Here is a 144,179-nt window from a genome sequence, read left to right as displayed (position 1 = left end):
ATCGAAAAGTGTAAGAAAAGAGCACGAGAGGTGATGTACTGGCCACGAATCAACCAAGATGTGACAAATGAGGTGTCAAACTGCACAATATGCCTGAAATATCGAGCAAGCAATCCGGTAGAACCACTAAAGCCACACCCAGCACCAGACAGACCTTACCAGAAGGTAGGCGCTGACCTATTCGTATGTCAAGGGAAGGACTATCTTGTCGTCACAGACTATTACTCCCTGTATTCAGAGGTTTGTAGACTGTACACCACCACTGCAGAAGCTGTGATAAGAAGTATGAAAGCCATATTCTCCAGACATGGCGTGGCAAGCGAGGTCTTCACAGACAACGGACCCCAGTTTAACAATGCAAATTTCCGACACTTTGCCAAAGAGTGGGACTTTGTCCACACAACGTCAAGTCCTCACTATCCACAGTCCAATGGACTAGTGGAAAAATCGGTCCAGACAGTGAAAAGACTGATGTACAAGGCAAAAGACAGTGGAACTGACCTACCAAAGCATGCTTGTATACCGCACAATGCCGCTCGAGTGTGGTATGTCACCAGCCCAACTCCTGATGGGACGTCAGCTAAGGTCAAACCTACCCATCCCGGAGAACCTCCTGAAAACAAAAGAGGGGGAGAAAGTGAGGAAGTTCAAAGAGCAACAGAAAGAAAAGCAAAAGTACTATTATGACAGAGGAACATAAAACCTACCTGAACTCCACACTGGTGACCAAGTAAGGTTCAAAGACAAAACAAACACATGGACTCAGAAGGGAACTGTCCTGAGTGAAGTTCAACCAAGATCATACACCATTCAGACAGATGAGGGTGCTGTTCTGAGAAGAAATCGTCGAGATCTTCTCATGGGACCAGCCACAGCAGGTCAAGAGACTGATACTGTTGAACAACCTGATCACACAGCTGAGAAACCATCATCTGAGGCAACAACTCAGATTCAAGGACAATCAATCAGAAAATCCTCAAGACACGTGAAGCCTCCTGAGAGACTGATTGAGCAAATTTAAGGACTATTGTTATAGAAGGAAGTAATGTTATCTTATTCTTTCTTCAAGTTCTAGTGCATTGACATATTTCATGTGAACACACAAAGCAAAGGTAAAAAACCTTGATCATGATAATGATAATTTAAGTTCATTAAATGTTGTTAGTTAAAAGTAAAATACTTTTTGTTTTAAGAAAGGGAGATGTAATGATATCAGCAAATAGTGATGATATTTGTCTGTGTTTGATTACTTATGCCTTACAGCATATTTGTCTGTGTTTTTGATTACTTGTGCCTGACCAGCAGAGGTCATGTGAGAGACAAGCAGTCCAGAGGAGTTTTACTTTCAGTTTCATTCTAGATGCATCACAGCATAGTGTGTTCTGTAAAAAGCTGTAGAAAGTCTTGAACAAGACTTTAGATTAAACAACATTCTCTTTCAGAAATGAGTCTTTATTGAACCCAAAAAGAAATCAAAACATCAGGCGACCAGGGAGTACCTGTGATCTGTCAGGTTGACAGCATTCCTGCAGCCGAAGCTGTCACTCCTCCATTGCAGCTGCCACCAGCCGCTGGACAGACTGCTGCCGCCCAAGCAGAGTTGGAGCAGTCAGCAGCCGGCCCCTCCAGGCCCAGAGCTGGTCCAGGCCGACCCCCAAGGGCATCTGCCGTCTCGCCATCTGACCCTCAGTAGCCTTCCCCCAGCCTTGTTGCAGCCACTGGGGTCCCATTGAGGAGGAGCTGCAGGGCGGGCAGGGGCCAGTCACGGATGCGAAACGCATCACCCTCGCGGGGGAAAAAGTAGAAGGTGTGGCCAAATGTTTTGTTTCACTTGTAAAGGCCGAGACTGGTCTATTTGTTTTTTTGGAAAGGCCGAGACTGGTCTATTTGTTTTTTTGGAAAGGCCGAGACTGGTCTATTTTTTTTTGCGGGGGGCTTCTCTCCATTAGTTTGTTATGTGGGAAGGGCACAGAGGTATCAAAGTAATAAATTTTCTGAAATCGCACTGTCCATGCTTTCTTTTGGAAGTCCTGCTTGCCCTGCTTGGCTGAGGGCTTGTGGAGCGGCGACATTCATCTTGTGCCACACAAGCCATTCCCTGAGAGGGGGCCTAGAACCAACATGCAATAAGCCGCCGACGGGCGGCCCTTGCACTTTCTGCCTCCCTCCTGTGCTGGTCCTCCTCCTCCTCCTCCTCCTCTGGTGGTCCTCCAATGTCTGGTGGCAGTGGCTGAGTCCTGCGGATAGCCAGGTTGCGCAGCATGCAGCGCATGACAACGAAATGGGAGACTCGCTCAGGCGAGTACTGTAGGGCTCCTCCGGAACGATCCAGACAGCGGAACCGTTGCTTCAGGATGCCGATTGTTTGCTCAATGATGTTCCTGGTTGCTTGATGGCTGTCATTGTATCCCTCTTCAGCAGGGGTGCGGGGCGCACGGAGCGGGGTCATCAGCATAGTGGTTAGCACTGTTGCCTCACAGCGCCAGGGACCCGGGTTCGAATCCGGCCTCGGGCGACTGTCTGCGTGGAGTTTGCACATTCTCCCCGTGTTTGCGTAGGTTTCCTCCGGGTGCTCCGGTTTCCTCCCACAGTCCAAAGATGTGCGAGTTAGGTTGATTGGCTATGATAAATTGACCCTTACTGTTAGGGGGATTAAATACGTGGGGTTACGGGGATAGGGTGGGATATGTGTTGGTGTAGGGGTTACGGGCATCGGGTGGGATATGTGTCGGTGCAGGCTCGATGGGCCGAAATGGCCTCTATCTGCACTGTGGGGTTTCTGTGATTCTGTGATTCTGTGAAGCCATCCTCGTGGGTGAGGCTGGGCCTGGAACATGTCTGCCACAGAAGTCTGGCGCAGGATGAAGGCATCGTGGCTGCTGCCTGGAAAGCGGGCATTGACAGCTAGGATGAGCTGCCTGTGGTCACACACCAACTGCACGTTGAGCGAATGGTAGCCCTTCCGGTTGCGGTACTCCTCGGCATGCTCAAGAGGTGCCCGCAAAGCCACATGCATGCAGTCAATGGCGCCCTGCACCATGGGGAAGCCCGCTAATGCTGCAAAGCCCATTGCACGCTGTTGCTGCTTGTCAACGGTCATGGAGAAGGAGATGAACTGACGTCTCCTTCTGAAAAGGGCATTGGTCACCTGGCGGATGCAGCAATGTACCGCAAACTGGGAGATGTTGGAAATGTCCCCAGTAGCAGATTGGAAGGAGCCGGTGGCATAGAAGTTGAGACACACCGTCACCTTCACTGCCACCGACAGAGACGTCCAGCTCCTCAGCTGTGGCTGCAGATCTCCGCGAAGCAGGTGGCAGATCTCAGTGACCACCGCCCTTCTGAATCGCAGCCTCCGAACACACTGCTCGTCAGACATGTTCAGATATGAGAACTGCTGGCGGTATACCCTGGGTGGGTAAGGCCTCCTTTGCTGACGCCTGTTGCCCCTTCTCCATCTGGCCATGACTGGCAATCTCTCACGGCGTCTCTGAGCCCTTTGAATGCAATGGAGAAGCCCAATGTTTCCACCCATTGCAGCCCCCATTATATGTTTCCAATCAATGCTATGGCTCTGAAGTTAAAGACAAGTGCAAAGCTGTGGCCTAAAGCCACAAGTACCTGTGCGAGTGTTGAGCCAAACCAGAAAGCTCTCTACCTTTGTCTCTCTCCAAAGATCCGTCTCTCACAAAGAAGGAGTGTTGCAAAATGGCTGCCATTTCTACTGCAGGAGGAGTGCCCTTTAATTAGCGCCCCCCGCGCCCCACAGCGACTGGGAACCGTTCCCCTCTACCAGTCGCTAGGGGTGCCAGGCGCACAATAGGCCGGCGCCACTGAATTTCCGGTTTGGGGCGCACAAAGGGCGTTGCACCATGAAATGACGTCAGGATCTGTGCGCGCAGCTGAGCGCGCGCAAAGGCTTGGTGCCGCCGCTAAATCTTAACTGAAGTTGGCCCGGGCGCTAGCCGCTTAGCACCCCACATCTCCTCCTCCTAAGGTGCTAGCGGCTGGCGCAAACAACTGAATTCCTAGGCCAATATCTCCAAGTTTGCAGACGACACAAAGCTGGGTGGGTGTGTGTGCTGTGAGGAGGATGCCGAGAAACTCCAAGATGATTTGGACAGGTTGGGTGATTGGGCAGAAGCATGGCAGATGCAATATAATGTGTCAAAAACAGGAAGGCAGATTATTATCTGAATGGCAATAGATTTTGAGAAGGGGAGGTGCAACGAGACCTGGTTGTCCTTGTGCACCAGTCATTGAAGGCAAGCATGCAGGTGCAGCAGGCGGTTAAGAAGGCAAATGGTACGTTGGCCTTCATAGCGAGAGGGTTTGAGTACAGGAACAAGGATGTCTTGCTGCAGTTGTACAAGGCCTTGGTGAGACCACATCTTGAGTATTGTGTGCAGTTTTGGTCACCTTATCTGAGGAAGGATGTTCTTGCCATGGAGGGAGTGCTGCGAAGATTCACCAGGCTGATACCTGGGATGGCAGGAATGACGTATGAGGAGAGATTGGGTCGATTGGGCTTATACTCGCTGGAGTTTAGAAGAATGAGAGGAGATCTCATTGAAACTTATAAAATTCTAACAGGACTGGACAGACTAGATGCAGGAAGGATGTTCCCGATGGTTGGGGAATCCAGAACCTGGGGTCACAGTCGAAGGATAAGGGGTAAGCCATTTAGGACAGAAATGAGGAGGACTTTTTACACCCAGAGAGTGGTGAACCTGTGGCATTCTCTACCACAGAAGGCAGTAGAGGCCAATTCATTAAATATATTCAAGAAGGAGTTGGATATATTTCTTAAGGCTAAAGGGATCAAGGGATATGGGGAGAAAGCAGGGACAGGGTACTGAATTTGAATGATCGGCCATGATCTCATTGAATGGCAGAGCAGGCTCGAGGGGCCGAATGACCTACTCCTGCTCCTATCTTCTATGTTTCTATATTTCTAGTTGCTTTGCGCCCCATTACCTAACGGGAGGCGCAAAGCAACCGAATTTTCACCCCTGTGACCGCACTATTTATTCTTTCCGCTCGGACCTTGGTCCCAGACCAGCTCAGGTGGAGACCGTCCCAATGGTACAATTCCTTCCTGTTCCAATATTGGTGCCAGTGCCCCATCAAATGGAATCCCTCTTTCCCACACCACTCCTTCAGCCACTTGTTCACTTCCCTCATCTACTTATCCCTACGCCAATTTGCATGTGGCTCAGGTAATCCAGAGATTATAATGCTTGAGATCCTGTACTTTAATTAACTCCTAGTTCCTGGTACTCCCTATATTGTTGACCCCAACATGGACCACAACAACTGGATCCTCCCCTGCCCTCTCCAATATGCTTTCAAGCTGGTTTGAGATGTCCCTCACCCTGGCACCAGGTTGGCAACATACCATGTGGGACACTCTATCTTGCTTACAAAGGATGTTACCTGCCCCCCTAATTATAGAATCACTTACAACTACCACATTACACTTTCCCTCCTCCTCCCCCATTAGGGCAGCCTCCTGCTCCAAAGTGCCAAGGCCCACATTCATGCTGTCCTTCCAACATTCTTTATCCTTATCCCCACAGGTAGCAAATACATTGTACCTGTTGAATAGGATCAGTTTCTGCGAATCCTCATTCTCTATCTCACCAGGGATCCCATTACTCTGCACACTATCGGTCACACCAACCCCGTTCTGAACCAACACCTCTCTACGAAGTGTGACCGAGGTCTGGAGAAAACTGTGCAAATACTCCTCCACCTTCCTTATGCATCGGAGTGTTTCCAACTCGCACTCCAGCTCAATGACACTGAGCTGGAGAGATTCGAGACGGAGATGTGTTCATTTGGGACAGTCTCGCTGTCCACAAACTCCCACAAACTGCAGTCCAGACACACAACCTGCTCTGCCATTTTTTTAAAATTTGTTTATGGGATGTGGGCGTCGGTGGCAAGGCCAGCACTTATTGCCCATCCCTAATTGCCCTTGAGAAGGTGGCGGTGAGCTGCCTTCTTAAACCGCTGTAGTCCGTGTGGTGAAGGTACTCCCACAATGCTGTTAGGGAGGGAGTTCCAGGATTTTGATCCAGCGATGATGAAGGAATGGCGATATATCTCCAAGTCAGGATGGTGTGTAACTTGGAGGGAAACTTGGAGGTGGTAGTGTTCCCATGTGCCTGCTGCCCTTGTCCTTCTAGGTGGAAGAGGTCGTGGGTTTGGAAGGTGCTGCTGAAGAAGCCTTGGCGAGTTGCTGCAGTGCATCTTGTAGATGGTACACACTACAGCCACGGTACGCTGGTGGTGGAGGGAGTGAATGTTTAAGGTAGTTGATGGGGTGCCAATCAAGCGGGCTGCTTTGTCCTGGATGGTGTTAAGTTTCTTGAGTGTTGTTGGAGCTGCACTCATCCAGGCAAGTGGAGAGTATTCCATCACACTCCTGACTTGTGCTTTGTAGATGGTGGAACGGCTTTGGGGAGTCAGGAGGTGAGACACTCGCCGCAGAATACCTAGCCTCTGACCTGCTCTTGTTGCCACAGTATTTATGTCTTAATCTAGATTAGTTATTTTATTTATTTATATTATCTATTTTCTAGTTTGTTTCTTTTTTTACACACTAACGTGCACTAAGCACTAAAACACTGGAAGAAAAGTTAAATGCCACTTTTTAAAAAAAAACACTCACCAGCTACTCACCGATCAGCTCCATCCCTTGTGCTAACATCACTTTAGCTATTTTTACTCTGATGTCACTCTTTAAAATTCTGCCTGTGTTTTAGTTGCTCTTGCTGCCTCTGGTCTCGGGCCTGCTCTGCCACCATGCTTTTAATCCCGTTCCGCTCTTGCTCAGCTTTCTCTGCCTCTGGTCGAATCAGATGCTGGAGCAAACCAATTTCACAAAAGACCCCTACAACTAGTGTGGGATCCTTATTTACACATTACAATGAGCACTGTGCATGTTTCCGGTGGGCCCTCTGGACGATAACGGGGTCCTTTCCCAATATGGGTGTAGTGCACTTCTGATGTAAATTGATTCTGTGTGCCGCATGCCATATTGGATCTCTAGCCACCTGTTACATGCCTGAAAATCAGGTGTTGGCAAATCAAATTTCTAGGCCATGATGTGTAGACTCATAGGGGGAGAAATTCAGTATCGCCCCGTTTGGGGCGCAATTATTGGCCGTGCGCAAAGTTTAGCGCCTGGCGCAAATTATCGCCTCCGGCTGCAAACTTGGCTTTTCTCGCCCCTGGAGGTGATTGGAGCACTGAATCAGGCGCTACACACCTGTCTTAAGGTGCAAAGGCTGAGGAGCAAGGCGCTAACTCAGAGCGCGGGCGCAGCGCAGGTAATGTCAGTTAGCTGTGGAACACAGACACACTGGCGCTGGCCAGTTCTTAAAGGGGAGGGTCGATCTTGCTCTCCAGCCTCACCCTGTTCATTGCAGCCTTGAATCTGGGTCTGGAGAGACCTGTACATCAATTCTACTGCAAAGGACTATGGAAAGGGCCAGGGAACGAGCTCAGCACTTCAGCGACCGGGCCTTGGTGGCTTTGGTTGGTGCAGTGGTGTGCCTAAGAGCAATACTCTACCCAGAGAGTGGCAGGAGTCATTGCTCTGCGACTATAGGAGATTGTGGAGAGAGGTGGCTCAGCACGTCTTCTCCAGGAGTATGGTGCCCAGGACCCATACACAATGTCGGAAAAAGTTCAACGACCTCACTCGAGTCGTCAGGGTGAGTGGCTGCTTTTCAATACCTCTCCATCCCTCCATCTCAAACTCACTCTATGGCCAGAGGGTGTAAAAACCCCAGTGTCCAACGCTCATCCAAGACCTATGGCCATCTCATAAAACACAAACACACATTCCACACCTTGCACACATTAAGGCTATGGGAGGCACATCAGGCAAACACATTAGCTGCCTACATTAAGGGCTATTCAACTATGGGAGGCGCATCAGGCAAGACCATGGCTGTATATTTACTCAGACGCCGTCCTTTTTCTTGCAGGCCAAGCTATCTCACAACAGGTAGCAGCAGCAATGGATGGGTGGAGGGCCGCCTCAGCTGCAAACACTCAGCGATCTGGAGGCGCGCGTCCACAGGATCGTCGCAAGCCAAGTGATAGGTCCTGTAGCCGCTGGAGAGGTCGGCCTCCTTCGGGACAGCAATGGTAAGGTCATCAGCTTTCTCTCCTCTCTCATTCCACTTGTCCCTCACAACACCAGCCTTTTACACTTTCAATCCAACTTACTAAATCGCTTCAGTCCTTGCTCCCTTATTGCCCCCCTGTCCTGATGCTAAAGCCACTCTTATACCTCCCTGCTTTCAGATAGTAAAGCACCAGCTGAGGAGACGGGCCCTCAAGTAGCCAGTGGCAGCGAAGCCGCAGGCGAGGAGGAAGAGGAAGCCGGAGCATCAGCACCAGCGTCTCCCGAGGGAGCCCATGCCCACACTGGGATCATGCCTTCCCTGGAGGGAAGCGGGGGGAAGGGTCTGATGAGGGTGAAGCTCCAGGACCCAGCGGGCTGTAGCAATGCAACGGAGGGAGAGCAGGCCATTGAGTCCTGCTGCACTGGATGCAGAGGAGGAGCGGCTCATCGCGGAAATGAACTCCCAGGCGGTGAACACGCACACTCAGCTCATGGGTGCAATAGGAAGGGTGCCCGAAAGCATTGATGGACTGGCAAGGAGTGTGGAGCACTTCACTGTAGCACAGGTGGATGCAACTCTTGTGTTTGCAAAGATAATCCAGAGACCGTCAGTGAGTTCAGTTCATGCTGCTTTAATCATGGCTGCCACACACACCACTTCCAGGCACAAGCAATCGAATACCTATACACAATACAATGATCACAGCTCCATGTGCTCAGGCCAAGGCAATCGAGTACCTATCACCAAATGTCAGACATAACATTTCCTCCCCCCTCACAGAATTTCAAACATGAAATGTAGTGACAAAGTCCTGTAGGTGGCCAGGGCAAGAACGTGTACGAACAGGCCGAGGTGTGGACTAGTGAAGAGCAGGCCGAAGTGGGGACTGGTGAGGAGCAGGCTGAGGTGCAACATCTGCTTGAGGGTTGGCTGGCTGAGCCACATGTGCATCCCGCCACTCTGGGGGTAAGGCTTGGGGGTTAGGTCCGTATAATCTCGCATCAGGGGGTGCTGGCACCTTCCGAAGGCGGCTGCCATGCCACCGAGAGCCGTCAGTGAGGCAGAAAGTGGCTGGTCCAAGTTGGCGGCTGATTTGGAGAGGGGAGGACCAGAATGACGCCATCTTATTATTGCGGTGAGGCCTGTGGACTCTGACCCAATCGGAGACTGAGATGCGGGCGCCTTGGCCCTCTTCGACTGGTCGAAGCGGAGTTTCATCTTCTCCTGCTGTCTAGCGACTGTGGCTTGAGCCGGTGGAGCAGGGCTCTGAGCTAGCGAGGGGCGGAGCCTGCCAAGGGGCAGCATGAGCTCACGGCCTAGCATGAGGGATGCGGGTGAGACCCCTGTAGTGGAATGCTGGGAGGCTCTGTAGTGCAGCAGTGTGTGGAGGAGGGCCTTGTCAAATGCACACCCCTGGGATAGGTGTGCTCTGAGGCCATTTTTCAGTGTCTGGTTAAAACACTCCACCCCCCCATTTGACTCGGGGTGGTAGTACGCTGTGCGAATGTGACGGATGCCCTTGCTCTCAAGGTAAGAGGAGAGTTCCGAAGAGACCATTTGGGGGCCATTGTCTGTGGTGATGGCCTTTGGATGCCCCCAGCGGGAGAAGAGGGACTCAAGGATATCAATGATGACCCGAGAGGCGATGGAGCCCACGGCAGTGACCTCTGGCCATTTTGAGTGCAGGTCATAGGTCACCACTAGGAACCGTTGATGGTGGGGGACACCATGGATCTCCCCGCAGACGTCCAGCTGCAGGTGCTCCCAGGGCTGAGAGGGCCAGGCAAGGGGTTGCAGGGGTGGGGGAGCTTGGTGGCCAGTCTTGCCACTTACAAGGCAGGCTGCACAGTCCTTGACCAGGGCCTCGATTTCCCTGTCGATACCCGGCCACCACACTAGGTCTCGGCATCGTTGTTTGAGCTTCACTATGCCCAAGTGGCCCTCATACGCCATGGATAAAACACGCGCACGAAGGGCACTTGGGACCACAGTGCAGAGCCCACGTGCAACACAGGAGTCATTCCAGCAGGAGAGCTCCTCTTTAGCTCTGGAGTAGGCAGACAGTTCCTCAGGCACCTTGCAAGGCCAGCCATCTCTGATGAAGGTGCACAGCTAGGAGAGGGCCGGATCCTGTTCAGAGGCCTCTTTGAGCTCCTGGAGAGAGACTGTGGTTTGGAGAGGCGTGTGCAGCATCTGGACGATATCCTGTTCCACTTGTTCAGACCCGACGAGTGGGGCTGGGGCAGAGACAGTGCGGGAGAGCAGATCTGCAACAACATTGTCACGTCCTGGTGTGAACTGGAGACTGAAATTGTATTGGCGGAGGCGGTCAGACCAGCGGTGTAGATGCAGTGGTCTGTGGCCCGTGCCGGATGTTGACAGCAGGGCAGTGAGAGCCTGGTGATTGGTTCGCAGGGTGAAGGCACGGCCATACGTGTACAGGTGCCACCGCTCACATGCCCAGATGCACGCCAGTGCCTCACGCTCGCCTACTGAGTACTTCTGTTCGGTGGGGCTAAGGGCTCAGGAGGCAAAGGCGATTGGTTTCTCCACTCCATTCTGTATCTGCGATAACACCGCCCCCACAACTGCAGCGGACGCGTCGCAGGTGATGAGGGTGGGGCTGGCGATGTCAAAGTGAGCCAACACTGGAGGCAACGTGAGCTGCGATTTGAGGAGGCGAACAGCTTCTCTACAGGCTTGTGACCACACCCAGGGCTCATCCTTTCGCAGGAGCTGGCGCAGTGGGGCTGTGGTGGCTGAGTACTGGGGCAAAAACTTCAGGTAGTACCCAGTCATGCCAAGGAAGGAGGCAACCTGTGCTGCAGAGCTGGGTTCTGGGATGCTGTGGATGGCATCCACGTTTGACTGGAGTGGGGATATACCGTCAGCCGACAACCGAAACCCCACAAATTCGATCTCTGAAACAGCAAAGACACACTTTTTTCGCCATTCAGTGTGAGCTTGTGTTTTGTTACAGCTGTGAAAACTCTGTGAAGGCGTTCATCATGAGTGGAGGTCGAGGGCCCATGCACGACGATGTCATCCAGGTAGATGGCCACCCCAGGAATGCCCGTGAGCACAGAGGCCATCACCTTTTGGAAGCAGCTGGGTGCAGAGCTAAGTCCAAATGGCATCCTGGTGTACCGAAAGATGCCAGCATGTGTCACAAAAGCAGTGAGGTCCCTGCTGCTGGGGTGGAGGGGAACCTGTAGATAGCCCTGTCGAAGGTCCAGTTTCGAGAACAGGATGGAACCATAGAACTGCGCTGTGAGTTCCTCTGACGTGGGCAGTGGATACTTGTCAGGGATTACGGCCTTATTCACTGCTCGAAGATCGACACAGACGCGTAGACCACCTGACTTTTTCGTTGCGACCACCAGGTTGGAGACCCATGGGGAGACATCAACTGGTTCGATGATGCCGGCTTCCAGTAGCTGCTTTAGTTCAGCTGTGACCCCGTCACGGAGAGCAAGCGGGATGCGGTGCAGTGGCTGAATGACAGGGGTAACGGTGGAGTCAACCATGGGCTGGTGGGTGAAGGCAGTCAGGCAGCCCAGACCCTCGAAGAGTGCTGGCCATGTTTGTCGCCACGGTGAGGCGACGTGCAGAATTGCAGACCCACCGGTGTCCAAGAGAGAAAAACCCAGGTCAGTAAAAAGATCCAGTCCCATCAGGTTAGCTCCTTGGCGTGCCACATGAAAACAAAAATCTGGCAAAACTTTTGTTCCATAGCGTACAGTGAGGTTGACTGAGCCCACTAGTCCAATTTTTGAATTACCATACCCGCAAAGGGTAGTGGAGGGCACAGAGAGTGGCAGGGAGCTGAAAAAGCCTTTGAATGTGTCCACATTCAGCAGTGAGACGCTGGCACCGGTATCCAACAACAGCGGGATGCACACATCATTCAGGTTAATTGTGCATGATTTGAAAGCCACTACTGGCCCAGAGCTCACGTTGTGAATTATATTGCTTGAGGACTGAGAGTGTTCATTTGGAGCAACTGGGGCAGAGCGGCAGACATTGGCAAAGTGATTTTGTTTTCCACAATTGCGACAGGCTTGGTCACGCGTGGGGCAATTCTGCGCTTTGGTAGCATGTGAACGAGATCCGCAGTTTCCACACTGTTGCTGCGGTAGCGCGCGTTGCTGCCATCGCGCGAGCATTACCGTGTCAGAGCTGTCGAGGCCGAGGGCGCTGTCACTGGGTGTGTGTGCTAGTTTCGCTGCACATTCGGCTGCAGACTCCACTTGAAAGGCAATGTTGACTGCCTGTGACAACGACAGATCGTCGGACTCGAGTAACAGTCTTTCACATACTCTCACGTTGTTTGTGTGCTCTATTAGTTGATCACGCACCATCTCATCTTGTAATGCACCGAACTTGCACAAGCTAGCTAACCCCCTCAAATTAGCCACGTATTGATGCACTGACTCGCCAAGGAGTTGGTGACGCTGTCTAAAAATGAATCACCGCAGGAGGGCACTTTGTGGGGCAGAGAAGTGTGTGCTTAACAGAGCCACAGCCTCATCATATGTTTGGATTGAGTCTGCTGTGCATAATGTCCGAAGAACACGCTGGCCCTCCGCTCCCAAGCAATGGGATAACAGTGCCTTTTTCTGAGCCGTACTCACAGTTTCTAGTCCAAGAGCAATGAGATAGGTTTCAAAGGACTGTAACCAGTGAACCCATGGGATCGGGGGCTCACCTGGTAGTGCAAGGAAGGGAGGAGGTGGTGGAAGAGAGATTTCAGCCATCCTTGTCGCCAAATCTTGTGTTTGCAAAGATAATCCAGAGACCGTCAGTGAGTTCAGTTCATGCTGCTTTAATCATGGCTGCCACACACACACACTCAGGCACAAGCAATCGAATACCTATACACAATACAATGATCACAGCTCCATGTGCTCAGGCCAAGGCAATCGAGTACCTATCACCAAATGTCAGACATAACAGCAACGCAACTGCTTAGTGCTGCAATTCAGTCACTGGCTGCTGTGATCCAATCTCAGACTGGTCTCGTGCAGTCTCAGATTGAGGTAACACAAACACTGACTGCTGCTATCGTCGCTGGTTCAGTCACATTGCCCCGGGGCTCTCAAGGCGCCACAGCAGGCCAGCAATCTGTGCTCGAGCAGGTTGCTCTGGATGCTGAGGTGCTGCCCCATGGGAGTGCCAGTGTGTCGGTCGAGCAGGAAGGTGCTGTCCTCTCTCAGGATGACAGCATTCTTGCTCTCACCACTGTCACTTCCCCATTGTTACCACCTATAGCCCAGACTGCTGCCGCCCATGCAGAGTTGGTGCAGTCTGCAGCCGGGCCCTCCAGGCCCAGAGCTGGTTGAGGGCGTCCTTCATGGGCATCTGTAGTCTGAGAATCTGACATTCAGCAGCCTTCCACCAGCCTTGCTGCAGCCACTGGGGCCCCATTACAGAGGAGCAGCAGGGTGGGAAGGGGGGAAGTGCACAAGGGATGGAGATCACCCTCGAAGGGCAAAAAGCAGGAGGTCACAAGAAATGTTGGGAATGTTTTTATTAAAGGCCGAGTTTCATCTGATAACTTTTGTTTAGTGTTTTGGCCATTATCTCCATGTTGTGAGAACCAGTTATGTTAATTAATGATTTGTTGTGTTAGTTTGTCATGAATAAATGACACACACAGAGTTTGTAAAATAAGAAAGTTGTTGTATTCAAAATGTACATGTTTGGTCTTTGGAATCATTGCTGCTTTGGCCGGCTATAGGGGTTGCGGGTTGCTTTCCATCATGTTGTTCTCCATGTCAGAAGCCATCTTCTGAGTAGGGGCCTAGAATCGGCTTGTTATCAGCCGTTGACAGACGGCCCTTGCAGTTTCAACATTGTGGGCCTCCCTCCCGCCTTGGTGCTGCTGCTGCTGATCCTCCTCCTCCTCTTCCTCCTCCTCTTCCTCCTCCGGTGGTGCACCAATGCCTGGTGGCATTGGCTGGGTCCTGAGGATTGCAAGGTTATGAAGAATGCAGCAAAAAACTATGAAGAGGGAGACTCGCTCAGGAGAGTACTGCAGGACTCCTCCTGAGTGGTCCAGACAGCAGAACCGTTGCTTGAGCACGCCGATTGTCTGCTCAATTATGTTCCTGGTGGCAAGATGGCTCTCATTGTACCACAGCTCAGCAAGCGTGTTGGGGTTACGGAGCGGTGTCATCAGCCAGATGCAGAGTGGAAAACCCTTGTCCCCGAGGAGCCAACCACTTGGCTGATGCAGTGCCTGGAAAAGGTCTGGCACACCAGACTGGTGCAGGATGAAAGTATCATGGTTGCTGCCAGGATAGCGGGCATTGACGGCGAGTATGAGCTGTCTGTGGTCACAGACCAACTGAACATTTAAGGAGTGGAACCCCTTGCGGCTTCGGAAAACCTCTGCATTCTCATGCGGTGCAGTCAATGTCACATGCGTGCAGTCAATGGCGCCCTGCACCATGAGGAAGCCCGCTACCCTTGCAAAGCCCAATGCGCGCTCATACTGTTTGGCCCGGATCATTGGGAAAGACTTGTACTGGCGTCTCCTTTTATAGAGGGCATTTGTCACCTCCCAGATACAGCAATGGACCGCAAACTGGGAGATATTGGCGATGTCCCCAGTAGCTGCTTGAAAGGAGCCGGTGGCATAAAAATTCAGATCCACTGTGACCTTCACTGCCACCGACAGAGACGTCCTGGTCCTCAGTTGAGGCTGCAGATCTGGCTGCAGCAGGTGACAGAGTTCAGTGACCACTTTCTTGCTGAAGCACAGCCTGCGCAAACACTGCTCCTCAGACAAGTGAATGTAGGAGAATTGTTCCCGGAATACCCTGGGAGGGTAAGGTATCCTGTGCAGAGACCTGTTGGCCCTCCTCCCTCTGGCCATGATTGCCACTCTCTCTCTGTGTCTCTGATGCCTCTGATTCTGCAGGCACAGGACGACGCCCCGAATCAGTGCAGCCCCCATAGTCTCTTGACAATCGAAGCAATGAAGTTCAAATCCAAAAGAACCTGCAAAGTGCTGTTCAGTAGCCAAAACTACTTCACACAGCATTGAATCTCTCCTGAACTCCAGCGTTGACTCTATAACTCTCTCTATCTCTCTCTCTCTCAGAATCTCTCTCTCTCTCTCAGAATGAGTGGTGCAAAAATGTCTCCCACAAAAAAAGGCAGGAAGAGGGCACCTTTAAATAGTGCTCCCGCAGCCCCTTCCCGACTGTAAAACGTTCCACTCTCCCTGTCATTGCTTGCGGCAGGCAGAAAGGAAGGGGGCACCACTCAATATCCGATCCGGGGCATCACCGGGGTGTTGCACGCTCGACTGACGTCACGATCTGCGGGTGCAGGAGATTGTGGTGGTACAGTTTAGCGCTGCCGCAAAAACTCTGGTCAATTTTGCGAGCGGTGCAAACATCGCCACGTCTGGGCGCTAGTTGCTTTGCACCCCATTAGCGCCCTCTTATTTTTCCCCCATATACCCTCAACTGTGCTCCTGCTTATTTCATCTATGGAGTTTTTAAAAACTCTTGTTTGATTTGCTGTTGTTGCTTTGAATGTGTAAGTATCTGTAGATTAATGAGGCTATGGTCTAAGAACATAAGAATTATGTAAAAATAACATGAATCAAACACGGATCCTCCTTTAATCTCACACAAGTCCATTACTAGCTGTGATTTCAGTCAAAGAAGTTGTAAGATGTGCCTTTCCTTGGCTGAAAAATTTGACTGCTCTGATATATCTCCTCATTGCAACCATGGTGACCTGCTTGGCTTGGGTATTTCATGTGAAGCTCCCTATCTGAGAGATACTCCTGGAGACAACATTATGTTACCTTGAGGCATGAGCAGACTGGACTGGTAAACATTCACTGTGCCAGTCCTTGGAACTTGGTAGTCTATTTTCATTCCAACAAAATTTTAACTTGGAGAACAATTGATGAGAACTCTGATTAACTGCATGTTACAAATTCTACCCCTTGTCTTATACTTCAGTATTTAATCTAATTCTTGTATTTTACAATTCTACCTGATTTTGTAATTAAATTAAATCTGTTGTTTTAGGCACTTGAATTGCTGAACTGTAATATTTTTGCCTTAACTGAACTATAAGGGGGAGAAATTCAGTTGTTTGCGCCACCCGTTAGCGCCTTAAGAGGGCGATAAGTGGGGCGTTAACCAACTAGCGCCCGGGCGCAGCGATACCTGCGTCTCTCGCGAAATTGAGCGGACAATTGGCGCACACAGATCTTGACGTCATTCCAGAGTGCAACGCCCTTGGGACGCCCCGGACCAGAAATTCAATGGCGCCCCCCTCCTTTCCGCCTGTCGCTACCAACGACAGGTTGACTAGAACGCTTCCCAGTCGCTGTGGGGCTGGGGGACGCTATTTTAAGGGGGCTCTTCCTGTCTTCTGTGTGGTAGCCATTTTTGGACCACTCATTCTGAGAGAGAGAGAGAGAGGATTTGCAGAGAGACAAAGGGAGAAAGAGAGATTTCTGCATTGAGTCAACACTGTCTGAGGTAGTTTTGGCTTCTGACCATAACTTTGTAGTTGCTTTGCTTTTTCACCGGCATAACTTTGATTCCCCACATATTATGGGGGCTGCAATGGATGGGAACATCATGCTTCTCCATCACATTGAGAGGGCACAGAGACGCAGAGAGAGAGTGGCAATCATGGCCAGACGGAGGAGGGCCAACAGGCGTCGGCACACGAGACCTTACCCTCCCAGGGTTTTTCGACAACAGTTCTCATACATCAATATGTCTGAGGAGCAGTGTTTGCGAAGGCTGCGATTCAGCAAGGAGGTGGTCACTGAGCTCTGCCACCTCCTTCAGCCAGATCTGCAACCTCAACTGAGGAGCAGGTCATCTCTGTCGGTGGCAGTGAAGATAACAGTGGCTCTCAACTTTTATGCCACCGGCTCCTTTCAATCTGCTACTGGGGACATTGCCAATATCTCCCAGTTTGCGGTGCATTGCTGCATCCGTCAAGTCACAAATGCCCTCTTTAAAAGGAGACGAGAGTACATCTCTTTCCCCGTGACCCCGGACAAACATCAAGAGCGCGCAGCGGGCTTTGCAAGAATAGCGGGCTTCCCCATGGTGCAGGGCGCCATTGACTGCACGCATGTGGCTTTGCGGGTGCCACAAGAGAATGCTGAGGATTTCCGCAACCGAAAGGGCTTCCATTCCTTAAACGTCCAGCTGGTCTGTGACCACAGACAGCTGATACTCGCTGTCAATGCCCACTTTCCAGGCAGCAGCCACGATGCCTTCATACTGTACCAGACTTCTGTGGCAGACCTTTTCGAGGCCCCGCTTCACCCAGGAGGCTGGCTTCTCGGGGACAAGGGCTATCCTCTGTGCACCTGGCTGATGACCCCACTCCATTTGCCCAGTACCCCTGCAGAAGAACGATACAATGAGAGCCATCAAGCTACCAGGAACATCATTGAGCACACAATCGGTGTGCTCAAGCAACGGTTCTGCTGTCTGGACCACTCTGGAGGAGCCCTGCAGTACTCGCCTGAGCGAGTCTCCCACTTCGTTGTTGTGTGCTGCATGCTGCATAACCTGGCAATCCTCAGGACCCAGCCAATGCCACCGGGCCTTGGAGCACCAGCAGAGGAGGAGGAGGAGGAGCAGCAGCACCAAGACGGGAGGGAGGCACAAAGTGCAAGGGCCGTCCGTCAAAGGCTTATAGCAAGTCGCTTCTAGGCCCCCTCTGAGGGAATGGCTTCTACCATTCAAAGAACCTGAATGGAACCATGCCGCAACCCCTAAGCCGGTCAAGGCAACAATGAGTGCAAAGAGCATACATGCACATTTTGAATAAAGACACTTCTTTATTTAACAAACTGTGTATCCTTCCCGCATGACAAAGTAATAGAAAGAAACACACAAAGAAACAGTCAATCACATAACTGGCTCTCACAACCTGGAGACAATGTCCAAAACAGTAACAAAAATATGACCATGACCCTCGGCTTTCAATAAAACAATGAACAACATTTTGCCACACCTTCTACTTTTAGCCCTTCGAGGGTGATCTGCTTCCCTTGCGAAATTGCCCCCTTCCCACCCTGCAGCTCCACTGCACTGGGACCCCAGTGGCTGGAGCAAGGCTGGGGGAAGGCTGCTGAGTGTCAGAAACTGAGACTGCAGATGCCCTTGAGGGACAGCCTGGACCAGCTCTGGGCCTGGAGGGCCCGGCTGCTGACTGCTCCAACTCTGCATGGGTGGCAGCAGTCTGTCCTACAGGGGGTGGCAACTGCAGTGGAGAAGTGACAGTGCTGGCAGCAGGAATGCTGTCATCCTGAGAGAGGACAGCAACTCCCCGCTCGACTGACACACTGGCACTCCTTCAGGGCAGCACTTCAGCATGTGGAGCAATCTGCGGGAGCACAGATTGCTGGCCTGCTGCGGCGCGGGGAGGGCCCCGGGGAAACCTGCCCGATCCAGCGAGGGTGACGTCAGTTAATGCTCGCGTGGCCTCAATCTGCGTCTGCATGAGACCAGCCACTGACTGCATTGCAGCACTTAGTATTTGCGTGGCAGACGCCTGTGCTGCACTGAAGTCCTGGACACTCCTTGCCAGTGACTCAATGGATTCGGGCATCCTTGCCACTGCAGCCATGAGCTCAGTGTGCCTTTGCTCTGCCTGGGCACTCATTTCAGCAAGGAGCCGCACCTCTTCTGCGCTCACTGTAGCAGAACTCGAGTCCATACTCTCCCTCCGGGGAGAAGGCCCCCGAGCTTCCCTACCCCCCTTGCGTTGCTGCAGCCCGCTGGATCCTGGAGCTTCACCTTCATCAGACCATTGCCCCCCGCTCCCCTCCAGGGAAGGCGTGTCCCCAGTATGGCCATGGGCTGCCTCAGCAGAGGGTTGCGCTGATGGTCCGGCTTCCTCTTCCTCCTCGCCTTCAGATTCACTCCCAGTGGCAGCTTGAGTGCCCATCTCCTCACCTGGTGAATCAGCATCTGAAAGCAGGGAGGTACAAGAGTGGCTTTAGCGTGAGGACAGGGTGGCAGCAAGGGAGGCATGAGTGCAGCGATGTACTGATTTGGATCGAGAGTGTCAAAGGATGCTGTTGTGAGGAACAAGTGGAAGGAGAGAGATTGCTGTCCAGAATGGGGTCGGCGTCTCCAGTGGTGACGGGGCCAAGCATCCGGCTTGCCACAATCCGGTGGACTCACTGCTCCAGATTGGTCAGGGCTTGAAGGTGAGGCCAGCCTCCCCCGGTCCGTTGCTGCTGTCCCCTATTATGCGCCGGCTTGCCCTGCAAGAAAAAGGACGGGGTCTGAGTAAAGATGCAGCCATGATCTTGGCTGAAATGCCTCCCATGGTCGAATAGCCCTTACTGTGTGCAGCCATGATCTTGGCTGAAATGCCTCCCATGGTCGAATAGCCCTTACTGTGTGCAGCCATGCTCTTGGCTGAAATGCCTCCCGTGGTCGAATAACCCGTACTGTATGCAAAGTGCTGAATGTGCGTGTGAGCTTCCTGAAAGGGCCATAGGTGTTGGAGGAGTGCTGGGCATTGGGGCTTTCAAGACTCTTTGGCCATAAAGCGAGGTCAAGATGGAGGGATGAAGAAGTTTCTGAAAAAGGTACTCACCCTGACGACCCGAGTGAGGTCGTTGAACTTCTTCCTGTATTGCACAGGGGTCCTAGGCACCATGCAGCTGGAGGTCACTCTGTGAGCCACCTCCCTCCAAGCTTTTCGGTACTCGCTGGGCAGAGGCCTCCTGCCACACTCCGGGTACAGGAGAGATCGCCTGCGCTCCACCGCGCCAACCAGAGCCTCCAAGGCCCCCTCGCTGAAATGCTGCGCTCGCTCCCTGGCCCTCTCCATGGTCCTTGGCTGCAGGATTTGGCAGCAGGTCTGTCCAGGCCGAGATTCAGGGCTCCGATGCACAGGGTGTGGCTGCAAATCAAGATCGACCCTCCCCTTTAAGAGCTGACCGGCGCCAGCGTGTCTGTGTGCAATCGCTAACTGACAGCACTTGCGCTGCGCCCGCCCTCTGAGTTAGCGCCTCGCTCCTCCGGCTTAGCGCCTTAAGAGAGTCATGCAGCACCTGATTTAGCGCTGCAATCAGCTCCAGGGGCGAAACAGACCAATTTCACAGGTGGCGATAGTTTGCGCCGGGCGCTAAACTTTGCGCCTGGCCGATAATTGCGCCCCAAATGGGGCGATACCAAATTTCTCCCCCTAAGAGTCCAGCAATAAGCTACACTTAATTCGGTAATAATACTGCAGATGGGATCATTGTAAATTCCCAGGTTCATGCACTCTGTAGAGACAAAGAGCAAAAGGCACAGATTGTAAAGGATATGGTCAACTTATGAAAACTGTCATTAGGTAGTTGAGAATATGTGCAAAAGTACCTGAAGCTGTAAACATATAAAGCTTATTTTCTAACAAAGGTAATTACATTTTGTAACCATGGTTACTAGAAACTGAGTCAACTGTCTTAATGCTAATAACATAATAGTTTCATCTTAAAGATATTTAATGCAGCTTTCAACTGCTTAAAATGTTGACTTTTGTAATAACTTCTCCTTCAAAGCATTAAGATCTCTTTTAAGTGTGGCAACATTTGGAATAATAGATATCTTAAATACCTACCATGGTATTATGGTAATTTTTTCTGCAAGTTGTCAATTTGTGATTGTTTTATGTTTTTAATATACTGGATGCTCCTGAAATTACATGAGAATATCTCCTGAAAATGCAACAAAAATATGGTGCAATCATTTCGCTACATGCAAATGCAATTAGTTGTTAAAGGCTTAAGCTGCAGCTTTGAAGATCTTATTCACAGAAAGATATGATTATCAAATTATTATGTTAGGAGTTAAGCAAATTTGATACCAAATGAGGATAGTCTAAAATAGTCTGCTGCCCATATCACGGACCAAGTCCTTCTCACCCATCACCCCTGTCCTTGCTGACCGACATTGTTTCCCGTTCCCCAATACCTAAAATTTAAAAAATCTCCCCCTTGTGTTTAAATCCCTTAATGGCTTCACCCCTTACTATCTCTGTAACATCCTCTAGCCCTACAACTGTCCCAGAACTCTCCGTTCCTCCAACTCTGGCCTTCTTTCACCACACCATTGCCTTCAGTCGTCTCCGCCCTGCACTCTGGTGTTCCCTTCCTAAATCCATCTGCCTCTCCATCCCTTACCTCCTTTAAGACCATTCTTAAAACCACCCCTTTGACCAAGCGTTCGGTCACTCCTCATATTTCCTTCTTTTCTAAACGTTAAAGGCTCTATTTCTGCAAGTTGTTGTTATTGTAACAGAATCTCTTAATGAAAATATTTGAGAGCTAGAAGAGTTAAAATATGTACCATACAGTTAATATCCGCTTGAACATTTATTGGGGGATAGTTGGATTCTTATTCTTCTCGAGAATTTGGGTCTATTTGATTGACAAAACCACCTACCGTCATCTAAAGTACATCATCTGCATAAATTCATGCAGTACATTATGAATGTATCACAGCCATAACTCTTAGTAAGCATAATGTAGGATATTCAGAAGCTTAGATCATATGTAAATAGACTCTGCATTAGAGGCCTAGATTCAAGGGCACTCTTGTGCAACAGGATGTGGGTCAATTAAGGTTTAGTCATAGGTTTTATGTAAAATTTCTGTGCTTGCAGTTTCGTGGTCTCAATATTTCTTTTGACCATCATTGCTTATGAGAAGCAAAGATAGCATGCAACTGTGGTAATCTCTAAAATCAATATATTGGTTTAGCTGGAGTTAAAAGATAACATTTTACACATTAGCTCTGAGTATATATGATTAAAAAAAGGCTTTTCACTACTTATACCTGCACATAGTCAACAGGCCAGTATAGAATTGGATGCTCCTAGCAGTTCTGTCTTTAGGCATAAAAGTTCACATTGCACAGGCACTAAACGGAGACCTGGTTTTAAGCTACAATTATTCTGGTCTGCGTGGAAGACTCGCAGTCCACCTACAGCCTGATAATTATCAGCTGTAATACAAGTGGGACTGATTAGAACTTCACTCTCTGAGGCAGCAGACTCACAAATACAATAACTATCCACATAGACTGTGAATGTAACATAATCCATCTTTCAAAGAAGCTCTAGCCTAATTAAAGTGTACTTCAAAAGGCAATTTGAACTATTGTCAACAGATAGTACAGTTCTATTGATAATGTTGAGGAAACAGTAATTCTGAGTTAGCTTGCTTGACAACCAACATCAAAAAGCATTCAATGAGAAACAGTACTTTTCTTTGATAAAACAGTGTGTTTGTTCATTTTTCAGGCTGTATGAATGAAAGGAACATTGTAATGTTTCATGTCCAAAAGAGATAAGCAGGCAGCTTTGCCCTAATTCCCGTCTATCAGGATTACAAGGAATGAGCCCACAGCTGACTTCAACTTTTTGATTAAGTGCCGGAGTAGTATTTGCATCAAAAATGTTAAGCCAAGTGCGTTTTGGCCACATCTTACCTGTGCTGTTTTTACACTTGGGGATCATTTGTAGCTGACAATCAAGGCAGGCGTGTCAGATTTACTAAAAAAAATCCTCATAGTATTTCCTGAAATGAAGGAATAAAAAGACATGGAACTGTAATTGGAAATAGTTTGTAATTAGCAATTAACCACCTGGTACTTTTTTTGCCTTCCAAGCTCCTTGCATACCTTTGAATTTTCACATCTCCAAATTGCTAAAGCTGCCTCCAAAAAGTTCCAGCACTTCTTTCCCCTAAAGGACTCTTAGATTTATTTAAATTGTGTTTGATTACACTCCTATGAAGCGCCTTGGGACGTTTTACTACGTTAAAGGTGCTATATAAATGCAGGTTGTTGTTGTTAGCTCTTTATTAAGCCCAAGTCTATTCAAAACGTAAATATTACTTTTATATTTGGGGAATCTCTTCTAGCATCTCTCTATCCTGGACAGAATACAAGAAAAAAGAAACTATCTTCTGATCAGTGACCACTCGCTCACCTCTAGCCTCAAATCTCTCTCTGTTGCAATCTTGCCTTACACTATCTTATTGCTGTTACTATGACCATTCTTCCCCTGAACCTTCCTCTCTTGTTCTTAAGCTCCAACTATATCATCCTATAATCTCTTACCCCTTACTGCAGACTCACTGGGGTTGAATTTCCACCGCGGCTCTCCCAAATATCTGCTCTAACTTTGGTTGTATACGCTTTCTCTCCATGGTTTCCGCAGATCTTCTGCCAAAGTTACAGCGGATGATCAGGAGAATCTCAATGGAAATTCAACCCCACTATGTTTACATCAAGAAGCATCACGTGGTTTTCTGCTCTATCTCATTGTTCTTGAGACCTCAAAACCTGTTAGCACTTTTGGCAACCAAAGTCAGAGCTCCCTGGATGACGAAAGAGATAGAGAGTAAGATGAAGCAGAAAAAGGGGGCATATGACAGGTGTCAGGTTGAGAATACAACCAGGCTGAATATAGAAAGTTCAGAGGGGAAGTGAAAAAGGAAATAAGAGAGTCAAAGCGTATGAGAATAGATCGGCAGTTAACACAAAAGGGAATCCAAAAGTCTTCTATAGGCATATAAATAGTAAATGGGTGGTAAGAGAAGGGGTGGGGCCAATTAGGGACAAAAAGGAGACCTACGACTGGAGGCAGAGGGCATAGTTGAGGTACTAAATGAGTATGTTGCATCTGTCTTTACCAAGGAAGAAGATTTTGCCAAAGTCCTAATGATAAAGGATGCAATAACTGGGCACTTAGAAACTAATAGTAAGATTGGGCAGAGTCAACATGGATTTATGAAAGGGAAATCCAGTTTGACAAATCTATTGGACTTCTTTGAGGATGTAACTAGTGGAGTAGACAAAGGGGAACTGATAGATGTGCTGTATCTGAATTTTCAGAAGGCCTTCGATAAGGTCCCACAGAAGAGGTTGGTGAACAAAATTGGGCACATGGAATTGGGGGTAATATAACAGCATGGATTGAGAATTGGTTAACAGACAGTGCCGACCCCTGTGCTAAGCTAACCTCTAAGGAATGTGTAGTTCTTGAGAATTGGTTAACAGGCAGAAAACAAAGAGTATGGATAAACGGGTCTTTTTCAGGATGGCAGGCTGTGACTAGTGGGGTACCACAAGGATCGGTGCTTGGGCCCCAGCTATTCACAATCTATATCAATGATTTGGATGAGGGGACTAAATGTAACATTTCCAAATTTGCTGATGATACAAAGCTAGGTGGCAGTGTCAGATGTGAAGAGGATGTGAAGAGGCTTCAAGATGATCTCGACAGGCTCAGTGAGTGGGTGAGAACATGGCAGATGGAATATAATGTGGATAAATGTGAAGTTATCCACTTTGGTAGAAAAATCAGAAAGGCAGAGTATTTCCTAAATGGTGAAAGATTGGGGAATGCAGATGCTCAAAGGGACCTGGGTGCCTTTGTACATGAGTCACTGAAAGTGAATGTGCAGCTGCAGCAAGCCATTAGGAAGGCAAATGGCATGCTGGCCTTCATTACAAGAGGATTTGAGTACAGGAGTAAAGAAGTCTTACTCCAATTATATAGGGCCTTGGTGAGACCATACCTGGAGTACTGTGTACAATTTTGGTCTCTTTACCTAAGGAAGGATATACTTGCCATAGAGGGAGTGCAACAAAGGTTCACAAGATTGATTCCTGGGCTGGCAGGACTGTCGTATAGAAACATAGAAACATAGAAGATAGGAGCAGGATTAGGCCATTCTGCCCCTCGAGCTTGCTCTGCCATTCAATGAGATCATGGCCGATCATCCAAATTCAGTACCCTGTCCCTGCTTTCTCCCCATAGCCCTTGATCCCTTTAGCCTTAAGAAATATATCTAACACTTCTTAAATATATTTACTGAATTGGCCTCAACTGCCTTTTGTGGTAGAGAATTCCACAGGTTCACCACTCTCTGGGCGAAGAAATTCCTCCTCATCTCTGTCCTAAATGGTTTATCCCTTATCTTTAGACTATGACCCCTGGTTCTGGACAACCCGCCATCGGAAACATCCTTCCTGCATCTAATCTGTCTAGTCCTGTTAGAATTTTATAAGTGTCAATGAGATCCCCTCTCATTCTTCTAAACTCCAGTGAATATAAGCCCAATCGACCCAATCTCTCCTCATACGTCATTCCTGCCATCCCAGGTATCAGCCTGGTGAATCTTCGCTGCACTCCCTCCATGGCAAGAACATCCTTCCTCAGATAAGGCGACCAAAACTGCACACAATACTCAAGGTGTGGTCTTACCAAGGCCCTGTACAACTGCAGCAAGACATCCTTGCTCCTGTATTAGAATCCTCTCACTATGAAGGCCAACATATCATTTGCCTTCTTATCCGCCTGCTGCACTTGCATGCTTACCTTCAGCGACTGGTGCACAAGGACACCCAGGTCTCATTGCACTTCCCCTTCTCCCAATCTATTGCCGTTCAGATAATAATCTGCCTTCCTGTTTTTGCCACCAAAGTGGATAACCTCGCATTTATCCACATTATACTGCACCTGCCATGCATCCGCCCAATCACCCAACCTGTCCAAATCATACTGGAGTTTCTCGGTATCCTCCTCACAGCACACATGCCCACCCAGCTTTGTGTCATCTGCAAACTTGGAGATATTACATCTAGTTCCCTCGTCTAGATCACTAATATATATTGTAAAAAATAGCTGGGGTCCTAGCACCGATCCCTGCGGTACCCCACTAGTCACTGCCTGCCACTCGGAAAAAGACTCGTTTATTCCAACTCTTTGCTTCCTGTCTGCCAACCAGTTCTCTATCCAAGTCAGTACCTTAGCCCCAATCCCATGTGCTTTAACTTTACACGCTAATCTCTTATGCGGGACCTTATCGAAAGCCTTCTGAAAGTCCAAATACACCACATCCACTGGTTCTCCCTTATCTATTCTACCAGTTACATCCTCAAAAAATTCCAGTAGATTAGTCAAGCACGATTTACCTTTTGTAAATCCATGTTGATTTTGTCTGATCCTGTCACTGTTTTCCAAGTGCTCTGCTATTACATCTTTTATAATGGACTCTGGCATTTTCCCCACTGCCGATGTCAGACTTACCGGTCTATAATTCCCCGTTTTCTCTCTACCACCTTTTTTGAATAGTGGGGTAGCATTAGCTACCCTCCAATCCATTGGAACTGTTCCAGAGTCTATAGAATTTTGGAAGATGACCAGCATTGCATCTACTATTTCTAGGGCCACTTCCTTAAGTACCCTAGGATGTAGATTATCAGGCACTGGGGAATTATTGGCCTTCAATCCCATCAATTTCCCTAACACCATTTCCCTACAAATGCTGATTTCATTCAGTTCCTCCCTTTCATCAGACCCTATGTTCTCCAACACCTCTGGGAGGTTATTTGTGTCCTCCTTTGTGAAGACAGAACCAAAGTATGTATTTAATTGTTTCACCCTTGTTCAAAAAAGGGTGTAAGGATAAACCCAGGAACTACAAGCCAGTCAGTTTAACCTCGGTAGTGGGAAGCTTTTAGAAACGATAATCCGGGACAAAATTAACAGTCACTTGGACAAGTGTGGGTTAATTAAGGAAAGCCAGCACGGATTTGTTCAAGGCAAATCATGTTTAACTAACTTGATTGAGTTTTTTGATGAGTGAACAGATTTAACGGTTGATGAGGGCAATGTGGTTGATGTGGTGTACATTGACTTTCAAAAGGCGTTCGATAAAGTGCCACATACAGTACCTATAATAGGCTTGCCAGCAAAGTTGAAGCCCATGGAATAAAAGGGGCAGTGGCAGCATGGATACGAGATTGGCTAAGTGACAGGAAACAGGGAGTTGTGGTAAACGGTTGTTTTTCGGACTGGAGGAAGGTATACAGTGGTGTTCCCCAGGGGTCGGTACTAGGATCACTGCTTTTCTTGATATAATGGGCAGACACGTGACAGATGAAATTTAACGCAGAAAAGTGCGAAGTGATACATTTTGGTAGGAAGAACGAGGCGAGGCAATATAAACTAAAGGGTACAATCCTAAAGTGGGTGCATGAACAGAGAGACCTGGGGGTAATGTACTCAAATCGTTGAAGGTGGCAGGGCAGGTTGAGAATGCGGTTTAAAAAAGCATACGGAATCCTGGGCTTCTGTGGTAGAGGTGTTCAAAATCATGAGGGGTCCGGACAGAGTAGATAGAAAGAAATTGGTCCCATTGGTGGAAGGGTTGAGAACCAGAGGACATAGGTTTAAGGTGATTGGTAGAAGAACCAAAGACGACATGAGGAAAAACTTTTTATGCAGTGGGTGATTATGAATGTACTGCCTGAAAGTGTGGTGGAAGCAGATTCAATTGTGGCTTTCAAAAGAGAATTGGCTAAGTACTTGAAGAAAAAAAAATTGCAGGGCTACGGGGAAAGGGCAGGGGGGTCAGACTATCTGAAGTGCTCTTGCAGGGAGCCGGCACGGGCTCGACATGTCAAATAGTCTCCTTCTGTGCTGTAACCATTCTATGATTCTATGAATCTATGATCATTTCCTTCTTCTAAAACACAAGCATCTTATCATATAACCTCTACTTCTTGATTTACCTTGTATTATTTCCTAGCCCGCAAAATTCGGTAGGTTAGCGCCTGGCAGGGGCGCCACACGTGAGCTTCAGTGGCGAATTAGCACTGGCGCTAAATGTTAGCGCCTAGGCCTCTAGCGCCTCTCACACGATGACATCAATGCGTGTGCAATGCCACGTTAACGGCCCCGATGCAAAATTGCCTTTCGCCCCCTGCTTTAGCGCCTCGCGCCGACAGCGCCAGTAAGAGGAGGCATTGTGCACTCGGAAGTGCGCTGCAGGAGCAGTAATTAAAGGGAATCCTTCCGTGTCGCTTGAACATCGCAAAAAAGACACTTTCATTGATCGCACCGTTTATTACTTGTACCAGTCTGCTGCCTGCGCAAAATCTTTTACACCTTTTCCTCAAACAGCTCCAAATGCTGCACTTTCTGAAAGTGATGGGGGCGGCAATGACAGTCGCCCAGGTCGTGTTGCAAAACACCACTGATGACTATAAGGTTATACAGCGTGATTGGCCCTTCCCTTTAAGAGATGGAAGCAGCCTGTGTGATTAAAGAGTGCTGTTTGGACTGCGCATGACCTTCTTTATCGCTCTGCCGTAGCACCCCTCTCTCAGAGGTTAGCGCCCTAAGTTAGGAGTGTAGCGCTAGATTTAGCGCTCCTTTTCCCTCTTGGAGTGCTAACAATGAATTTCGCGGGATTCGACAATGGTTAGCGCCTGCCGCTAATTCTTCAACTTTTAAAGTTTTAGCGCCCCAAACGGGGCTATACCGAATTTCTCGCCCCCCCCCCCCGAGTCTTTTCAACCTTATAGGTGTCTTCACAGAGGTCGGTCAGTTATTAAAAATCTGTAAATCTACTACTATCAACCTGTGAAGAGTATTCCTAGAAGTATTAGACTACGAAATAATCCTTTGAGAATGAAGGGTTAAAATACCACCTTCAGCAGGAACTGATTCTTTGCTGCCAATTAGGAAGGAAGAAAAGATGGCATCCAACTGCCATCATCTCTTGGACAATTACAACAATTTAATTGAGGTTGCACGATTTTATTACACATATTGAGGGTCATTTTACAAATCTGGACCTCGACCCTCTGGTAGAGCAAAATGGAAATTTGTTTGCACGTTCCTCTCGATTCTGACTATTGATGGTTAGATTGGCGATTGTCAATGGCGATTGTCAATGGGTGAGACTTCCCTCCGGCAATGCAGACTCACAAAATTACCCTCATTAAATATGAGAATTACAGTATTTACAGCATAGAAACAGGCATCCGGCCCAACCGCTCTATGCCGGTGTTTATGCTCCACACCAGCCTCCTTCTGCATCGAACCCCATCAACATATCCTTCTATTTCTTTCTCCCTCATGTGTTTATCTAACTTGCTATTCACCTCAACTACTCCCTGTGGTAGCGAGTTCCAAATTCTGGGTAAAGAAGTTTCTTTTGAATACCTTATTGGATTTATTAGTGACTATCTTATATTTATGGTCACTAGTTTGGACTCCCCCACAAGTGGAAACATCGGGGGAGAAATTCAGTATCGCCACGTTTGGGGCGTAATACTCGAGCGGGCGTGAAATTTAGCGCCCGGTGCAAATTATCGCCACCTACTGCTAAATTGACCTGCTTCGCCCCAGGATGTGCTTGGAGCACTAAAGCAGGCGCTGTATGACTGTCTTAAGGCGCTAAGCCAGAGAAGCGAGGCACTACCACCGAGGGCGGGCACAGCGCAGGTGCGGCCAGTTAGCGATTGCACGCAGACACGCTGGCGCCGGCCAGCTCTTAAAGGGGAGGTTCGATCTTGGATTGCAGCCACACCCTGCACATCAGAGCCCTGATTCTCGGCCTGGACAGACCTGCTGCCACATTCTAATGCCTAGGACCATGGAGAGGGCCAGGGAGTGAGCGCAGCGGTTCAGTGAGGGGGCCTTGCAGGTTCTGGTTGGCGCGGTGGAGCGCAGGCGATCTATCCTGTTTCCAGACAGTGGCAGGAGGCCGCTGCCCAATGACTATCGCAAAGCTTGGAGGGAGGTGGCTCACAGAGTGACCTCCAGCAGCATGGTGCCTAGGACCCCTGTGCAATGCAGGAAGAAGTTCAACGACCTCACTCGGGTCATCAGGGTGAGTACCCTTTTCAGTATCCTCTTCATCCCTGCATATCCACCTCACTTTATGGCCAAAGGGTCCTGAAAGCCCCAATGCCCAGCCCTCATCCAACACTTATGGGCCTTTCCTGAAACTCACACGCACATTCAGCACTTTACACACTGTAAGGGCTATTCGACCATGGGAGGCAGTGTAGCTAAGATCAGGGCTACACACTGTAAGGGCTATTCTACCATGGGAGGCAGTGCAGCCAAGATCAGGGCTTCACACTGTAAGGGCTATTCGACCATGGGAGGCAGTGCAGCCAAGATCAGGGCTTCACACTGTAAGGGCTATTCGACCATGGGAGGCAGTGCAGCCAAGATCAGGGCTTCACACTGTAAGGGCTATTTGACCATGGGAGGCAGTGCAGCCAAGATCAGGGCTTCACACTGTAAGGGCTATTCAACCATGGGAGGCAGTGCAGCCAAGATCAGGGCTTCACACTGTACTCAGAGCCCATCATTTCTCTTGCAGGGCAAGCTGGCCCATAACAGGAGGCAGCAGCAACGGACTGGGGGAGGCCAGCCTCACCTTCAAGCCCTCAACAATCTGGAGCAGCGAGTCCAGCGGATTATGGCAGGCCGGATGATTTGCCCCGTCGCCACTGGAGATGCCGACCCCGTTCTGGACAGCAATGGTAAGGTCATCACCTTTTTGACCTCTCTCCTTCCACTTGTGCCTCACACCAGCATCCTTTGCCACTATCGAACCAATGCAGTGCATTGCAGCACTCATGCCTCCCTTGCTGCTGCCCTGTCCTCACGCTAAAGCAACTCTTGTACCTCCCTGCTTTCAGATGCTGATTCGCCAGGTGGGGAGGCGGGCCCTCAACCACCACTGTGAGTGACTCTGAAGGCGAGGAGGAAGAGGAAGCCGGACCATCAATGCCACCCTCAGCTGAGGCAGCCCATGGCCATAATGGGGACACGTCTTTCCTGGAGGGGAGCAGGGGGGAATGGTCTGAGGAGGGTGAAGCTCCGGGCTGCAGCAATGCGGGGGGGGGGGGGTGGTAGGGAAGCTCGGCGGCCTTCTCCTCGGAGGGAGAGTCTGGCCTTGAGTCCTGCTGCAGTGAGCGCAGAAGAGGTGTGGCTCCTCGCTGAAATGAGCGCCCAGGCGGAGCACAGGCACACTGAGCTCATGGCTGCAGTGGCAAGGATGCCCGAATCCATTGAGTCACTGGCAAGGAGTGTCCAGGACTTCGGCGCAGCACAGGCAAGGAGTCTCCAGGACTTCGGCGCAGCACAGGCAGCACAGGCGGCTTCCACGCAAGTGCTTAGTGGTGCAATGCAGTCAGTGGCTGGTCTGATGCAGACGCAGATTGAGGCCACACGAGCACTGACTGCTGCCACCCTCGCTGGATCGGGCACGAATCGCCGGGGCCCCCGCCGCGCTGCAGCAGGCCAGTAGTCTGTGCTTCAGCAGATTGCTCCGCATGCTGCAGTGCTGCCCCGTGGGAGTGCCAGTGTGTCGTCCAACCAGGGAGTGGCTGTCCTCTGTCAGGATGGCAGCATTCCTGCTGCCAACACTGTCACTTCTCCACTGCAGCTGCCACCACCTGTAGGACAGACTGCTGCCGCCCATGCAGAGTTGGAGCAGTCAGCAGCCAGGCCCTCCAGGCCCAGAGCTGGTCCAGGCCGTACCTCAAGGGCATCTGCCAACTCAGTTTCTGACACTCAGCAGCCTTCCCCCAGCCTTGCTGCAGCCACTGGGTCCCATTGCGGAGGAGCTGCAGGGTGGGAAGGGGCCAATCTCAAAAGCAAAGCAGATCACCCTCGAAGGGCAAAAAGTAGGAGGTGTGGCAAAATGCTGTTAAATTTTTTATTGAAGGCCGAGGATCGTGGTCATTTTTTGTTTACTCTTTTGTTCATTGTCTCCAGGTTGTGAGAGCCAGTTATGTGTCTGACTGCTTTTTTTGGGGTTTCTCTCTATTACTTTGTCATGCAGGAAGGGCACACAGTTTGTTAAATAAAGAAGTGTCTTTATTCAGAATGTGCATGTTTGCTCTTTGAACTATTTGTTGCCTTGACCGGCTTAAGGGTTGCGAACGGTTCCATTCATGTTCTTTCAATCACAGAAGCCATTCCCTCAGAGGGGGCCTAGAAGCGACTTGCAATAAGCCACTGATGGACGGCCCTTGCACTTTGTGCCTCCCTCCCGTCTTGGTGCTCCTCCTCCTCCTCCTCCGCTGGTGCTCCAATGTCTGGTGGCAGTGGTTGAGTCCTGAGGATTGCCAGGTTATGCAGCATACAACGAAATGGGAGACTCGCTGAGGTGAGTACTGAAGGGGTCCCCCGGAATGGTCCAGACAGCGGAACCGTTGCTTGAGCACGCCGATTGTGTGCTCAATGATGTTCCTGGTCGCTTGATGGCTCTCATTGTGTCGTTCTTCAGCAGGGGTGCTGGGCGCATGGAGTGGGGTCATCAGCCAGGTGCACAGAGGATAGCCCTTGTCCCCAAGAAGCCAGCCTCCTGGGTGATCCGGGGCTTCAAAAAGGTCTGCCACAGAAGTCTGGCACAGGATGAAGGCGTCGTGGCTGCTGCCTGGAAAGCGGGCATTGACAGCGAGTATCAGCTGTCTGTGGTCACACACCAACTGGACGTTCAACGAATGGAACCCCTTCCGGTTGCGGTAATCCTTGGCATTCTCTTGCGGCGCCCGCAAAGCCACATGCGTGCAGTCAATGGTGCCCTGGGCCATGGGGAAGCCCGCTATTCTTGCAAATCCCATTGCGCGCTCTTGCTGCTTGTCCAGGGTCATGGGGAAGGAAATGTACTGACATCTCCTTTTAAAGAGGGCATTCGTGACTTGACGGATGCAGCAATGCACCGCGAACTGAGAGATATTGGCAATGTCCCCAGTAGCAGATTCAAAGGAGCCGGTGGCACTATTCATCATATCCTGCAACTTGGACTGTTATTGCTATGCTTTCTGCTTATTTGCTTATTGTTTTTATTTATACTTGTTTTTATTTTTTGCTTTTATATTTATATGCTTGTATTGTGGGAGTGAGTGGGGAGTAAGCATTCCATTGTACTAGTTACATATGGCAATAAAATGATCTTGAATCTTGAATCTTGAAAAGTTGAGAGCAACTGTGACCTTCACTGCCACCGACAGAGACGTCCTGCTCCTCAGTTGAGGCTGCAGATCTGGCTGAAGCAGGTGGCAGAGCTCAGTGATCACCTCCCTGCTGAATCGCAGCCTCCGAAAACACTGCTCCTCAGACATGTTGAGGTATGAGAACTGTTGGCGGAAAACCCTGGGAGGGTAAGGTCTCGTGTGCCGCCGCCTGTTGGCCCTCCTCCATCTGGCCATGATTGGCACTCTCTCTCGGCGTCTCTGTGCCCTCTCAATGCAATGGAGAAGCCCAACGTTTCCACCCATTGCAGCCCCCATAGTATGTGGCCACTCAAGGTTATGCCAGTGAAAAAGCAAACCAACTACAAAGTTCTGGGCCAAAGCCAGAAGTACCTCTGCGAGCGCTGACTCAATGCAGAAAGCTCTCTCCCTTTGTCTCTCTGCAAATCTCTCTCTCTCTCACAGAAGGAGTGGTCCAAAAATGGCTACCACAAAGAAGCCAGGAAGAGCCCCCTTTAAATAGTGCCCCCCCAGCCCCACAGTTACTGGGAACCATTCCAGTCAACCAGTCGCTGGGAGCGCCAGGTGGAAAGGAGGGGGGCGCCACTGAATTTCCGGTTTGGGGCGTTGCACCATGAAATTACGTCAGGAGCTGCGCGCAGCTGAGCGGGCATTGCGGTTTTGTGCCGCCGCTAAATGTCCATTCAATTTCGCGAGAGGTGCAGGTCTCGCCACGCCTGGACGCCAGCCGCCTCGCGCCCCACTTATCACCCTCTTAAGGTGCTAACGGGTGGCGCAAACAACTGAATTTCTCCCATCTTCTCTACGTCTACCCTATCAAACCCTTTCATAATCTTAAAGACCTCAATGAGGTCACCCCTCAGGCTTCTCTTTTCTACAGTAAATAGTCCCAGCCTGTTCATTCTTTCCTGATAGGTATAACCTCTCAGTTCTGGTACCATTCTAGTAAATCTTTTTTGCACCTTCTCCAATGCCTCTATATCCTTTTTATAATATGGAGACCAGAACTGTTCACAGTACTCCAAGTGTGGTCTAACCAAGGTTCGATACAAGTTTAATATAACTTCTCTGCTTTTCAATTCTATCCTTCTAGAAATGTACACCAGTTCTTTGTTTGCTTTTTTTCTAGCCTTAGTAACCTGCATTGCTACTTTTTGTGATATATGTACCTCTACCCCCAGATCCCTCTGCTCCTCTACCCCATTTAGATACTTAGGGGGGGAAGTTTAGCATGGGTGAGTGGGTGGGGGTGGATGTGGGTGGGGGGTTAAATGAGCAAAAATTCCGAGTGCGGCAGGAAGCCAACTCCAACCCGCCAACTTATGGGTCTTACTGAGGTGGGGTAAGGGACAGGCAGCCAATCCAGAAGGTGGCGAGGCATTTTAAATATGTTAACGTAGTTGGAAGCCTCGGATTTAACCTTCTTTGCAGGTTTTACTGTGGTCAGCTGGGATTCCCAGGTTTCAGAAAACCCGACAGCTGCAGCGAGGCGAGGACAGCCTCAGGGAGTCGCCTTGTGGGCCGGGAGGAGCACAAGTGCTTCCTCCTGAACCCCCCAGCTCACCACCTCCCCTCAATTGGACACCACCCCCAGGGTCGGGGATCTGACGCCACTTCAGGCTCGGACCCCCCTGGGGGCGGGGGTCAGACACCCCTTCGGGAACTGACCCTCCCAGGATCGGGGATCAGACCCCACTGGGATCGGACCCTGCCCCCCGGGGTCGGGGATCAGGCCCTCTTCAGGCTTGGACCCCTCCTGGGGTCAGGGATTGAAACCCTCCCAGGGTCGAGGATCGGAACCCCCCGATCAGACCACCTCCCCACCCCTGGGGTTGGGGATCAGACCTACCTTCTCCAGTGGCCCGCTCCTGCGGCCTGCTTCGGAGTTCTCCCCATCCGACTGGAAGCCAAGCCTTTCAATCAGGCTGACTTCCGGGCCAGGAACCTGTCAGGGCAAATGTCGCACATTGTGGAGTTAAATCTCCATAGCATGTGGGGAAACCCAGATTTCGAGGTTTCCTGTCCGAAACTCTGCCCCCGCCCACGCAACCCGCCCCAGTAAATACCCAGCCCTTATTTTCCAAGGAGTACGTGGCCCCCTTATTCTTCCTACAAAAATGTACCACCTCACGCTTATCTATTTTGAAGTTCATTTGCCAATTACACGCCCATTATTAACGTCTTCCTGTATTTTGTTGCAGTCCTCCTCTGCATTAACTACACCTCCCAATTTGGTGTCATCTGCAAATTTTGAAATTATTCTTCTGATTCCCAAGTCCAAATTGTTTATGTAAATGGTGAACAACAGTGGTCCCAGCACAGATCCTTGTGGAACATCACTTCCCACCTTTTGGCAGTCTGAGTAACTACCTTTAACCCCTACTCTCTGTTTACTGTTTTGCGGCCAGCTTGCTATCCATTCTGCTACTTGCCCCCTGACTCCACAAGGGGAATTTTAACCCCCCAAAACAGGTGAGTTTGGGTCAGGTGGGATGTAGAAATGTTAAAAATCTCAAACCCGAACGCAACCCACCTCAAACCCACTCAATTCCAGTTTTAACAGAGGCGGGATGTGGGGGGCGGGGGAACCATCCCACTCCCAGGAGCTTTGTTAGAATCACTCCTCTAATTTCCCAAGTTTTAAATGATGACCTTGGTTTGAGCCAGAAAGAGGAATGAATAATTTCATAGAAGGTCACTGCAGGTAAGTGAAGTAATAAATGACTTGCAGGGTTGGAAAAAGAACATTTTATGCTGATTGATGCTTACCACTTTAGAGCACCGAATTCAACAACTGCGTGCAGGAAAGTGACTCCTTCCCTCTTTGCTAAATCCTAAACAATTCATTCTTGTCCCTTTTCCCTCATCCACCAGCAAAAAAAAAGGGGAAATACAAGCTAATTGTCAGTGGAGCTCTAACTACTGTTTTTATTTGTGTGTGTGTCTCTAGGGCTGAAGTTGTGGGAGAACCAGCTCACACTGGAGTTTGTGAAAGGTTGCTGGGTCCTAGAGGAAGTGTTTTACAGGAAACTTTCTGGTATCCGGCACGGACGGGACCGACGTGGTGCCGGTTCAGCAACAATTCCGGATAACCGAACGCTATAGTGAAAGATACAGACCTTAGAGCTCCGTATGAAGCAACAAACCCTGTTGCCAGCTTCAGAAGAACATCCACAAGTTGCAAGCGTCTCTGTAGCTTAGCAACAGCTGCAGCCAAACCCTTGCCTTCCTCAATTTGTTGCTGTGCAAGTAATAAAAGTTATAAAAGTTAGCTGAAACCGACTCCTGAATTTTGCCGGTTAACCGACATTTCCGGTTATTTAGGGGCCGGTTAATCGAAAGTTTCCTGTAATTAAAGGATACCAGAACATGTCTAGTTGGATGAGATGGAATGTGTCTATAAATTGCTGGCAAGATAGAATCTTGAACTTGTGGAGAACCTGACCTGCCCAGTGGTGCACTTCTTTCTTTTCACAGTGAGTCTCCCTGAGCTGGGAGTTCCTGGTTCAGCTGGGGCCTGCCATAACCCTAGAGGCTGGTATGCCGAGCTCCAGATAGATAAAAGTGGGATCAGCAGTGTGTTCCAGGCCAGAGAAGTAACCAGGACTCCTTAAGAAAGGTAGCAGTTTTTAATGCGTTTTGTATAAGGGAACTTTGCATTTGTCAGGCGGGTACTGGAGGTGCGCCTGTAGTGCCTGTGCCTGCGTGCCTCATGCAAATCACTTAGTAAATGGCTCCACATTTCCAACACCAGTGTTGCTCATTAGGGACTGAATTCATAAAACTTTTGAGGGGCATATACTTTTTTCTGCACATCCTCAACAAGTGCAATCACCGAGCACCTTGAGTACCATTGTAGCATTGCTACATTGCTATTTATTTCCTGTCTTGTGATAACTGTAATTGAACACTGGGCTGTCTTTAAAGAGGAGATGGTTCAGGTACAGTCGAGGTACATTCCCACGAGGGGGAAAGGTAGGTCAACCAAAGTCAGAGCTTCCTGGATGACGAAAGAGATAGAGAGTAAGATGAAGCAGAAGAAAGGGGCGTATGACAGATGTCAGGTTGAGAATACAAGTGAGAACCAGGCTGAAAGCAGAAAGTTCAGAGGGGAAGTGAAAAAGGAAATAAGAGAGGCAAAGAGAGAGTATGAGAATAGATTAGCAGCTACATAAAAGGCATATAAATAGAAAACAGGTAGTAAGAGGAGGGGTGGGGCCAATTCGTGACCCAAAAGGAGACCTATGCATGGAGGCAGTGGGTATGGTTGAGATACTAAATGAGCACTTTGCATCTGTCTTTACCAAGGAAGATGCTGCTGTCAAAGTCATAGTGAAAGAGGAGGTAGTTGAGATACTGGATGGGATAAAAATTGATAAAGAGGAAATCCTGGAAAGGCTTGCTATACTTAAAGTAGATAAGTCACCAGGACCGGACGGGATGCATCCTAGGATGCTGAGGGAAGTAAAGGTGTCAATAGCGGAGGTACTGGCCATAATATTCCAATCTTCCTTAGAAACGGGGGGTGGTACCAGAGGACTAGAGAATTGCAAATGTTACACCCTTGTTCAAAAAAGGGTGTAAAGATGAACCCAGCAGTTTAACCTTGGTAGTGGGGAAGCTTTTAGAAACAATAATCCGGGACAAAATTAACAGTCACTTGTACAAATGTGGATTAATTAAGGAAAGGCAGCATGGATTTGTTCAAGGCAAATCATGTTTAACTAACTTGATTGAGTTATTTGGTGAGGTAACAGAGAGGGTTGATGAGGGCAATGCAGTTGATGCGGTGTACATGAACTTTCAAAAGGCATTTGATAAAGTGCCACATAATAGGCTTGCTGCAAAGTTGAAGCCCATGGAATAAAAGGGACAGTGGCAGCATGGATCCGAATTTGGCTAAGTGACAGGAAACAGAGAGTAGTGGTGAATGGTTGTTTTTTGGACTGGAGGAAGGTATACAGTGGTGTTCCCCAGGGGTCAGTACTAGGATCACTGCTTTTCTTGATGTAATCAGCGACTTGGACTTGGGCACAATTTCACAATTTGCAGATGACACAAAACTTGGAAGTATAGTGAACAGTGAGGAGGATAGTGATAGACTTCAAGAGGACATAGACAAGCTGGTGGAATGGGTGGACACATGGCAGATGAAATTTAATGCAGAAAAGTGCGATATGATACATTTTTGTAGGAAGAACAAGGAGAGGCAATATGAACTAAAGGGTACAATTCTAAATTGGGTGCATGAACAGAGAGACCTGAGGGTATATGTGCACAAATTGTTGAAGGTGGCAGTGCAGGTTGAGAAAGCGGTTAAAAAAGCATACAGGATCCTGGGCTTCATAAATAGAGGCATAGGCCTCGATTTTCATTGAGCCGTGGAGTCGGGATTGGAGGCATGCGGGGGGTTAAATTCCCGAAATCGGGGGTCCCGACCCCATCCCGCCCCCAACCCGCCTCCATGCCAATTTCAAAGGAGGCGGGTACCCGCCCCACACTGGGACCCACCTACCCGAGGCGGGAAGGGATTAGTGCCAATTAACTGCCTGTTAAGTTAAGGAGTGCAAAGGTAAGTGTGTTTGGTGTGTCTAAAGTGATTAAATAAGTTTTACATACATTTTCTTACCTTTTCAGCCTTCCTTCCTTTAGGTTCAGGGAGTCCCTCATCTCACCGGCACAGAAAGCAGAATGGCTGCGAACTGTCAAAAGTGACATCCTGCAGCTTTCTGTGCAGGAGAGATTTCTAACTGAGTCTGTGGAGAAGAACTCATGTTAGAAGTAAGACTGTCAGTGTTTGACAGCTTCAAACAGCTGTGAAACACTGATATTTCATCTGTCAAAATGTCTTGACATAGATACATAGATACATAGAAGATAGGAGCAGGAGTAGGCCATTCGGCCCTTCGTGCCTGCTCCGCCATTCGATGAGATCATGGCTGATCCTTTAATTCAGTATCCCGTCCCCGCCTTCTCTCCGTAACCCTTAACCCCTTTTGCCCGTAGAAATATATCTAATTCCCTCTTAAATATATTTAATGAGCTGGCGTACACTGCCCTCTGTGGCAATGAGTTCCACAGGTTCACCACTCTCTGAGTGAAGAAATTCCCCCTCATCTCTGTCCTAAATGGTTTAGCCCTTATCCTTAAATTATGTCCTCTAGTTCTGTTCTCACCCGCCAAGGGAAACATTCCTTCTGCATCCAGTCTGTCTAGACCTGTCAGAATTTTATACACTTCTATGAGGTCCCCTCTCAATCTTCTAAACTCCAGTGTGTACATCCCTAAACTACATAGTCTCTCCTCATAGGTCATTCCCGCCATTCCTGGTATCAGCCTGGTGAATCGCCGCTGCACCCCCTCCATGGCAAGAACATCCTTCCTCAGATGAGGCGACCAAAACTGTACACAGTACTCGAGGTGTGGTCTCACCAGTGCCCTGTACAGCTGCAGCAAGGTATCCCTGTTCCTGTATTCTAACCCTTTTGCTATGAAGGCCAGCATACCGTTTGCCTTCTTGACCGCCTGTTGCACCTGCATGCTCGCCTTCAGTGACTGGTGTACAAGAACACCCAGGTCTCTCTGTACTTCCCCCTCTCCCAATCTATTGCCATTTAAATAATAATTTGCCCTCCCGTTCCTGCACCCAAGGTGGATAACTTCGCACTTGTCCACATTATAGTGCATCTGCCATTTATCCGCCCAATCGCCCAGTCTGTCCAAATCGCTCTGGAGCTTCCTGGTCTCTTCCTCTGAGCCCACCCCCCCTCCTAGTTTAGTGTCGTCTGCAAATTTGGAAATGCTGCATCCGACTCCCTGATCCAGGTCATTAATGTAAATTGTGAACAGCTGGGGGCCCAGGACAGATCCCTGTGGTACCCCACTTGTTACTGCCTGCCATTCAGAAAATGAGCCGTTTATTCCAACTCTCTGTTTTCTATCTGACAGCCAGTTCCCTATCCACGCCAAAACTTTCCCCTTTATCCCATGAGCCTCAATTTTCCATGCTAATCTTTTATGTGGGACCTTATCGAAGGCCTTTTGGAAGTCCAGGTACACCACATCTACTGGCTCTCCCCCATCTATTCTACCAGTTACTCCCTCAAAAAATTCCAATAGATTAGTCAAGCACGATTTACCCTTTGTAAATCCATGTTGACTCTGTCCTATCCTGTCCCCATTTGCTAAGTGCTCCGCTATTTCATCCTTAATGATGGACTCCAGCATTTTGCCCACAACTGATGTAAGGCTTACAGGTCTGTAATTACCTGCTTTTTCCCTACCCCCCTTTTTGAATAGTGGGGTAACGTTAGCTACCCTCCAATCCATCGGCACTGTTCCCGAGTCTAATGAATTCTGAAAAATCATCCTTAGTGCATCCGCTATCTCTAGGGCCACCTCCTTCAGTACCCTAGGATGCATGTTATCAGGCCCTGGGGATTTGTCCACCTTCAATCCCTTTAGCTTCCTTAACACCATATCCTTAGAGATATTGATTTGCGTCAGTTCCTCCTTTGCCAATGTCCCTATTTTTCCCGATATCCCAGGGAGGTTTTTTGTGTCTTCCTTCGTAAAGACTGACCCAAAGTATGCATTTAGTTGATCTGCCATTTCCTTATTTCCCATTATATATTCCCCCGTATCTGACTGCAATGGACCAACTTTGGTTTTCACCAGTCTTTTCCTTTTGATATACTTATAAAAGCTTTTGGAGTTAGTTTTTATATTTTCCGCCAGCTTGTTTTCGTAAGCTATTTTGCCCCTCTTGATTATGCCCTTTGCCCTCCTTTGCTCTATCTTAAACTGTTCCCAATCTTCCGCTCTGGCGCTTTTTTTGGCTATTTTATACGCCCTATCTTTGGATTTTATGCTGTCTCTAATTTCCCCTGTTATCCACGGTTGAGTCACCTTTTTAGATTTCCTTTTATGCCAGATTGGTATAAACAATTTTTGCAATTTTGTCATTCTATCTTTAAATGTTTGCCATTGTTTATCTACCTCCAGTCCTCCCAGGAACGTTGTCCAATCAGACCTACTCAGTTCCCGTCTCATGGCATCATAATTCCCCTTGTTTAAATTCAGGACCTTAGTCTCTGAGTCAATTTCTTCGCTCTCCATTTCGAGTGAGAAATCGATCATGTTATGATCGCTCTGACCCAAGGGTCCCCGTACAACAAGATTACTGATTAGTCCCTTCTCATTGCACAGTACCCAGTCCAATATAGCCTGTTCCCGAGTTGGTTCCTCGACATATTGATCCAGATAACCATCCCTCAAACACTCAAGGAATTCCTCCTCCTCATTATTTTTACTGATTAGGCTAGTCCAATCTATATGTAAGTTAAAGTCACCTATGATGACAGCTGTGCTCTTATTGCACGCTTCTCTAATTTCCCTCGTGATGCCCTCCCTAACCTCTATTTTACTATTTGGAGGCCTATATACCACTCCTATTAATGTTTTTCGCCCCTCGCTATTTCTTAGCTCCACCCATATAGATTCTGTATTAACTGAGTTAATATCCTTCCTTTCAATTGCATTTATCCCCTCTTTTACTAGCAATGCTACCCCTCCTCCCTTTCTTTTCTGTCGATCCTTCCTAAATACTGAATACCCCTGTATGTTAAGCTCCCAGCCCTGCTCACCCTGCAACCATGTTTCCGTAATCCCAATTAGGTCATAATTATTAACCTCTATTTCCACAGCTAATTCATCTACCTTGTTCCTGATGCTTCTCGCATTAAGGTATAAAACCCTCAGGCTTTTTTTATGCTCACATTTTTTATGAATTAGTTTGGCCCTTTGTTTTTTGTTCCTCACCCTGATGACATTTCAGTCTGTGACGTCACCTGTTGCCGGGTGGTCCTTAATTGGCCTGCTGAACCCGCTGGGCAGGCTCAACAAGGTCAATCAAGTTAAAATCGCATGGATTGGCCGCATCTTGATGGAGGCGGGACTACAATCCCGAAAGTTGTAGTCCCGCCTCCTTCCCGACTTCTGAATGAAAATCACCCCCCATAGAGTACAAAAGCAAGGAAGTTATGATGAACCTTTACAAAGCACTGGTCCGACCTCAACTGGAGTATTGTGTCCAATTGTGGGCACTGCGTTTCAGGAAGGATGTGAAGTCCTTAAATAGGGTGCAGAAAAGATTTACAAGAATGGTTCCAGGGACGAGGGTCTTCAATTACGTGGATAGACTGGAGAAGCTGGGGTTGTTCTCCTTAGAGCAGAGAAGGTTGAGAGGAGATTTGATAGAGGTGTTCAAAATCATAATGTTGGTCTAGACAGAATAGATAGAGAGAAACTGGTCCCATTGGTGGAAGGGTTGAGAACCAGAGGACACCGATTTAAGGTAATTGGCAGATGAACCAAAGGCGACATGAGGAAAAACTTTTTTATGCAGCGAGTGGGTATCATCCGGAATGCACTGCCTGATAGGGTGGTGGAGGCAGATTCAATTGTGGCTTTCAAAAGGGAATTGGATAAGTATCTCAAGGAAAAAAAATTGTGGGAAAAGGGCGGGGTAGTGGCACTAGCTGAAGTACTCTTGCAGAGAGATGGCACGGGCTCGATGGGCCAAATGTCCTCCTTCTGTGCTGTAACCATTCTATGATTCTATGGTACTTATTTTCTTCATGTATACATGTCATCATGATGGGAAACATCATCTCTACCCATAGTGAGTATGTACTCTAAGCCAGGGTAGCTTTTCAGGACGTATATACTCAATAAGCATATAGTCTTTGACTTTTGTCATAAGTCAAAGATGGGCAGAAACCTTGATCCAGCACTGCTAAGTTATCGTCTCCCCTTCAATGTAAAGATCACTGCAGCATTTACTAAGTTCAGGTCCATTTCAGGTAACAATGAGGAAAGCTGACATTATCCATGTGTCCATGTGACTTTTTAGGTCTCAGGCGATGTACACTCTTGACACATGAGCATCCATGATCTGGTTTCCTGGATCATCTCAACAAGAGATTAAAAAGTACTCACATAAATAGGATGCTGTTCAATCTGAATTTTATGTGAATACTTTTAAAACCTGCTGTTATTGTTCACTAATCAATTGCATGTGTGAGGGTTCTTGTCTATGATGTGAAAATTAAAGCCACATTTGTAAGGCTATGTATAAAATCACTGGGGTCGATTTTAACTTCTATTGCCAGGTGTTAATGGGGCAGTAATGGCCTCAAAATGGGGACAGTAGCCTTACTGCCTTGTTGACCCTGACAGTGCGGCCAGTGCCATTTTGAAAGGGGCCTACTGCCGGGTGCCCGAAGCCCCTGTCTGTTTCAGGGTCCTAAGACCCGATTGCCATTTTAGGTTGGAAATGGTCAGAATGTGCGCCGTCCAATCATCTCCACGGGCAATAGAGGAGAAGAGACCCAGCCAAGGTAAGTTTGATATACTTGTGGGGCCAGTAGGACCAGGAATGCTCTATTGGACACCATAAAAATAACCTGTGCAGCTCCCGCCCCAGACCTCCACAATAAAATCTCCCCTCCCCACCCCCCACTGCACTTGCCTATCTCCCTGCCGGGGTAATCTGATATTGGTAGGCCTCAATACCAAGGCCTCCTCCAGCTCACTAGCCCAATGTTAATGAGGCCATGGCTCATGATCACTTCCGTTTCTTCCCTTCGAGTGCATGTAACCGGCTGATGCACTCAGCCGGTCTGTTATCAAAACTATTCCTACCTATCCAAATGCAGCCAGCATATGCCCAATAATGGTTCCTTTTCACTTCCTGTATTCTCAGCTCTGGGACCCCAAGGACCCATCCTTCCCTCCCTCCTGGTCTTTATCAACATGCTGCTTCTTGATGCATCATTACAAACACTTGGTCAGCTTTCACATATACACTGATAATACCTAGTTCTACCTCTCCGCCACTTCTCTCGCCCCTCAACTGTCTCTGTACTATCAGTCTGCTTGTCTGACATCAAGGCCTGGATTAGTCACAACTGCTTCCAGATCAACATCAGGAAGTCCAAAACCAATATCTTCAGCCCTCGCCTCAAACCCCACTCCCTTGCCACTGACATCATTGCCTTCCAAGGCTACTTTCTCGGGCTCAACCAGACTGTTTTGAAGAAGGGTCCAACCCGAAACGTCAACTCAAATTTCTCTCCACGGATGTTGCCTGACCTGCTGAGTTTTTCCAGCATTTTCTGTTGTTATTTCGGATTTCCAACATCTGCAGTATTTTGCTATCAGACTGTTTGAAATATTGATGGTTTGATTGACTGCATAGAAAAGCTGTGGAGCATGCAGCAGATGACAACTGCGTTGATACTTGTTTATAAAGTAGGTGAGGCCAAATTTTTGTTGAGTATCCATATTTTATTAACAATACCAGTTAAACAATAGGAGTAACAGGAGCCGGAGCTCAGAGCTCCACGAGTTAGTAACCAACAGCCTCATCATCAGTGAGACACATGACAGTGACATAGATGTTATGTACGTATAGAAAATGAACACCTGGGCCTAGAAATTCACTGGCCTTAGCGCCGCTTTTGAGGCGCTAGAGGGCCTAGCGCTGAAGTTATGGCCAGTTTAGAAATTGACAGGGGCCCTAAAGCGGCGTTAGGCCGGTAGCGCTGCGCCGGCACCGATGACGTCATCGGTGTGCGCAGCGTCCCGGTTGCCATGGTAACCCGCCTGAACTCGGAAATTGACTTGCGGCCGCCTCGCCCGTGGCAGCCGCAAGCAACGTTCTGGCAGAGGTGCCTTACTGGACTTTACGCCGGCACATTAAAGGCCCCGCGGCGGCCGGCCGCTTTCCCGCCGGCCGCCTGGCCGCAGCTCCCTCCCCGGACTTCCCCCCCCCTCCCCCGGAACAGAAGCAAGCCCGGCACTTGTCCGAGGTGCCGGGCTCATTTTTAAAAAGATTATCGCGGGCCGCGGCCGGGTGCAGGCAGCTCCTCCTTAACGGAAGGAGGAGGCCTGCACTTCCCGAGCCTGCCGCACCGCAGCGGGCGCCGCAGTGCCAGAATAGCGCCGCAATGCGGCGCGTGGCGCCAGTTTTGAGGCGCTGAGACCCCTCAGTAGCGCCGGCAGCCGTTTGGGCGCGGCGCTACTGAATTTTTGGCACGCGCAGGGGGACTTAGCGCCAGCACTAACTTCCGGCGCTAAAGCCCTCGCTGCGCCAAAACCGAATTTCTAGGCCCTGATGTCACATCTTTTCCCTCACAGAAGAAGATACTGGCCTAGAAATTGGGTTTTGGCGCAGCGACGGCTTTAGCGCCGGAATTTAGTGCCGGAGCTAAGTCGCGCTGGGCGGGCCAAAAATACACTAGTTCTGCGCCCAAACGGCTGCCGGCGCTGCTGAAAGCTGTTTGCGCCTGAAAACTGGCGCTACGCGCTGAATTGCGACGCTATTCCGACGCTGCGGCGCCCGCTGCGGTGCGGCAGGTTCGGGAAGTGCAGGCCTCCTCCTTCCCTTAAGGAGGAGCTGCCTGCACCCGGCCGCAGCCCGCGAAAATCATTGTAAAAATGAGCCCGGCACCTCGGACAAGTGCCGGGCTTGCATCTGTCCCGGGGGGGGGGGGGGAGAAGTCCGGGGAGGGAGCTGCGGCCAGGCGGCCGGCGGGAAAGCGGCCGGCCGCCGCGGGGCCTTTAATGCGCCGGCGTAAAGTCCAGTAAGGCACCTCTGCCAGAACGTTGCTTGCGGCTGCCACGGGCGAGGCGGCCGCAAGTCAATTTCGGAGTTCGGGCGGGTTACCATGGCAACCGGAACGCTGCGCACACCGATGACGTCATCGGTGCCGGCGCAGCGCTAACGGCCTAACGCCGATTTAGGGACCCACTCAATTTCCAAACTGGCAATAACTCCGGCGCTAGGCCCTCTAGCGCCTCAAAAGTGGCGCTAAGCCTACCGAATTTCTAGGCCACTGGCTTAGAAATTGGAGGTGTTAGCGCTGGCTGTTAAGGCTTGTTTTGGGGAAAAAAAGGCAGCCGCCTCACTTCTGCCTGCTGCCAGTGGGTCCCGTGGCGGCTGCCAATTTCGGCAAATCGACAGCGCTGCCATTGCCTGCACTCGCAGAAGGTATTTTAATTAGTAGGTGCGTGACATGCAACGCCGAATTGATGTCTGCTCATCTATTTTGGAGCTCGTTGCTCCTTTTACCGCCCTCTTCAAAGCACGCTCATGCATGCTGCCGTTGACAGCATGGAGAGGCGGGGGAAAGCGGTGGTGAGCTAGAACCCATACTGTAAACAGCTGCTGGGATAACTGTTAATTATGGAGAGCAATTGGAGTGAAAACTGCTTCCACTGAGATGTATCAAATCTTCCCCCATGTCAGTCAAACAGTATAGGAGGTACTTTTACTACAATTGTAATAATCTCAGGAAAAAAATCTAAGCTGCATTTCCTTAAATTTTATACATTGGGGTTTTCTTGTTTAGGAACTGATAAAATTATATGCAAAGTTTGGAAGTCTGCTTTTAAAAGGCTTGACAGCATATTCTCACCAAGAGTTCCTCAAAAGTCCGCTGGTTGTTAAAAATTTAATTGAACTCTCTTCTGCAGCATTTACACCAGTAAACTGACCAAGAGTTCATGTTCCCATTTTAAAAATGTCTTTCCATTTATGTCTCATGCAACAGTTTAAGGACATCTGTGCCACAGTCTTTATGTGGTGTTTCCAGGAGTCCCTCCAGATCTGAGCCAGTGATTTAATAGCCACTCACCAGGGAGTGAATCCCCTGTGATATGCAGGCTAGTGCAGTGTCACTGCTAGCTGCAAGACGGTGCATCCCCATCCCCCTCCAGCACCATGGAGCACAAACCTCTACACAGCAAACATCCGGGTCAAAGATCTGTGGAGCTATGGCAGCCAGTGAAGGTGGGGGTACCAGGCAGTCTGGCACCCATTTGTGGACCCCACACACGTCCCACAGAAATGTCCGCGTAAGTAAGAGGGGAGCTGTGGACAAACAAATGCCTCGTGATGTGCCACAACGCACAGTGCTCCAACCCCACCAGGGCCATCAGTGGACTTGAGAGCAAAACCTAGGAGTCGTCACCAAATGGCTCGAAACAGCACATTGCCCGAGACCGCCGCACCTAGCCTTCCGTCGCGACCTGCAGCCTCCTGCTGAGGTTAGCACTGGAACGAGCGAGTTGCACCACAGGTTCTTCGTTCCGCTGATATAAATTAGCAGGCAGCACCAACATACCGGTGCTGCTGGCGCTCTTTCTGTGGGCGGCCGTTAGCCTTGGCCAGCGCTGTTACCGGCAGGTTTCAAGCCTACTCGAATTTCTAGGCCATCCTATCTACCCATTTCAGATTTCAAATACTGCATTGTTTCTTTTATTAATATATAGTTGAACTTTGAAATTTAACTAAAACAAAACACACAATCACAAACAGGCACTACGGCAAAACATAGTTCTCCAATTGAGCTGGAGGCTTGCTGTCTTCCAGATCTGTGATCGGCGATTGGTGCCTGAATAACAGAAGTTTCTGGTGTTGTAGGTGTTGTTGCTTGATTTGGAGACTGTGGACAGTTCAGAAGACCACTGGGGACCTGTGTTTCAGAAAAGTCCTTGATGTGCCTCAATAATTCTGAGACTCGAAGGTAGCAGAACAAAACAAGGCTTTTATTAACTTAGAACGAAACACGTAAGCGAGAGAGATGTCGTCCTTCTGGAGATTGGGGCTAGACTGAAAGCTAGCTTACAAACGGGGCCAGGTATGGGCGGAGCCCTACACACAGCACATTCCAGTATACAATACAGCACATTCCAGTACACAATACAATGAGGTCTGGGGGAAGGGAAATGACACTGAAACCGATCTCAGTCACAGGCAGTGATGAATGGAAATATTTCATCACAGTCCTCAATCTCAGGAGTGTTGTTTACAGGTGGCTCATCAGCAAAGATCAACTGACAGCGATTGCTGCGGTATGGTGAGTCTCTGGCCCACCACACTTGTACATGTACCAGCACTCCAAGTACTCTGGCCAGGGAGTTCATCCGCAGTGTGTCACCAGAGTGTGTTGCTTGAAGTGATTTAGCAGCATGTTGTAGTAATGCTGCTGATGTTGCTTCATGCCGACAAGTGCATGAGTATCTTCCTCAGTCAAATATCATTGCTGCAGGAGTGTTCCAGCTATAGGAAGTAGTGTCTTGCACCTACGAGCCATAAGTCTCTGTGCAGGGCTAGCGCCAACACCTTCACTCGGCGTGTTGTGCCAATCTAATACAGCTAACTCTGATTGAATGGATTCTTTGCTTTTTGTGAAGAGTCATTTGACGGTCTTGAAGTTATTCTCAGCTTTGCCAATGGACTGCGGATAGTGTGGTGTTGGCATCACGGCCTAGGAATTCAGTTGCGTGCGCCAGCCGTTAGCTCCTTAGTAGATCTCGAGCGCTAGGCACTTAGCGGCCGGGCGCAGGGCGATCTGCGCCTACGCCCAACTTCAGTAGACATTTAGCGCCGGCGCAAAGTGTTTGCGTGCGCTCAGCTGCGCGCGCAGCTTATGACATCATTTCGTCGTGCAACGCCCTTTGTGCGCCCCAAACCGGAACGTCAGTCGCGCCCGCCCAATGTGGGCGTGGCGGTGCTAAGAACTGTGAAGTGGAACGCAGCAGAGGCCCTGCGGGCCTCGGGGAGCACTAATTAAAGGGCACTTACACTGAACTATAAAGGCCAGCCATTTTGCTGCAATGACTTTTGCGCAACTGATTTCTGGACAGAGACCAAGGAAGAGACCTTACTGATTTGGCCCAACATAGGAGAGGTATTTTTGGCTTCTGGCCAGAGCTTGGAAATATGCCTCATTGTGATTTCATTGTTTGCAAGTATATTATGGGGGCTGCATGGGGTGCCAACCCTCAGTTCCAGCATTATGTGCGAAGGGCTCGCAGACGCTGTGTGAGAGGGGCAGCCATGCCTAGACGCAGAGGGGGCATCAGGCGTCGGCAACATAGGCCTTACCCACTCCGGGAATACCGCCAGCAGGTGTCCTATCTCACCATGGCTGCCGCGCAGTGTGTTAAGAGGCTGCGCTTCAGAAGGGAGGTGGTTGCAGAGATCTGCCAGCTGCTTCACAGAGATCTGCGTCCACAGCTGATGTGCAGGACGTCTCTGTCGATGGAAGTGAAGGTCACGGTGGCTCTGAACTTTTATGCAAGCGGCTCCTTCCAAGCCGCTGCTGGGGACATAGCTAACATATCCCAGTTCGCCATGCTTCGCTGCATCCGGCAGGTCACCGATGCCCCTTTCACAAGGAGACACCAATTCATCTCCTTCCCCATGACCCTGGAGAGGCAGGAGCAGCGTGCAGTCAGATTTGCGAGGATCGCGGACTTCCCCATGGTGCAGGGCGCCATTGACTGCACGCATGTGGCTTTGCGGGCACCTATCGACAATGCCGAGGATTACCGCAACCGGAAGGGCTACCATTCCCTCAATGTACAGCTGGTGTGTGACAACAGGCAGCGCATCCTAGCTGTCAATGCCCGCTTTCCAGGCAGCAGCCACGATGCATTTATCCTGCGCCAGACTACTGTGGCTGACATGTTCCAGGCACAGCCTCCCCCAAGAGGATGGCTTATCGGGGACAAAGGCTATCCTTTGTGTACATGGCTCATGACCCCGCTGCGCGCGCCCAGGACCCCTGCTGAGGAGGCATACAACGAAAGCCATCAAGCCACAAGGAACATCATAGAGCAAACGATTGGCGTCCTCAAGCAACGGTTCCGCTGCCTGGATCGCTCTGGCGGATCTCTGCAGTATTCGCCGGATAGAGTCTCCCAGTTCGTCGTCGTTTGCTGCATGCTGCACAACCTGGCTATCCGCAGGACTCAGGCACTGCCACCTCACGTTGGACCACCACCTCAAGAGGAGGAGCAGGAGGACCAGGAGGAGGAGGAGGAGTACCAGCCAAGGAGGGAGCCACAAGGTCCAAGGGCCGTCCGTCGGCAGCTTATTGAACGACACTTCTAGGCCCCCTGTCAGGGAATGGCTTGTGCCAATGAAGGGACATGAATGCAGCCGCTCCGCAAGCCCTCAGCCGGTTAACGCAACAACCACTTCAAACATCAAACATGGACAAGCTGAATAAAGAAAAAGCTTTATTGAACAAACTCAGGGCCCTTCCCACATGAAACCCAAAAACAGACAACACCCCCAAAAAACAGTCAAACACATGACTCACTCCCACAACCTGGGGAGGAATAACAAAACTTTTCCATCCAAATGGCCTTCATCCTCGGCCTTACCAAAACAACCACCCCCATAGACAACACAACCACCCCCATACAAAAAAACATTTGGCAACACACTCTACTTTGTGTGCCGAGAGGGCGAGTCCTTGTCCAGCCTTTTCCGGCCCCTGGCCGACCTGCTGCTCCGCCTCAACCTGGGCCCTGTGGGAAGGCTCCTGAGGGGCACATTGCGTGACGGCAGATGCCCTTGGGGGTCGGCCTAGACGAGCTCTGGCCCTCGAGGGGCCGGCTGCTGACTGCTGCAGCTGTGGCTGGGCAGCATCAGTCTCTCCAGCAGCTCATGGCAGCTTCGCTGGGGGAGTGGCAGTGGCAGCTGCAGCAATGGGGGCAAGCTGGCTGATGCCAGGCGCTCGCTGCTCGCCTGAGACACTGGCACTCGGCCGGGCTGGCACTGCAGCAAGCGCAGCAATCTGCTGAAGGCCAGACCGCTGTGCTGCTGCAGCGCGGCGGGTGCCCTGGCGATGCCTGCCTGACACAGCGAGTGTGGCAGCAGTGAGTGCCCGTACTGCCCTGGTCTGTGCCCACATCAGACCAGCCAGTGACTGCACGGCACCACTGATCAACTGGCCACTCGCTGCCTGTGCTGCCCTGAAGTCGTCCCGACTCGCGTCCTGTGCTGCCCCGAATTGTTCGAGACCCCTGGCCTGTGCTGCCCCGAGTTGTTCGAAACCCCTGGCCTGTGAGGCCCCGAAATCGGACACACTATGAGCCAGGGACTCGATGGCCTCAGGCAACCGTGCCACAACCCCCATGAACTCGGTGTGCCGGCGATCTGAGTCCGCGGACATTTGATCGAGGAGGCGCACCTCCTGGGCGAGGACCGTCTCCGGACTGGAGGCCGGACTCTCCCTCTGGGGAGAAGGCCGCCGAGCTGGCCGATCCTTCCTGCGTGGCTGGATGCCACTGGGCCCAGCAACTACACTCCCCTGCAACACTTCCCCCCTCTGGGGAGAAGGCCGCCGAGCTGGCCGACCCTTCCCGCGTGGCTGGACGCCACTGGACCCAGCAACTACACTCCCCTGCAACACTTCCCCCCTCTGGGGAGAAGGCCGCCGAGCTGCCCGACCCTTCCCGCGTGGCTGGACGCCACTGGGCACAGGAGCTACACTCCCCTGCAACACTTCCCCCCTCTGGGGAGAAGGCCGCCGAGCTGCACGACCCTTCCCGCGTGGCTGGACGCCACTGGGCACAGGAGCTACACCCCCCTGCAACACTTCCCCCTGGCTCTCCTCCAGGGAAGACTTGTCCCCTCCATTGCCATCCCCTGGCGCGGATGTGGGTTCCCCCGATGGGCTGCCTTCCTCTTGCTCCTCCTCGTCCTCCTCTTCCGAGGGACTGTCACTGGCAGCTTCAGGGACCTCCTCCTCACCAGCTGAAAGCAGGAAGGCACAAGAGTAGCTTTAGAGTGAGGACAGGGCGTCAGCGAGGGAGGCATGAGTGGTGGCATTCAGCGCATTGGTCGGACAGTGGCAAAGGATGTAGATCTGAAGCGCAAGGGGAACGAGAGAGGTCCAAAAGGTGATGTCCTTACCATTGGGGCCCAGCACAGGGTCGGCATCTCCACATGCAACGGGGCCAATCAGCCGGCCACCCATGAGTCGACCCACGCGCTCCTCCAGGTCACTGAGCTGCTGGAACTGGGGACGGCCTCCCCCGGTGTCAGTCCGGCTCCTCAGATTCTGGGCCAGCTTGGCCTGCAAGAGAAAGGACGGCCTCTAAGTACAGTGTGGTGCCCTATTGTTGTGTGCACTGCCTCCCATGGTCGAATAGCTTGGCCAGTGTGGTGCCCTGTTGTTGTGTGCACTGCCTCCCATGGTCGAATAGCTTGGCCAGTGTGGTGCCCTGTTGCTGTATGCACTGCCTCCCATGGTCGAATAGCTTGGCCAGTGTGGTGCCCTGTTGCTGTTTGCACTGCCTCCCATGGTCGAATAGCTTGGCCAGTGTGGTGCCCTGTTGCTGTATGCTCTGCCTCCCATGGTCGAATAGCTTGGCCAGTGTGTAAAGTGCAGAAAGTGCAATTGATGTTCATGCCAGTGCCATAGCTGCTGGATGAGGGCTGGCCATTAGGGCTTTGAGGTCCCTTTGCCCATAATGTGAGGTGCACATGCAAGGATGAGGAGGACACTGGAAAGGGTACTCACCCTGACAATCCGAGTGAGGTCGTTAAACTTTTTCCAGCATTGGACACCAGTCCTGGGGACATCGCAGGTGGCTGTGACCCTCTGGGCGATATCCCTCCAGGCTCTCCTGTACACCCTGGTGGCAGGCTTCTTGCCACTGTTCGGGAACAAGATATGGCGTCTCCTCTCCAAAGCCCTAACCAGCACCTTTAAATCATGGGCAGAGAAGCGCTGCGCTCGCTCACGGGCCCTCTGCATCCTTCCTGGCGCTATTTCTCTCCAGCAGCAGTGTTTAGGCCTAGCTGGAGGGCTGCAGTATCCAGGGCGTGGCAGCAGACAAAGTCGACCCTTCCCCCTTTAAGAGCTGGCCGGCGCCAGGGTGTCTGCTATCAATCAAGAAATGACCGCACCTGCGCTGCGCCCGGCCTCGGCGGTATCAGTCTGCACCGCCGGCTTAGCGCCTAAAGATAGCCGTGCATCGCCAGTTTTAGCGCTCGAGCAAACTCCTTGGCCAAAGCTACTGAATATCGGCGAAGTGGCCTCCACTTTGCGCCGGGCGCAAACTTTAGCGGCCGCCCGACTTTACCGCCCCAAAAGTGGCTATACTGAATTTCTAGGCCCATGTGTTTATATCCCCATGTCTTGGCAAATACTGCAAATTCTGCTGATGTGAATTGTGGACCATTATCCAATACTAGGATGTCTGGTAGCCCAAATCTTGCAAACATTTCCTTGAGTTCTCTCAGAACGCTGCATGTAATAACTGAAGTGAGGCTGGCTACTTCGATGAAGTTACTGTAGTAATCACACACTATGAGCAGAGTGTGGCCATGTAGCTCACAAAAATCAGCCCGAACCTTCGATCAAGGCCTAGCCACAGTCTCGTGCTGTAATAGTGCTTCCTTACTTGGAGAACTGCAATGAGCCAAACAGATATCACACTTTGCGATGAACTGTTTGAGCTCTGTTGATATCCTGGGCCAATAGAGGCTGTTGCAGGCTCTGAGAATATAACCTTCTATGCCAATGTGCATTGAATGCACAACTGGCGTTCGATCCTTATGTAGTGCAGCTGGCACTACGAGTTGATGTCCCTTGAATATCAATTCACCTTGGACCGCTAGTTTGTCTTGAAAGTCAAAGTAGGGGTGGAGGCATTCAGGAAACTCTGACTTGATCCCAGGCCAGCCTTGATGAATGATTACGCACAGTTGATTCTGAACCCGGTCATCCGCTGCACCATGATTGAGATGTTGCCAGCATGAGACTTCAACCGGAAGTGGTTTGCGATGATCGATTTCTTCCAGCTGACGTGTCAAATCACAGGTGTTAACTTCTGGCAGAGATGCTCTGCTAAGTTCATCAGCTAGGACCATCTTCTCACCTTTCTTATAGGAAACTTTCAGACTATTTTTGGAGTCTCAGCGAGAATCTTTGAAGTGGTTTTGGTGCGTTGTTTAGTGGTTTGAGCACTATTGATTGCAATGGATGGTGATATGTTTCAACATTCTCCATGTCCCGGGCGTAGATATAAGCTTCAAATTTATCGCAGGCAAACACGATTGCTAGAAGCTCTTTCTCGATCAGTGCGTATCTCGCCTCTGCTGATCTTAATGCTCTTGATGCATAGGCAACTGGTTGTGCATTCTGCATCGTTGCTGCTCCAACACAGATTGAGATGCGTCGCATTGCAGGGTGATTTCTTCCCTGAGATTTTAATAATGGAGGACTGGCGTGCTGGTGACCTCTGCTTTGAGTTGTTGCAATGTCAATTCTTGTGATTCATCCCAGAACCATTCTGCGCCCTTCTGCATCAAATCTCTAAGTGGTTTTGTGACATTTGACAGATGCGGGCGAAACATCTGGTTGGATCAGCACAAAGGCCTCTTTCCGTAGCAATGTGTCCAATAAAAGGTGTTTCTTGTCTATGAAGTTTCAGTTTGTCCATGTTTAACACAACACCACGTTCATTGCATCGATGAAGAAAAGCTTCCAGGTGTTTGTCATTATCTGTATACTTAATGATGTTCATGCCCTTGCAGGCCTTTCTACCCAGCAGAAGGCATACTGTCATGCTATCGACAAGCTCTCTTCTGTGGAACCCATGTCTCTTCCCGCAGTTCCAGCTCTCAGAAGTCTTTGGGGAGTCTCTGGCATCCTCTCAAAGCTTGCCACTGTCGAGCTTTGGGGTCTCCTTGACCTTCTGTATGGCACTCATGTTCCATCCACTCAAATTCCCGATGACTTTGAGTTGCACCACCTTGCTTTCAGATGCATGACAAATCTCGTCCATCTTCAACAGGGTTAGGTTAGCCTCTCAAAGCAGTCTCTCTCGTACTTTCCTATCTGCAATCCCAAACATGAGTCAGTCTCGGAGTATCTCTCTGGCATTATATAGCGGAAATCACAGCTTTTGGCGAGCTTTCGCAGTGCTGTATGATACCGGTCGCATGGTTCACCAGTTTCTTGTATTCTCCTGTTGAACTTGTACCTCGCAAAGGGAATGTTCTTGCACAGATGGCAATACTAAGAAAACTTTGTCAGCACCAGTGCCATCTTGTCTCTGCCTCCAGTTTAGGCCCAGTCCGACCACGTGGAGAAGACTTCACCCGCTTCTTCCCCGATCACTGTGAGAAGTGTTGCCGCCTGCACTCGCTCCGTTTTCTTGTCAAGCTCCATCACAAGGGTGTAGATTTTCCAGGCGCGCATGGACGCAGCGGCATTGTCTCTCCCGAGACTGCGTTTTTAACTTCTTCCTGTATCTCTTCTTGACTCTGCTCACGCGGGAATTGAGGGCGGACCTGCTGTACAGCCGGCAGATGCTCCTCGATATCGGGGTCGATTGCGTGCGGCTCACACTCGGCGCCGTCGATCTGCCTCCCGACATCGCTCGATCCCCGGGACCAGCGTGGCGTCCTCCCCCAGCCAGAAGTCGGTGCAGACCGTGCAGAGAGCGCAAACAGAAGCGGGGCAAGAGGGCCGGAATCCACAACAGGTTAAAGAGGGCCCCACACAAACCCTCCCTCCCAAGTATTTTCCTGGCCAACGTTAGGTCACTGGAAAATAAAATGGATGAGATCAAACTTGATCTCTCCTCACAGAAAAGGACAAAGGAATGCTGCGCCATGATCTTCACAGAGACCTGGTTGAACAACGGCATCCCTGACACCACCATCCAACTAGAAGGACGCACGGTCTTCCGCGCCGATAGAACTGCAGACTCCGGTAAGAGCAAGGGAGGCGGTTTGTGCATTTACACTAACAATGCCTGGTGCACTAACACGGACATAATCGATAGATCCTGTTCTGCTGATTTGGAATTCCTCATGGTAAGGTGCAGACCCTTCTACCTGCCTCGGGAATTCACGGCTGTTATCATCACTGCGGTCTACATCCCACCACATGCTAATGCCAAACTAGCACTGAAGGACCTCTACAGGGCCATCAGCGAACAACAAACTGCGCACCCAGACGGAGCCTTTATCGTCGCGGGGGACTTCAATCACATAAACCTAAAATCTGTATTCCCGAAATTCCACCAGAATGTTTCCTGCCCCACAAGAGGGGAGAACACACTGGATCAAGCCTACACGAGCATTGTAGATGCTTATAAGGCCATTCCCTGCCCCCACCTTGGGAAATCTGACCACCTCTCCTTGTTTCTAGCCCCGGCATACAAACCGCTCATCAAAAGAGTGAAAACATCAGTAAGATCAGTGAAAGTATGGCCAGGGGGGGCAGTCTCAGAGCTTCAGGATTGCTTCGAACGCACTGATTGGAGCATGTTTGCCCATACTGACATCGAGGAATACGCATCCACAGTGCTATTCTACATCAACAGTTGCGTCGAGGTCGTCACGACCCATAAAAATATCAGGACATATCCCAACCAGAAACCCTGGATGAACGGAGAGGTCCGCTCGCTGTTGAAAGCACGCGACGTAGCATTTAAATCTGGCGACGCGGCGGCTTACAGTGCAGCTAGGACCAACCTAAAAAAGGGTATCAGGACTGCCAAAAGAAAACAGACACTGCGGATAGAGGATCATTTCCACAACAACTCGGACCCCCGGCGCATGTGGCAAAGCATCCAGTCTATCACCGACTATAAGAGTAAAAACACCAGCCCCCCGGTTAGCGATGCCTCCCTTCCGGAGGAGCTTAACAACTGCTACGCTCGCTTTGACAGGGACAACAGGGAGCCGGCTACCAAAGCCTTGCCACCCCCGGAAGACCAGTTGCTCACTCTGTCCACCTCCGACGTAAGGGGTGCTCTACGCGGAATGAACACACGTAAGGCTGCTGGACCGGATAGCATCCCTGGACGGGTACTCAAGGAATGTGCTGATCAGCTGGCTGATGTCTTCACCGTCATCTTCAATCTGTCACTGGCCCAGGCACTAGTCCCTACATGCTTCAAGACCGCCACCATTATTCCTGTGCCAAAGCAAACGGCTGTGACATGTCTGAACGACTATCGACCTGTCGCAGTCACACCCATCATAATGAAGTGTTTCGAGAGACTGGTCCTGGCTCACATCAAAGCCAGTGTTCCCGCCTCTCTTGACCAACACCAGTTTGCCTATCGTGCAAACAGATCAACGGAGGATGCAATCACAACTGCTCTTCATTCTGCACTGAAACACTTAGACGGTAAAGAGACCTACATCAGAATGCTGTTCATAGACTACAGCTCAGCATTCAACACCATCGTCCCCAACAAGCTGGCCACCAAACTCCACACTCTTGGCCTGAACACTTCCCTTTGCAACTGGACCCTGGACTTCCTAACTAACAGACCCCAGTCTGTCAAATTAGGTAACCACACCTCCACCCCCCCGACCCTGAACACAGTGGCCCCACAAGGTTGTGTGCTGAGCCCCCTCCTCTACTCCCTCTTCACCCACAACTGTGTGGCTGTTCATGGTTCCAACACCATCATCAAGTTTGCGGATGATACCACGGCGGTAGGCCAGATCACCAACAACAATGAGTCAGCCTACAGGGAGGAGGTCCAGTACCTCGTGAAGTGGTGCGCCGACAACAACCTGGCCCTTAACATCAAGAAAACCAAGGAAATCATTGTGGACTCCAGGAAGTCTAAAAGCGGAAGACACACCCCCATCCACATCCAAGGGGCTGTGGTGGAAAGGGTGGACAGCTTTAAGTTCCTCGGAGTCCACATCACGGAAGACCTCTCCTGGTCCCTCAATACCTCCTCTTTGGTGAAGAAGGCCCAGCAGCGCCTATATTTCCTAAGGAGGCTGAAGGGATGCAACTTGTCACCCCGGATCCTCTCTAACTTTTACCGCTGCATAATAGAGAGCATCCTGACGAACTGTATCACAGTGTGGTATAGCAGCTGTACCTCCTATGACCGGAAAGCCCTGCAGCGGGTAGTCAAAACTGCCCAACGCATTACCGGCACCCGGCTACCGACCATTGAGAACATCTACCAGAAACGCTGTCTACGGAGGTCATTGACCATCATCAAAGACCCTACCCACCCCAGCCACAGTTTGTTTGCCCCCCTGCCATCTGGGAGACGCTACAGATGCATTCGCACCCGCACGACCAGATTTAGGAACAGCTTCTTTCCCAGGGCTGTCATCCTACTGAACTCTGCTAATAAACTCTAAAGCCTGCATATCTGTCAATGCACTTTATTATGTTTATGTTTATGTTACAAGCCAAATGTATGTTAAATGTCTTAATCAAAATGTACACTCTCGGGAGCCGCAAGCTTACATTTCGTTGTACTGCACTTGTGCACTAACAATAACAATAAAGTTGATTATTATTATTATTATTATTATAATAATCTCTTCCACTTTTCTGAAGCATTCGCGTCGTGGATGTCGAGAGCCGAAATGGTGGTAGAGCATTCTCTGATGCCATCGTGAACACGCTTTAGTTGTCAAGTAACTGTTTTTAAGTCATGCGGGCCATTGACATGTCCACCAAAAGTGAACGTTGTTTTAAACAATCACAAACACAGCTGCCACTATGTGTTGACACTTGTTTATAAAGTAGGCGAGGCTGTGTGTTTGTTGAGTATCCATGTTTTATTAACAACAGGAGTTAAACAACAGGAGTTACAGGAACCGGAGCTGAGAGCTCCATGAGTCAGTAACAGGCGGCCTAGACACGAGTGAGACACATGAGGGCGACATAGACATTATGTACAAATAGAAAATGAGCACTTCCGGTCACAACACTGGTTTCCTGGGAGGTCAGTATTGTAAGGAAAGGTATTTTATGATTTGTCCAGATATCTGAGGCACTGCTCCAAGATGTGAATGGCATGTTCAATAATGACCCTGGTGGTTATATGGTTGTTGTTACACCTGTGCCCAGTCTTTTTCTGTTGCGGTCGCAACGTGTCATTCGCCAGAGCTGAAAAAGGTAGCCTTGGTCTCTTATGTGCCACCTTCATCTTCAAATAAGTCAAGCACAGATGACTCACACAAAAATGAAAGCATGGTGGGTGCTACCTTGGAGGTAAGCATTGACCTAAATGATACACTGTTGGTGGTAACTAATTAGTGGCACAATGATGCTGCAGAATCTCTTTCTGATCCTTTTTAAAATATTTGTTCATGGGATGTGGGCGTCGCTGGCAAGGCCAGCATTTATTACCCATCCCTAACTGCCCTTGAGAAGGAGGTGGTGAGGTGCCTTCATGAACCGCTGCAGTCCGTGAGCTAATGGTACTCTCACAGTAGTTTGGTAGGGAGTTCCAGGATTTGGACCCAGCAACAATGATGGAACGGCGATATACTTCCAAGTCGGGATGGCGTCCCTCCAGAATGTCCGTTCACTTGTGAACAAGGCCCTTGCCATCCATGGGCTTATTGTGGAAGATTGCATCGAAATCATGGCCCTGACGGAAACCTGGTTACAGGGTGATGACACCTTACCCTTAAATGAAGCCTCCCTGCCTGGCTATACCTTCCACCACTTGGCCCCTCAGACTGCCGTGGTGGCGGTGTGGCTCTCATCACCAAATCACACCTTGGTCTGTCCCCCTACTCCTCCGGCACTTTCTCCTCCTTTGAGCATCTCACCTTATTCCACCCCTCTCACCTCTCATTTAAAATTCTTGGGGGGAAAAATTGAGTTGCTTTTTGCCTCCCATTGGCACCCCTGGGGAGCCCCTAGCGCCTGGGCGCAGCACCGCTAATGCCTCCCATGAAATTCAGTGGGAGGTTAGCGGCAGCAGTAGCCAGTAGCGCCCTGTGGTGCTGCATCCCCGACAGCGCAAATTAAAGGGCGGCCATTTTTTTTTGCCTGACTGCCAGCACCTGCCCCCTTCTGCTTTTTTATGCGGGGTGCCGGCTGCGATCGGTCAGTTCGGCACCCTACTCCCCGGTGGCCCAGCAGGGCCCCGGTGCATGCAGCGCTAGGCCCCTCCCATTTAATCAGGGGAGGGAGGCCTGCAATACCGTGGCGCTACGTGCTGCCGTGCGTGGCGATGTTGCACGTAGCACCGTGATATTCCATGGGAGCGCACCAAGAGGGTGCGGGAGCGCCCCCTGCTTGAGGCGTTACCATTGAATGTACGGCGCAGGGGCGCTAACTTTTTCGGCGGGCTAGACCCGGTGAAGTTAGTGCCCCAAAGGGGGCGCCATCGAATTTTTCCCCCTTGTTCTTTACCGTTCACCCAAGTACCATAAAAATGTTATTACCAAGATAACTTCACTGCTTTGCTCCCTCAGCCTCTGCACCGAGCGACTTCTCATCCTCTGTGATTTCAACCTCCATCTCAATTCATCATGCTCTCTCACCTCTGAGTTCACTAGCCTCATATCCTCCCTTAGGGGTACAAATTGGGTAGTGCCCCCTTTGGGGTGCTACCTTCGCTGGGGCGCTAAGTTTAGCGACTCGAAAAAATTGGCGTCCCCGTGGACGATTTTTCCAGGTAGCACCCTGTGAGGGCGGTGGGGCTCTACTGGAAGCGCCCTACATCCCTCTTGGGGCGCTGTGAGCCAATGTCGCAGCGCGACATGCCACAGTGCCACCCGTTGTGGTACATCGTGCCATGCTACTGCATGCCTTCCTCCCCTTATTAAAGGGGAGGGGCCTGGCACATTGCGTCCCGGCGCCCAGCTGGGCCACAAGGGATTGGGAGTGCCGGCAAATGAGCCCAGCACTCAAGGAGAATGGCGGGCTCATGGAGAGTAGCCGGCACCCTGTGGTAGTGCTACACGGGGGCCGGAGACAGCAATGTGGGCAGGTGCTGGCAGGTGACCAGCAACAAAAATGGCCACCCGCCATCTCCCCTTTAACTAGCGCCATCCTGGCTGCAGATAGGCCCCCCTGACCCCGGCGGACATAGCATCCGGCGGTAAGTCAGGGGCTGCCACCCAATATTACAGCCGGGGAGCAAGCGGGGCGCTGCGCACGGTGATGATGTCATCACTCACCCTCCAACATCAATTTTGTGGGAGGCGATAGCGGCGCCGCGCCCAGGTGCTAGTTGATTTGTGCCCCGTTAGCGCCCTCTTAGGGCATTAACGGGAGGTGCGCATCAACCGAATTTAGCCCCCCTCCATGTATATGCCCCAACCTATATTCACGGCCACCCCTCAAACTTGCCATCTCTCGTGGCCTTGCTACTTCCATCACGTCAATCGCAGATAAGGCCATATCTGACCACTTCCTCGTATCGATCTCCCCCCCCTACTTCATTCAGTGTCCGCCCCTGGAAAACACTCTCTCCTAACTTACAACTGCACTTATGAAATCCCAACTGTCCAGCCTTTGGTGCTCCATTCACCACAACATTTCTGCAACTACCGATCTGCTCAACCACACCCTCACCACCACCTTTGATGCCCTAGTCCCTAATAAAACAATTACCCTCTCTCACCCTGGCCATTCCACCTGGTACGGCTCTCATCTTTGCTCCCTTAAGTCCAAGGGATGCAGACGTGAACGTATATGGCAGACAACTAGTTTAGCCATTCACTGCCATTATTGGGTCCTGCTCTCGCCTGCCAAAACTGCTCATTATTTCAGAATCATTCTGGAATGCAAAGATAAACTCCAGCTTCTATTCTCTACCACTAGCCATCTTTTTAATCCCCTTTCCCTTGTCTCCTCCACCCTCACTTCAGAGGAGCTCATGGACTTCTTTGTCTCTATGATCATATATTCAGCTGCCTCTGTCATTTCCCTTCCTTCCCCTAGTCCACTGGGCCAAACTTCCTCTAAGGTTACCCCCTGCCTTAGCCCTGAACTCGCATCTTTCTCCAGTTTCTCTCCGATCGCCCCTCATGGCCTTTCCGCGCTTATCTTGTCCATGAGACCCACTTCCGGCTCCCTATTCCCACCAAACCGCTGACTACCCAACTTCCTTTTCTGGCTCCCATGTTAGCTGACATTGTTAATGGTTCTCTCTCCTCAGGTACTGTCCCCCTTGCCCTCAAATCTGCTGTCATCACCCCTCTCCTCAAAAAACCAACCCTTGACCCTACCATCCTTGCAAACTACCGCCTCATCTCCAACCTCCCTTTCCTCTCCAAGGTCCTTGAACATGTTGTCACCTCCCAAATCCACGCCCATCTTTCCCGCAACTCCATGTTTGAATCCCTCCAATTAGGTTACTGCCCCTGCCACAGTACCAAAACAGCTCTTATCAAGGTCACAAATGACATCCTTTGTGATTGTGACAAAGGTAAACTATCCCTCCTCATCCTTCTCGACTAGTCTGCAGCCTTTGACATGGCTGACCACTCCATCCTCCTCCAATGCCTCTCCACCATCGTCCAGCTGGGTGGGACTGCACTCGCCTGGTTCCATTCTTATCTATCTAATCGTAGCCAGAGAATCACCTGGAATGTCTTCTCTTCCTGCTCCAGCATCTTTACCTCTGGTGTCCCCCAAGGATCTACTCTTGGCCCCCTCCTATTTCTCATCTACAGGCTGCCCCTTGGCGACATCATCAGAAAACACAGCATCACTTTCCACACATACGCTAACGACACCCAGCTCTACCTCACCACCATTTCTCTCAACCCCTCCACGGTCTCTTAATTGTCAGACTGCTTGTCCAACATCCAGTGCTGGATGAGCAGGAATTTTCTCCAATTTAATATTGGGAAGACCAAAGCCATTGTTTTAGTCCCCACCACAAATGCCATTCCCAGCCACTGACTCCATCCCTCTCCCTAACTTCTGTCTGAGGCTGAACCAGACTGTTCACAACCTTGGTGTCATATTTGATCCTGAAATGAGCTTCCGGCCACATATCCAAGGCATAACTAAGACCGTCTATTTCCACATCTGTAACATCGCCCATCTCCACCTCTGCCTCAGCTCATCCGCTGCTGAAACCATCCCTGCCTTTATCACCTCTAGACTTGACTATTCCAATGCACTCCTGGCTAGTCTCCCACATTTTACCCTACGTAATCTTGAGGTCATCCAAAACTCGGCTGCCCGTGTCCTAACTCACACCAAGTCCTGTTCACCCATCACCCCTGTGCTCGCTGACCTACATTGGCTCCCGGTTAAGCAACACCTCAATTTCAAATCCCTCCCTGGCCTTGCCTCTCCCTATCTCTGTAATCTCCTCCAGCCCCACAGCCCCCCGAGATATCTGCACTCCTCTAATTCTGTCATCTTGAGCATCCCTGATTATAATCGCTCAACCATTGGTGGCCATGCATTCTGTTGCCTAGGACCTAAGCTCTGGAATTCCCTGCCTAAACCTGTCCGCCTCTCTACCTCTCTTTCCTCCTTTAAGACGCTCCTTAAAACCTACTACATTGACCAAGCTTTTGGTCACCCCGGTGTCAAACTTTTGTCTTATAATACTGCTGTGAAGTGCCTTGGGATGTTTTACTATGTTAAAGGCGCTATAAAAATACAAGTTTTGTTGTTGTTGTATGTGACTTGAAGGGGAACTTGGAGGTGATGGTGTTCCCATGCGCCTGCTGCCCTTGTCCTTCTAGGTGGAAGAGGTCGCGGGTTTGGGAGGTGCTGCCGAAGATGCCTTGGTGAGTTGCTGCAGTGCATCTTGTAGATGGTACACACTGCAGCCACGGTACACCGGTGGTGGAGGGAGTGAATGTTTAAGGTCGTGGATGGGGTGCCAATCAAGCAGGCTGCTTTGTCCTGGATGGTGTCGAGCTTCTTGAGTGTTGTTGGAGCTGCACTCATCCAGGCAAGTGGAGAGTATTCCATCACACTCCTGACTTGTGCCTTGTAGATGATGGAAAGCCTTTGGGGAGTCAGGAGGTGAGACACTCGCCACAGAATACCCAGCCTCTGACCTGTTCTTTTAGCCATGGTATTTATGTGGCTGATCCAGTTAAGTTTCCAGTCATTGGTGACCCCCCAGGATGTTGATGATAGGGGATTTGGCAATGGTAATGCCGTTGAATATCATGGGGAGGTGGTTAGACTCTCGCTTGTTGGAGATAGTCATTGCCTGGCACTTGTGTGGCGTGAATGTTACCTGCCACTTATTAGCCCAAGCCTGAATGTCATCCAGGTCTTGCTGTATTTGGGCATGGACTACTTCATTATCTGAGGAGTTGTGAATGGCACTGAACACTGTGCAGTCATCAGCTAACATCCCCACTTCTGACCTTATGATGGAGGGAATGTCATTGATGAAGCAGCTGAAGATGGTAGAGCCTAGGATACTGCCCTGAGGAACTCCTCCAGCGATGTCCTGGAGATGAGATGATTGACCTCCAACAACCACAACCATCTTCCTTTGTCCTGTAAACTATTGCATTGTAGCTAGGGTGGCCACCTAGGTAACATCAATTACTCCAGGACCTTTGGATAGCCAGCAGTTTAGTGGAATCAGACAGCTTTGACATGCTGCTGATGATTCTAGTCAGTGGAAATAGCGATTAAGGTGTTGTCTGTGCTGAGTAAAGCATCAGTCATTTGTTTGATGCGTTTATGGACAGCAAATTGGCTGCTACTGCAGTTCTTCCATAAATTTGGCTGGAAGGATCTGGAGGCATAAAACTTGAGGCCACCTTGATGGGCACAGTGTTGTTACATTGTTTAAAGTTGTCTGCAGATCTTCTTGAAGCAGATCCTACAGTCTTTAACTGCCCGTCTGCCAAACCTGAACCTCTGGAGGCAGTAGCCCTCAGTCATCGCCAGACAGCTGTGCCTGAGCTTTTAGCTGCAATGGGTGACACAGTGATAGGTCTGTAACATACACCTCTGATGCCATCTGATTTCTCTGGCAGCCCTTCTCTGCTCCTGTTCACCCCACTGGAAGCAATCCCATTTGCTGTAAGCTTTCTGTCTGCACAAACTGTGAAAGTGCTGTGGTTGCCATCTTGTTCCAGACATGTGAGAACTTGTCTCAGCTCTGTTTCATTTGGGAGAGATGACTGCATTACACATGTGATACATGAAGATTCCAATTTGGCGGCCTCCTTTTACCAAGCAATAGTCCCGCAATTAATGAGCAGAAAAAACCCAGTCTAGATGCTGTAGCACACCACCAGCTTAAAACTGCTCCAGCAATTTACTGACAGGTGTTTGCTTGTCGGGAATTGATTGAAATAACAGACCGCTCAAATTGCTGCCCTCTATCAATAGGTTGGCACTAGTTTAATCATCTGCATCAACAGTAAATTTTGGGGTTAAATCTGTTTCAGTGCTATGTTCACTCCATTCTGATTATTGTTCTCAGTTATTGTGTTAACTCTTTTCAAAGATTAATAGATCATTGTTTCTGATGCTTCACGTTATATTTTATGCTATAATATGGGATATTTACTGCAGCCTGTAGCTAATTATACCAACTCAAACACTCTTGTTCCTGAGGGCTGTTATAATAGAGTGGTGCATATTTAATTTCAAGAGTGTTTAGGATGGCCACAATAGATTATAACTAGTCATTTCAAATATTCTTAAAAATTTATTTTTGTTGCCTCATCTAAATTTTTAACATGCTGCACACTTTTGGGTTACTTTTAATTGCTATGAACAGTTCATAGCTACATGCTACAGTTAATGAAGTTACCATGTGGCTGAACCTGTTGCCAGGTCTACGATCAGCAGTTAGCAACAACTCAAGTCACAAGTGACAGACTGTGATGATACTGCAGACTGCAGAACTTCACTGCGAGGAGTGTTAATAGCCTGCAGCTGCTGTTCTAATAGTTAAAAGCTCATGGGCCCCGTTTTATATATTTAGCCCTGGCACAACATTGAATTCTGGCCCCCATGACTGCTATGAATGTAATGTTTGTCCCGCTGGGGTACAGTTCAATTGGCATCAGTATTCCTTTGGTACCTCACCCAAGTGAATATTCAATTGTGCACCTAGACAATGAATGTTATTGGGGTATTCTACCACGAGGACATATCCTAGCCAAGTTTAATCCTGCCTCACCTAACACCCATACATAGCATGCTGCTTCCAGCGTGGTCACTGGATAACGATCAGGAGTGGTTGATTCTTCCACTTCCTAATCCAGTGCAATAGAAGTCAATTGTATTTTTCTCACTGCTTTTTTGCTTGAGACCAGCTAAAAGTAAAGTTCAGGTATTCAGTCTGGGAATTTCCTGCTCTATATGGTTTAGTACAACATTATAGATTGTGGGCCACTGGGGAGCCCAACTGCTTGAGGTTTAGACCTGCTTTTTTCACTTTATTAACATTGTATAAACAGGAAACATGTCAGATGGGCCATGGGTTGAGCATCACTGTAATAGTAGATCTCTCACAGAATTGTATTCAATGGTCAGGGGACAGGCTCCATATTCTCCTTTCTTATGGTTTTGGGACCTAACTGGTCCCAGCAAAACATGTGACTCATAATGCATGTGGTTAGTACAGACCAATCAGAAAGCCAGTTGAAACTCTATTCCTTCATACTGACACAAACTTTGTGTTAGTATGATTCACAGATCTTCTGTGAGGTTGCTCACAATGAATTGAAAGATGATGTATAACAGTAGGGGCGTTATATCATGTAATTATCAATGTATTATCAGGGCCACTGAATTATGGTGCTGAGATATGTGAAATGGTACTTTCATTGAATGGTACTTTGCGACTTATAGCAGTATTTTGTGGAAGAAATTCAGGAAGTTTAATGATTTGTTTTGTGAAAACGATGTGAGTGCCTTGATTATTATATATTCATGAAGCAATGTGTTTAATGTTTACCTCTTACATTGTTCAAAACCAAAGAAAAGGTGTTAAGAAGACATTGGCAGTTCTAGGTAGGTAGGAGGTGCATAGTGCTAGTGGGGAGTGGGGGGAAGAAGGCTCATGGGATTTTGAAGTAGTGAAGTATGATATGATCATATAGTCAAGGTATGATGGAAAATGCTGTGGTTTAGAATATTGACCTGCTAAACTGCAACAGCAATTACATAGAATTACATAGAATGTACAGCACAGAAAAAGGACATTTGGCCCAACTGGCCAATGCTGGTCTTTATGTTCCACACAAGCCTCCTCCCACTCTACTTTATCTGACCCTATCAACTTATCCTTTAATTCCTTTCTCCCTCGTGTGTCTATCTAGTGTCCCCTTAAATACATCTATGCTATTTGCCTCAACTACTACTTGTGGTAGCGAGTTCCACATTCTAACCACTCTCTGTGGAAAGAAGTTTTCCTTGAATTCCCTTTTTGATTTATTAGTGACCATCATATATTTATGGCTCCTAGTTTTGGACTCCCCACAAGTGGAAACAACTTCTCTATGTCTCATTTCTGTTTCCAGCAGAGCCAGAAATAACACCCTCACCTCCAGAAGAGACTCCTCAACATCCCTAAACCTGCTCCACAGTTTATTTCTCTTGCTTCCTCCCCACCTCTCTCTGCCTCTTTCTGCCTCTCACACCTGAAACAGGGTATACCTTTCCCTCTTTTCTTGAACCTGCTCAACAGGGTTGCCTCTTTCCCCCTATTTCAACCATGTGTGTTTACATTGCAGATCTTAGAACAAGAGCAGGAAATCATAAAGTAATTATTTTGAGAAGGAAGTTATCATAATAACAGTTAAATATAAATAGAATGCATAAATTTTGAATCACAAGGAGAATGATATTGTAACATGGTTGTCAGTACTACAGGATGTTTTACACTTACAGGAAAAATCACTGACACCCTAAAATTAGACTGTTGTATATTTGGATGCAAATGGTTAATATTTTCATCTGAAAGAAAGAAAGAAAGACTTGCATTTATATAGCACCTTTCAAAATGCTTTACAGCCAATGAAGTACTTTTTGGAGTGTAGTCACTGTTGCAATGTAGGAAGATTCTTCTTCTTGCTATCTTAGTGCAGGTTTTAATCCTTTTATTTGAAATGGATTAATGCTACCACTAAAATGACAGGGAGAGGAATTTCAGACAAAAATATTAGATATTTGTACGCTGGTACACCACGGCATAACTTCAAGGCCCAAGACATGCACAAGGGCAACAATCTATCAAACTGTCCATATTTCATCTGAAGTGGATTTGTGCTATTTCAATGCAATTTATAAGGACCATTTTAAAACATCCACATGGTCAGATAGCTCCAAGCACCGAGCTGAAGAATCACAGAGTTTGTTACTTCGTAAAAAGAACAAACTGTAAAAGTTTGTCCTGGTGCAGATGTTAGACGAACACCCACATTGACAGCTCATTAGTGGAGAATGACCTGTCTCTGGAAACTCGATTACATGGCCTGAAAAATCCAGAAGTTTGTCTGTCTTAATCATTTTAACGCAACCCTAAGGCAGCTGCTTGTCTATTCATCCCAACTTTTCCTTGTACAGGGAGTGCATTCTCCCTGGCCAACAAATGGTGGAGCTGTTGCCTTGGGATCCAAGTGACAGATGTTGCGAATTTGCCAAGTGCTGATGGTAAATGCTGGGGCGATACAAACATAGGCAACCCTGCAGGGAGAACATATTGCAATGCAGATCTGTATCTGATTTTTTTTTACAGGGAATGAGTATGTGATCTGGAAAACATCATAGTTAAATTCTCAGCTGTGGTTGTTTATAGTCCAAAATTATCAGTGGCTTGCTCAGGATCCCAGCTGCCCATATAGCAGCCAGTGTTGAAACTCCAATCAAGCACAGGCACACGGTACAAATTGATTTCTTGCAAAGAGTGTTTTTTGTGTTGCTATTTTAGGAGAAATCGTGATCATTTATTTTGGAGGGGGGACATTCCATTTCATTTAATGGTATATCAGTGTTACTTTGGAGTAAATACAAAGCGCACTCAGGACTAAAGAATTTGTGTCCGGGTATAAGGGATGGATCTTGATCTTACTTAGCGTACCTTCAATTTTGCTTGTTGCATGGATTATTACATTATTTTTTTTAAATGTCATTAGGTATCTGCAACAGGCCTCATACCTGCAATTCCCAGACAGTGAACTCCCAGTATCTGTTGGTCTATCAGGGAAGCTGTGAATTGAAAGTTAGATCCTTCTGACAGCAAGAATGTCAAAATTGAGGGAGTTAGCTCCCTCCCAGTGATGAGTCACAGAGTAATAAATTTGGAATTGTATTTTATTTTCAAAGTGCAGACTAACTTTTGATCAATAAATCAAATAGATTCCTTTCCTGTATATAATCAACTGTAGGGGACCTACATAACGGTCATAGTTTTGGAACATGTAACGTTGTATGTTGTGTCATTGATTCCCCCATTGCCCATTGCCCATGTGTGCAGTGTGTTTGGAGACAAGTGCATTGTGTGGATCCCGGCAGACAATAATGTATTTTGCTTCTTTATGTTGTGTAATCTGTGCACTGTGAGGGTATTTTTCCAAGTAAGTACTGCTGGCAGGAAACTGTGCTCAGCAACAGTGCATATCGGAAAATCGCAGGTGCATTGCTTGTGATCTTATGATATATACTTCTGCCAGGGAAAGTCCCCCAAAAGTAATACATACTTAGAAAAGTTCCTCGCACATGTATCTGAATTTACGTAGGAACCATTGCTTTCTCATCGAGAAACCATGTAATGGATAAACATTTGGACATGCCTCTCATGGCGTGTGCTGGGAATGCATTTTGCAAGATTGCACATGCCCATTGATTTTCCACTTGTTAACATTAATGGTCAGAAAATCCTAGGTAGGGAGTTTGCAGTTTTGTGATATGTGCTCCCAGTGTGTGTCATTGAGAATTCTTATCCATGAAAGTCATCTCCTATGAAATGCATAAGTGAGCAAGGATTTGTGCTGGGAGCAAAAATTTGTAAAATGGACTTTTAAGTATTTAATTACTGGTTATGCTTCCTAATACTAATTTTCTATAACTTTATTAGTTGCTTTATTCTGTAAAAATAATGGACATTGTTTGATAGTTTTACACTATACTATGTTAAATCTAGCTGCAAATAAGATAATTAATTATCCTTGGATTTCAGATTTCGGCTGACACTTCAGTGTAGCACTGAGGGAGGTGTTGTCTTTTGATTGAAACAATACACTGCCCTCTCAGGAGGACATAAAGGGTCCCATGACACTATTTGAAGAAACGTAGGGGAGTTCTCCTGGTTTCTTGGTGCCAACATTCATCCCTTAACCAACATCAATAAAACAGATTATTTGGTCATCAATTGTATTGCTGTTTGTGGCACCTTGCTGTGCACAAATTGGCTGCCGCATTTCCCTACATTACAAGAGTGACTACACATCAAATTACCTCATTGGTTGTGAAACGCTTTGAGACACCCTAAGGTTCTGAAAGGCCCCATACAGATGTAAGCTCTTTCTTTTCTTCCTATGCATCTCTGCCAAAACAAATTATAAAAAATACTGCTTCCAGATAGAAGGGGACAAACTCTACTAAAAGGAACAATTGTTAGACCCTTGAGTGAGAAGACAGTTCCCCAAAAACTTAAAATTGTAATTCCATGAATATATAATATCAAGTATTTAAAATGGACTTATTAATGGACATTTTGGATTTCACCAATGTGATTGGATGCCAAAAGACAGCAAAACATTGCAATGAATACTCCGAACATCTCTATTCATTCTTTAAATGGAAATGTTACCATAGTGGCAGCTCACTTCAGTGGTTGCACTTTCACCTCTGAGTCAGAGATTGTGAGGTTAAGGCCCACACCAGGATTTGAGTAAATAATTTAGGCTGACACTTCAGTGTAGTTCTGAGGGAGTGTTTAATTCTCGGAAGTGTTGCTTTTCAGATTAAATGTTAAACTGTCTGCCGGTTCAGATGGATGTAAAAGATCCCATGGTGCTATTTGAAGAGGAGCAGGGAGTTCTCCTGGTATCCTGGTCAACATCCGTCCCTCAAAACAACACCATCAAAAACAGTTTAACTGGCCATTCATCTCATTCTTTGTTTGTGGGATCTTACTGTCTGCAAAATTGGCTGCCATACTCCCCTACATAACAGTGACTACAAGTCAAAAGTAATTCATTGGATGTGAATTACTCCTGAGTGCTCGATATGCTCAAATAAATGTGAGCTTTTTCTTTCTATTAAGAGGAGTGAGGAATTATTTCAAGTAAATTACTGTTCATGGTTGGGTGTGCTGAAGAAATTATGTTTTTAAAAGCCCTATTTGTTGGTTTTCCTCTTTTTAATTTCCCCCCACCACCTTTTATCCTTCATTTGTTCACTTCACACATACAGATGAAAGCTGCTAATTGAGGTCAGTAAGAGGGTTGACAGGGAATCCATACATTGGCACCCGGACTGGTGTGGGATGCTGATCAGGAGGCTAGCAAGCCAGCAAAGTTCATGATCAAATTTTGGATTATGAATATTGCTGGTACAGATGCTGATATATGAGGATCCTCGTGGAATTGCATGCTGGCAGGCCTAGTCACTGATGACAGAGAAGGAGCTCACTGTACTCTGGGGCCCAAGTGAAGGTGGGGGACGGGTGGGCAAGGCCAGAGGAGATGGAAGCAGATAAAAAATAGAATTACATCTTGCCGCGTGGATAGTTTAAATAATTGTAAGCATATATTTAACTAAGGTGTGTGTGTGAAGAGTTTAAGTAATATATGTTGTCTTTACTTAGGTACAATTGTATGATTAGATCACAAGATGAATTCAACGGTATCAAAACTTAGCCACCAAAGCCCATTTACTTCTATAGGATTTCTTTTATGGGGTGGTGGAGAGAAGGCTAAAGAAGTACAGAATCTACCTAAATAATGTCTTACTATGGTTAAAGGTTACTGTTATAAAGTTTTCTGCTTTTAAAAATGCCTCTACATCAAAAAACATACAGACAGAAATCTGTTTATTCTATTAGTTCTTTGATGTATTACAGGTGTTACTTAATGCTGAAAACAAGCTTCAGACAGACATATTTAAAATATTAACTTGTGCTAATGTCTAATGATTAAAATTGACATCTGTGTGAAAGTTTTATCCCTTTCACCAACCCAAACCCATATCTAGGCTTGAATAGATGGCGCTCCAAAGGGCAGTATTTTATTCCTGGTGTGAATCTGGCAGGAGTGGATGGCAATCCCATGCAGGATCCTTTGTTGGAGGCCTGGCCGGGCCTCATTTGAATGCTGATGGTCAGCTGCTCGGCTGTTTCTGACGGAAAGTGGCAGCTGGCTGACAAAGCAGACTGAAGATCGAGTGAACTTGGAGGCCATGTGAAGGCCTCAGGAGAAGGCTGCTGGCTGCAAAGCAAGTCCAAGAGGGGGTATATTGCTAGGGTCTCATGGCTGAGGAGCAGGGAGCCTGGAACAGCAGAAGTCCAGACATTTCTTGTGGGGGCGGGATGGATTAAAATGCCTTATTTGCATTTATTAATGAGGCTTCCGCTGGAGTCCACTGGGAGCCTCATTTGTCGCCAAAAACAATGGCGTTAAAATTGCAGATCGGCAGAAACAGAGATAGAAATGGGGAACTGCTCCATTTTAGCAGCTCCTCTGCTTCTTTCCAGTTAAGTGGCAAGATTTAAAATTCCCCCTCAGCTCTTATTAACCTCTAATTCTGTCTGCATTGCCTATATCATTTGTTTTACATCGAATTTCATAGAATTGTACAGCACAGGAACAGGCCATTCGGCCTAACAAGTCTCTGCCGGTGTTTATGCTATGCACGATCCTCTTCCCACCTTACTTCTTCTCATCCTATCAACATATCCTTCTATTCCTTTCTCCCTCATGTACTTACCCAGCTTCCTCTTAAATGCATCGATGCTATTTGCCTCAAACACTCCATGTGGTAGCGAGTTCCACATTCTCACCCTTCTCTGAGTAAAGAACTTTCTCCTGAATTCCTTATTGGATTTATCAGTAACTGTTGTATTTATAGTCCCTAGTTTTGGAGGCCCCACAAGTAGAAAAATCGGGGGTGATTTTCCCCTGATACTTTAGGCGCTAAAGAGCCCCCGAAGTGGCCAACTTGGGGTTCTGAGCTGCAGCGCCGGTTTAGCCCACATTTAGAGCAAGACGCCATCTTGATAAAGGAGTTGAAGCACACGCTAGGAACAGCCACCCAGAGGATTATTAAGGGGCTAATTGACAATTAAATTGCCTGCTAGCGCTCATTAAAGAGGCTGCATGGCATTTTGGTGGCTCGCACTTGGCCTAACGTCCTCTCCTTACAGCGACCAGCTGAATAGGAGTAACCAAGTCGTTGTAGAGGATTTCAAACAGGACTTAAAGCCATGCTCAGCTCTCACTGTTCACTTGCTGCTGAAGGTTTTAAGAGGACTTTGAGACACATCGGGAGACTTTCTGGGACAGTTTCAAGAATCATAGATGTGATGAAATATTCCATTCACCACTGCCTGTGACTGAGATCAGTTTCAGTGTCATTTCCCTTCCCCCAGACCTCATTGTATTGTGTACTGGAATGTGCTGTATTGTATACTGGAATGTGCTGGAATGTGCTGTGTGTAGGGCTCCGCACATACCTGGCCCCGTTTGTAAGCTAGCTTCAGTCTGGCCTCAGTCTCCAGAAGGAAGACATCTCTCTCTCTTACGTGTTACTTTCTAAGTTAATAAAAGCCTTGTTTTTGTTCTGCTAACTTTGAGTCTCGGAATTATTGAGGCACATCAATTTTATTAACTTATTTTTCAACACTATGGACCAACTCCTGAAACCCGAACGTTTGGATTTGGATCAACATGCTCCGGACGCATCAGCACGCTTCGGACACTGGTTTGAGTGTATGGAATTCTTCCTGGACAATTCCGCAGCCGTCAAAGACGCTACGGACGCTGCGAGGATGAGACTCAGAATTCTGCGGAATTGGGTAAGCCACCGGGTTTACCCCCTCATCCAAGACGCCGAGACGTACCTGGCCACCTGCGACATCTTAAAGGCGCATTACCAGCAGCCTACGAATGAGGTGTATGCCAGGCACCTGCTCGCTACCCGCGCACAGCGACCTGGGGAATCGGTGGAGGAGTTCCTAAGCACCCTGAAAATGCTTGGCAAAGACTGCAAGTGCCGAGATGTAAAAGCCGCAGTGTACACTGACGAGCTTGTTCGCGATGCCTTCATCACAGGCCTCAGCTCCACTTACATCCGGCAAAGACTGCTGGAAAAAACGGGGTTGGACCTGAAACAGGCTGCGGACACCGCGCGATCCCTGGATGTGGCCCAGAGAAACTCGGACGCCTGCTCTTCAGCCCGCGCCATCCACGCCGCCACGTGTGCACCGAGGGCGCCGCCATCTTGGAAGGCATCTTCCCCGCCCGACAGCCCGACACCGGTTGGGCCCCGCTCTCCCCCCAGAAGCCCTACGACAGCCGCGACGTGTCAGGGACCCAACTGCTACTTCTGCGGGCAGCCAAAGCACACCAGAAACCTGTGCCCGGCGAAAGGCACCACCTGCTTTAAGTGCGGTAAGAAGGGGCACTTCGGGAAGGTGTGCAGAGGGAACCCCGCCGGAAAACCAACCGCCGGAAAACCCGCCACCGCCGTGGGAGCGGCCATCTTGGACGCCATCTTGCCCGACCTCGTGGGGTCCGCCATCTTGTGAGCAGACAGCGTGGACGCCATCTTGTATCGATCAGGGCCCTACAGTGGCATCGGTCACAGTGGACCAGACCAGGCCGCACCCGCTATCCAGATCAATGGTGGACATCGAGGTAAACGGGTGCCGGGTTAAATGCTTAATTGACAGTGGAAGCACGGAGAGCTTTATCCACCCAGAACTGGCACAACAACTCTCCCTAAAGGTGGTCCCTACTCAGGGTACCATCTCTATGGCTGATAAAACCCAAACATCGACCATTCTGGGTTACTGCACGGTACAATTGTGCGTTAACGGAACTGTATATGATAATTTTAAAGTATTAATCATGGAGAACCTATGTGCGAGCGTGATCTTGGGCCTGGATTTCCAGTGCAACCACCAAAGCATCACGCTCAAGTACGGTGGGTCCCAGCCGCCCCTCACAGTGTGCGGTCTGGCTACCCTGAAGGTAAAGCCGCCTTCGCTATTCGCGAACCTTACCCCTAACTGCTGGCCAATAGCGACCAAAAGCAGGAGGTACAGCTGGGAGGACAGGCGGTTTATCGCGACCGAGGTAGACAGGCTCCTGAAAGAGCGCATTATTGAACGCAGCAACAGCCCGTGGCGCGCCCAAGTGGTAGTGGTAAGGGGTAGCGAGAAGAAACGGATGGTGATCGACTATAGTCAAACGATCAACAGGTACACCCTACTAGACGCCTACCCGCTACCCCGCATATCAGAAATGGTGAACCAAATCGCCCAATACCGGGTGTTCTCCACCATCGACCTCAAGTCAGCGTACCACCAGCTCCCTATCAGACCAGAGGACCGCCCGTACACCGCCTTCGAGGCGAACGGACGCCTCTACCAATTCCTCAGAGTCCCCTTTGGGGTGACGAATGGGGTCTCGGTCTTCCAGAGGGAGATGGACCGCATGGTCGATGACCACCACTTGCAGGCAACCTTCCCCTACCTCGACAACGTCACCATCTGCGGTCACAACCAGCAGGATCACGACTCGAACCTCGAGAGGTTCCTGAAAACCGCACAAAAACTCAACCTCACCTACAACGAGGACAAGTGCGTTTACAACACCACGCGCCTCTGCATACTAGGCAGCGTGGTGGAGAATGGGGAAATCGGGCCAGACCCCGACCGATTGCGCCCCCTACGGGAGCTGCCCCTGCCCAACACTCCCAAAGACCTGAAAAGGTGCCTGGGGTTATTTTCTTATTATTCCCAATGGGTCCCCAACTACTCCGACAAAGCCCGCCCCCTCTTGAAAGCATCCTCTTTCCCGCTCTCTGCTGAGGCCCACGCCGCCTTCAAAAGCATTAAGCAGGATATTGAGCGGGCCACGCTACAGGCAGTGGACGAGAACACTCCATTTCAAGTGGAAAGTGATGCGTCTGACTTCGCCTTGGCGGCCACCCTCAACCAGGCGGGGCGGCCCGTAGCTTTCTTCTCGAGGACTCTCCAAGGGCCCGAGATCAGACACTCCTCCGTGGAAAAGGAGGCCCAAGCCATCGTGGAGGCAGTGCGCCACTGGCGCCACTACCTAGCCGGCAAACGCTTCACCCTACTTACCGACCAGCGGTCGGTAGCGTTTATGTTCAATAATAAACAGAGGGGGAAGATTAAAAATGATAAGATTCTTAGGTGGCGGATCGAGCTCTCCACCTTCGAGTACGACATCATTTACCGGCCAGGGGCCCTTAACGAATCCCCTGACGCCCTCTCACGAGGGATGTGTGCCAGCGCCACCGGGGATCGGCTACAGACCCTCCACAACGACCTCTGCCACCCAGGGGTCACGCGGCTGTTCCACTTCATAAAGTCCCGTAACTTACCCTACTCGATTGAGGAAGTTCGGTCCCTGACCAGGAACTGCCGCACTTGCGCTGAGTGCAAGCCTCGGTTCTACCGCCCAGATAGAGCCCACTTAATCAAAGCTACACGGCCCTTTGAGCGGCTCAGCTTAGATTTCAAGGGCCCCCTCCCGTCCGTCGACCGCAATGTTTACTTCCTGAACATTGTGGACGAATACTCCCGGTTCCCATTCGCCTTCCCCTGCCCAGACATGACCAGCGCCACGGTCATTAAATGCCTCAACAGCCTGTTCTGCCTGTTCGGTATGCCGAGCTACATCCATACGGATAGGGGGGCGTCCTTCATGAGTGAAGAGCTACGCCAGTACATGCTGTCCAAGGGGATCGCCACGAGCCGTACCACCAGCTACAACCCCCGGGGTTACTTTCTAAGTTAATAAAAGCCTTGTTTTTGTTCTGCTAACTTCGAGTCTCGGAATTATTGAGGCACATCAATAGAATCATAGAAATTTACGGTGCAGAAGGAGGCCATTTGGCCCATTGTGTCTGTGCGGGTCAAAAAAGAGCTATCCAGCCTAATCCCACTTTCCAGCTCTTGGTCCATAGTCCTGTAGGTTACGGAACTTCAAGTGCATATCCAAGTACTTTTTGAATGCGATGAGGGTTTCTGCCTCTACCACCCTTTCAGGCAGAGAGTTCCAGACCAACACCACCCTCTGGGTGAAAAAAGTTCTCCTCAACTCCCCTCTAATCCTTCTACCAATTACTTTAAATCTATGCACCCTGGTTATTGACCTCTCTGCTATGGGAAATAGGTCCTTCCTATCCACTCTATCTAGGCCCTTCATAATTTTATACACCTCAATTAAGTCTCCCCTCAGTCTCCTTTGTTCCAAAGTAAACAACCCAGCTGATCCAATCTTTCCTCAAAGCTAAAATTCTCCAGTCCTGGTAACATCCTTGTAAATCTCCTCTGTACCTCTCTTGTGTAATCACGTCTTTCCTGTAATGTGGTGACCAGAACTGTACACAGTACTCTAGCTGTGGCCTAAATAGTGTTTTATACAGTTTGAGCATAATCTCCCTGCTCTTATATTCTATGCCTCAGCTAATAAAGAAATGTATCCTGTATGCCTTCTACCTGTCCTGCTATCTCAGGGATCTGTGGACATGCACTCCAAGGTCCCTCTGTTCCTCTACACTTCTCAGTATCCTACCATTTAATGGCCCAGATATTCCGATTGCAGGCCTCCCGCGGGCGGAGGACTGTGATCTGGAAAAATCTGCGCCCTTACCTGAGGGCTCCCGGGACACGCACAATTCCGGTGCTGGGCCTCTCCAAACTGCAATTCCGCAGGGCCCACGTATCCCAGAGGCACAGGTAGTTCGCAGCATCCCTGGGATCATGTGGGCCATGGGGAGCCAATCACGGAAGGGAATCTCCCTTCAGGCGCTCGACAGGAAGACCTGTCAAATGTATGAAAGGAGATCACCCCCAAAACATAGTAAAACTTTAAATAATTTTTTTAAAAATCACATTTTTAAAATGACTTGAAATTACAATAAATTAACTATTTTAAACAAAACTTAAATTTTTGAAAAAAATAATTAAAGTTTTTTATGGGTTAAAAATAAACTTACCTTTTTTTAAAGTATTTTTAAATGATAAATGATAAATCAGTGAAATAAAATATTTCTTTTTACTTTTTTCAACTCTTATCCTGGTAAAAGCAGGCCTTACACCTGCTTTTACCAGGTGCAAGGATTGTAAGGGTTTTCTGTGGGCGGAGGGTCTCCAAAAAGCGGAACTCTCTGCCCGCAGAGGCTCTTCTCTCGGGCAGCTGGAGGATCTGTCAAGAGCTTTCTTGACAGATCGGAAATGCCGGTTTCCAGCGCATGTGCAGTGCATGCCTGAAACCGGCATTTCCGATGCCCCTACAGGTGGGTACACAGCGCATACTCACCCGTAGGGATCGGAATATCTGGCCCATTATGTATTCCCTTGCCTTTTTAGTCCTCCCCTAAAGCATTACCTCACACTTCTCCAGATTGAATTCCATTTGCTACTTTTCTGCCCACCTGACCAGTCCATTGATATCTTCCTGCAGTCTACAACTTTCTTCCTCACTATCAACCAGACGGTCAATTTTTGTATCATCTGCAAACTTCTTAATCATGCCTCTACATTGAAGTCTAAATGATTGATAAATGCCACAAAAAGCAAGGGACCTAGCCCTGCGGAACCCCACTGGAAACAGCCTTCCAGTCACAAAAACACCCGTCAACCATTACCCTTTGCTTCCTGCCACTGAGCCAATTTTGGATCCAACTTGCCATGTTCTCTTGGACTTTTACTTTTTTGACCAGTCTGCCATGTGGGGCCCTGTCAAAAGCCTTGCTAAAATCCATGTAGACTCCATCTAACGCGCTATCCTCATCGACAAGACTTTGTCAAGACTTCACCAACACTCTATCAGCATTTATTCCAGAAATTCTCTGAGGACTTCACCTAAAGAAATTGCGTGCTGTGCTACTCCACCTTATAGGAGTCACCAGGAGAAAGGGGGTGCTTGGTCATGGGCACCTTGCTAGGAGTCCCCCTTGGTCTGGAAGAGGAATGGGAGGAGGAGATGAGACCAGGCAGAGCAGCACCAGCTGCTGCAGGAGAGAGGGACAGGAGGGCGAGGGGGTGTCCTCTACTCCTGTGGGTATTGGACATCCCTCCTGCTTTGGACCTCCTCCACCAGGACCTCCAGTGCCATGTCCGAGAACCTGTGCACCCTCTCCCTCAGTCCCTGAGCCACCCTGAAGCCTGCCTCTGTGTGTTAGCCAGCACACTCCACACCTTCAGTGGAAGTGCGTGCATGGAGCCCACATACGCTGCTCCATGGAAATTGCTTTTAATTAGCACTTGAATGCTAAACCTGCAGGTGTCTGTTATAGAACCTCCAGGCAAGTACAAATTATGGCAATCAGCAATTAGGCCCAAAATTGCATACTAAAATCAGACTTTAAGCAGGTGGGTCTTATTAGCACAGCATCCACTTAGTGCTTGTTTTCACCCTTTCACCAACATAACCCCCATCCTCTCTATGTCTACCCTATCGAACTCCTTCATAATTTTAAAGAACTCTATCAGGCCACCATTCAGTCTTCTCTTTTCTAGAAAAAGAGCCCCAGACTATTCAATCTTTCGTTTAAACAATAAGGGGGCTAAATTTGATAGCCCCTGAAAATGGACGCGGGGAATCGCGCTGTGCGATTAACCCACGCCTGTTGCTTCTGATGCAGGCAACATGCAAATTTTGTGCTGTCTGCTAATTTAAATAATTGCAGCATTAGGTGATGCTGAACGTGTTGTTGAGTGGCTGAATGCCTCAGTAGGGGGCCCAAGTTCGTGCGAGGCTAGCACCCGTTAAAGCCAGCCTGCACCGCTTAAAGGGGAGATGCATTCTGGCTGGAGCAGGTGCTGGAAGTGGCTGGGGAAAAGAGTCTTACCTGCAAGAACAGTGACTAATGGTGCAGCAGGGTTGAGAGCATGCTCCGAGGTTCCCAGACGCTGCACTGGAGGTCTTGTGGAGGAAGTGGAGAGGAGGTGAAAGGCCCTCTATCCAGAGGAGCCAGGAGGCCCTCCAGACAAATTCTGTGAAGGCAGTGGGAGTGGATAGCCATGGTGGTCAATGCCAGGAGTCAAGCCCCGACAACCTGGATGCAGTGCCACAAAAAGTTCAATGACCTCACACGAAGATCAAGGTCAGTGAATTCATCTTCGATGCCATATCCCACCAACTGCACCACTAGCCTCACACACTGCTCAATGTACCACACCCCCATCACTCACCTAACAACAATCTCTATCAATCATGACTCATACCTCACATTCATATGCTCCATCTTACCCTCACACACTTACCACTGCTGCAAGCCTCACACCCACAGCTCACAGCTTGCACACATTGCCAGCTATTCATCCATGACAACTACATCACCCAAACACATGGCACCACATTCACTGAAACACACTCCTCTCACGTACAGGACAAGTTGCCGCATAACCGAAGGCAGCCGGAGCTAATCAGCTGGGGACACACCTGCCTGGATTACCTTACCCCAATGGAGGAGACGATGGTCGCCATCATTGGAGTGGCCATCGTTGAACCAGTGGCCAGTGGCGGGGCTGAATCCATTGAAGATGACGGTATCCTCATAACTAATCCTCCTTCTCACATCCCACTTACCCTCCGGGTAATTTAGAGGATAGCTTAGATGTGGGATCTGCACGTTGTGAGACACCAAACATGAATGGCCTGCAGCCAGGGCAAGGGGCGAGTGCCAGCTCCCCAGAGGGTGAGGTCGCTCATGAGTTCTGCTGCAGAGGACTCAGATGACCACTTCGATGGGGTGGGCTACAGAAGAAAGCTGCTGGGCAAAGGGAATGGAGTATAAAAGTAGGGAAGTCCTGTTACAACTGTACAGGGCATTGGTGAGACCACACCTGGAGTACTGCGTACAGTTTTGATCTCCTTATTTAAGGAAGGATATACTTGCATTGGAGGAAGTTCAGTGAAGGTTCACGAGGTTGATTCCGGAGATGAAGGGGTTATCTTATGAAGAAAGGTCGAGCAGGTTGGGCCTACACTCAATGGAGTTTAGAAGAATGAGAGGGGATCTTATTGAAACATATAAGATTCTGAAGGGGCTTGACAGGGTGGATGCAGAGAGGATGTTTCCCCTCGTGGGGGAATCTAGAACTAGGGGGCATAATTTCAGAATAAGGGGGCACCCATTTACATCGGAAATGAGGAGGAATTTCTTCTCTCAGAGGGTTGTGAATCTTTGGAATTCTCTTCCCCAGAGAGCTGTAGAGGCTGGGTCCTTGAATATATTTAAGGTGGAGATAGACAGATTTTTGAATGATAAGGGAGTCAAGGGTTATGAGGAGTGGGCGGGGAAGTGGAATTGAGGCCAAGATCAGATCAGGCATGATCTTATTGAATGGCAGAGCAGGTTTGAGGGGCCAAATGACCTACTCCTGCTCCTACGTCTTATGTTCTCATGCACAATGAAATGCTTGGTGCATTGACAGGCCTGCCAGAGAACCTGAGTGCAATGTCAAGGAGCATGGAGGAGTCTGGCACCAACTTGGCACAGGGCTTTATGCAAAGCTTGGGCCTATTCTTTCCAGCATGTAAGTGATGGCCAACTCCATTAGCACACTTGTGGATCCAACCATGATGCAGCGTCTGATGGCCGATGTCTCAGCTTCCATTCCATCACAAGTGGAAGCCACCCAATGTCTGGGTGCTGCAGTGGAAGCTCAGCCTTCTTTCATGCAAGGTCAGCTTGCTGCCATGCAAGCTTAGACTGCTGCCATCGTGGCTTCGGTTACCAGTATCCAAAGGGGCTTGCAAGGTTCACAGCAGTCCAGCAACCTGTCCTCCAGCAGATTACAAGGATTGCGAAGGCGCCGCCCCTGGGGAGTGGCAGTGACTCCGTGGAGCACAAACCTGTTGTCCTTTCTCAGGATGACAGCATTCGTCCTCCCACCACTGCCACTCCGCCAGTGCCCTTGCTGTTGCCTGTCAGTCAGCCAGCCCAGACTGCAGCTGCCCATGCCAAGAGGAGGCCATCTGCAGTCTCCTCCACTGAAGGTCAGCAGCCTTCCACCAGCCATGCTGCAGCCACTGGGGTAGCATTGCGTAGGAGCACTAGGACAGGTAAAGGCACATGGAAGGCAGACACTAAGGGAAGGCACAAGGATGGTTAGTTTACGTTTGTATGCAATATAGCATGATTTCATTTATAAATTTGGTTTGGAATGTTTATTTAGTGCTGGCTTTTATTTTTGCATTGTGACCAAGCGGACGCTGTGAAGGTCAATGACAGGTAAGGTAGGTAAGGTTGGTGAATGTGGAATTGGGGTTGCGTTTACTGGTATCACAGCCAGATGAGTCGGTCACGGACGGCCCAGCCAGAAAGGGGCTGTCTGGGTTGCCTCCTCCCTTCCTCCTCCTCCTCCACCTCTTCCTCCTGCTCCTCCTCCTCTGTAGGTGGTTTGCCTTGGTGGTTCGAATCACCTCCCCTATTTAGTTCTATATGACAGGAATTACGGTGAACAGGATTAGAACACAGACAAGCTTTTCGGACTCAACCGTACGGTGTTTAATAAGGTTAACACACACACCCGCCTCCAGTATGTAAAATGCCTGGTGGCGTAAAGCAAACAGTACAACAATACAACTTATCCTGTCGAACAGGCCCCTGTCTCGTATTAAGGCGCCTAAAATCACACTGTGTTGCAATACAGAGTATAACATGGACTTGTCCCACAAACCCCAGAACATACACTATATAATACACACGGGACCTCCCCATTAAACCCCTCTGGATTGGTTGGGACACACAACACCCCCCTCACACAGTACCGGCGGTCTTAAGGATGCGTGGGCTTGGACAATGCTCACCCCGATTGTCCGGTTTCTTGCTTGCAGCTTCCCTGTGTAGAACGTGTCTCTTGGTTCCGTATCGCCGATGCAGTATCCAAGTCCCAATTTTGAGGTTCGTTCCTACAGTCGAAGAGCAAGGCGAGGCTCTTGTCGCTCGTGGTGGTTTCTTCTCTCCGTCTCGGACAGAGTGCTCGGTTCTTGGTTCAGAGATAAGTGCACGTGAAGGTGAGAGCAAGCAAGAGAGAGCGAGAAATGGCCAAAGCTGCCTTCTCTGTATACCCTAAAAGTTCACTCAGGTCTGTGTAATTGCAGTGATGTCTTTTAAATCACCCTTCTTTGTCTGGTTCCCGCCTTTTGAGTCTGGGCCTTCCCCCAACTCTTGTATTCCTATATACACACCCAGTAATCCAAACCACAGGACATGTACAGGGCTGGGGGATGGAAGACAATTCCTTATCTTGTCTCCTCCTCCCTGTAGTACATATTTGATGTGATTTAGTCTTACTGCTGATGTGTTTTGCCCAAGGTTAAAGTGTTTTATTGAGGCCAGGAAGTCCATTGTTCCAGCGAAACTGGCATTGTTGTCTTATCCAATTGAAGATCCATCGAAACACATTAAAACACAAAGTCTCATTGTCCAAAGTTAAATGTCTTTTCCATAGTTAAATTGAAACTCACAGGTGTGTCTGTGCTTCTAGGTCCAACTGCACTACGCCCCTACCACTGGGCCAAACAGGCTGCTAGTCGATCAGCAGTAACAATAGTGGACGCTGTGAAGGTCAATGACAGGTAAGGTAGGTAAGGTTGTTGAATATGGAATTGGGATTGCGTTTACTGGTATCACAGCCAGATGAGTCAGTCACAGACGGCCCAGCCAGAAAGCGGCTGTCTGGGTTGCCTCCTCCCTTCCTCCTCCTCCTCCACCTCTTCCTCCTTCCTGCTCCTCCTCCTGCTCCACCTCTTCCTCCTCCTCCTGCTCCTCCTCCTCCTGCGCTTTAGCTGGTCACCACATGGCTGGTGGCAAGTGCCGTGCTCTCATGATGGCAAGGTTGTGCAGCATGATGCAGACCACCACAGATCTCAACACCTGCTCTGCCAAGTACTGCAGGGCTCCTCCAGAGTAGTCCAGGCAGCGGAAGTGTTGCTTCAGTATGCCAATGGTCTGCTCGATGATATTTCTTGTGGCAGCATGGCTTTCATTGTATGAATGCTGCCCACATGTGCGCGGGTTAAGCACCGGAGTCATGAGCCAGGTTGTTAACGGATGGCCCTTGTCACCTAGTAGTCACCCTCTGGTTTGTTGCGGTGGCTTAAATGCAGGTGGCACAGCAGACTGCCGCAGAATGAAGGCATCATGACTGATGCCAGGAGACCGGACATTCACCTGCATGATTCGCTGAGTATGATCGCACACCAGCTGGACATTGAGGGAGTGGAATCCCTTTTGGTTGCGGTACATCTCAAAGTGTACATGTGGCGCCCGCAAAGCAATGTGCGTGCAGTCAATGTTATCCTGCACCATGGGAAAGCCTGCAATTTTGGCAAAGCTGCATGCTCACTCTGCCTGCTGTTCTCTGGCCAGAGAGAAGGAAATATATTCACTTCTCGGAATACAGAGCCTCAGTTACCTCCCTTATACAACAGTGCATGGCGAACTGAGAGATGTTGCAAATATCTTCTGCTCCAGCCTGGAAGGAGCCCGACACATAAAAGTTCATGGTCACTGACAATGCGGTCCTTGTCCTGCTCTGAGGTTGCAATTCTGGCTGCAGCAGGTGGCAGATTTCATTGAGGATATCCTTGGTGAAGCACTGAGATCTGACACACTGTTCCTCATAGGAGAATTGCTCCCTAAACACCCTGGGCGGGTTTGACCTCCTGCTGAGAGCCCTTCTCCCCCTCCTCTCTCTTCCAGCAGCTTGTCCTGCTCTGTGTCTCCTCTGATCATTCTCCCTGTCATGCTGTAGGCCAAGTGGAATACCTACTACTGCACCCATGCCTGGGAGAAAGTGGTCTGTGCAGAATCCTGAACTCAGGACTAAGTCCTTCAGCGCCTGCCACACCACTCCCTGTAGACTTTAACAACTTTAAATAACTGTATAAACCACCAAACACTTCTACAAACTTAGCACATTCCCAAACAACAGGCGCTATGGAGCTGAATTTCATGGCCTAAGATTCCATACCTGTGGAATACGCTAAACCAGATGCAACACAACATCATCAAATTTGTGCAATAACTATCAGGAATTAACAGGCCCAAAGGCATCCTCTACAGCACAGAGTTGAATTTCGGGGGGAGGTAGAAACAGAGAAAGTACTAAATTAAATAGAAATTTCACTTATGGGGGAAGAAGTTAAAGGACGACCAGACCTAAATGGACTTCACACAAACTTACTTAAAGAAGTGACCAGCAAAGTTGGTCACATTCTTGCCTCTACATTTAAGGAATCATCAAAAAGGGGAATACGGTGACCCAGGGAGCTACACATCAGTGACTATATCATCTGTTGTAGTTAAAGTATTCTGAGACATCCTGAGCGAGGGAACAATGAAACAGCTAGATAGGTATGGTGTGCTATGAGGGAGTCAGCATCGACATATGGGTGGGCGATCTTGAGTCCTTCAAGTAAATGATGAACCTCGTTGACAACAGAATTTTTCTTTTTTTTAGCAGCTTAATTCAGAGGGCAGTTAAGAGTCGATTACCTTCTGTGGGACTGGACTCACATATAGACCAGACGGAACCAATTGGGTTCTTACGACAATCTGACAACTTCATGGTCACTTTCACTGGTAATGCTTTTTATTTCCAGATTTTAAAAAAACTGAAGTCAAATTCTCAAACTACAGTGCTCGGATTTTAATTTGAATTATCTGGATTATTCATTGAGGTCTCTGGATTACTAGTCCAGTAACATAACCAATACACTACCATACCCATATGCCATGACATAATCATACTCACAGAATGATACCGATCAGCCAATACCCTAGACTCCAACATTACCATTGCTGGGGATGTTCTGCCCCACTGGCAGAACAGACACAACAGAGGTGAGAACACAGTTGTATAAAGTCAAAGGGGAGAGTGGCCCTGGGAGTCCTCAACATTGGCTCAAGACCCCATGAAGTCTCATCGCTTTAGGTCAAACATGGGCAAAGAACCTCCTGTTGATTACCACCAGCAGCCTTTCCTCAGCTGATGAATCAGTACTCCTCCATGTTGAACACCACTGAGAGGAAGCACTGAGGGTAGCAAGGGCACAGAATTTACTCTGCATTGGGGGATTTCAATACTCATCACCAAGACATAGCAGGATAATGAGATTAGGTAAGAGAAATAAACAATGGGAATATAAACTAAATATTTCTAGACTACAGTAAAGAGATCTGAGGCCATTGGTGGATAGCTTATTAGAACCAACTGTGCAGTATGCAGCAGGGGTAAGGAAAGCTAATTAGATCTTGGGGTGTATAGCCAGAGAAGTAATACACAAATTCCAGGAAGTGATAATGAGTCTGTACAAGGAACTGACACATTCACACCTGGAGAAGTGTGCATATTTCTGATTGCCGCACTACAGCAATGGTATGAAGGCATTGGAGGCAGTGCAGAAAGGGGCAACTAAACTGATACCTAGCTTAAAGCATCAGAGCTATGAAGAGAGATTAAAAAATAGAACTTGGATTGATATAATGCCTGTCATGAGCTCAGGACACCCCAGAGCACTTCACGGCCAATGAAGTACTTTTGATGTGTAGACACTGTTGTAATATAGGGAAACATGGCAGCCAATATGTACACAGCAAGGTCCCATAAACAGCAATGTGATCAATGACCAGATAATCTGTTTTAGTAGTATTAGTTGAAGGATAAATGTTGGCAAGGACACCCAGCTTTTCAATAAGTTGAAGTGAGAAGGCAGATAATAATTTGGTTTAATATTTCAATAGAAAGACAGCATCTACTGACACTCCATCAGTACCGCACTGAGTGTCAGCCTAGATTATGTGCTCAGGTTTATAGAATGGGGCTTGAGCTCATGACTTTATGACCCAGAGGCAAGAGTGCCAACACCACGCTCTGATTGACTGGCATTATAAAATGCACGTAAAAATGTCAGTATGTAGCATTGAATTCTCAAAATCTATTTAAATTTTTTTATTGAAGCATAATGGTGATACAGTAATGAACAAGTGGACATGCAGTTTTGGAGATTTTTCCCATGCCAGTGACTGAACATGAGAATTCTAAAGAACAGGAAATGGCCAAACAAGCCTGTCCCTCTTTATAAATCAGCCCACCTACCTGTCTTATGTTTCAATCTCTCTTCTCTGCAGAAATGGATTGAGTTACGCCATGAACCCATTTGTACTGTCCACTTCAATGGTCTTGCTTGGTAACTTAATCCATAACTCAATAAACCTTGGACAATTAAATGGTCCTGTCAATCTGTCTGTCCCATTTCCTGCACTTCCGCCCTCATCCCTTCTCCTCCCTCCCAGAACCATGATAGCATTCCCTTGTCCTCATCTTTCACCCCATCAGCCTTCGTGTTCAACTGATAATACTCTGCCATTTCCACCACCTCCAGCGCGATGGCACAACCCAACACAGCTTCCCCCTGATCCCTTTCAGCATTTCGAAGGGGCCATTCCCTCTGGGACACCATGGTCCACTCTTCCATCTCCCCAACAATTTCCCCCCCCCCTTTCCCTGGCACCTTCCCATGCAAGCGTCCTTTCCACTGTCCAGGACCCCAAACACTCCTTCTGAGTAAGACAGTGATTTACTTGTACTTCTTTTGTAAGGGGAATAGATAGGCGTTTCTGCAGCCGCAAACGAGACTCCAGGAAGGTATATTGCCTCCCTAGTGCAAGTGTCAAGGATGTCTCGGGGCGGCTGCAGGGCATTCTGGAAGGGGAGGGTGAACAACCAGTTGTCATGCTGCATATAGGTACCAACGATATAAGTAAAAAATGGGATGAGGTCCTAAAAGCTGAATATAGCGAGTTAGGAGGTAAATTAAAAAATAGGACCTCAAAGGTAGTAATCTCAGGATTGCTACCAGTGCCATGTGCTAGTCAGAGTAGAAACAGAAGGATATTTCAGATGAATACGTGGCTAGAAGAATGGTGCAAGAGGGAGGGAGTAAAATTCCTGGGACATTGGAACCAGTTCTGGGGGAGGTGGGACCAGTACAAACTGGACGGTTTGCACCTGGGTGGGACCGGGACCGATGTCCTAGGGGGAGTGTTTGCTAGTGCTGTTGGGGAGGGTTTAAACTAAAATGGCAGGGCGTTGGGGACCTGTGCAGGGAGACAGAGGAAAGGGAAGCAAGGATAGAAACAAAAGACATGAAGGAGAAAAGCAAAATTGGAAGGCAGAGAAATCAAGGGTGTAAATCAAACAAGGCTACAGTAAATAATAATTCTAAAAGGACTAAGAGTGTTAAAAAAACAAGCCTGAAGGCTTTGTGTCTTAATGCGAGGAGCATTCGTAATAAGGTGGACGAATGAGCTGCGCAAATAGATGTAAACGGATATGATGTAATTGGAATTATGGAGACATGGCTCCAGGGTGACCAAGGCTGGGAATTCAACATCCAGGGGTATTCAATATTCAGGAAGGACAAGCAAAAAGGAAAAGGAGGTGGGGGAGCATTGCTGGTTAAAGAGGAGATTAACACAACAGTAAGGAAGAATATTAGCTCTGATGATGTGGAATCTGTATGGATAGAGCTGAGAAATACCAAGGGGCAGAAAACGTTAGTGGGAATTGTATACAGACCCCCAAACAGTAATGCTGAGGTTGGGGATGGCATTAAACGGGAAATTAGAGATGCGGGCAATAAGGGCACAGCAGTTATCATGGGTGACTTTAATCAACAAATAGATTGGGCTAACCAAATTAGTAACAATACTGTGGAGGAGGAATTCCTAGTGTGGCGGAACCACCAGAGGATTACGGACAATTGTATATAATTCCTTTTACAGCAATGTAGTACAGCTGGGGGCTGCACCTTTAATGTATCTGTTAACTGTACTAGGGCTTCTTTCCTGTACTCCGCGTGATGACGTCATGCCGTCCGTCATGTGATCTCTCAACGGCGGGAAGAATGTGATGGCATCATGACGTCGGAGCTCGGAACCTTCTAGCAGTTGAGCTCGGAAACTTCTAGCAGTTGAGCTCGGAACCTGATAGCAGTTGAGCTCGGAACCTGCTAGCAGTTGAGCTTGGAACCTTCTAGCAGTTTCCAGAGAGGCTTTCAAGCAGACCAGACCTATTTGCATTGTATCCTACAGTTTCCTGTACAGCTTCGTTTGTTCATTAAATTTTATTGTTTTTGATTTTCTGAGTCGATCTCAATTCTTCGGCTAGGAACCCCAGTTCCTACACTAGCGTGTATACGGGATGGTTTCCTGGACCAATATGTCATAGAACCAACTAGAGATCAGGCCATCTTAGACTGGGTATTATGTAATGAGAAAGGATTAATTAGCAATGTTGTTGTGCGAGGCCCCTTGGGGAGGAGCGATCATAATATGATAGAATTCTTCATTAAGATGGAGAGTGAAGTAGTTGACTCAGAGACTAGGGTCCTGAATTTAAATAAAGGAAACTACGATGGTATGAGGCACAAGTTGGCTAGGATGGATTGGGGAACATTACTTAAAGGGTTGACAGTGGATAGGCAATGGCAAATATTTAAAGATTGCATGGATGAACTACAGAATTTGTTCATCCCTGTTTGGCATAAAAATAAAACAAAAAAGGTGACTCAACCGTGGCTAACAAGGGAAGTTAGGGATAGCATAAGATCCAAGGAGACGACATATAAATTGGCCAAGAAAAGCAGCAAACCTGAGGATTGGGAGCAGTTTAGGATTCAGCAAAGGAGGACAAAGGGATTAATTAAGAGGGGGAAATATAATATGAGAGTAAGCTTGCAGGGATCATAAAAACTGACTGTAAAAGCTTCTATAGATATGTGAAGAGAAAAAGATTGGTGAAGTCAAGCGTAAGTCCCTTGCAGTCAGAATCAGGGGAATTTATAATGGGGAACAAAGAAATGGCAGACCAATTAAATACATACTTTGGTTCTGTCTTCAAAAGGAGGACACAAATAACCTTCCAGAGATTTTGGGAACATAGGCTCTAATGAGAGGGAGGAATTGAATGAAATCAGTATTTGTAGGGAAATGGTGTTAGGGAAATTGATGGGATTGAAGGCCGATAAATCCCCAGGGTCTGATAATCTACATCCTAGGGTACTTAAGGAAGTGGCCCTAGAAATAGTAGATGCATTGCTGGTCATCTTCCAAAATTCTACAGATTCTGGAATAGTTCCCATGGATTGGAGGGTAGCTAATGTAACCCCACTATTTAAAAAAGGTGGTAGAGAGAAAACGGGGAATTATAGACCGGTAAGCCTGGCATCGGTAGTGGGGAAAATGCCAGAGTCCATTATAAAAGATGTAATAGCAGAGCACTTGGAAAACAGTGACAAGATTGGACAAAGTCAACATGGATTTACAAAAGGTAAATCATGCTTGACTAATCTACTGGAATTTTTTGAGGATGTAACTGGTAGAATAGATAAGGGAGAACCAGTGGAAGTGGTGTATTTGGACTTTCAGAAGGCTTTCGATAAGGCCCCGCATAAGAGATTGGCGTGCAAAGTTAAAGCACATGGGATTGGGGGTAAGGTACTGACTTGGATAGAGAACTGGTTGGCAGACAGAAAGCAAAGAGTTGGAATAAACGAGTCTTTTTCCGAGTGGCATGCAGTGACTAGTGGGGTACTGCAAGGATCGGTGCTAGGACTCCAGCTATTCACAATATATATTAATGATCTAGCCGAGGGAACTAGATGTAATATCTCCAAGTTTGCAGACGACACAAACCTGGGTGGCCTTGTGCACCAGTCGCTGAAGGTAAGCATGCAGGTGCAGCAGGCAGTTAAGAAGGCAAATGGTATGTTGGCCTTCATAGCGAGAGGATTCGAGTACAGGAACAAGGATGTCTTGCTGCAGTTGTACAGAGCCTTGGTGAGACCACACCATTGTGTGCAGTTTTGGTCACCTTATCTGAGGAAGGATGTTCTTGCCATGGAGGGAGTGCAGCGAAGCTCCACCAGACTGATACCTGGGATGGCAGGAATGATGTATGAAGAGAGATTGAGTCGATTAGGCTTATATTCGGTAGAGTTTAGAAGAATGAGAGGGGATCTCATTGAAACTTATACAATTCTAACAGGACTAGACAGACTAGATGCAGGAAGGATGTTCCCGATGGCGGGGGAGTCCAGAACCAGGGGTCACAGTCTAAGGATAAGGGGTAAGCCATTTTGGACTGAGATGAGGAGGAATTTCTTCACCCAGAGAGTGGTGAACCTGTGGAATTCTCTACCACAGAAGGCGGTTGAGTCCAACTTCTTAAATATATTCAAGAAGGAGTTAGATATATTTCTTAAGGCTAAAGGGATCAAGGGATATGGGGAGAAAGCAGGGACAGGGTGTAGTGATCAATAACATGTCATTCTGTGGTGGACACTAGGTGGAGCCGTAGAGCTGTATATAGCTGTATGTATATAATAAGACTACACTACCCAGCTGTATGTATATTAAGACTACATTACCCATGAGGCACTAGGCTACCCAGAAGGCAGCAGTCAAGATGGATGCCTCTACAGATACTGTACCTAGTCCACATGTACTCAATAAAAGTAACTAGCAAAAGCTAGCTGTGTTCATAATAAGAATGTCTATTTATTAATGAACATAAGATGGTACCAGGATGGTGAAGATCTGCTGAAAATTGTGAAAAGCGACATGGAGAATTTGAAGCCACCAGAGCGTTTGAATCTCGAGGGAAATGTCGACTACAATTGGCGGATTTTTAAACAACAAATCGAACTCTACATTGCAGCCATCGGATTCGGTACGAAGCCAGATGCAAGGAAGATAGCGTTGCTGCTTACGGTTGCAGGCCCACAGGTGATAGAGGTATTTCATACATTTGTATTTAATCCAGAGGTGAAAAGAGAAAAATTAGAAGATGTGCTAAAAAAATTTGATGCACATTGCTCTCCCAAAAAGAATGAGACCTATGAAAGATATATCTTCTGTTCTCGGACACAGCAGCAAAATGAGACTTTTGATAGCTTTATAACTGATCTGAAACTGAAAGCACAGACATGTAATTTCTCTGAGCTCAAAGCATCCATGATTCATGACCAGATTGTATTTGGTATTCATGATAAAAAAGTCAGGGAACGTCTGTTGAGAGAAACCGAACTAAATTTGGAAAATGCGGTGAAAATATGCCAAGCCAGCGAGCTAGCTCGAAAGCACGCGAAGACTTTCAGTGAAATCAATAATGATGCGATTGTAATGAGTGATAATGCTGCTGTCGGTGCTGTGTCCAACAAGGGGAAGAAACGTGGGCAGAACAGAAATGAAAAGCAATCGGAGGATGAAATTTTTAATTGTAAACGCTGTGGTTACAAACACCAGTTAAAACAATGCCCAGCGTTTGGAAAAATGTGCACAAAGTGTAATGGAAAGAATCACTTTGCCAAACAATGCTTTTCAAAAGTAAAAACAACGAAAGGGCAACAAGTTAATGTGATTGAAGACACCCAATTGAGATCCTACATGCAGAATTCTGTAAAAGTATACTCCGGACTCAAAGGAAAACCGTAAACAATGCATGCAGGGCAGAACTAGGCCAATATCCATTAATAATCACTATCCAAAAAAGAGCCACCAAATTTTGGAAACACCTAGAAATGAGCAACCCCCAATGCTATCACTACGAAGCCCTGAAATGCCAAGAGAGGACCATAAAGAAGAATACCCTCAGTCAACTAGTCCTGGGACTCAGTGAAGTAACTACTAACACTACTAACAATAACCAGCCCCAGGACAGTGACAGCGTAACACAAAGAATTCGACCCAACACAATCGTCGCTAAGCAAAAGGAAAAATATCTGTCATATTGGGCAGAAACAACAAAAACCCAAAGCAAACTCAATTGCTACTTGGCCCTAAACAGACAATACAACATGGCTGATTACCTGACCATGGTAAAGGATAGCAAACTGAGAAAAACTTTGACAATGTACAGACTTAGTGAACATAACCTGGCGATCGAAAAAGGTAGACACAGACAGACCCGGCTACCAAGAGAGGACAGGATATGCTCTCACTGCAGTCAGGGAGTGGTGGAGACAGAGATGCACTTCCTCACAGCTTGTAGAAAATATCAGGGCATAAGGGAGAATTTCTACCCAAAATTCACAAAAATATGCCCGGAATTCAGAAATTTGAATGACGACCAAAAACTCCCATACCTACTAGGGGAAGAGAGAAATTGCATAACACTAGCGGCACACTATGTTACAGCTTGCCATAAACAGAGGGACAACCAGTAAATATAAGAAAAGAGTATATATAAATTATATGAAAGTATATATTTATACACTCAGGGATATATCTGTTTATACACTGTATGGATAGATCTGTATTTTTGTGAACAAACATGAATGTTTTCCGATGCTTTGGCAACATAAGATGTAACTTGTCATGCCAATAAAGCGATTTGAATTGAATTGAATTGAATTGAGACAATTTTTGTAGGAATGGTGTCATGTGACGATATCAAAAAAGATACAGAAAATGTGCAGCCCTCAGAAATGGACAATGCTGAACATAAAGTCAATGCAGTAAAAGTGGACAAATGGATGATCCCACTGCAGATAAATGGAGCATTAGTTACATTGAGACTGGACACTGGGGCAAAAGCAAACTTAATCAGTATGAGTGACATAAAAAATATGAAAGTAAAGCCCAAAATACAGAAAAAGTCAGTACTACTGAAGAGCTATAATGGACAGAAAATAGATAGCTTAGGTGTATGCAGACTTAAAGTGACAGTCAAAGACAAAGTGCATCATCTCATGATTTCTGTTGTGGCTGAAAGACTTGATTCGATACTAGGTGACAAAGCTTGTGAAGACTTAGAACTGGTCAAGAGAGTCTACCGTATAAACTGTGCCATAAGCAGACCAGATGACTCAGGTGATGAAGCAGAGAGCCCATCAAGGATGAAAAGGCCAAAGGGTATCCATGTCTTCAAAAAGCCTAGTTTCTCCAAGAAGAAAGAAAAAGACTTTAAGGTCAAAGAGAAGCCAAAGGAAGAAAAGCACAAAGAGGAAAAACACAAGGAGAAAAAGTCCAAAGATATAACCGCAGCAGATGTTGTTAAGCAGTGGAAAGGGAAAAAGAAAAAGAAGAAGCCTGCACCAGAGCAGGAAGCAGTTCCGGTGGATACTCCTTCTTCTCTCAGGCCAATCTTTGGTGTTCCATTAGCCGAGGCTGCTGAGAGGACTTTGCTGTATGATGGGATCCAGCTGTCAGCAGTTTTTCAAGATTGCATTGACTACATTGAGAGTTATGGCATGAAGAGTGAAGGAAACACTGAAACCCTCTCCAAGCAAAGATCGCAAGGAGACCTCGATCTATACAAGAGCAGATTGATGACAATGCCGCAACTGCGTCTTGTCATTCACCGCCAGAGCAATCTCATGAAGACACATCAGACTTACCCGTGTTGAGAAGATCCACACATGAAGTAAAAGAGCCTGATAGACTTAATCTTTGAGTACAATGTAAAGCTTTGAAAATGTGTTGACTGTTTTGAAAATGTTTATGTTTATAGAGCACTAACAAAAGTGTTACTGATATTATCTTTATTGTTTTCTTGAAAGTTGATTGATATTGATTTTGTTAAACCTCAAAGAAAGGAGGATGTAGTGATCAATAACATGTCATTCTGTGGTGGACACTAGGTGGAGCCGTAGAGCTGTATATAGCTGTATGTATATAATAAGACTACACTACCCAGCTGTTTGTATATTAAGACTACATTACCCATGAGGCACTAGGCTACCCAGAAGGCAGCAGTCAAGATGGATGCCTCTACAGATACTGTACCTAGTCCACATGTGCTCAATAAAAGTAACTAGCAAAAGCTAGCTGTGTTCGTAATAAGAATGTCTATTTATTAATGAACATAAGACAGGGTACTAAATTTGGATGATCAGCCATGATCTCATTAAATGGCGGAACAGGCTCGAGGGGCCGAATGGCCTACTCCTGCTCCTATCTTCTATGTTTCTATGTTTCTTGTACTTAATATTACTGTATTCGCTGCTCATGATGCATTCTCCTCTACATTGGGGAGACCAAATAGAAACCAGAAATATTCACTTTGTCATTTAATCACTCTTGCCCTCCACCCTATCACAGACCTTTCCCTTTTGTTCTTTTCCACTCTACCACTTTCCCCAGGCTCTGTACTTGCTTAAAAGCTGTTCATCTGTAACATCTTCCAGTTCTGCTGAAAGGTCATTGACCTGAAGTGTTAACTCTATTCTGTCTGACCGGATGTGTGTTACCAGCATTTTGTTTTTATTTCAGATTTCCAGCATCTACAGTATTTTGCTTTTGTTTTGCCCATTGAGTGAGATGGTTCACCCGACTTGCCTTCTTACACTAAATCTTCATAGTGGTTCTCCAATTTTTAACTGGTATTTGAAACCTTCACCACAGTTAAACAATTTGCCTGGTCATCTTTGTCAATTCATCTTGAAAGCTGTTAGATCCGTGTATCTTGATGTTGTGTTTCCTTCAATAATGAGACAAGAGACTGCAGGGAACAATCAACAGGTGTTTACTGGATGAGGGTTACTCTAAAACTAAATGTACAGATCCCTACTCAGGGTTTATATACAGGTGTGGTCACTGCTGGTACTACAGTATACAGGAGCTGTAAAAAGTAGTTCTCCCCTTAAAGGTACATACACTACAATTCCTCCCCTCTTAGATTAACAGTACCATAACATTCATTTAACAATTAAATATCAACTAATTATCAGTAACACTTTTAACATGCAACATTAACTGAAAATGGTCTATTTATAAATTCAGTCTTTGGGGAGGCTTCCTGACCCTTTCTGGATAGCGCTTTTCCTGAGTGTCTTGCTCTTGGTGCAGAGGCGATTCTGGCCCCCTGTCGTCGGTTGGTTCATCAGCTTCCGCTGCTACTGTTTCTGGGGTAGATGCTACCGGTATGTCGGGTTTATCACCAGGTACGTATGGGCGAGACATGGGGCTGACTCGTTCCTGTGACTCTAGGATCTGGTCAACATGGCCTCTCACAATGTTCTCCCCAACATCCACTGTGTACATTAGTGGCCCCTGCCGTGTGCATATCGTTCCTGGTTGCCATTTCTCTGTTCGGTAGTCGCGGTCCAAGACTGGTTGCCCTACATTGAAGCTCCTTGTCGGCTTCTCATTGATGTGCTGGAATTGCTTATTCTCAACATCTCTTCGTACATTTGGTCTGAGCAAATCCATACGAGATCTCAACCTTCCGTTAAAGAACATCATGGCCGGGGTCTGGTTGGTGACTGCATGTGTCGCATTTCTGTAGGCTAACAGGAAATTGTCCACCTTATGCTGCAGTGGAATGTCGTCATCGCACATGGCCCTTACTGCTTTCTTAAAGGTTTGTACGAACCTCTCAGCCAATCCATTTGTGGCTGGATGATACGGGGCGGATGTGTAATGCTTTACCCCATTCCACTTCATGAATCTTCGAAACTCCTCGGACACAAACTGTGGTCCGTTATCAGAGCAAATCTGCTCTGGCAAGCCGTTCCTGGCAAATATGGTCCATAGGACTGCAATAGTTTTCTCCGTGGTGGTGGAGGACATTTTGATCACCTCAGGCCATTTCGAGTGCGCATCCATGGCTATTAAAAACATTGAGTCCATGAATGGACCAGCAAAATCAATATGCACCCATTGCCATGGAGATGAGGGCCACTCCCATGGTGTAGGGGGTTTTGTTCCAGGGGCTTATTGTAGGTCAGCCAGTTATGTTTTCCTGAGCTGCCCTGCCCGCTGTGCAGTTACGAATCGTTTTCCCCTTCCTGATTCTGAGCTCAGGACTTATCGAGTGGTAACAAGGACAAACGAACAGACCAGTGGATTGGTGCAAGGAAAACCAATGTTTATTAATTAGAAAAGCTAACACTACAAGAAAAACAGGATTATACAGAAGATAAAAGAAATCGCTATGGATGCAATACAGTTTTACACTTAACGGGAGAAGAAACGGACACAACGCGGGAAAAATTCTAAAATCACAATTTTGTAATACCCCTTTAACTCCCACCCTTACACCTAGCTAGGTTGTCTTGTGACGGCCAGAAAGATAATGCTCACCGGTGAAACAGATGAAAAGGCCTGGCCCTTGTGCCCCGCTGCTGCCGTCGAAATGTGCTTGCGATGCTTTCGAGATGGTTTTCCTTCTTGGTTGCTAGCAGACAAACAGGACACTGGGCCGAGGCGAAGAGAGTGAGAGAGAGGTGCTGGGCCGCCCCAGTTATATCCTCTCGGCAATGGGTCATTATCGCGCCTCATCAGTCCGTTCCATTGTCCGATTTGGGCTCGAAAACGTAAGACAAGAGGACCTTGATTTTGGCCCATTTACGTTGATGGCACCGATCAGTACCACAACTGCCTTTCCATTGTTTTCTGAATGTCCTTAATTGTTCTGAATGTTCCTCAATTGTTCTGAATGTTCCTCAATTGTTCTGAATGTTCCTCAAGCAACTGGGACTATCTCCGCCCGAACTAAGATTGTGTCGGCAAACAATTGATAACCTGCCTCAGGGCGTGAATACAACTGAGCTTGCCTCACTGCATTGTTCAAATTAAACATGCAGTCTGTGAAGCTATCAGAAAATCCATATGGATGCCGCAGGCCCTTTGGCCATGTGTCTGACCGCAGCCATTTTGAGAGGCCCTGGATTTTTAAAACACAGTCACTCCAAGGTTTCTTTAATAACTCCAATTAATCTTCGGCTGGGGGGAACATATGAAATTTTGCGAATCCCTTCAGTCCCCCCTGTGGATACTTAAACTTGCTTGAAGTGTCCATTCAAGGTGAGCAAAATATCTGACCACCGCAAACAACCCTCCCCTTTATTACCTATCCCCAATCCCTCGACACATACATTACCTTATTTGGAGAGAGCCCCAGTGTACGGCAGGTATTCGGATAGAAAACAAGGTGGAATTACAACAATCCCAGCATGGAGGGGTCCAAATACCCCTGCACCGCTTGGGATGAAACAGTATTTCACATACTATGCATTCTTTATTAAAATAATGAAACAGGCTGGCATCACTCGCAAGTGATGCATCGCAGAACTCACACGGGTGTTCCGTCTACCCGAGCATACTGGTCCTTCCATACCCTTTGTGTTCTAACTACCACCTCGGGACTCCTTTTCCTACACTGGACGCAAACCAGGTAGAGGACGATCCCGAGCTGACAGATTACTAGTATGTGCGATGCCAGACGAATCCAGGAGGGGACCTCTATATTCTCAAAGATGTCCCACCAGGGTGGGGTCGTAATACTGAGAATATCGGCCCCTATCTGGACAGTCTTCTGTTCCAGCGTGTAAAAGTGTTTTTGGGAAACCACTACTGCTTTTAATAGTTTAACGAGGTGTTCTGGGAGAGGGGGGATCTGGTAGCCGAAGTGGGCTACATACTTTTGGAGGTTGGTGAAATTTTCTTTCACAGTGAGGTGAACAGTGGATGGTTCAGGGATGGGGACAATTCGTGACTGTGCCACTTGAACTTCTGCCTCGGGTTTAAAGCAGAAACTGCTGTCACTCACCGCGCACCAGCTGTGCTGACCGTGCTGGTAGTGGGACGCTGCTGTGGTGATGCAGTATGTCCCACCTCCTATATACGCCACCTGTGGGGGGACATGGCCTTGTGCCATGGCTTCCATGGTGCAGTTTATAGGCTTCGCGTCAGCAGCTCTGAACCCGCACTGTGCATTTGAATAGGCGTTCAAGTGCTGGGGACACAGGATTATGTGTGATCCCCGGCAACGGCACCCCGAGAGGTCAGTACCCGTCATAGCATGCTCCCACTTTATGACGTAGGGCGGGACCGCTGTAAAATGAATGTGTGCACCCCCGTGAATGACTCCAATGTTCTCCACCCTGTATACCGGCGCAGGTCGGGCCATCCCGCCCATGACTGGCATCCTTACAACTATCCTTATGATGGTGTGGTTGGAATGCCCACAGTCCACTGGGACTGGGTAGGCCTCAGCATGACCTGGTCTTCATGCAGTTCCGAACCCACCACCTTATTCTCATCTGTCAAAACCTTCTTTAACTGTGCCTTTAAACCGTTGATCTGCGACTGCAGTTCAATGTCATCTAAACTATTAATGACCGAAGACACCGTATTAAAACCCGTTAACACATCGTTAACACTACCCCTCTTTTGTCTCCCCACCCAGTCCCCAGCCTCGCGGCTATGCATATATAATTTGGTCTTATCGACCTCCGAAAAATCGAATTCATAAAACCTTTGAAACGTTTCTTTTAACAGGTCTTGATAAGGTTTGGCCATCTCTGCAGGGCACCATGCGGGCAAGTGCACCTCTGTGAGATTTAAAATCACCGAGGCCACCGCGTAATGCACCCCTTGATACAGCACCTGGTCTGTGGGTATCAGCACCAGGCCGTTCCCTGGTCCCTTGGTGGTGGTGGGGCATCCCTCTGCTACAGTCTGTGACGTCGGGGCCTTGGGCAGGGGCTGTCGGGGACGGGTCACTAATTCAGTGACATTAAACGAGATTGGGGAGTATGGGATCGCGCATGCGTCCAGGCGCGATTCCCAATCCATCCCCCTCCCGTTATCTTGCCACTGGCTGCAGAAAATGATGGAAATGCCTGTGGGGCAGACCTTCTCTGAACCCCACATACAGACATAGATCCCCTGATCCGGTTCCCACCATTTGTCCCAGCACACACTTAACCCTCCCTGGGTCCCTGTGATGGTCCTGTGGGTGTTATTCCCTAACCTCTCCCACTCTACCCTGGGGTTTCCCATATCCTTACTTAATTTTCTAAGCCACCACCACCTATCCAGGGGAACGTTGCCTTTACATGACAAACATATTCCTTTTCCCACGGTGACGCTAATCCTTGGGGTGACAATTCGTATCCTCGGGCACTGGAGGGAGGTCTCCCCATATGAAAAACCGGTCTGGCTCGAGTACTGGGTCGAATTTGACCCCAGCCATCCGGGCCAGCTCCCCTCGTGAGTGTACAAGGCGATTTCATCTGCCTCGCGTAGGCCACTCCCATCGTGGGCTAGAGGCGCCGTTTTTCCGGAGCATCCGAAGATGTGGTGGTCCTTGGTGTCACCCCTTCTCGTGAGGCTCAGCCCAGACAGGGCGTGCAGGATCACGCCTCCGAACATTCCCTTTTAATTCCCTGTAAAAGATAAAGAACATCTAGCCGGGCTCCCTGTAGGCTTCCTGGCTCGGGTGAAGTGTGAGCGGGTCCCTCGACCTCGGCTCACGTAGACAACACTGGAACGGTTCCATCTTAAAATTACACTACGATTCCACACCTTATAATTAACTTAAACATCCTAATTTAAAACTACAAACTTAACTGCTAAAGTTATATACATCCGCTGCCCGTCACCGAGCGGCCAGCTCAAATTCTGTCAGGACTGCTGCAGGCTGCTCCCTGCGGCATGGCTGTACTGACCTTTACTTCCGATCCCTCACAGCCTGCGACTGCTGGCTGAGGACCTTTGTCTTTCGACTTAACTTTAACACGGGAGGTAGCCCCTTTAAACTGGATAGCCGGCGACCATGTCTTCCTAGGCTGGGGTGTCCGAGGGGACCTCCTAGGAAGTGCTATTGGTGGGGCTACCCTGGTGAGCGGACCCTTGCTGTGGGTCACAGTCCTCGCTGGCTGGGGGATTTTCCCCTGTGGCTCCTCCCTTCCCAAGTCTGAGCTGGGGACAAGCAACCCCTCGCTGCCTGCTGCCGGTGGCTGGGAGTTTTCCTCTCCAGGTTCAAAACCTGGGTCAGGGGCGGGGCTACCTGCCTTGGGCTCCTCCTCCCTAGGCTCTGGGTCAGCGGCAGGCACCTCTCCGCTACCTGGGACTCCAGGTCGAGAGTCTCCGCCCCCAGACGCCACCTCTCTGATGCTGTACTCAGAGGCAAGACCTAAGACCTCCGGCTCCTCCCCTTCACCGCAGTCGGGGGCGGGACCTTCGTCCTCCGACTCAGCTTCCTTCCTAAAAACCGGGGCGGGACCTAACCTTGCTGGCTCCCCCCCTCTCCTGTCACCAGGGACAGGACCTAGGACCTCCGGCTCCTCCCCTCTCCTGTGACCAGGGACAGGACCTAGGAACTCCGGCTCCTCCCCTCTCCTGTGACCAGGGACAGGACTTAGGACCTCCGGCTCCTCCCCTCTCCTGTGACCAGGGACAGGACTTAGGACCTCCGGCTCCTCCCCTCTCCTGTGACCAGGGACAGGACCTAGGACCTCCGGCTCCTCCCCTCTCCTGTGACCAGGGACAGGACCTAGGACCTCTGGCTCCTCCCCTTCTGGGTCCCAGAACAATGGGGGAGTCTCCCGTGTGGACGGGACAACTCCTCCCCTCATGCAGGCTGCTCGTCCTGCCTGTGTGACCTGCGGCTGCAGCCCCTCTGCAGTTCTTCTCTTCCATAGGTAGACGGGCTGCGCAGGCTCCAGTCATTGCGGGGCTTCGTCAGAGGGGGTTGAGGGAGCTACCATACCGGTAGCAGCTGCTATTTTTCCCTGGCTGGCCATAAAAGATCGCATGGCCTCAAAAAATGACTCCATGGCAGCGGGGGTAATTCCTGACTCTGCCTCCCCCATCGCTGCCTTTTGGGTTGGGGCGGTGGGATTCTTTCCCTTGGTGTCCTTCCAGGGGTTTTTACAATCTTTGCGCCAGTGGCCGTCCTTCCCGCACCCATAGCAGTTTAACTTAGCCTGGGTGGGACGATTCCCTTCCTGGTGCCATTCCCTTTTATGCTGGGCCCCTGGTTTAACCTCGTGGACTTTCCCCTTGGGTTGGGGCGTCTCGATACCCCTGATATTTCTAAATGCTACTGTGAGCTGGCGGATCACCATTTCTTCGGTGGTCTGGGGGCCTCGGGGGTCAAACCAGGCCGCAGCTTGAGTTCGAATTTGGGGCCGGCAGTTTGTCGTGAGACAGCGTAGCCAATGGGCCAATTGATCTCTGTTCAGGAATGCCCGCACTGGCATTCCCGGGCATGCGCTCCGGTAGACTGGCCACAGCCTGTCTGCAAACGCCTGTGGGGACTCCCCGGGGAGCTTTACCGTTTTTTCCACCCGGGCGAACGGACTTCCGTCATTTACTCCCATGGCCTCCAATATCTCATCCCTTAACTCCTCGTAATCCTTCTGCCCCTTTTTACACTCATCTGATAAGGTTTGGAGGAGGTCACTACCCAGAGAAAACAGCAGCATTTTTGTTTGTTCTGCTTCATCGCAGTCATTAACGCACGCTGCCTGCTCTATCTCACGGAAGTGTAGAGAGGGGTTTCCCTTCACTGTAAGCTTAGGGATATGGCTAACCATGGCCCTGAGCTGTTGGGTGCCATGCGGCACTACAAACTGGTTCTGCATGGCCCCTAGGTCCTCGCCATCGGCGGGCGGGCCATACCTCCGTTGTCGGAGGGGGTACACTGGTCCCGGTCCCGGTCTCTCTACCAGGGCTTGCTGGGTCTCCCCTAATGCTTCATCCTCCACCCCCCCTTGCTGCCAGACCTCCTGAAAACTCGGGGCTATGGCTGGTGGCCGTGAAACCTCTGGTTCCCTAACCAGTGTCGTTCTGGGAGCTGCCTGTGGGACTTCCCTGCTTGGGTTGCCGGTAAAATCCGACTGGCCTGCCTTCTGGCTAATGAGGCATATCATGCCCTTCGCCCTCGCTAAAGCCATGTTCAAGCTTTCTATTTCTTGCCTGCAGGGGCCATGATCTGCCTCCTCAAACCCCTGAGCGCATGCCAGCTTATAGGCTGCTTTTACTTCGCCTACCTTTTCCTCCTGTGCCTTCAGTTCCCCCGTGAGGCGGCCAATCTCCATCTTTAATCTCCTCTCTTTCTCCCTGGATTCTCTTGCCTGATATTCTACGTGTTCTGCCCTGAACCTAGCGCTCCCCTCCAGCTCAGCTATCTTGCCTTCCAGCCTTCCTACCCTGGCCTGGTGCTCATTCTGCACTTCAGCGGCCTGGCTTTCCATGTGCTCTACCTTCCCCCGGTGGTCCCGGACCATCGCTGCCCTCTCCTGGCTTACAGCCTCCAGGGCCACTAGCGCCTTCCCTTCCACTGCAACCTTATCCTGCAGCTCCTGGGACAAATGCCTTATTTTAGTTTCCTTACTGGCCACTGCTTGGTCCAGTATCAGAACCTTCTTTTTATAACACATAAGCCATACCGCTTTTTCAATGCCCTTGCGGTGCTCTTTACTAGCCGTCCACTGGGCGGCTGCCTCTAGGGGACGCTCGGCTTTTAACATATCGCTCACCCACTTTTTCGCGATATTTACCTTGCCGCACACATAGGTAGACAACCTTTCCTCCATTGCGGATTCCTCCTCCGCACCACTGTCTGCCTTGTTACACACTTTCGCCTGACCTCCTGGCTGGCTCGCCATTTCTGTAGGGGGTTTTGTTCCAGGGGCTTATTGTAGGTCAGCCAGTTATGTTTTCCTGAGCTGCCCTGCCCGCTGTGCGGTTGCGAATCGCTTTCCCCTTCCTGATTCTGAGCTCAGGACTTATCGAGTGGTAACAAGGACAAACGAACAGACCAGTGGATTGGTGCAAGGAAAACCAATGTTTATTAATTAGAAAAGCTAACACTACAAGAAAAACAGGATTATACAGAAGATAAAAGAAATTGCTATGGATGCAATACAGTTTTACACTTAACGGGAGAAGAAACGGACACAACGAGGGAAAAATTCTAAAATCACAATTTTGTAATACCCCTTTAACTCCCACCCTTACACCTAGCTAGGTTGTCTTGTGATGGCCAGAAAGATAATGCTCATCGGTGAAACAGATGAAAAGGCCTGGCCCTTGTGCCCCGCTGCTGCCGTCGAAATGTGCTTGCGATGCTTTCGAGATGGTTTTCCTTCTTGGTTGCTAGCAGACAAACAGGACACTGGGCCGAGGCGAAGAGAGAGAGAGAGAGGTGCTGGGCCGCCCCAGTTATATCCTCTCGGCAATGGGTCATTATCGCGCCTCATCAGTCCGTTCCATTGTCCGATTTGGGCTCGAAAACGTAAGACAAGAGGACCTTGATTTTGGCCCATTTACGTTGATGGCACCGATCAGTACCACAACTGCCTTTCCATTGTTTTCTGAATGTCCTTAATTGTTCTGAATGTTCCTCAATTGTTCTGAATGTTCCTCAATTGTTCTGAATGTTCCTCCAGCAACTGGGACTATCTCCGCCCGAACTTAGATTGTGGAGGCAAACAATTGATAACCTGCCTCAGGGCGTGAATACAACTGAGCTTGCCTCACTGCATTGTTCAAATTAAACATGCAGGGCTGAAAATTCAGTAGGGTTAGCGCCCATTTTGCGGCGCTAGAGGGCCTAGCGCCACAATGATAGCCGTTTCTGAAATTCACTTCGGCGCTGCCATCGGCGTTAGCCGGTTGCGCTGCGCCGGCACCGATGACGTCATCGGTTAGCGCAGCGTCCCGGTTGCCGTGGCAACGCGCCCGAACGCCGAAATTCAGTTGCGGCCGCCTCGCCCGTGGCAGCTGCAACTAAGACTCTGGCAACCGAGTCTTACACAAGTTAGCGCCGGCGCATTAAGGTCGCGCGACGGCCGGCCGCTTTCCCGGCAGCCGCCTGCCTGCACCTCCCTCCCCGGACTCCTCCACCCCCCCCCGCGGATCAGATGCGTCTGGCCTGCAAGCCCGGCACTTGTCCGAGGTGCCGGGCTCATTTTTGAAAAAATCAAACGGCCAGCGATCGGGTGAAGGCAGCGCCTCCTTAACGGGAGGAGGAGGCCTGCACTTCCCCAGCCTGCCGCACCGCATCGGGTGCCGCAGCGCCGGATTAGCGCCGCAATGCGGCACTCAGCGCCCATTGGGAGGCACTCACGCCCGCCAGTAGCGCCGGCAGCCGTCTGGGCGCGGCGCTACTGAATTTTTGGCGCGCACAAGGGAATTAGCGCCGGCGCTAAATTTCCGGCGCTAAAGCCCTGGCGCGGCGTCAACTCAATTTCTAGGCCGCAGTCTGTGAAGCTATCAGAAAATCCATATGGATGCCGCAGGCCCTTTGGCCATGTGTCTGACCGCAGCCATTTTGAGAGGCCCTGGATTTTTAAAACACAGTCACTCCAAGGTTTCTTTAATAACTCCAATTAATCTTCGGGGGGGGGAACATATGAAATTTTACGAATCCCTTCATGGGTGTAGAGGGGCATGTGGTGGTGCATTTTGGACCTTCTGGCATCCTGAGCAGCTCTTTGTCAGGTCCTCGATTTACTGATTGATCCCCGGCCACCACACATAAGCCCTAGCAAGGCTTTTCATTTTCACCCCTCCCAGATGGCCTTCATGAAGCTCATTGAGCACTCTCTCCCTTAACTTGGGTGGAATTATCACTCGGGATCCACACATCAAGGTCCCCTGGCATACTGACAGCTGTTCTCTTCTGGATGAGAATGCTGGCAACAGTGAGTCGCCATGTGTTGGCCATCCCTTCACCGTCAAGTCATATACCCGAGACAGTGTCGGGTCATTTCGGGTCTCCTTCTCTATATCAGCGTTAGTTACCGGCAAGCGTTCAATTATAGTCGAATGAAATATTTCGACAGGGTCCACTGCTGGTTCTTCCTCCGCAGTAGGCAATGGCAGGCGTGATAGCCCATCAGCGTTTCCATGCTGTTTCGTGCCCTTATACTCGATTTCATATTGGTTCGCCCCTAGAAAAAGGGACCATCTTTGTAGCCGTTGCGCAGTCATCACCGGAACACCCTTCTTTGGATTAAAGATGGAGACAAGTGGTTGGTGGTCAGTCAGCAAGGTGAACTTCTGCCCGTGCAGATAGTGGTTGAACTTTTTCACTCCCCACACTAGGCTGAGGGCCTCCCTGTCAATCTGGGCGTAGTTACGCTCGGCTGAGCTTAGTGACCGAGACGCAAAGGCTACTGGCCTCTCTGAGCCGTCCGAGAATTTGTGCGACAGCACCGCTCCAATGCCATAGGGTGATGCATCACACGCCAACCGAATTGGTAGTGCTGGGTTGAAATGAGCCAACACCTCTTTTGATGTGATCAATTCTTTGCTCTTCTGGAAAGCTCGTTTACATTCGTCATTCCACTTCCATGGTACACCCGTTTGCAGTAGGGTGTTCAGTGGGTGTATTACGGTAGACAAATTTGGCAAGAACTTATGGTAGTAGTTCACCAGCCCGAGGAACGACCTCAGTTGTGACACATTTTCCAGTGCTGGAGCCTTGACTACTGCCTCAATCTTTTCAGGGGACTTATATAACCCCTCTTCATCAATAACGTGGCCACAAATCAAATCAAATCAAATCAAATCAACTTTTATTGTCATTGTTAGTGCACAAGTGCAGTACAACGAAATGTAGGCTTGCGGCTCCCGAGAGTGTACAATTTGGATTAGGACACTTAAACATTCAACATACATTTATACATTTGGCTTGCAGTATATTAGCATAAATATGACCATAATAAAGTGCATTGGCAGATGTGCAGGCTTTAGTGTTTATTTGTGGAGTTCAGTAGGATGACAGCCCTGGGAAAGAAGCTGTTCCTAAATCTGGTCGTACGGGTGCGAATGCATCTGTAGCATCTTCCAGATGGTAGGAGGGCGAACAGACTGTGGCTGGGGTGGGTAGGGTCTTTGATGATGGACTGTGCCCTCCGTAGGCAGCGTTTCTGATATATATGCTCTATGGTCGGTAGCCGGGTGCCGGTAATGCGTTGGGCAGTTTTGACTACCCGCTGCAGGGCTTTCCGGTCATGGGAGCTACAGCTGCCATACCATACCGTGATACAGTTTGTCAGGATGCTCTCTATAGTGCAGCGGTAGAAGTTAGAGAGGATCAGGGGTGACAGATTACATCCCTTCAGCCTCCTCAAGAAATATAAGCGCTGCTGGGCCTTCTTCACCAGAGAGGAGGTGTTGAGGGACCAGGAGAGGTCTTCCGTGATGTTGACTCCGAGGAACTTAAAAGCTGGCCACCCTTTCCACCTCCGCCCCATTGATGCGGATGGGGGTGTGACTTCCGCCTTTGGACTTCCTGAAGTCCACGATTATTTCCTTTGTTTTCTTGGTGTTAAGGGCCAGGTTGTTGTCGGCGCACCACTTCACGAGATGCTGGACCTTCACGAGATGCTTCTGGAAAAACTCGCATTTGTGGCGATTAGCTCGGAACCCATATTCCTTCAATCTAGTGAGCACCTGCTCCAGGTTGGCGAGGTGATCACTATCATTTTCGCCCGTGACCAGGATGTCATCCAAATAACACTGGGTCCATGGAATCCCTTGCAGGACTTGATCCATTGCCCTTTGCCAAATAGCCGTAGCTGATGCTACCCCGAACACCAGCCGATTGTATTGTTAGAGACCTTTATGAGTGTTGATCGTGAGGTACTGTTTCGAGGCTTCTTCGACCTCCATTTGCAGGTACGCCTGGGCCAGATCAATCTTAGTGAAGCGTTTCACTTCAGATAGCAAGGCGAAAATATCTTCAATCCGTAGAAGCGGATATTGTACCGTGTGAAGGACTGGGTTCACTGTCACCTTAAAGTCCCCACACGTGCGAACCTTCTTTGGTTCCCCAGGCGTATTACTCAATGACCTCTTCATTACAGGAACGATGGGTGTAGCCCACTCGCTCCAGTCCACTTTGAACAGTACTCCTGAACGTTCCAAACCTTCCAGCTCTGCTTTGACGGCTGGGTGGATCGCCTTAAAAAACTTTGGGCTTGCATTTTCCTCTATTTTGATCATCGCTGTTATGCCTTTTAGTGTTCCGAGTTCCTCCTGGAACACTTCTTGTGCGTCGGTTAGCATTTTTGACAGTCGTCCAGGTGTGACGTCGTCATCCTTTTTGACATCTACAGTCAGTGCTTGTATGGAATGCCACTCTAGCTGTATCTTCCGGATCCATTCACGTCCTAGTAGTGGTGGTCCTCCCTCTGGCAATACATATTGGTCCATTTTTGGTGTTTCCTTGCCGTTATATATAACGTTCACCCTTATTTTTCCTTTGGGGTAGACTTTTTGCCCCGGTTTATGACTGTTAGGGCTGATCCTGTGTCCAATTCCATTTTCACTTGGACTCCGGCTATCTTGAGCGTGACCCAGATAGTTTGGTGACCCTCCGTTTTGATCACATTATGTAGTTTCAGACAACCCAGCTCCTTGCTTCCGGAGACTATATTCCTTTTCTGTTCGTCTGAACTACTCTCCGTCACCTTATGTACCTTCTTGTACTTCTCCTGTGGAGATTTCTTGCTGCTGGTTTTCTTTTCTGACCTGCAGACTCTTGCTATGTGTCCTACTTTTCCACACTGTCTGCAGACTTGGTCCTTGAACCAGCAATCTTTATGGTCGTGTGTTGTTCTGCCGCAGCGATAGTACTTCACTGTTCCGTATGACATTTCATTTGTGCCATATTCTTGCGGTCTCCGTTGTATCTCTGCCGTGCCCCGTGCTGCTGCTTCATGTGATACTGCCATGCTGAAAGCCTTGTCCAGCGTAAGATCCTTTTCTGATAGAAGCCGTTTCTGGGTTCCTTCACTTTGAAGCCCACACATGAAGTTGTCCCTTAAAGTATCTGCTAGTCCCGTTCCAAACTGGCAGTGCTTCGATAGCTTGCGCAGTTCCATTAAATACTCAGCATTACTTTCATCTTTCTGCTGGTTCCTTTTGTGAAACTTAAATCCTTCTGCTGTCAGCAGCGGCGTGGGGTTTAAGTGGTCCTGTAACATTGACACTATGTTTTCAAAATTCTTTTCCGCTGGTTTCTCTGGGGTTACTAGGTTTCGCAGTAAGCCATACATTTTTGCACCCATTGCATTCAACAATACCAGCGCTTTCTTGTCATCTGGCACTTCATTCGCCTTGCAGTATACTTCAATGCGTTCGACATATGTCGTCCAATCTTCGACTTCATTGTCGAATGCTGTGATACTGCCACTCTTCGGCATTTTTTTGGTGTGGTTAGACTGGCTCAAAATGGCATCTCCCGCGCTCTCCCTTCTTCTCCGCTGCGGCTCAAAATGGCATCTCCCGCGCTCTCCCTTCTTCTCCGCTGCAGCTCAAAATTGCGTCTCCCACGCTCTCCCTTCTTAATGGCGTCTCCCGCGCTCTCCCTTCATCTCCGCTGCGGCTCGGCCCTTGAACACCGGCTGCGCTCTGCGCGTTTTCCTGCACGCCTCTCTCTCTCGTTGTCGCTGCTCGGCCCTTGAACACCGGCTGCGCTCTGTGCGCTCTACCCTCTCTCTTCTCCCGTCGACACCGCTCGGTCCTGAACACAGGCTGTGCCCTGTGTGCTCTACCCTCTCTCTTCTCCCGTCGATGCTGCTCGGCCTTTTCTGTGCCGTCGGTCGGCTCTAGCCGCCACTGTCCGGGAAGGGTCTGCGCCGTACCTGTTGCCAGCCTGTTTAGCTGGACCACCATGACCGGAGAACCAAGCCCAGCTCTCAACAGCCTCCCCTGCGATGCTCAAATCTCCGCTGGATGGTCGACGCCCGTGCTTCTGGACTCGGCCTTCTTTTTTCACTGTTCTCCAGGAGCGAATCCCTGGGAGGTGATGCAGAGTTGCAGGTAGGTTTGAATCGTCTCGTCGCCACTGTTTGATCCGTGTATCCTGATGTTGTGTCCTTCAATAACTAGACACGAGACTGCAGGGAACAATCAACAGGTGTTTACTGGATGAGGGTTACTCTAAAACTAACTGTACAGATCCCTACTCAGGGTTTATATACAGGTGTGGTCACTGCCGGTACTGCAGTATACAGGAGCTGTAAAAAGTAGTTCTCCCCTTAAAAGTACATACACGACAAAAGCTTACTCGGAAAACAAACCTAACTTCTTTAACCATTTCTCATAATATAAATTCCTGAAACCCAGAATGCAGGCTGATAATCTTTCTGATGATAAGTGACCAGAACTAAACACAGAACTCCTGAGGGGAACTGGCCATCATCCTGGCTTTGCCTCATGTCAAAACTATTATTGTTAGGTAAGACTTGTGATATAAGTGCATCTTTCTGTTCATTATTGCCTTAACAAACCGTAAAGATGTACTTGTAATATGATTGTACTCAGAGAAATATGGGGGGTAAAATTCAACTTTGTCAGGGGGTGCAAAACAGTCAGTAGTGGATCCGCCCCACATTTTATAGCCCACCTGATTTTTCTTAACATAGAAGTCGATGAAAAGAAAAATCGGGCGGGGTGTATAACGGGTGGCCAATCCGCTATTGCCCGTTTTACACCACTGCCAACGTTGAATTTTACCCCCCAAATCTTTTTCCTTGCAGAAGAAGCAGAGATATTCATCTTTAGCTTCCAATTCTGTGTGTACCCACACACTGCTTGACTTGTCAACCTCAGCACATTACCAGTCATAATGCTATATGAGCATATGTACAACCTGTCAGCTTCTAACTCTGTAACCTACCAAGAGACTAATCTGAAAATCCCATGGCAGTTTATTCAATTGAAAAATTTAAGGAATTACTGTGCATGAATGGTGCTTGCAATAGGTTATGGCAGCTGTCATTTTGTTTTTTTCTTAAAGATCTATTAGTGCCAACATCATAAATGCTAACTAAAATAGGGCTGACAACATAATGATATAGCATTTAGTAAATGTATCTCTTTCTTTTCCACTTTCCCCTCTCAAAGTTGGTCTCCAGTCACAAAAGCAGGTAAGTAGGCCACAACTGGTTCAATCATTCAGTAGCCACAAGATAGAGTGTTAATTAAAAATGAGGCCACCACCTAGTGGCCTGGATGAGAACCAGCAGCTAACAGAGAAAGTTACAGTGATTGTATTGTTAACTGTGGCTCTCAACGCTATAGTTACATTAATGTGAATGACTATACCATCAGAATAGCGCAGCAATTTGCTGGTCTGTGTTGTGTTAATTTATCTCACTGAGAAATGGTGAAAAGGATGCCACAATTGGTCTCAGTGTCCTAAGATAAGCCAGTTCCTCCTCATCATCGCTGTCCATTAACCACAAAATCCACGTGCGTGGATGTTGCTGGAAGGCACACCGGGACTTGCCTGTGATGCCCCCAGAATCGAATATGCTGCCAACAGTCACACATCAAGAATGATGATCTAGGTAACAGCAACCACAACAACTTGTATTTATATAGCACCTTTAACATAGTAAAACGTCCCAAGGCGCTTCACAGGAGCGTTATCAAACATTGAGTGACATAAGGAGAGATTAGGACAGGTGACCAAAAGCTTGGTCAAAGAGGTAGGTTTTAAACAACAACAACTTGCAGTTATATGTTCCAGAAGGTGTCTGGTTGCTTTAAAATTGTAGAATTTTCAACCTTCAGAAGAGGATTAAGGAGGCAAAAAGCGATATAATTGGCAAAATATACATAACACAGATTTTCTCTCAGAATGTACAATAAAAATATTAGTCTTAAATTAACTATGTTGTACCTAATTTGGGAATTATTGATGTTAACACTGGGTACAAGAAGTGAAAAGGTTCCATCCCTCACCTTGATGAACATAAAATTCACCACCAACATTTGAAGAAAAGCAGTCTGAATATTCATGAAATTATTCCATTAATTATTGTGTTTTTTATTTGCACGCAGAAATACTGCTCAGTTCTGATTGGTTTAACTTCTGTCTTCGGTAAGATAAATTATTCTCTCCAATTGACATTTTATTTTAAATTACTTGTTTAGAGTGGCAAATGAGCAGAACACTAACATAATAAGTGTCTGGTCGTTAATATGATCTAATGGGGGTGAAATTGGACACAGGCAGTATCGCATCGGTCAGCTGTTATATTCTCCACCTGATATTCAGTTTCATTGACTTCAATAGAATGGAATATCAGCCGAGTCGTATAATGGTCGGAAAATGCAATTCCATCTGTTTTACATCTCCAATGTAAAATCTCCGTCCATCTCCAATTTCACCTCCAGTGCCTCTTGCATCCCTTCTGCATATACATCTTGCATATTTCTTTAATACTACCTCATATGAGCCTCTACGCAGCATATAAAAATATATTATTTAGCCACTATAATTTAAATGCGCATGCTGCTGAAATTAGGCCTTCTTGGCGATCACTATGGTTTTCACAACATACACAACTACTGGATCTCTGAATGTACATATTGATCAGGGTTATGTATATAACCAACCTGACTGAATCAGTTCTATGTCAGTTCTATGTCATGTGATTCGGTGCATTGAAATGCAATACCTTGATTTAGATGTGTGTCTATCCAGGGAGTTAATTGTATATATTCTTTAGGTGTCAATGATATTTTTACTGGCCAGGTGTGTGACAATAAAAATGATGTGTAGTTGCAATTACTTATAATTTAACTGGCAGCACCATGCAATACATTCTGCTTCAAATAGTACTACATACAAATTAGACATAGTGGCAGCCAAAAAAATCAAACAGTACAATAATAAACGTATATAAATTAAAAAAAACTGAAGCCTAGAAATTACACTGCAATATTAGTGCAGTGCATTAGTATTGCATTACTTTAACATCTCATTAAAGTAGCACATGAAGCTACTTCATTCCAAAGTATTATGCTTATATCCCACAGCATAATGTCTAGGCTTATATTATAAATAGGATATTATGGCCTGGAATTTTCTGTAAAATTGTTTCAAAATAATGGCGTAATCACAGCGTATTGCTGATTTCTGGTGCAAAAGAGCAATAAAATTTGGGCATAAGTGACTTACACCCACTTTTACACTACACCTGAATTTCCTTGATCTCAAAATCTCCATCCAGGCCCTCTGCTGTTAATTAGCATACCCCCGCCTCCATGTGAAATAGCGTGCAATGTGAATTTCCTGCATTTACACTAGTTCAGAACAGGCATAAATTTACACCCAATAATTTCAGGTGCACAGGGACCCATAGTCACCTGATTTTGGCCTACATCGGAACTTCCAGAAAATATTCAGGCTCTATTTGATCTTAGCATTCTCACATAAATTGCTCTTGCGTTTTTTAAAATTGCAATGGCCTTTCTGTTGGCAATACCACTTTTACCCATAATAATGGAAGAGGAAGAAGAGCAGGTGAAGCAGAAGGCCCAGAGAGTAAGACACCACGAACAGAGACACCAGCCCACATGATATTATCCTTCCCAGAGCGCTTGTCATTTGAGGAAATGTCAGAGGAGCTGTGCGTCCGACAACTGCAGTTTACTAAGGAAGCCATCGGCCATTTCTGTGACATGCTCTGAGATGACTGCCATCCAACCCAGTGAGCTACGGCAATCGAAAGGGCTTCCATTTAGTGAACGTTCAGCTTGTCTGTGACGCCTGTCAGCAGATTCTGCACATCAATGCACAACACGCGGAGAGCTGCCATTATGCATTTATCGCCTACTATTCGCCCATCCGGGCTTAATGGGGTAGGAGTTGGTTCAACTGGAAGATCCTGAGCTGCAGGTGCCGGAGACAAGGGATTTTATATGACCGTTTAAGCCGTCGCTTCAAGAGGGCAGGGCTGTTAGAGCGCAACATACACCCCTTAAGATGTGCACCTATCAAGTCAGGGTCTCATGACTATGTAATTTTGTTTTTACAAAGGATTATTTTAAAGACTGTAATGCGACATTGGAGTTCAATTCATGGCTGTGTTGTCATCTGAACCCTTTGATGAGAGCACTGCCTTGTCGTCACTCCCAGCTATCCGTTATCCTCTGTGCTATATTAAGGTTGTAGGGGGTTTCTCTTGCTCGTTCTGGTCTCCTGCCAGGCTCTGTGCAATAATTACCCTTGAGTGGTTCGACCCACTCTCCCCTACGGTTCTAGACCTTGGACTTAGATGCAGAGAACTGTAGTGCAGAGAAAGGACTCAATAGACCAGGTTGAATAGCACGAAATGGATGCTTTTATTTTTAAACAGTTTGAAGCATTACAAAATACATGTCATAGGCACAGATTAAAGTAACTACAATCATGCACAAATTTATGAACTTGACTCTATGGAAATGGGGAACACACGGCACATCGTAAAAGGGAAAACACATTACGATTACCCTTAACTCTCTCCCCTATATCTAAACTAAGTTTCGACCTGAGGAACTTGGGATCATGCTCACCACTCTCAAAATCGCGAAAAAAGGGGTTCGCAGCCTTTTGGCACAGCTTTCCGTCGTCATGTGGATCTGGAAACTTCTGGCGCAGTCGATATTCTCTCTCTCTCTCTCTCTCGAGGCGGCGGGGTAGACACAGCCTCGATGAGCGCTCGTCAAGGTTGAGATCCCCTAGGTCTGTTGTCGATTTTGGTTCATGGAGCAGAACAACAACCCGATGGGATGTTGAGGCACGGAAGTGTCAGGCCCGGAATGTCCTTTCTCTCCGGCCTGGATCGTCGGTTTTCCTGAGGGTGTCTTCTCCTTCGGCCTGGGTCATCGATGATCTTCCGACAACAGCACCCGGGCCACCCTCGTCGTCTTCCCGTCGTGGCCGAGCCTTGTCTGGCTGAACACCGACCACGTTGTCTTTTTACCGAAATTGTCCGTCCGAAGCGTCTTTAAAAAGACAAAGCGTCTACATCGATTCCGAAGCTACCGAGGTAGAAGAGGCGCGCTTGATCCTGGATCTGTGTAACCGTCACCGTCCGTTCATCCATTTCTCCGTTCGTAACTTTGATGGACTTTCAATCCATAGTTATACCCTTTTGGGACAGTCTTATCTCCCGCCAAATCATAGTCCTGTCTTTGTATTAATTTTGGCGGGCAGAAATCTCTGCAGGGGCGCTTTGTCTTGTAACAGGAGCCGGTGATAACTTAACTGGCCTTCCTGGCCGATAATGTCTTTAATGTCTTTTACATTGTCACCGCGACTCGGTTCGCATATTGATCGGTCTGGAGATTTTCCTTGATGGCTGTTAAACGGTTTCTCCTTTGTACATTAAATGGGTATAAGTGTTTTTGCATTGTCCGCCCATATCTTGATGGGTCCCATCCTGTACTTAGAATCCATTGAATATGTATGCTGTTTCCCTGAGTTTCGGTTCCCCGATACTGGCTTTCGCGGGCTTACTGTCTTCAATCCACAAGCCTGTCTGGCTTGCAGTAACAGAAATCAAACGGTCCAGAAAACTGATCACGAGGCCCGGCGGCCATTTTGTAAGCCCTTTTATCAAAGGTTTTTCTGTGCAAGCTTACTTTGGTCAATAAACTGTCTTATTTTATCCTGTTTTCTTGCGTGATTATTGCTGAAAATTTCGAATCTTACAGGCCCCCCTGTGATACTGATAGCTTGCTAGAGGTATCAATAATCCTTGGTGAGCAAATTTTCCCTGATTCCCCACACCCAAACATTCCTGGCACTTAACTATCTATGACCCTCACGACACATGCAGTTCCCATTTCCGATAAAAACGAAAATTACTTTGTGCACATTCGGACAATCATAGGCAGCACTCCTTAAACTATAACACATTCATCTGTCAGATGTGCAGGGGTTGATACCCCCTTGCACCACCTGCATACACCTTTTATTAATCCAAAAATTTAAGAACGACTAATAACATAACAATATTCATATCCTTAAAACAAAAACACGCAAATAGCCAAAATCTAAAAAAAATGGAGGGACGCTTAAACTTCAATACTAGCAACTTAAAGTGGGGTGTCTTCTTCCCCCATTCGCACATAGCGTTCTCTCCATTCTCCTGTGTTCTCGTGCCTCTGGAGGCGTTTGCCTCTTTTGCAATGCACGAATAGCAAAAATATCACAATTAAAACCTGACACACTACTAGGATGTGGGATGCTATTCTAATCCCGGCCGGGACCTCTATGTTAATGAACAAGTCCCACCATGGTGGGATGACTATGTCCAATATGTCTTTTCCTATCTCTAAAGTCTTCTGCTCCAGTGTGTAAAAATGTTTCTGTGAAACTATAACGGCTTTTAAAATCTTGGTGAGGTGTTCGGGAAGAGGGGGAATGACACAACCAAAATGCGCGACGAATCATTGCAAGTCTGTGAAATTCTCTTTGACAGTGAGGTGAATGGTGGAGGGTGCAGGAATGGGGACAATTCATTGTTGTGCCACTTGTACCTCGGCCCTGGGTTTGAAACAGAAACTGCTATCACTGATCGAACACCACTCGTGTTGTCCGTAGCGGTAGTGAGGCGCTGCAGTGGTGACGCAGTATGTCCCACCCCCGATATATGCTACCTGCGGGGGCACATGGTCCTCTGCCATTGCCTCCATGGTGCAATTTATCGGCTTCGCACTAGCGGTTCTGAACCCGCACTGTGGTTTCAAAAAGGCATCCAAGTGCTGGGGACACAGGATGATGTGTGCTCCCCGGCTCCGACATCCCGAGAGGTCGGTGCCTGTCATCGTACGCTCCCATCTGATGACGTAAGGCGGGACCACTGCGTAACGAATGTGTGCGCCCCCCCGAATGACTCCAATGTTCTCCACCCTGTATACCGGGGCGGGCTTTGCTGCGGGACCCAACACCGGCATTCTTACCACTATTCCCATGATAGTATGATTCGAACGTCCGCAGTCCACTGGGACCGGGTACGCTTCTGCAGCTAGTCTGAGCTGGCACGGGCTTAATGCATTCTCAAAAGGGTGGAGCGCTTGCAAGTGCTTGTTGCTGATCCAGGACGGGACCAAACCCTGTTTTAAATCCTCAAGATTACTGCGGCCCTTGCCCAGTAACCACGCCCCGTATAGCACACAGGCCTCGTTTTGCGCAGCTTGATCGGACGCATTCCGATCCTCCTTAATGAGCGCATTTACCGTTCTCGCGTGTTTCTCCAGCTCAGCTATTATTTCCTTAAAGTGTAGTGTCATGGCCTGGTCCTCATGTAACTCAGAACCCACTACCTTATTTTCGTCTGTCAGTATGTTCCTTAACTGGGCTTTTAAACCGTTGATCTGTGTCTGCAGCTCCACGTTATCTAGAGCGTTGACGACAGATGTCCCGGTATTAAAAGCAGTGAATATGTCATTTACTGTACCCCTTCTTTGCCTCCCGACTCGATCCAAAACTTCTGGTGGTGTGGTGTATAATTTGTCTTTGTCGTTGTCGGCAAAGTCGAACTCGTAAAACTGTCTAAACATTCGGGTTAACAGGACCTGGTATAATTGTTCCGTTTCTTTGGGACACCACTCTGGCAATCGTACCTCAGTGAGGTTTAAAATCACTGAGGCCACCGCGTAGTGTACCCCTTGGTACAGCACCTGACCGGTGGGTACCAATACTAAACCGTTCCCGGGTCCCTTGGTGGTGGTTGGGCACCCTTCTTTCTGGGCTAGTGCTACCGGAAGCGTGGGTAGGGGCTTGCGTGGGCGGGTGATGAGTTCAGTGGCGTTTACCGGAATAGGGGAGTATGGGGCTCCGCACGCTCGAGTGCTGACATCCCATCTCATCCCCTTTCCTTCATCCTGCCACTGCCTCTGGAAGAAGATGGATACGCCCTTGGGGCAAACGTGTTTTGAACCCCACATACAGACATATATTCCTTCATCTGGTTCCCACCATTTGTCCCAACACACACGTAATTGTCCGTGAGTCCCCGTAATAGTCCGATGGGTATTATTACCCAGTCGCTCCCACTCGACCGTAGAGTTCCTCATGTCCTTTCCCAGCTTTCGCAGCCACCACCATCGCCTTAATGGTACGTTCCCATTACACACCAGACAGATCCTCTTTCCCACGGTAACGCTGACTCTGGGTGCAAGGATCCTCACCCGAGGGCACGTTAACGAAGTCTCTTGGTAGGCAAAACCGAAATTGCTGGAGTATTCCGTAGAATTCGTCCCCAGCCAACCTGGCCATCTCCCCTGGTGGAAGTAGGTGGCGGTTTCCTCAACCTCTCGCTCCCCTGTCCCATCCGTTGCGATGGGGGCCGTGTCCCCGGAACACCCGAAGATGATGACGTCCTTGGTGCGGCCTCGGTTGGCCCACCCGCACCCGATCGCCACGAACACGATGAGAATCTTTTTCATCATATCCCAGGTTTCTGTAACCAATAAAATGATGTAGTCAGGCTCCCAATAGGCGCTGGCCTAATTAAATGGACGCGCGGGTTCCTGGACCCCGCTCCCAAACAAGCACACATACCGGGCAGACTTCAAAATTGTACTCTTAACATTTCTTAACACCGTAAACTTTATATTCCTTAAACTATCATCATAATTACCTAACTTAACTTATGTACAGCGCCGCCCTCCGCGGGGCGGCCTACTGAATCCCTGTGAGGGCTGCAGCGTGCCACACCCTGCGGTGGGGCTGCACTGGCCTTCGGCTTTGATCCCCCGCAGCCTGTCGCTGTTGAACGGGAACCATGCCTTCCTGGGGCTGCTCTAAACCGAGGTTGGGAAAAATGGGGAGAATCTGGCCAAAACTTTCTGGGCTGGGGCACTCGAGTCGACCTACGAGGGGCTGCTTTGGGTGGGGCTCCCGGGGCTGATGGACCGGGGGTTGGGACTGTCACCGTCACAGCCTGTGGTTCTACCACAGCTGCCGGCTCCAGCTCCCCTCCCTCAGGCTCCGCCCCCCCGGGGCCGGGATTTGTGGCTTCCGACTCCACCTCACCTGTCCCTACAGGTAGTGAGTCTCCGCCCCCATTCCCTACCTCCCCCAAGCTTGAGTCGAGGGCGGGATCATTGTCCTCTGACTCTTCCTCCTCCGTGATTGGGTCCAAGGCGAGGTCGAGCTGTTCGGGCTCTTCCTCGTCCGAATCCCAAATCAGAGGGGAGACCTCCCACTCCGATGGGGTGGCTCCTCCCTTCACGCAGGCTACTGTTCCAGCCTGTGTGGCCTGTGACTCTGTTACAGGCTGAGGATCTTTGTTCTCAGACCTGGTCCCTTTTGTTGGCCCTTGTGCACCCGATTTAAACAGTTTACACTGGTTAGTGTGAAACCATTTGGTACGTCGGGGCACCTTCACTGCATAAATCATAGGGCTGGCCTTGTCCACAATGCTGTAAGGCCCCATGTACAATGGTTCAAAACTCCCTACCCTGGCGTAGTTTCGGACTATGACCTGGTCTCCGACTACCCACTCTTGTTGTTTGCGAGGTTCCAGTAACAGTCGATTTCCCTGGTGCTGTCTTCCCATGTTCCCAGCCGCCTGCCCATAAATCTGTTTCAGGCGCTCCAAAATGGTTTGGACGAATTTGTCTCGTTTCACCTCTCGGAGCTGGCCCTCAGTGAGCACCGGGGCTAGTACATGGGTGGGTGTTCGCATGATCCTTCCAGTCATTAATTCGTGCGGGGAATACCCCGTACTTTTGGACTGGCTGGCTCGGATCCCCATGAGGACTAAAGGCAGGACCTCCGCCCATTTCTGGGGCGAGCCCATTGTCTCTTTCCTCAGCTTTTCCTTGAGGGTCCGATTCATGCGTTCAACAATCCCGGATGACTGGGGATTGTATGCTACGTGACACTTCCCCTCAATGCCCAAGAGCATGAGGGCGTTCTGCATTACTTGACCGGTGAAGTGACTCCCTTGGTCGGACTCTACAAAACGGGGGAGTCCCCACCGTGAGAACACTTCCCGAATCAAGATCTTAGCAGTGCCCAGTGCCGTAGCTGTTCTGCACGGGAAAGCTTCTACCCATTTGGTGAACACATCTACCAGGACAAGGCAGTACTTATATCCTCCCTGGGCGGCGGGCAGGGGCCCTATGTAGTCGACCTGAATCGACTGCCATGGTCCCTCTACCCTCCTGATGTGCCCCATGGGCACCTTCCTTTTGTGGGGGTCTGGGTTGTTTGCAGCGCACACAAGACAGCTTGTGCAGAATTCGCGGACATCGTCCCGAAGTCCCGGCCACCATCCCGCCTGCTCTACCCGCTGCCAGGTAACCTCAGGCCCGGGGTGTCCCGCCCCTGGACCCTCGTGGGCCAGTTGCAGGAATTCCCTCCGGTGCTGCTGCGGCACAACCCACTGCTCCTCTCGGAACAGCATGCCTTCTTTGACTGAGAGGGCTGCCGTACTGTACGGACCCTCTACCTGCTTGCCTTCTGTGATGGCTTTTAGGACTGTTTTTAGGGCGGGATCCAGGGTTTGGACGGTCTTTAGGTCTGGGGGCCGTGTCACCCCTGTGTTCCCTGGAATTCCCTCCCTGCCTTGGATCGCCGCCACGGGTCCGGGTTCATAGGGGTCCCAGAGAATGCCGTTGCGGGCACCCTCCCTGGCTAGCGCATCCGCCTGCTGGTTGCCCTGACTGCGGGGTTCTGTGGTGGAATGAGCCTTCACCTTATGGATGAACACCTCCCCTTCCTCTCCCACAGCTGCCAGGATCTTTTCCAGCAAGGGCTTAACTGTTAGAGGCCGCCCGTCCACGGAGGTATATCCGCGTCGGGACCAGATGGCGAAGTACTCCGTACACGAATTGCATGTGAACATGCTGTCTGAGTAAATCGTGTATGGGGTTGGGAAAATCTCGGGGTGGGTAACCACGTACGCCACCGCGGACAGTTCAGCCTGCTGTGCGCTCATAGTGCTGGGGAGCTTAATTGCCAGGGCAATGTTTGCCGCAGGGTCATAAACTCCACACCCTGTGAGTCGTTCGCCAGCAGATACAGTGCTAGAACCGTCTACGTAGATTTTGCGGCCTGTGGGGTGTATCCCGGCCCATAAACCTATGTTGACCTCCCATACCCCTTCTACGGAACACCGATGGGCTGTTCCGGGATATGCCATGTTGGCTGCGAGCCTTGGCGCGCAGAGGCCTTTAACTTTGAGATCCATCTGGGAAAGGAGGAGGGTCCAGCGCGCAATCTGAGCACTGCTTACGGTCCCATCCTTAATCCTTCCATCCAGAAGCATCTTTGTGGGGGTGTGATGGGTGAGGAGCGTGATGGGAGAGGTTCCTGTGAAGATCACTGATCTGTTCACAGCCCAATGCGTGGCCAGGAGATGCCGTTCGCAATTGGAGAAACTCCTCTCTACATCCGTGAGCACCCTGGAGGAATAAACTACCGGTCTCAGCTTGCCATGCCGCTCCTGGAGCAACACGGCGCTCAGGCTGTCCCCACTAGCGGCTACCTCCAGGAAGAACTCCTCTCCCCCATCTATGGCCCCTAGGGCTGGCGCGGTCTGCAGATCTCTTTTCAACTTCTGGAATGCTGCCTGGCACCCCTCATCCCAAGACCACTCGACTCCCTTGTGTAAGAGTCGGAGTAGCGGGGCTGCTGTGGCAGCATAGTCCTCGATGAAATCTCTGCAGTACCCGGTCAATCCCAAAAAGGACCTTACACCCGTTATTGTGTTGGGGATCGGCAGATCTTGTACTGATTCCCTTCTGGCCTTATCTATGGCTCTTTCTCCAGCGCGGATGGCCAGACCCAGGAATTTGACTTCCTGCTGGCCGATCTGTGCTTTCTTTGGGTTTACTTTGAAACCCTTCCTTTCTAACAGTTCCAATAATTCGGCTAAAAGTGGGCCGTGCTCCTTCCTTGTGTCCGTGAACAGGAGTAGGTCGTCCACATACTGTACTATCTGGTTGGGTTGGCTAAACTCTTTTAAACTCCCCGCCATGCATTGATGGAAAATGCTGGGGCTGTTGTGAAAACCCTGTGGCAAGCAGTTCCAAGTGTACTGTTGCCCTTTGAAAGTAAAGGCAAACTTGTACTGATCCTCCCACCGCAGCGGAATGGACCAGAAACCGTTCGAGATGTCCAGCACCGTGAACGTGGTCGCCGATGCTGGAATACTCCCTATTTGGTCTGCAACTGCTGCTACCGTGGGCGCGCAGGCTGGGATGTTACTATTGAGGACTCTGTAGTCCACCGTGGCTCTCCACGAATTGTCCGGCTTCTTTACCGGCCATAAGGGGGAGTTCACGTGAGTGGCTATTGGTCTCAATACGCCCTGCTGCACCAATGAAGAGATTGCGGTCTCCATGTCGGGTTCTGCCTCCTTGGGGAAATTATACTGCTTTTGGGGTCGGATCATGGGGTCCCCGTCTACGCTGACTTCAAACCCAGTGACTCTCCCACAGTCGTGCTTGTGGGTGGCAAACGCGGTCAGATTTTCCGACACACACACCTGCAAGTCCGTTGGGACGTTCGCTACCATGAGCTCGAGATCGTAACCTCATGACGGCTTCATGGTGCACAGGGCCCCCTTTTCTTCCCTCCCTGGGACTACGACTACCTTACCTAAACCGCTCTTGGCTCCCCAGAGACAGTGATTTCTCAGGTCCACGAGGATCCCGTGTTCCACCAAGAAATCAGCCCCGAGGATGCCTTTTCCACCCCCCTCACTCCACTTCAATAGGATGCACGTCCATGTGGTGTGGAGTGCTCCCAAATGAATGGAGAGCGGGATGGAGTACGCGCCAGCCTGTTCTCTGCCTGTGAAACCCGCTACTAAGTATGGAGCCTGGGCGGACAGAGGTGAGGCAAAAGGTCTATCTGTGTGGATCACGGTACACGAAGCTCCCGTATCCAACAGGTAACTACCCTTTTGTCTTTCCACCTCCATTTCCACCACAGGTCTTCTCCAGGCGTCATAGCGGAGCGGACACAAGTAGACGGGCTGCGCAGGCGTCAGTCATTTAGGTGTTTCGGTTGGGGTCTCGGGAGCGATAGGGCTGTTGGCGACCGCTACCTTCCCCTGCCAGGTCATCAGAGACCGCATAGTCTCCAAGATTGATGCAATCGCAGCGGGATCCACAACCGCACCACCCCCTGTTGTTGGGGCAGGGGCTACGGTTGGGTTCTGGGCTGGTGCTGGGGCAGCGGTCTGGGCTTGGGCTTGGACTGGTGCTGGGGCAACGGTCTGGGCGTGGGCTTGGACTTGGGCTTGGGCTCGGGCTTGGGCTGCGGCGAACATTTTCTCTCTCTTATCCTTCCATGGATTTCTACAGTCCTTGCGCCAATGACCCTCCTTCCCACACCCGTAACAACTGCTGTTGGCTTGGGGAGGGCGATTTCCCTCCTGATGCCATTCCTTTTTAGCAGAAGCTGCGGGCCTCGCCTCATGTACCTTTCCTTTTAAAACAGGCGTTTTCCTACCCTTGTTGTTCCTGTAACTGATTGTGAGCTGATCAAGTACTAGTTCCTCCGTGGAGCGGGCGTTAGTGGGGTCAAACCATGCTTTGGCCTGCTCCCTCACTATTGGCAAACAACCTGCTACCAGGCACCGGAGCCAATGAGCCCTTTGTTCATCATTTAGCGCGTTCCATTCTGGTCCTCCCGGGCAGCTGCGCCGATACACGGGCCACAACCTTCCGGCGAAAACCCGTGGGGGTTCTCCCTCTAGCTGCACTGTCTTTTCTAAATGGAGGAACGGAGTTCCATCACCCTCTCCTATAATCTCCAGGATCTCGTCCCGTAACAACTCATAGTCCCTGTGCCCTCTCTTGCTCTCGCCAGGGAGACACTGGAGGAGCGAGCTGTCCAGGGAGAACAGCAGCATCTTAGACTGTTCAACCCCGTCGCAGTCATTAACTGCTGCGGTCTGCTCCACGTCCCTAAAATGGACGGAGGGACCTCCTGACTCGGAGAGTTTTGGGATGTGACTTATCATTGCCCTCAGCTGTTGTGCGCTGTGGGGCATTATGATCTGATTCACAAGGGGTCCGTCCTCGCCACTGTCTTCGTTCGGACCGAGCCTCCGGTGTCGAGTTGGACACATCGGCGCCGGCCCTGACTCTACTATCTGGGGTTGCTCTACCTCAAGAATCTCTTCATCTACCATCTCCGTTTCCTTCCCCGGAGTCCAAGACTCATCATAAGCAGGAGGCGCAGAGGGTTCGGGGGTTGGTTCCTGAACTATCTCTTGTGGAATCGGTCTTTTGGATTCCTTGGCTAGCAATAGTTGGCTCGCTGGTGGGTTATGAGACACACCAACCCGTTTGCCTTAGCTAGGGCCATTCTCAGGTTCTCTTGCTCCCGGAGGCAAGCGCTGTGGTCGGTGCTCTCAGATCTATCCTCCATGGCCATCTTATATGCTGCCCTGGCTCCCAGAAGTTTTTCCTCTTGGGCCTCTATTTGCTTAGCTAGACGGAAACACTTCTCTCTCATTCTACCTTCACAGGCCTTGGCTTCAATGACCTGACATTTTAAATACTCTACCCGGGTTTCATGGCAGCGAGTTGTGGAGTGGCGTTCCTGATTCAGCGCGTTAAGCGATTCAATCAGTTTTTGACCTCCCGCAACCTTTTCCTCTACGTCTGTAAGCAACCCTTTGATCTGGGCTGTTTGTGCCGCAACGACTTGGTCCAAAAGCTGGACTTGCTTCTTGTAGCACATCAGCCAGACCGCCTTTTCTACAGGTTTCTTATGCTCTTTACCCTCTGTCCACTTGATGGCTGCGTCTAGCGGGCGCCTATCCCTTAATAGGTCAGATATCCATTGTTTTGTGAGGTTGACTTTTCCAAAAACATAATCTGCTATTCTTTCATCCATCACATTTCGTTTATTCAGACCTTGATCTAACACACTACTTTCCTGCTGCCAAGGTCCTGCCGCGGTCGCCATTTCTGTAGGGGGTTTCTCTTGCTCGTTCTGGTCTCCTGCCAGGCTCTGTGCAATAATTACCCTTGAGTGGTTTGACCCACTCTCCCCTACAGTTCTAGACCTTGGACTTAGATGCAGAGAACTGTAGTGCAGAGAAAGTACTCAATAGACCAGGTTGAATAGCACGAAATGGATGCTTTTATTTTTAAACAGTTTGAAGCATTACAAAATACATGTCATAGGCACAGATTAAAGTAACTACAATCATGCACAAATTTATGAACTTGACTCTATGGAAATGGGGCACACACGGCACATCGTAAAAGGGAAAACACATTACGATTACCCTTAACTCCCTCCCCTATACCTAAACTAAGTTTCGACCTGAGGAACTTGGGATCATGCTCACCACTCTCAAAATCGTGAAAAAAGGGGTTCGCAGCCTTTTGGCACAGCTTTCCGTCGTCACGCGGATCTGGAAACTTCTGGCGCAGTCGATATTCTCTCTCTCTCTCTCTCGAGGTGGCGGGGTAGACACAGCCTCGATGAGCGCTCGTCAAGGTTGAGATCCCCTAGGTCTGTTGTCGATTTTGGTTCATGGAGCAGAACAACAACCCGATGGGATGTTGAGGCACGGAAGTGTCAGGCCCGGAATGTCCTTTCTCTCCGGCCTGGATCGTCGGTTTTCCTGAGGGTGTCTTCTCCTTCGGCCTGGGTCGTCGATGATCTCCCGACAACAGCACCCGGGCCACCCTCGTCGTCTTCCCGTCGTGGCCGAGCCTTGTCTGGCTGAACACCGACCACGTTGTCTTTTTACCGAAATTGTCCGTCCGAAGCGTCTTTAAAAAGACGAAGCGTCTACATCGATTCCGAAGCTACCGAAGTAGAAGAGGCGCGCTTGATCCTGGATCTGTGTAACCGTCACCGTCCGTTCGTCCGTTTCTCCGTTCGTAACTTTGATGGACTTTCAATCCATAGTTATACCCTTTTGGGACAGTCTTATCTCCCGCCAAATCATAGTCCTGTCTTTGTATTAATTTTGGAGGGCAGAAATCTCTGCAGGGGCGCTTTGTCTTGTAACGGGAGCCGGTGATAACTTAACTGGCCTTCCTGGCCGATAATGTCTTTAATGTCTTTTACATTGTCACCACGACTCGGTTCGCATATTGATCGGTCTGGAGATTTTCCTTGATGGCTGTTAAACGGTTTCTCCTTTGTACATTAAATGGGTATAAGTGTTTTTGCATTGTCCGCCCATATCTTGATGGGCCCCATCCTGTACTTAGAATCCATTGAATATGTATGCTGTTTCCCTGAATTTCGGTTCCCCGATACTGGCTTTCGCGGGCTTACTGTCTTCAATCCACAAGCCTGTCTGGCTTGCAGTAACAGAAATCAAACGGTCCAGAAAACTGATCACGAGGCCATTTTGTAAACCCTTTTATCAAAGGTTTTTCTGTGCAAGCTTACTTTGGTCAATAAACTGTCTTATTTTATCCTGTTTTCTTGCATGATTATTGCTGAAAATTTCGAATCTTACAGGCTCTTGTACTAGTGTTTGGCTAGTTGCTAACAGTTGCTACTATTCACTTTAGTCAAGTTCTTGCTGCCAATATCAACTACTGACCACTTCCCACTGCTTTAGCAATTTGTTCCTTAACCTTGATGTTTTACGTGAATTAAATGAAACACATTGCTGTTTATCTGCCAAGACCATTAAAAATGATGTGTTAATGCTAAAGCTGCAAGCTGAGGTACTTCCACAATTTTGTTTTGCTGAAGACACCCCTTCAGAATGTTTTTTTACCACTGTTAAACTGCATGTTTTGTAAGCAAAAGAAAAGAAATGATGGGACTATCTATTATCGGGAAAGACTGAATAAGCTGGGCTCTTTTCTCTAGAAAGGAAAAGACTGAGAGGTGACCTGATAGAGGTCTTTAAATTTATGATGGGGTTTGATAAGGTAGATGTAGAGAAGATTTTTCCACTTGCGGGTGAGACCAGGATTAGGGGTGATAAATATAAGAGTCACTGCTGAATCCAATAAGAAATTCAAAAGAAACTCCTTTACTCAGAGTGGTGAGAATATGGGATTTGCTACCACGTGGAGTGGTTGAAGTGAATAGCATGGATGTATTTAAGGAGAAGCTAGATAAGTACATGAGAGAGAAAGGAATAGAAGAATATGTTGATAAGCTTAGATGAAGTAAGGTGGGAGGCGGCTCGTGTGGAGCATAAACACTGGTATAGACCGGTTGGGTCAAATGGCCAGTTTCTGTGCTGTAAATTCTCTGTAAGGGGGGGAAAAATGACGGCCTAGAAATTCGGTTGTGGGTCCGCCAGGGCTTTAGCGCCCGAAATTTTGCGCCGGCGTTAATGCCGCTGCGCCCGACGAAAATTCGGTTGCCCCGGGCCCAGACGGCGGCGGGCGCTAATGGAGGGTTTTTGCGCCTCACTATGGGCGTTCAGTGCAGTTTTCAGGCGCTAATCCCCCGCTGCGGCACCCGAGGCGGTGCGGCAGGCTGGGGTACTGCAGGCCTCCTCCTTCTGTTAAGGAGGAGCTGCCTGCAGCCGACCGCTGGCCGGTCGATTCGCCCGACAAATGAGCCCGGCACCTCGGGGAAGAGCCGGGCTCGCGGGCCACACACATCAGTGCCGCGGGGGGGTGGTGGAGGAGTCCGGGGAGGGAGGTGCGGGCAGGCGGCCGCCGGGAAAGCGGCCGGCCGCCGCTCCACCTTTATGCGCCGGCGCAAAGGTGTGTAACATCCCTTTCAACAATCGTTGGTTGCGGCTGCCACGGGCGAGGCGACCGCAACTGAATTTGGGCTTGGGGCCGGGTTACCACGGCAACCGGGACGCTGCGCACACCGATGACGTCATCGGTGCCGGCGCAGCGCTACCGGCTAACGCCGATGGTAGGGCCCAACGCAATTTCGTTACCAGCTATAATTCCGGCGCAAGACCCTCTAACGCCTCTAATTGGGCGCTAACCCCACCGAATTTCTAGGCCGACATGTTATACCTATAATATTGTGCCAGATTTTCTAAGTCCTGCTTTTTATATTTCTATCTACCCAGAGAGGAAGTCATAATGGTAAGATGGCAACTCAGTTGATAACAGAGTGTAAAATTCAGCCACAGGTTCGGAGGTTCCCTGTGACTTTGGTCCAGAACTTCGGGTCTCCACGGGTGAGTACGCATGGGGTACTCACCCGTAGGCCCGATGGAAGTGACGGTTTCCTGCATGCACTGCGCATGCGTGGGAAACCGGCACTTCCGTTCCTCTGAACGAAGAGGTTCAGAGGTCGAACGCGTGCACGGGGGAGGCTGCGCGTGCGCATCAAACTTACGTTTTTTTTACAGGTTTCTCCGGGAACGTAAGCCTGCAGAAGTTAGAAATGTAAAAAGCAGGCATAAGGCCTGCTTTTTACAATGTAAGTGGTGAATTAATTAAAATTAAAACATTTTTTCCACAGGTTTATTATTTTTAAATACTTTAAAGCAAGGTAAGTTTATTTTTAGCCCCGTTAGAATATAAAATTATTTTTTTCAAAAATTTAAATTATTGTTTAAAATAGTTATTTCATGTAATTTATAGTTTATTTAAAAAATGTGATTTAAAAAAAAATGATTTGAAGGTTTAGTGCTATTTTGGGGCTGTAGTATTTATAAGTCTTGACAGCACTTCCTGTCAGACTTGGAGCATTCCCTGCTCCGATTGGCTCCCCATGGCTCACGTGATCCCAGGGGACGCATCGAACTAACTGCGCCCCTGGGATACGCAAGCACTGCGTGCCGGCAACTGGACCAGGCCCCGGATCGGAATTCCATGGGGCCCTACAGCTCAACGGCCGGTGCGCAAGGTAAGTGCAGGTCGGGGGCTTGCACCCGCGGGAAGCCCCCGACCCGAATTTCTGGGCCATTATTTCCTGTGTTTAATTTGCTGTAATTTATGGATGAGAACAATGCAGTGATGTGATACAGCTAGTGTGTTGTGATTGATTGAGTGGCCAATAGTACAGTATAATGCTTTTTATTCCATGCTTGTTGTTGACCTGAGTGCTGCATAAGCAACAATTTTACAGCATGCAGGAATGAGCTGCAAATCCTTAGTGGTCTGGGGTTCAAATTGGTACCTTTTTGGAGCATACTACAGTGACAATTGAGCAGCAGATGCCATTTTCACCTTAAATACTTTAATCAAAACAGTAAAGGCTTTCACCGAATTTTAAATTCAAATTTAATTTAAAAAATCAACATGGGCATGGAATAAATATTTTATTCTGTGGCTCACACTATATTCCCACAGATGCTGACCTCGGATTAATACCCATCAACTGTGCCTGAAGCATCTTGCACCATTTAGCTATACTGTACTACTTTGGCATCAGCAGGGATACAGTCATCATTCATAGAATAACAAAGTTAATATTCAGGAACATGAGGATGAGGTATAATTGCATTGCTGTGTGAAGTGGAGCACTGTTTCTTCAAAGGAACATTTTTGCATTGTAACCAGTAGAATACAGGATTGAAGTTTCATAATTGTAATATGGTGATACTCTGAGGCTTAGTTTGACAGCTATTGCAATGCATTACCTGTAGGCTATGCATGAGAACCCACGCTCATATACCCAGAGTTTGGTGTCTACAATGATTGTATTGCAGAGAAGCAGGGAGTTGCTGCTGAAACTCTGCACCTCCAATTGGTGAAACTGCAATTCAGTGGGGTATGGTGTGTGCACATGCTGTGATTGGGAAGATGGTAGCAAAGTACTCAGGCATGCTGATTATGCCACTTGCAAGGAATTTTTGGCACCTGCTGTCTACCTATTGAACTTAAATCCATGCTTTTGACTTGTCTAATGACCGGTTTTGACTAACTCCTTGGTGGGAGCTAAGTGAGGTCTCTTTGGCATTGAGTAGGCTCCAGGTTGACTTGCCCAGCAGAATTAGCAGCAGCAACAACAACAACTTACATATCTTTAGTGCATTTAATGTAAAAAAAAATCCCAAGGTGCTTCACTGAGGCATAAGGAGAAAATGGGCACCAAGCCACAGATGGAGATATTAGGAAGGGTGACCAAACGTTTGATCAAAGAAGAGGGCTTTAAGGGGATCTTAAAAGGAGAAGAGGGCGGTGAAGAAGTGGAAGGGTTTAGAGAAGGACGGATGGGGTTGAAATTGCTGAAGGCATGCTTACCAATGGTGTGGCAAAGGGGGAAGGTGTGCACAGGAGGCCAGAATCAGAGCATTGGGGGACTAGGTGCTGTAATGTATGTACCTTTAAGGGGAGAACTACTTTTTACAGCTCCTGTATACTGTAGTACCGGCAGTGACCACACCTGTATATAAACCCTGAGTAGTGATCTGTATAGTTAGTTCGAGAGTAACCCTCATTCAGTAAACACCTGTTGAATCGTTCCCTGCAGCCTTATTGTCTAATTATTGAAGGACACAACATCAAGATACACGGATCTAACATTGGCGACGAGCAGATTCAAACCTACCTGCAACTCTGCATCACCTCCCAGGGATTCGCTCCTGGAGAACAGTGGAAGAAGGCCGAGTCCAGAAGCACGGGCGTTGACCACGGGAAACCCCCCAGTCATCCAGCGGAGATTTGAGCATCGCAGGGGAGGCTGTCGAGAGCAAGGCTTGGCTTTCCAGTCATGGTGGTCCAGCGAAACGGGCTGGCAACAGGTACGGCGCAGACCCTTCCCGGACAGCGGCGGGTAGAGCCGACCGACGGCACAGAAAAAGGCCGAGCAGCGTCGACGGGGGAGAGAGAGAAGGTAGAGCGCACAGGGCACAGCTGGTGTTCAGGACCGGGCGGCGTCAATGGGAGAGAGAGGCGAGAGAGAGCAGAGCGCAGCCGGTGTTCAAGGGCCGAGCAGCGTCAACGGGGGAGAGAGGTGCGCAGGAAAACACGCAGAGCGCAGCCGGTGTTCAAGGGCCGAGCAGTGTCAGCGGGGAAGAAAGGAAAGCGCGGGAGACGCCATTTTAAGCCGCAGCGGGGAAGAAAGGAAAGCGCGGGAGACGCCATTTTAAACCAGTCTAACCACACCCAAAAATGCCGAAGAGTGGCAGTATCACAGCGTTCGACAATGAAGTCGAAGATTGGATGACATATGTCGAATGCATAGAAGTATACTGCAAGGCGAATGAAGTGCCAGATGGCAAGAAAGCGCTGGTATTGTTGAATTCAATGGGTGCAAAAACGTATGGCTTACTATGAAACCTAGTAACCCCAGAGAAGCCAGTAGAAAAGGATTTTGAAAACATAGTGTCAATCCTACAGGACCACTTAAACCCCACACCGCTGCTGATAGCAGAAAGATTTAAGTTTCACAAAAGGAACCAGCATAAAGATGAAAGTAATGCTGAGTATTTAACGGAACTGCGCAAGCTATCGAAACACTGCCAGTTTGGAACGGGACTAGCAGATACTTTAAAGGACAAGTTTGTGTGTGGGCTTCAAAGTGAAGGAACCCAGAAACGGCTTCTATCAGAAAAGGATCTTACGCTGGACAAGGCTTTCAGCATTGCAGTATCACATGAAGCACCAGCACGGGGCGCGGCAGAGATACAATGGAGACCGCAAGAATATGGCACAAATGAAATGTCATACGAAACAGTGAAGTGCTATCGCTGCGGCAGAACAACACACGACCATAAGGATTGCTGGTTCAAGGACCAAGTGTGCAGACAGTGTGGAACAGTAGGACACATAGCAATAGTCTGCAGGTCGGGAAAGAAAACCAGCAGCAAGAAATCGCCACAGGAGAAGTACAAGAAGGTACATAAGGTGACGGAGGGTAGTTCAGACGAACAGAAAAGTGATACAGACTCTGGAAGCAAGGAGCTGGGTTGCCTGAAACTACATAATGTGATCAAAACGGAGAATCACCAAACTATCTGGGTCACGCTCAAGATAGCAGGAGTCCAAGTGAAAATGGAATTGGACACAGGATCAGCTCTAACAGTCATAAACCGAATGGACTACAAGCGGCTATTCTCACATATACCCTTGAGAGATACAAAGGTTGTCTTGAAGACATACACGGGGCAAAAAGTCTACCCCAAAGGAAAAATAAGGGTGAACGTTATATATAACGGCAAGGAAACACCAAAAATGGACCTATATGTATTGCCAGATGGAGGACCACCACTACTAGGATGTGAATGGATCCGGAAGATACAGCTAGATTGGCATTACATACAAGCACTGACTGTAGATGCCAAAAAGGATGACGACGTCACACCTGGACAACAGTCAAAAATGCTAACTGATGCACAAGAAGTGTTCCAGCAGGGACTTGGAACACTAAAAGGCATAACAGCAACGATCAAAATAGAGGAAAATGCAAGCCCAAAGTTTTTTAAGGCCAGACCGGTGCCTTATGCGATCCGCCCAGCCGTCGAAGCAGAGCTGGAAGGTTTGGAACGTTCAGGAGTACTGTCCAAAGTGGACTGGAGCGAGTGAAGAGGTCGTTGAGTAATACGCCTGGGGAATCAAAGAAGGTTCGCATCTGTGGGGACTTTAAGGTGACAGTGAACCCAGTCCTTCACACTGTACAATATCCGCTTCCGCGGATTGAAGATATTTTCGCCTCGCTATCGGGCGGGAAACGCTTCACTAAGATTGATCTGGCCCAGGCGTACCTGCAAATGGAGGTAGAAGAAGCCTCAAAACAGTACCTCACGATCAACACTCATAAAGGTCTCCACCAATACAACCAGCTGGTGTTCGGGGCAGCATCAGCTACGGCTATTTGGCAAAGGGCAATGGAACAAGTCCTGCAAGGGATTCCATGGACCCAGTGTTATTTGGATGACATCCTGGTCACAGGCGAAAATGACAGTGATCACCTCGCCAACCTGGAGCAGGTGCTCACTAGATTGAAGGAATATGGGCTCCGAGCTAATCGCCACAAATGCGAGTTTTTCCAGAAGCAGATCTCGTATTGTGGCCACGTTATTGATAAAGAGGGGTTACATAAGTCCCCATAAAAGATTGAGGCAGTAGTCAAGGCTCCAGCACCGGAAAATGTGTCACAACTGAGGTCGTTCCTCGAGCTGGTGAACTACTACCATAAGTTCTTGCCGAATTTGTCTACAGTACTACACCCACTGAACACCCTTCTGCAAATGGGGGTACCATGGAAGTGGAGTGACGAATGTAAACGAGCTTTCCAGAAGAGCAAAGCATTGATCACATCAAAAGAGGTGTTGGCTCATTTCAACCCAGCACTACCAATTCGGTTGGCGTGTGATGCATCACCCTATGGCATTGGAGCGGTGCTGTCGCACAAATTCCCGGATGGCTCGGAGAGGCCAGTAGCCTTTGCGTCTCGGTCACTAACCTCAGCCGAGCGTAACTATGCCCAGATTGACAGGGAGGCCCTCAGCCGAGTGTGGGGAGTGAAAAAGTTCAATCACTGTGAGGGTGCCAGTCAGTTCCTTCTGTAACCTCTAGATGGCACCTTCACTTGTTTGTTTTCCAGCCCTTTGTTAATTGTTCCTAGCTTCCTGTGTTAATGCTTAACGGCCTGTTAGCTGTTCATGGGTTGCACCTGGTTTTCTTGGTATATAAGTTCTATGGTTGTTTCACTCCTTGCTCAGTCCTAGCCGGGTAACTGGGGGGACTAGCCCTTGCTCTGTGGCTCCTGGCTTTAACTAGTTGGTTGCCATGGTTCTCTTGAGCTTTGTATTTAAGATGTATTCTCGAGCTCTGTATTTAAGATGTAACTAACTTTGTGTTCTTGTTGTTCTTAGTCTTGATAAGGTACTGGTTGGACTAGCGTGTTGCCGTGCTGGCGCTTGTCTTGAGCTTTGTTTTGAGAAGCCTGTTACCCCTGCGGCAGCCCCTCATGATAGCTTGTCTCGAGTCTTGTCTCGGCAAGCTGGTTGCGCTTGTGATAAGCTTATCCCAGCTCAGTATGGACAAGTAGGTTGCCTACATGGAAGCTGTCCTGAGTTCCTATTCTTGACTAGTCGTTTTGTAACTTGTCTCGAGTTCTATGTATATTGTTCTTCTCTCGAGTTCTATGTATGATGTGGTTTCCTGTCTCGAGTTCTTGCGTATGCTGTTGTGTTCTTTGTATGAATCTAGTTATGTGTGAATCTAGTTAAGTAATGAATAAAGTACTGTTCCTTAAGATTGTATACCTGCCTCTAGCCTGGTTTCTGCACTTGGGTCCAGAACCTACCTTGCCCGGAGGGCACGGCCCCATATCTATACGGCCCCGTGGCTCCCCAACCCTGACAAATCACTATCTGCACGGGCAGAAGTTCACCTTGCTGACTGACCACCAACCACTTGTCTCCATCTTTAATCCAAAGAAGGGTGTTCCGGTGATGACTGCGCAACGGCTACAAAGATGGTCCCTTTTTCTAGGGGCGCACCAATATGAAATCGAGTATAAGGGCACGAAACAGCATGGAAACGCTGATGGGCTATCACGCCTGCCACTGCCTACTGCGGAGGAAGCACCAGCAGTGGATCCTGTCGAAATATTTCATTCGACTATAATTTAATGCTTGCCAGTAACTAACGCTGATATAGAGAAGGAGACCCGAAAAGACCCAACACTGTCTCGGGTATATGATTTGACGGTGAAGGGATGGCCAGCACATGGCGACTCACTGTTGCCAGCATTCTCATCCAGAAGGGAACAGCTGTCAGTATGCCAGGGGACCTTGATGTGTGGATCCCGAGTGATAATTCCACCCAAGTTAAGGGAGAGAGTGCTCAATGAGCTTCACGAAGGTCATCTGGGAGGGGTGAAAATGAAAAGCCTTGCTAGGGCTTATGTGTGGTAGCCGGGGATCGATCAGCAAATCGAGGACCTAACAAAGAGCTGCTCAGGATGCCAGAATGTCCAAAATGCACCGCCACATGCCCCTCTACACCCATGAGAGTGGCCCTCATCTCCATGGCAACGGGTGCATATTGATTTTGCTGGTCCATTCATGGACTCAATGTTTTTAATAGCCGTGGATGCGCACTCGAAATGGCCTGAGGTCATCAAAATGTCCTCCACCACCACGGAGAAAACTATTGCAGTCCTACGGACCATTTTTGCCAGGAACGGCTTGCCAGAGCAGATTTGCTCTGATAACGGACCACAGCTTGTGTCCGAAGAGTTTCGAAGATTTATGAAAAGGAACGGGGTAAGGCATTACACATCCACCCCGTATTATCCAGCCACAAATGGATTGGCTGAGAGGTTCGTACAAACCTTTAAAAAAGCAGTAAAGGCCATGTGCGATGACGACATTCCACTGCAGCATAAGGTGGACAATTTCCTGTTAGCCTACAGAAATGCGACACATGCAGTCACCAACCAGGCCCCGGCCATGATGTTCTTTAACCGAAGGTTGAGATCTCGTCTGGATTTGCTCAGACCAAATGTACGAAGAGATGTTGAGAATAAGCAATTCCAGCACATCAATGAGGAGCCGACAAGGAGCTTCAATGTAGGGCAACCAGTCTTGGCCCGCGACTACCGAACAGAGAAATGGCAACCAGGAACGATATGCACACGGCAGGGGCCCCTAATGTACACAGTGGATGTTGGGGAGAACATTGTGAGATGCCATGCTGACCAGATCCTAGAGTCACAGGAACAAGTCAACCCCATGTCTCGCCCATACGTACCTGGTGATGAACCCGACGTACAGGTAGCATCTACCCCAGAAACAGTAGCATCGGAAGCGGATGAACCAACTGACGACAGGGGGCCAGAATCACCTCCGCACCAAGAGCAAGACACTCGGGAAAGGCGCTATCCAGAAAGGATCAGGAAGCCTCCCCAAAGACTGAATTTATAAATAGACTATTTTCAGCTAATGTTGCATGTTAAAAGTGTTAATTGTAATTAGTTTGATATTTAATTGTTAAATGAGTGTTATGGACTGTTAATCTAAAAGGGGAGGAATTGTAATGTATGTACCTTTAAGGGGAGAACTACTTTTTACAGCTCCTGTATACTGTAGTACCGGCAGTGACCACATCTGTATATAAACCCTGAGTAGTGATCTGTACTGTTAGTTCGAGAGTAACCCTCATTCAGTAAACACCTGTTGAATCGTTCCCTGCAGTCTTATTGTCTAATTATTGAAGGACACAACATCAAGATACACGGATCTAACAGGCGCCAATCAGGACAAAGGTGATGGGTGACTGGGGCTTTTATAGATATGTGAAGAGAAAAAGATTGGTGAAGTCAAGCATAGGTCCCTTGCAGTCAGAATCAGGGGAATTTATAATGGGGAGCAAAGAAATGGCTGACCAATTAAATACATATTTTGGTTCTGTCTTCACAAAGGAGGACACAAATAACCTCCCGGAAATGTCAGGGACCATAGGGCCCGATGAAAGGGAGAAACTGAAGAAATCAGTATTTGTAGGGAAATGGTGTTAGGGAAATTGATGGGATTGAAGGCTGATAAATCCCCAGGGCCTGATAATCTACATCCTAGGATACTTAAGTAAGTGGCCCTAGAAATAGTAGATGCATTGCTGGTCATCTTCCAACATTCGATGGAATCTGGAACAGTACCCATGGATTGGAGGGTAGCTAATGTTACCCCACTATTCAAAAAAGGTGGTAGAGAGAAAACGGAGAATTACAGACCGGTAAGCCTGACATCAGTAGTGGGGAAAATGCTAGAGTCCATTATAAAAGATGTAATAGCAGAGCACTTGGAAAACAGTGACAGGATCAGACAAAATCAACATGGATTTACAAAAAGTAAATCGTGCTTGACTAATCTACTGGAGTTTTTTGAGGATGTAACTAGAAAAATAGATGTGGTGTATTTGGACTTTCAGAAGGCTTTCGATAAGGTCCCACATAAGAGATTAGCGTGTAAAGTTAAGGCACATGGGATTGGGGGCAAGGTATTGACTTGGACAGAGAACTGGTTGGCAGATAAAAAGCAAAGAGTTGGAATAAACGGGTCTTTTTCCGAGTGGCAGGCAGTGACTAGTGGGGTACCGCAGGGATCAGTCCTTGGACCCCAGCTATTCACAATATATATTAATGATCTAGGCAAGGGAACTAGATGTAATATCTCCAAATTTGCAGACGACACAAAGCTGGGTGGGCGTGTGTGCTGTGAGGAGGATGCCGAGAAACTACAGGATGATTTGGACAGGTTGGGTGATTGGGCAGAAGCATGGCAGATGCAATATAACGTGGATAAATGTGAGGTTATCCACTTTGGTGTCAAAAACAGGAAGGTGTGGCAGAGCCACCAAGAAACACTGAACAATAATCATTCCTTTAACTACTCTGTAGGGCAGTTGAGGACTGCACCTTTAAGCTGTGTGTAGTTTCTTGTATTTCTGCGTGATGATGTCATAACGCCGATCACGTGACCCCCAGTTGGCGCAGAGAACGTGATGACGTCATGATGTCGGGTTCCAGTATTTAGTGGCAGTCTTGGAGAGGCTGTGGAACTGGACAGACCTGCTTACATCTGCTCTTGTAGTTTTATTAATTAAAGTTATTTGTATATTAAAGCTTGATTATTTCGTTTCACTGCGTTGGACTTCATTATTCGGATAGGAACCTCCGTTCCTACATTGGTGACCCCGAGCTCGTTGGACAACTTTCTTCGAGATACTTACAATGAACACGAACGCCGTTGCCCTTAAATTGCCGCAGTTCTGGGAACAGCAACCAGCAGCATGGTTTTTCCAGGCAGAAGCCCAGTTTGCTATCCGGGACATTACAGCGGATTCAACCCGTTATTATTACGTGGTTTCCGCTCTGGACAGCGCCACGGCTTCATGGGTCGTCAGCATCCTGGGGAATCCACCGGCAGAGGGCAAGTATGAAGCTTTAAAAGATCGTTTACTACAGGTGTTTGGTTTAACTAAGTCGGAGCGTGCACGCAGGCTTATCGCTATGCCCGGTCTTGGGGATTCAAAACCATCAGAATTGATGAGCCAAATGCTCACGCTTTTGGGTTCGGAGCCCCAATGTTTTTTATTTCGAGAGCTCTTCCTCTGCCAGCTACCCGAGCCAGTTCAGGCAGTCTTGGCCAGTTCTACGATTACGGACTGTGCCGAGCTGGCTGCAGAGGCAGATAAGACTTTTATGGTCACACAGCAGAGTTGCGCAGCCACGAGACGTCTTTCCCCTATGCGAGCAAAGTCCAGCCCTCCTCCAGCAGGCTGGTGTGTGTACCACGCCCGTTTTGGCGCCAAGGCTCGACGCTGCCATCCTCCCTGCAGTTTTGTTGAAAAAAAATCTCCAGCAGGCTCACAAACTTCGATGAAGAAGACAGGGGCTGACAAACACACCCAGTTCACCATGGCAGTCGGTTCAGCAGGAAAACTCCTCTATATTACTGATTCCAGAACAGGGCGACGATTCTTGTGTGATACTGGTTCTCAGTGCAGTATTTTGCAAGTTTCAAAGCTAGATCTACAATCCGGTGGTCACGGCCCTTCCCTCGAGGCAGCCAATGGTGCGGCCATTCGCACGTTCGGTAAACGGACAGTTAATTTAACTCTTGGAGGTCAATGTTTTGTATGGGAATTTATAACGGCTAAAGTATCACAGGCCATCCTGGGGGCTGATTTTTTCTGTGCCTATGGTTTTCTGGTCGACGTCCAACATTGTCGACTCATTAATGCGTTTACTTTCCATGCGGTGCCTTGTCACCGCAGTACTGCTGTCTCCTGGTCGGTTGCCTGTGCGGTTCCATCGCAGGAAGGGTTTAGGCACCTACTTAGCGAGTTCCCGGGGCTCACCAGGCCTACATTCTCGGCAGCAGTCGCGAAGCACGGTGTGGTGCATTATATCACCACAACGGGATCGCCTGTTTACGCTCGGGCACGAAGATTGGAACCCGGAAAGCTTATAGCCGCAAAGGCAGAGTTTCAGATTATGGAGCGCCTTGGGATTGTCCGATAGTCCTTGGTCTTCCCCACTACACATTGTACCTAAACCAGGTGGCGGATGGAGGCCTTGTGGGGATTACAGACGCCTTAACGAAGCCACTATGCCGGATAGGTATCCAATACCGCATATACAAGATTTTTCGGCTCATTTGGCTGGCAACTCAATATTTTCCAAAGTAGATCTCGTTCGTGGATATCACCAAGTTCCTGTGCACCCTCAAGACATCCCCAAAACGGCGGTCATCACACCGTTTGGCCGTTTTGAGTTCCTTCACATGCCGTTTAGATTGAAAAATGCAGCTCAGGCATTTCAGCGACTTATGGACTCTGTGTTACGGGACCTTCCTTTCATTTTCATTTACTTGGATGATATTCTCATTGCTAGTAAGGATAAGGAAGAGCACATGGCTCATTTACGTACACTCTTTGCCCGTCTCAGCCAACATGGCCTCATCATAAATCTAGCCAAATGCCAGTTTGGGTTAACCAGCATTGACTTTCTGGGGCATAGGATCACCTCAGAAGGCGCCGTCCCACTGGCCACTAAGGTAGAGGCAGTTACGGCATTCCCGCGGCCTCATATACTTAAATCTCTTCAGGAGTTCCTGGGGATGGTAAATTTTTATCATCATTTTGTCCCCAAGGCAGCCCAATTAATGCAGCCGCTGTACGAAGCGCTTAAAGGGAAGTCGGGTAAAGATGTTATCATTTGGACACCACAGATGGACCAGGCATTCCTGGACACCAAGGCGGCATTGGTAGATGCAACTATGCTTGCACACCCACTCCCGGGCGCAACCATACTACCGATGCCTCCGATTACGCCATCGGGGCAGTTCAGGAACAATGGGTTGATGGGACTTGGCAGCCATTGGCCTTTTTTAGCCGCCAACTGCGTAAAAATGAGCGAAAATATAGCACTTTTGATAGGGAGTTGCTGGCCTTGTTTTTGGCCATCCGGCATTTTCGTTTTCTCCTAGAAGGGCGTCCGTTTACTGTATTTGTGGACCATAAACCGCTCACTTTTGCAATGGCCAAAATGGCAGAGCCGTGGTCAGCCCGGCAACAGCGCCACCTTACATTTATATCTGAATTTACGACGGATTTATGACATGTGTCTGGCAAAGATAATCTTGTGGCTGATTGCCTTTCGCGTGCCCCAGTCCAGGCAATTCACCTGGGAATCGATTTCGTCGGGTTGGCGAAAGAACAGCTGGCGGATCCTGAAGTTCAGGCGTATCGGACCATGCCTTCCAGCTTGCAGGTAGCCGATGTTATGTTCCAATCATCAGGAACCACGCTCTTGTGTGACATATCCATGGGAGTGCCCTGGCCCATTGTGCCAGTCGAATGGCGTACGAAGATTTTTCAGGTTATACATGGCTTATCACACCCGGGGATGCGAGCTTCACAACGACTTATGTCCCGTAAATTTGTTTGGAAGGGAATGCATTTAGACGTTCGGGACTGGACAAACAATTGCGTGGACTGTCAAAAATCAAAGGTCCACCGTCACGTTAAGGCTCCAGTGGCCATTTTTCCAGTGCCTGAACGCCGGTTTGACCATGTACATGTGGACTTAGTGGGCCCCCTCCCCATTTCGTGGGGTTTTATGCATCTCCTGACAATAGTGGACCGTAGTACCAGGTGGCCAGAGGCGATTCCCTTGGTTGCTACTACTACAGCGGACATATCCAGGGCGTTCATTTCGTCATGGGTGGCCCGGTTTGGAGTGCCATCTGATATCCCCTCTGACCGAGGTCCACAATTTACGTCAGAGTTGTGGAATGCAGTTGCACAGAGCTTGGGTACCAAGCTGCACCGTACCACCGCTTACCATCCGCAAGCAAATGGCTTATGTGAGAGGCTTCATCGGTCTCTAAAGGCGTCCTGCCGTGCCAGCTTGCGTGGTTCCAACTGGGTGGATAGACTCCCTTGGGTGATGCTAGGCCTTCGTACAGCCCCCAAAGATGACCTCCAGGCTTCATCGGCTGAGTTAGTCTATGGTCAAGCACTTCGAGTACCAGGGGATTTCCTCCCTCCACATACAGAATCGTGGTCGCCTGCTCAGCAGCTCCTTCAGCATCAGGAGGTGGCAAAGAATTTCCTGCCTATTCCAACCTCGCATCACAACCTACAGAGGCCTCATGTTCTGGCAGAACTTATGAGTTCCGATTATGTTTTTATTCGGCAGGATGCTCATAGAGATACACTCAGACCACCTTATGCTGGACCGTTTTGTGTCATCGCTGTGGGAGAGAAATATTTTACGGTCGAAGTAGGAGGTAAGTCTGATACCATCTCCATTGACCGACTTAAACCAGCCCATCTGGATCGGAGTGAACCAGTGGTTGTTGCTCAGCCACCTCGTCGTGGACGACCACCGTTGGCTGCTAGACCAATTATGCAGCAGTCTACTATTAAATTGCCTGCTTCAGCTTCATCCTTGTCTACACCTCCTGCTACTGTTTCCTCCACCCCAGTTGTACTGCTTCAGACACAACCAAGTATTGGCTCATCTTCCAATGTTCCATCATCTGAAGTTCGTAGTCGTTCGGGCAGAATCATTAAACCTCCTGCTCGTTTGACGCTGTCTGTTAAAGAGAATTCTGGGGGGGCGCCTGTGGCGGAGCCACCAAGAGACACTGAACAATAATCATTCCTTTAACTACTCTGTAGTGCAGTTGAGGACTGCACCTTTAAGCTGTGTGTAGTTTCTTGTATTTCCGCGTGATGATGTCATAACGCCGATCACGTGACCCCCAGTTGGCGCGGAGAACGTGATGACGTCATGACGTCGGGTTCCAGTATTTAGTGGCAGTCTTGGAGAGGCTGTGGAACTGGACAGACCTGCTTACATCTGCTCTTGTAGTTTTATTAGTTAAAGTTATTTGTATATTAAAGCTTGATTATTTCGTTTCACTGCGTTGGACTTCATTGGCAGATTATTATCTGAATGACAATAGATTGGGAGAAGGGGAAGTGCAACGAGACCTGGGTGTCCTTGTGCACCAGTCGCTGAAGGTAAGCATGCAGGTGCAGCAGGCGGTTAAGAAGGCAAATGGTATGTTGGCCTTCATAGCGAGAGGGTTTGAGTACAAGAACAAGGATGTCTTGCTGCAGTTGTACAGGGCCTTGGTGAGACCACATCTTGAGTATTGTGTGCCGTTTTGGTTGCCTTATCTGAGGAAGGATATTCTTGCCATGGAAGGAGTTCAGCGAAGATTCACCAGACTGATACCTGGGATGGCAGGAATGATGTATGAGGAGAGATTGGGTCGATTGGGCTTGTACTTGCTGGAGTTTAGAAGAATGAGAGGGGATCTCATTGAAACTTATAAAATTTTGGCAGGACTGGACTGACTAGATGCAGGGAGGATGTTCCCGATGGTCGGGGAATCCAGAACCAGGGGTCACAGTCTAAGGATAAGGGGTAGGCCTTTTAGGGCAGAAATGAGGAGGAATTTCTTCACCCAGAGAGTGGTGAACCTGTGGAATTCTCCACCACAGAAGGCAGTAGAGGCCAATTCATTAAATATATTCAAGAAGGAGTTGGATATTTTTCTTAAGGCTAAAGGGATCAAGGGGTATGGGGAGAAAGCAGGGACCGGGTACTGAACTTGGATGATCAGCCATGATCGTATTGAATGGCGGAGCAGGCTAGAGGGGCCAAATGGCCTACTCCTGCTCCTATCTTCTATGTTTCTATGTTTCTAATGCAGGATGGGATAAAAGCAGCAGAGATTTGGATGAGTTGAAGATTATGGATTGTGGAAAATGGGAGGCCAGCCAGGGGAACATTGCCAATTGCCAAGTCTGGAGGTTTCAAAGGCATGGACGAGGGTTGAGATTTAGCGTGCTTGCTTTCTGAGAGGTATGGTCCATAGAAGTTGGTGGGGTATATCTCTATTTATACAAGCACTTTATAATTATCAATATAATTCCCACAATTATAACTGTATAATTTATATCAACAGGCTACAACAGCTATTCTTAATCTAGCTACAGTTTCGAACAGCTGGGATCATTGTTCAGCTGGTGCGGCAGTGGTGGGCCTCTGACATCATTAAATGTACACATCTGTATATAGTACATACAATATCTGTCGGGTATCAAAGTACTCACAGATATAACTGCATGTTTATTTTTCCACACGGACTACGCACTGTAAAGTCTCACCAGGATGACTATAGAGTACTTACGGATATTTAAACGAAGCAAAGACACATAAATGTAAAAAGAAAATTCAGTGCAACCCATAGATTCGTGCTAATATACTCTAGATCCCTGACTGTGATCAGCTTGGAGAGCTGCCTCTGAAAGTCAATGGGAGCCACATTTGATGATATAGATATGGCAACATTTGAAGAATTGGTTAATTCGAAAGGAGTGGTTAAAGAAACTTCCACCCACAGAATACTGCGTGCACCTGGCACTATTTCAAACAGTCGTGGCATTCGTCGAATTTGATAGTAAAATCATAGAATTTTACAGCACAGAAGGAAGCCTTTCAGGACTTTGCAGCTGTGCCGGCTCTCTGAGAGAGTTATGCACTTAGTTCCATTCTCCTGGGCTTTCCACATTCCCTATTAACTGTTTCTTTTTCAAATATGACATAGAATATACAGCACAGAAACAGGCCATTCAGCCCAACTAGCCTGTGCTGGTGTTCCTCGCATGCCATCTGCCTCATCTCAGCATTTCAGCATAACTTTCTATTCCCTTTTCTCTCATGTATTCATCTGGTTTTGAAAGCATCTAAGCTATTTGCCTCAACCACTTCCTATGGTAATTTGTCCACTTCTTTTTGTGGTGGGTTGTCACTGGCAAAATGTATTTCCATAAGCAATGATTTAAATATAGCATGGCATGCAGCCCAATAACATTAGAAGTTAGACTGTAGCATTTAGAATGTAATGAGCATTCTTGTATTTAAAAGCAAGTTGCTGTTATCATGGTTTACACAGCATAATCATTTTTATGGAGAAACTTGGGTTAGGGTCAAGGCCCATAGTGCAGGACACCAAGGTTGAAAAGAGGCGGGGAGTAAAATTAAACTTCGGCAGGGGCACAAATCGGACGGCAGCAGTTCAGCTGACCCTTGGACATCACGACTGACTTTCTTTCCATTGACATCAAAATCGGGCGGGTGTGTAACGGGCAGCCGATCCACAACTGCCAGTTCATATCTGCATCAGAAATGAAAATTACCCCCGATAAATCAAAATCTAGTGGTTAAGTGATGTTGAACTTGTCTATAAATGTTCCAAAGAAAAGGTTTCAGTGTTACAGTAGCTGTCAAGTGATTCTGTGTTGAATTTTGCAATTTAAAAGCCACTTTATCTTTTTATGTTGCAGTGTCTCAGCCATGCAGTTGTGTCCTACAATAGTGAGAAAATGAATGTTAGTAAGGTGATCTGGTGAAGCATTGGTAGGACACCAGTGTAACCGTGCAATTCCCTCAGATATTGGGTTTCTGATATGTGCTGGGGGGTCTTAGCGAATGAGAAATAGATCCAAGGTACCTCCAGGAGCAGGATGTAAAAGGACAGAGCCCTAGGAAAATGATTCCCTGTTGGTTGGGAATCATGATCAGTTTCCCTAATCTTCACACAGCTTTGTTATTCCCTCCCTATTATCCTACACAGTTGTGATGATTGCTTTGGTTATTTTGAGAATGTTATCACTCCTTCCGCAGAACAGCTTACCATTTTGATAACCCTTCCAGTTGGCTAATAACATGGGAAGCAATACTATAGAGTTGGCGTACAGAGAACATTGCATTGTTTTCAGCAGACGAAGGAGCTCATGTGAAAACACAGTTAAATCCTATTAAATACAATAGGTCTGGACTAAAAGAAGTTGCACAGAAAAGCAATACTGAATATGAAAGAAAGCAATACTTGACATAGGTAACAATTCGCTCATATCAGAACGTTGCTAGGAATTTGCTTATATGGGAAACTGCATCTATGTAGTTTTGTGTGTGTATTTATCTTTCTTTCTGGGACTCCCAAACTGAGTACAATTTCTGGGAGAATGGACTGCCAGGA

Source organism: Somniosus microcephalus, chromosome 5 (assembly GCF_052327205.1).
Source record: "Somniosus microcephalus isolate GS21.2 chromosome 5, FLI_Smic_1.0, whole genome shotgun sequence".
In the NCBI taxonomy this organism is placed as follows: domain Eukaryota; kingdom Metazoa; phylum Chordata; class Chondrichthyes; order Squaliformes; family Somniosidae; genus Somniosus; species Somniosus microcephalus.
This window is presented reverse-complemented; position numbering follows the sequence as displayed.